Raw genomic sequence first — 144,179 nt, 5'->3', positions numbered from 1 at the left:
GAGCCCCTTCCCAGTCAATATCATCCAAGAGCAACAAGTAATCCCACTTCTTTAACAATATATTAATTCATTTCTGTAATTGGTTCTAGCTCTTTCCTAGAGGTGATACTTGCACTGGACTGACTCTAGCTCCATAGCTAGTTTTAGTCTTGATGATGGAGCTGGCTCTAGGTTGAAACTGGTGCTAGCTCCAAGTTGAGCTGCTGCATACCTTGCAATATTGTATCTGGATCCAGCTAGGCAGCTGGTGGTAGAACTAAAACTGGATCTCCAGAATTGACTCTAGTTCTGGTAATGATGCTGGAGTTAACACTGGAGATGTCTCTATCTCTAAGTCCCATTGTGGATCTTCAAATGGTCATTGCACTGCATTTTGAAGAACCAAGAGTCAAGAATTTTACCTCCAGGAAGTCTTCCCAGAGAACAGTCTACCCAGGTGAGTGCTCTGAAGCTTTTGGTTATTTTTGGCCTAACATTGCAATCTGGAACCTCCTCTAAGTGTGGCTTGGCCTGTCATCTCTTAACAGATTCAGATGTTTTGTAGCTACCCCAATCCTCTTTACCCTGCTGGTCTACTTCAGTGAGCTTCAGGTTTTCCATCTAGGGCAGGAGATGGTGGATATGAGTCTCCAAATCCAAGACAGGTAAATGAACTATAATGCCTGTTTTTTAAAGTTCAGGAACTCACAGAAATTCTCTGTGTCTGGTGCATTGAGGGACTTAGAATGGATAATACTGGAGACAGCAGCCATTCAATTTCTGTTAGTCAGAGACCTAGAATCTCTTTCCATGATGCTTTCCTATTGTACTCCTGGGTGATGGTCTGTTGTGCCTGCCTCTGTCCATGCAGAGCCTTGTCTCATCCATCTACCACACCTACTCTGGTTGCCTTGGCACTTGTTCATTTGTTCATTGAGCTGGGGCTGTCAAAGTGGCTCATTTGAAGGTGCCCTAGGATATGCTTTAATCAATTTGCCCCACATTCAGTGAGGTTGACATAATCTTCTACGTCTTCTTTGAAACATAAATATACCAAGAAGGTGAGGGGGTTGTATCTTCCCTCTTTATTACACTGTATTGTATGCAGAAGGACACTCTATAAATATTGGAAGACTCAAGCAATGAAGGTAATCTATGCTGAGTCTACACAAGTATCAGTTTGTCCAGAGTTATGGACAATGTTCTACCTTATTCTCTGGGTGCTAAGAATGGGTCTAGTCTTTCATTGACACAATTCCACAAAACAAGAAAGGGCATTGGCTACTCCACTCCCATATGCAACTGAGTAAACAGGACTTAATTTCCATACAGAATCTGGAGGATGTTGCATATTATATCTTCTTTGGTCTGAGTGGAACAGAATACAGCATTGGTAGATTTAACAAAATGTGGCATTTGGAAAAGTTGCTTCACTTGAGTTTATTTCTGCATCTTCTATTATGCACCCTTAGTCAGAGTGTCCGTGTTCATGCCAATATCATACTGTTGTGGTTACTGGAACTGTGTAGCATGTTTTGAAATCAGATATCATGATGCCGCCACTTGGTTATTTTTCTTTAGGATTCCTTTGGCTATTTTATATACTTTGTGATTCCATAAAAGTATTAGGAATGTTCTTTATAATTTTGTGAAAGAATATAATGGATATTTTGATAATAATTACATTGAATTTGAGATTGTTTTGGGCATTATGAACATTAATAAATTAAAACTTACAATCCATGAACATGGGATGTATTTCCAGTTTTTGTGTGTCCTCTTCAATATATTTCATCAGTGTTTTGCAATTTTCATTACAGAGAACATTTGTTTCCATGCTTAAATTGGTTTCTATTTATTTACTTTAATTTCATAATTATCATGAATGAAATTTTGTTATTGGTGTATAAAATCTATTAATTTTGTTATCCTGCAACATCAATAAATTTTAATAAATTTTTAAAACTTTTTTTTAAAAAAGTTTAGTCTATCATATATGTATATATTGTCCACTGCAAACACATAATGTAACCTTTTCTTATTTGGATAAAATTTATTTCTTTCTCATTCCTTATGTTCATGCTAATACTTCAAATAACATTTGGAATAATTGCAGTAGAAATGTCTTATTCCTCATCTTAGATAAAATTATTTCAACCTTTCCCATTCAAAATAGTATAGGCTGTAGGTTTGTTATATACTCTCCTTATTACATTGAGATACATCCTTCTATATCTGATTTTTGAAGGTTTTCTTTTTATTTAATTATTTACTCATTCATTCATTTATATATTTATTTATTGGTACTGGAGATAGAACTCAGGGGCATTTGACCACTGAACCACATCCCCAGCCCTATTTTGTATTTTATTTAGAGAAAGGGTCTCACTGAGTTGCTTAGCACCTTGCTTTTGTTGAGTCTAGCTTTGAACTCGAAATCTTCCTGCCTTAGCCTCCCAAGCTGCTGGGATTACAGGCATATGTCACAGAGCACAGCTTGAGGGTTTTCTTTTTAAGTCATTAAGACTTACTGAATTTTCCTTACTATTTCTTCTGCATATACTTAGATGCTTATATGGTGTTTAGCCTCTTTCTATTAATGTATATTTTTATTATTATTTGCATATGTTGGAGCATCCCTGCATATCTGTGATTATTCTATCTTGACTCTGCTGTATATATTCTTTCTGGTAGTGCTGGAGATTGAAGAGCCTTGTGCATGCTAAGCAGACCTTGAATTCCTGAGCTCTATCCCCAAATCCCTCTATAGTTATTGTGAGGCAGCCAGTGCCTCATGGAGGATCCTTTTTCCTGCCCAAAACATTGTAAGCCACTGGAGAAAATAAGTCAGAAATAATTAGCGAAGAAATAAGATGCAGAGTCAAAAATTAATTTTAATGCAGAGTGCCTGACAGGTATAGCCCACACGGAAGGTGGAGCTGAACAATTAGAAAATGGCTTCCATGATTTATTTAAGAGGGTACATCAAAGGCAGGGATGGAGTCTTGCTTCATAGTGTCTTGCAGTCAGCAGGTTGATTGGCATCTTGTCAAGTCACACCCATCTCTGAGGGGCTCTGTGACCACAGCAGGTCACCCCATCTCTGGTGCTGTATGGAATCTTTTTGAGCACAGCTGAGGGGGAGTTCAAGTGTTTTGGGGTGATCTTACCCTGTGGGGTTGCCACAGGAAATTCCCAGTACCAGACTTTCCCACTCACTGGCTACAATGCTAAAAAGATCCTCATATATGGTTCATGAATGGCTCTTGACATATAGTCTTTTTTAGGAGATTGAATCTGATTTTCTAGTATTGTGTTGAATTTTTTTTCAACTTTGTTCATTAGAGGTATTTTTCTTTTAATTCTTTACATTGTTTACATTTTATTATCTTGATAGTTTTTCATATTCTAGGATTTCCTGCAGTTGTACTCATTTAATGTGTAGACTTCTTGTACAGGCTTCTTACTATTACTATTTTGGAGAAGAGTTTAGCAGTGATGATTTAATTGAATAGATTCATAACCTACAGTCTTGTTACTCTCCTGGGTGTACAAGTTACAGTATATTTTGCATATACATACACATTGGATTTATGCTCAGAAATGTTTGTGGCAGCATTATTCATAGTAGTATAATGCTGATAGCAAAAATAGAGGAGATAAGTCTGTTATAGGCTCACAGTGGAAATGAAAATATATAGATAAATCTCATAGAGGCTACAAAAGTAATACCTAGCAGAATAAATTTAGTATTATTTTATTTATACACACTTCTAGAGGAGACAAAATTTAAGAATACACAAGTGAAAAATTCTAAATAGAACAAGAGACTTCGCAAATAATCAAGATACTGAGTTTCCGAAAAAAATACAATTGAGGAGGGACCAAAGAAGCATATGCAATATTGTTCTTTTTCTATTATTTAAGCCTAGGGATTATTAAATGAATATTTATTTTAATAATATTACTTAAAATGTGATAATATATCAATGCAACCTGAATATATGCACATTTATTTAAAGAGCATGCAAACTATTTAAAATAGAACTTAATTCCCCTAATTGATAACCACGGAGAGAAGGAGGAATGAAGAAAAGTTGACTAATGGGTTGTAAAGTAAGAGAATTAAGCTCTGGTGTTCTAATGCGCTATAGATCAACTGTACATAATGATAATAAACTGCATCTGTGGATAAGTTAAAAGAGTTTGGATGTTTCCACCACTAATTAATGATAAATATTTGAGGAAGGATGCTCACTTACATTAAAAAATTAAACATTACATTAAAAAACTTAAAAAATATATCCATGTAAGAAAACATAACCTAATACTCTAGAAATAATTATAATTTATATATATATCAATTAAAATAATATAGAATAAATAAAAATTACAAAGAAGTAAGTTTAATTAAGGATACTCACAAAATAAATCCCAAGAGTATTAAAAATTAAATAAAAAATAAAATCATGAACCTGACAGAAGAAATATTTGTAAGACTGAGAAAGTTAAAAAGCTTTATTACAAAAAGCTGTAAACTATACAATTTACAAAGCTATAACTATATAAAATCTAAAATTGTAGGACAAGTATAGTATATGAAAAGTAAGAATTTTCATGCATATTTGTAAACACCATTTCTGAGGTTCTCAAGATCAATAAGACAGAGACAAAAGCTAAATTAAAAATTAAACATGGACACTGCTGGTGGGACTGCAAATTGGTGCTGCCAATATATAAAGCAGTATGGAGATTTCTTGGAAAGTTGGAAATGGAACCACAATTGGACCCAGCTATCTCTCTCCTCAGTCTATATCCAAAGGACTTAAAAACAGCATACTATAGGGACACAGCCACATCAATGTTTATAGCAGCACAATTCACAATAGCTAAACTGTAGAACCAACCTAGATGCCCTTCAATAGATGAATGGATTAAAAAAATGTGGCATGTATACACAATGGAATATTACTCAGCAATAAAAGAGAATAAAATCATGGCATTAGCAGGTAAATGGATAGAGTTAGACAAGATAATGCTAAGTGAAGTTAGCCAATCCCAAAAAATCAAATGCTGAATGTTTTCTCTGATATAAGGAGGCTGATTCATAATGGGGTAGGGAGGGGGAGCATGGGAGGAATAGATGAAGTCTAGATAGGGCAGAGGGGTGGGTGGGGAAAGGAGGGAGTATTGGGTTAGAAATGATGGTGAAATGTGATGGACATTATTATCCAAAGTACAGATATGAAAAGACATGAATTGGTGTGAATATAATTTGTATACAACCAGAGATATGAAAAATTGTGCTGTATATGTGTAAGAAGAATTGTAATGCATTCTGCTGTCATTATATAAATAAAAATTATTTTAAAAAAATGAAACATGGCTGAATAAAGAGTGCCACACCAAAATTCACAAAGAAACAGCAATTCAGAGAGAAAAGCATGCATGTTCAGGATTGAGAAGGTCTACTACCTATAATAGTAAACATGCCCATTATGCTGAAAATGGTCCTTTACTGAGGACATTTCTGAGAACTCCTTTCATATCCCAATTCCTCAGACTGTAGATGAGGGGATTCAGCATGGGGGTGACCAGAGTGTACAACACAGACCCAATGACATCCTGTCTTTAGTGTTATTAGATGAGGGGGAAAAGTAGAGTGCAATAACTGCTCCATAGTACAGAGAAACCACAGAGAGGTGGGAGCCACATGTGGACAAGACTTTGCAGATGCCCTTGATGGAGGGTCTTCTCAGGATGGTGGCCCCAATGTGGCCATAGGAGACCAGAATGCATATGAATGGCAGGGTAATGTCTACTGATCCTGCAGTGAAACTAGCTAACTCATTTATAGTGATGTCTGAGCTGGACAGCTTGAGTAAGGCAGAGAGGTCACAGAAGAAATGGTGGAGAGTGTTGTCTCCAAGGAAAGAGAGAGGCTAGAAGGAGGGAGTGCAAAAGGGCACTGGCAGAGGATAAGACCCAGGATACAAGGACTAGCAGGAAACAGGCTCTGTTTCGTCATTCTGGTGTATTGCAGGGGGTGGCAGATGGCCACATACCTGTCATAGGCCACTGAGGTGAGTAGGAAGCTGCCAAGACTCCCAAATAATAAAAAGAAATATGCCTGGGAGAGGCATCCAGCATAGAAGATGGATTGAGTGTGCGTCAGCATGTTCATGAGCATCTTTGGAGCCGTGACTGAGGAGAAAGAGATATCAGAGAGGGCCAGATGGCTGAGGAAGAAGTACATGGGGGTGTGCAGGCGAGAGTCCAGCCTGATGAGCAGGATGATGAGCAGGTTCCCCAGCACCGTGGTCAGGTACAAGCCCAGGAACAGGGCGTAATACATCCCTCACTCCTCTGGCTGGATGGGAAGACCATTTGGTGATATTAATTCTACCAATCTAAGAATATGGGATGTCTTTCCATCATTGGGGTGTAGTACAGCTATTGATTTATGAATATTGATCTTATACTCTGATATTTTACTTACCAGCTCTAGAAGTCATCTAGTAGAGTTTTTGATTCTAGCTATGATTCTGTCAGCAAACAGAGTTAGTTTGATTTTTTTTCCAATTTATATCCCTTTGATTCCTTTCTCTTGTCTGATTGCTCTAGCAAGAGTTTCAAGAACTATAATGAATAGGAATGGTGAGAGTAGACATATTTAAAAACTCAGTTTTCATGGTTTTATACCCAGGAGTAGAAAGGTTGAGTTATAGGGAATACATTGTTTAATTTTTAATCATCCTGCATATTATGACTTATCATAAATCCACAATTTTAAAAGCAAATAGGGTAGCAATGCATACTTAAAAATGGAGGTAAGTTTTCTGGATCATATAGATGCATACCTGTACAAGAAACAACTTATACTTCTACAAAAAATAAAAAGTGATACATTTAGTATTGCACAGAAGTAGACAAATGATAATCTAAATAATTTTAAATATTTCATTACTTTTGGAGAAAACATTGAAATGAAATTTCAACCTCAAATAGCATTAAAATGACCAACGTTATATATATTTCAATGACTAAAGGCAAAATTTTGAAATTTTACTTAAAACAGAGCATTGTGCCATTAGGTACATAAGACAAGGCGATTCTTTAATTTTGAAATTCATGTATATTTGATTAAATCATAGTATAAGGCATATGTTTTATTAGCCAATGCCAGTACAAAATTCTATCAAGGATGGAAATATACATTTCCTTTAATAACAGGGTCTTGTTGAATTATTACAAATCATGTGCTACTGACATTCTATTATTCTAACTCCTGATGACATAGCTCAGTTTCTCATCACTTGGTATAATTTAATCAGGTGCATGCCTTTCTCTCTACTTGTTAAAGTGACAAATTTAGTTGACTTCTACTTGTTAAAGTGACAAATTTCCCCTGACTACCAATAATCATATTGCATATATAAACTGTTAGTCACAAGGTGTGCATGTATGTGTGTGTTTGTGTGTTTTGAATTAGTATTGATATGAAATTGTGCTGGAGAGGATTACCCTGGAGTGATCCTACTGTTTATAAAAATGCAAGGAGTTTTGTATAATTATTTTGTATAAGAGTTTAGTAGTGATAATTAAATTGGAAACATACTTGCCCTGCAACCCAGTAATCCCTTGGAGTATACCATTTACAGAATACTTTGCATATACACGTTAGATTCGAGTGCCATAATGTTTGTAGCACTATTGCTTGTGAGAAAAATGTCAAAAATTAAAAATAAAAGATAGCCACTGAAAATTGAGAGGATAAGTGGGTTATAGTCTTATATTGAAATAAAAATAAATATATTATTTTCACAAGGACAATAGTAATCACAAAAGCACAAAACTGAATAAATGCAGTATTGCTTCATTTACATGCAGTTCTGGAACAAGCAAAATTGAAGAATCAACGCAGAATTCTAACAATTCTAATGAAAAGTGGTAGAATATTGAAAATGGTAAAGATACTGGGTTCCTTCAGGAGAAGAGACATTTGAGGAGGGACCAAAGGTGACTCAACAGTTTTGTAAGTTTTCCATCCTTTAAGCCTACAGATTGTTTAATGAAGGTTTCTTTTTATAGTATTCTCTAAGCTGGGGGTGGTGGTACATGCCTGTAATCCCAGCAACTCAGGATGCTGAGACAGAAGGATCTCAAGTTCAAAGCCAGTCTCAGGAATTTCACAAGACTCTGTCAAAAAAAAGCAGGGGATATGGTTCAGTGGTAAGCACCCCTGGGTTCAAACCCCAGTACCAAAAAAAATTTATTATTTAAAATTAGTTAAATTTAAAATAAATTTATTATTTATTATTATTATTTAAATAATATCACATTTATGAACACACACATATATAGGCACAATATGACACCATATATATGCATATATATATGCATTTAATCTGTAGGTATGTTAAATAATACAGATTTTGTTTGTATGTTATTTCAATTTATTTGTAAATAGTTAAACAAATTTCTAGTAAAATGGATACAAATATTGTTTAGGTTAGAAAAACATACAAGTAGCTTATAGGCCCTAGGATCTGACCTTGCACACAGTAATTTGAGTTTCACTGGTGTCAGATAATGCTAGCCTAGTGGCACATGGTTAGCTACTAGATCTCTCTTAAATATGAATTTCTTCCTTTATCCAATACTAGAATTAAAATAAATAATAAACACAGAAATATATTTTACCATAGTCAACTTATAAAATAAAATTAATTACCTTTGCCTTGAGCAGAGGCAGTTTCTCAATGACTCAAGATAAAATTTCACTATTTCAGATGAAAACACAGGTTACTACATTCATGTAGTTGGGTAGTTTTATAACAAAATATAGTTGGATTAAACTGTGCTGAAGTCCCAGTTGAACTCATTTCAGCTGGCCTATTTCAATGTCCTGCTTGGCCACATCTGGAGAGGCTGAATTCCCCGATATCACAAGGGACTGATCACCCACTTGGCACACCACCACCTAGAATCCCCTTTAAAACATCTCTACCCTCACTGCTGGGCCTCACACCCACTTACCTTGCTGGGGTAGAGAAGATGCCAATCAAGTTCCTGCTCACTGGAGTCCTGTGCCCGTTCTATCTGGACCATTGTGTTGGCCTTTTGCAGAACGTTGTCTCATTTCAGTTCCTCAGCAGACTTGCTCACTTTAGGAAAAAAGTGTCATGTGCCTAATTGTCCTTACTCTGACACAACTAAAAAGTCTAGAAAAATGGATAAGGAGTTACAAATACTGATGTTCTGTTGCACAGTAGGTGGCTATAGAGAATGGTAAAATACTACATATTTCAAAAATGGTAGAGAAGGAATTCATTGTACATTGTATACATGTGTGAAAACATCACATAGTAACCAGTAAATCACATAGGTACCAAACTCATGTGCCAATTAAAAAATAAATTTAAAAGGATTAAAGTAAAGACACTAAAACAAAAATATCACTATTTCTAATCAAGTTTTCTCACAAAAATAAATTCATGAGTATTTGAAAATTGAATGCAAAAATGAAATCATGAGTGAATCATAAGAAGTACCCTTGAAATCTTGAGAAATGAAAAAAATCTTCCTTATGAAATTCTGTAAATAATCCAATTTTTTAAAAGTTGAAAATTTCTGACTACAATAAAATTTAAACTGTTTTAGCACAAGAATACTATATGAAAAGAAAAAAAATGTGCAGGTAGGTTTATAAAAACCTTTCCCAAGCGTCTCAAGATTCAGATGACAATTAGAAAAATTACATGTATATTGAAACACAGACTGTGACAAAGAGTGTCACATTAAGACAGTGACAGATAGCAATTCACAGAGGAAAGGATGCATCTGTGGGGTTGAGAAGTTTTCAGACCCAGTTAAGAAGGAAGACAAAGCCCATCATGCTGAAAATGTTCCTCTCCTGAGGATGTTCCCCAGAGCTCCTTTCATATCCCGATTCCTCAGACTGTAGATGAAGGGGTTCAGCATGGGGGTGACCAGAGTGTACAACACAGACACAATGACATCTTTGTCTTTATTGCTATTGGATGAAGGGACAAAGTAAAGTCCAATAATGGCTCCATAGTACAGAGAAACCACAGAGAGGTGGGAGCCACATGTGGACAAGGCTTTGCAGATGCCCTTGATGGAGGGTCTTCTCAGGATGGTGGCCCCAATGTGGCCATAAGAGACCAGAACACATATGAATGGCAGAGTGATGACCATTGACCCTACAATGAAGATAACTAGCTCATTAATGGTGGTGTCTGAGCTGGACAGCTTCACTAAGGCAGAGAGGTCACAGAAGAAGTGGTGAATGGTGTTGTCTCCACAGAAGGACAGACGGGCTAGGAGGAGGGTGTGAACAAGGGCACCAGCAAAGGACAAGACCCAGGACCCAATTACTAGGAGGAAACAGAGGTTCTGACTCATGATGGTGGTGTAGTGGAGAGGGTGGCAGATGGCCACATATCTGTCATAGGCCATTGAGGTCAGAAGGAAGCTGTCGAGATCTGCAAAAAATAAGAAAAAATATACCTGGGAAATGCACCCAGCATAGGAGATGGATTGGGTGTGCGTCAGCATGTTCATGAGCATCTTTGGAGCCGTGACTGAAGAGAAAGAGATGTCGGTGAGGGCCAAGTGGCTGAGGAAGAAGTACATGGGGGTGTGCAGGCGAGAGTCCAGCCTGATGAGCAGGATGATGAGCAGGTTCCCCAGCACCGTGGTCAGGTACATGCCCAGGAACAGGGCGTAGTACATGCCTTGCTGCTCTGGCTGGATGGGGAGCCCCAGGAGGAGGAACTCGGACACACTGCTCTGATTATCCCTCCTCATGCTCTTCCTCTCTTTTGCTGTACATTAAAGACATAGAAATGTGAAAGAATAAGAAGTCATTGTGACTATTATGAAACAAAAACATGGTTTTGAACTACTCAGTGTGTGCATCTTAACCTATCTTGAGCTTTTTTTCCACTCTAGGGGTTAGGAACAAAAGTCACTATTTGTCCCCTTATTACCAACTCGACATTTTTGGAGAAAACATGAAACATTGGAATGATCATCAGAACAGACCAGGATCAAACCTGAAGAGTCAGAGAACCCACTATGAAAAATTTGAGTTTAATAAATTACTAAAAGAGCATGTCAGGAACTAGTTAATCAACATTTGGTAGATGACTTCTAATACTCTGTTGGCCTCTCTTAAACTTGTTGGCTCTGCAAAACGCTTTTCCTAATGCCTTATTTCCACAGATTGTATCAAGATGACAGAACCAAGTCAATAGCTTCAAGATATCAGGATCTGGAGACTTGAGAGCAGGTTGAAGCGAGGGCCTTAGTCCATAACTCTACTGAATAATAAAAAATCAGGTCATATACCTTATATAAGTTCATCAGTTCTTCCTTTAGTAATATTCTTCCCCACTTCACATTTTCAATTTTCCACTACTCTTCCTAAAGGAGTTTTCATGGAATGTGGGGGAAAGGTTTTTTTCTTTCAGATTTTATTCTTGAGTATTTCCTTCAATCAAACTAAATCCTTCTTTTTTCAAGACCTTAAAACATCAGGAAATACTTGACTTTTCTATTCACTTCCTGGATCTGCCAAAGAAGAAGTTCTTTGTTCCTGTCTGAACTTATCAAATAATACCTTCAGCTGCAAGCCTTGGGCTGTTCTTCCATTTCTCTGTGGGAGACATGAAACACAGTGAAACAGGTGGAGTTTCTAAGGGGTTCAAATTTCTACTGTGACAAGCAGAGTACTTATCAGTTCGGAATGAAACAAGATTGATATACTGATAAACATTTGCTGGGAAATTGGTATGAGTTCAATTCTACAAACCAAGGAGAGGACCCAGGGGACATCCTGCCATCCCTTGCTCAAAATTAAAGAAAAAATAGATATAATTGCTTCATTGCCTTTTGTCCCTAGGGGGACGAACTACCAGTTCAGGCAGCCATAAGAGAGTTCATCCTTAGAGGAATGGTGATAACAACCAACAGGCAGCTGTTAGGAACTTGGTAGCTAACAAAACTTTTCACCTGCTCAGCTGACCTTGGGGAAAATGTGATGCAGAGTCTATAATATACCAAACTGGAGGTTGAATGTGATACCCAAAGTTTCTTGCTTCTAACCCCATTCTATGTCAAGAATACCAGAAACTCTCACCTTCTGAAAATAAAGAATTAGGGTAGTTATATGTCATCATCTTCATGGGATATGGGAACAGAATAGTGTCTATAAATCTCATTCAGCTGCCCAAAAGCAATAGAGTTAGTATTCTATTGATATAAGTTTCTCACAATACCATTAAAAAAATGTTCAATGTATGACGTCCACCCAACACCTTACAAAACTGACCTAAATCCATTCCATACATTTCCAGCTCCATTTCCTCAATTCATCTCCCTCTGGTTAGACTGTCAATCATCAAGAATACAAGTAATAATAAATGCTGGCAAGAATGTGGAGAAAAGGGTACAATCATGCATTGTTGGTGGGACTGCAAATTTGGGCAAGCACTTTGAAAAGCAGTATGGAGATTCCTCAGAAGACTAATGGAGTAATCTATTCCACTCCTCAGTGTTTCCCTGTTGACCTTGCTCCAATTGTCCTGCTGGATTTCCTAGAATTCAAAGGTTGATGATACTTGCTTTTCAAATCAGGAGACCTCTTTAGCAACTTCCTCTTTCCTGCCTGCAGGGAGTTAAAAAAAAAAAAAAAGGTTATGGGCTGGAGATGTGGCTCAGTGTTAGAACACTTGCCCAGTCTGTGCAGTATGCTTGCTACAATCAGACACACACATACACACACACACACACACACACACACACAGAGAGAGAGAGAGAGAGAGAGAGAGAGAGAGAGAGAGAGAGAGAGAGAGAGAGAGATTTCTTAACTGGTTAAACAGTATGACAAAAAGGTCTCTTTGATTTGACAAATGATATTACTATTTCCTGAGGTACCAGAGAGGACCTTCATCTATATCCTCTTCCACATCAAGTTTCTCTCATCTTTCTCAATCCTATTCAAATCTTGACCCTTAGAACAGCTAACATAGTAATAGTAACATATACCCAAATGTGAAGATATGAAAAATTGAAAAAAGATAACATTAACAGACTTCATAGGAAAGATCCAAATGAGCTAAAAACCACATTAACAAGTGATCACTAGGCATGGTGGAACATGCCTATAATCCCAGTGACTCAGTGACTTGGGAGGTTGAGACAGGAGGATTGCAAGTTCAAGGTCAGCCTCAGCAATATAGTGAGACCCTCAGCAACTTAGTGAACCCTGTCTCAAAATAAAAAAATAAAAAAGGCTGACTCAGTGGTTGAATGTCCCTGGATTAGATCCCCGGTATCTCCACCCAAAAGTGGTCAACTTCAATAATAATCAAAGGAAGTCAAATTAAAACTTTAATAAGGTTCAATATAAAATCAAGGTATTGGAAAAATTAAGTTTGAGGGTGTTCTTTGCTGACAATGGTTTGTATAGCTAGGAATCTTAATCACTTCAAAAAATATGCCATTATTATTGTTAATAATGCGCATAATTGTATACCACAAGTTCGATGTTAGACTTAATACCCCAAAGGTGTCTTGCACATGTCCAACTGGAGATGGAAATTACTATATTCAGCATACAGAGATCCTACAGTTTAGATGAAAATCTTCACCACTAGTGCCTTAGATAAGGCATTTATTTTCAAGATATACAAATAACTCAAAAAACTTATCACCAAAAAAATAATAACCCAATCAATAAATGGGCAAAGAAACTAAACAAGCACTTCACAGAAGAAATACAAATGGTCAAAATATATGAAAAAAATGTTCAACATCTCTAGCAATCAGAGAAATGTAAATTAAAACTACATTGAGATTCCATCTCACTCCAGTCAGAATGGCAGTTAATAAGTGTTGGTGTGGGTGTGGGGGAAAAGGCACACTCATGGTGGGGCTGCAAATTGGTTCAACCATTCCACTCTGGAAATCAGTATGGAGACTCTTTAGAAAACTGGGAATGGAACCACCATTTGATCCAGCTTTTCCAATCCTCGGTCTATACCCAAGGACTTAAAATCATCATACTACAGTAACGCAGCCATACCAATGTTCACAGCAGCTCAAAAAACAAGACTGCAACAATATAACAAAGCACAGAACAAAAAAATATATATATGCATATTTATGAATTGAAGTTCTGTGCTTGAATTTATATGTTGAAGATTTGACACAAAAAGACAGTGGTTATACTGGGAGACAAGTTCACCAATGAGTTAATATGAAATGAAATCCATTCTTCTACTGACAGACACCTTGGTCACCTCAATAACTTGGCTATTCTGAATTGTTATATTTTAAACACACACACACACACACACACACACACACACATACACACACACACACAATGCAACAATATACCCAGATGCTAATGAGCCAGTCCTTCAATTTTGGCAAATACATATCACTAGCTAAAGCACTGCCATCACTTTAGTGAGTTCCTCTGAGCCCTTTCCAACACTATATGGCCCAGGAGAGACCCCTGATCTTTCTGGTTAACAGTCTGTTAATGAATTTCTGGAGGTGTCTATTTCTGGCACTGAAGCCAGAATTTTCACTGAGGCTGCCTCTAGCTCCATAGCTAGTGCCAGTCCTGATGCTGGGTGTGGTTCTGTCTTGAAACATGTTGGCTTCAATGTGAGGTGGCAGCCTAGCTGTCAATCATGAATCTGGATCTGGATCAGGATCTCTCTAGGGAGCTGGTGGAAAGGACAGTGACTCCAGCTCTGTCACTGTAGCTGTGGTGCTGACTGGAACTGCTGAAGAGAGCTGGTTCTACCCCGGAGAGCGGGTTACAGAGCTGGCACTGGAGGTTTGCCTGCGTTTTGGAGAGCCTGCTATAAACAACTCCACCACCAGGTAGCCTTACCAGACACAGTCATCCCAAATGATTGGGCTGAGGCTGGTCTAACACTAGACCCTGGGGCCTCCTCCAAGTGTGGCCTGTCCTGTCCTCTCCTTACATGCTCACCTGTATCACTCCCAGTCTTTCTCACCCTCTGGCTTTAATGTGCTCCAGCTGGGCCAGGAGGTGGTGGAAGTGGCGACCTGAGTCCAATCCAGACAGACTGATCTACACGTAGGCCAGCACCTACTCTAGACCAATAAAGTTCAGGGACTCATAGACATTTGTGTACTGGTACAGAGGGCCCAAAGGGGAAAGACAGCAAGAGAGATAATGAGGAGAGCACAGAGTCACAGGCCTGGTGTTTTCTTCCATACTGCTCACCTGGGACACCTTCCCTGGGTGGGGTGCTCTCGATCCTTTTCCTGGGCTTCCAGAAGCTCTTCACCCCACCTCACCCCCCCCCCTGCCACCATTCTGATCCCCAGACACTGGGCTTGGGCTGGCAAAGTGTCTCCATTGGAGGGAACCTTTGATAAATAGCTGAACAAGTTTTCCCTTTATCTGTAGGCTTGACAGAGAATTCCTGTCTCTTCTTATTCCTTCTTCTCTGGAATATATACACCCTAAAAACACAGCAGGGTTGTATCTGCTTTCTGGTGCACTGGTTTGCGCGAGGGCCCCATGAACACTGTAGGGATGAAGCAACACACGGAATCTGCTCTTGTGCCAAGTATTCGCAAGGTCTGAGTGGAACATTGAACTGCACTTTTGATAAACGTACTACATTATTCCTTGGGTGCCTTGAATGGGCCTCATTTTCCCATTGCCACTATTCTATCAAAGGGCAAAGACAGGGCCTACTTGAGCCACACATGCCGCTGGGCCCATAGGGCTGACGTTCCAAGTAGATTCACAAGAAACTTGTTCACTACAACTGCTGGGGTCTGGGTGAGATTGGAGACTGCTACACCACTGAGTTCAGCAGATCTGGGCTTTATAAAAATTGCTTCCCTTGGGTTATTTGTTGGTCCTCTATTCTGTCCTGTTGGTCAATGTGTCTGATTTTTTTTTTTGTCATTGTTTTTGTTTGTTTGTTTTTACCAGTTCACACTGTGGTGGTTACTATTTCTTTGTAGTGTGTTTCCAAGTCAGGTATTATGATTCCTCTACTTGGCCCTCTTTTCTGCCAGATTTCTTTGGCTATTGGGCGCTTATGAGAGTCCATAAAATTTTAGGAAAGTATTTTTCTATTTCTGAGAAGATTACAATCCATATTTTTGATAGGAATTTCACTGACCTTGCTAATTGCTTTGGGTAGAATGGTCATTTTCATAATATTAACTCTTCCAATCCATGAACATGTCGAACTTCTATTCCTGTGTCTTCATCAGAGTTTTTACATTATAGAGATCACTTGCTCCCATTTAGTTTTGTTTCTGGCTATTTTGTTTTTTTACTCCTGGGAATGGAATCTTTTGTGATTTTTTTTTCCTCACAAATTTTGTTGTTGGTATACAACAAGCACTTTTTGTTTTAATTTTGTTTCCTGCAACCTCATGGAATGTGTTCATTAGCTCTAAAAGTTTTAAATAGAGCTCTAAGGTTTTTTATGTGTAAGATCTTGTTGTCTGTAAACAGGGATAATTGGGCCTCCTCCTTTCTGCTTTGGATGCCCTTTTTGTTCTAAGACTTCTAATACTTTATGGAATAGAAACAAATATAGGCAGCTTTGTCTGCCTCCTGATTGTAGAGACAGTGATTTCAGCATTTCCCATTCCAAATGACTTCAGTTGTGTGTTTGTCATATATAGCCGTAGATTATATAAATCTTTTTTTTCTTTTTTCTTTCTTTTTGTTGTTTTTTTATGGGATTTTTTTGTTTGTTTGTCTTATTGGTTGGTTAGTGTTTTTTGACTAATGCACAGAAACAGGTATCCAAAATTAGGGTGCTGTAAGGAATAATCTTTCTGCCTATACCTCCTCTTTTATTCTACCTATTCCTTCCTCCCCTTCCTTTACACCAAACCCTTAGTAAACACTGATTGTTCTATTATCTCTATGGTTTTACATTTTCTAGGACATCATGCGGTTGAGATCACACACTGTGTAGACTTTTCAGACTGGTTTATTAGTATAATAATTTGTAGTAAAAGTTAACACTGATTGCAATTCTGACCAGAGTGAGATGGAATCTCACTGTAACTTTTATTTGTATTTCCCTGATTGCTAAAAACATTGAATATTTATTTTCATATATTTGTTAGACATTTGTAAATCCACTTTTGAGAAATGTCTGTTTAGTTTTTTTGCCCACTTATTAATTGGGGGGATTGGACATTAAGAATTTTTAGTGTATATATATATATTCTGGATATAAATTTCCTGTTGGAGGAACAGCTCGCAAAGATCTTGAATTCCATTGGCTTTCTCTCCATGCTGTTAATTGCTTTCTTTACTGTATGGAAACTTTTTATTTTGATGCCACACCACTTTCTGGTATTATTTCTTGAGCTTTAGGGTCTTGTAAGGAATTGGTGTCTGTGCCAATATGTAGTGGTGTTAAGCCTATGTTTCCTTCTAGCAATTGCAAAGTTTTTGCTCTAATTCTTAGGTCTTTGATTCACTTTGAGATGACTTACACAGGATGAAAGACAGGGATCTAGTTTCATGCATATACATTCAGATTCCCAGTTTTCCCAGCACCATTTGTTAAAAATCCCATTTTTTATCCAACCTGTTTTTGGTTTCTTTATCAGATATCAGATGATTGTATCTATGTGAAGAACAATGGAATAGAATAGATGACTATATCTATGGAACCAACTCAGGTGCCTGTAGACAGATGGATAAAGAAAATACAGTATATATAAGTAATGCAATTTTACTCAGCCATAAAGAAGAATAAAATTATGACATTTTCTGATAAAATTATGGATGAAAATGGAGAAAACTATGCTAAATGGAATAAGCTAGGCTCAAAAAGTTCAGGTTTCAATGTATTCTCTGATATGTGGAAATTAGATCAAACTAAGGGAGGGGGAGATGAGTGGGGAATCCCATGAAAATAGAAGGGAAGTCAGTGGAGCAAAGGCAGTGGGTATAGAGGGAGGAATGAGGAATGGGAAAAGAGAGGGTTGATGGAATGAAACTGATCAAGTTATGCTATATACATACACTAACACACCACAGTGAATTTCACCTTTATATGTCATATGTCATATATAATATATATGTATATATACATATAGCACTAATTTAAAACTATAAATTTAAAAAAGGAAGACTAGTAGAGGAAGGGGAACAGGGAGAAGGACAATGGGAGAGAAAAGGGAAGTACTGGGGAGTGCAGTGGAGCCAATTATATCCCATGCTTATATGAGCATGTCAAATGAACCCCAATATTGAGTATAACTATAACTCATGAATAAAAACATAATTAAATAAATTAACAGTGATAGTATTTCTCACATATAAAATTTACAAACTCTCTCTGATACATGCATGCGCTAGAATGTTCGTAGCAGCATTGCTTATAATTTCAGTATTTTTGAAAATACTGAAAGCCAAAACAAAATATGGTCATGAAAACAGAGCAGATAAGTTTATCATAGTTTCACAGTGGAAGATGAAAATATGGAGAAGAATTTCACAAAGGCAAGAGGAGACAACAAAAGCCAAATGTAGCAGAACACACATAGTCATTCCTTTATATGCACATCCAGAGCAGACAAAAATTTATGGATCATTGAAGAAGTCTTAAAATTCTAATGAGAAATAAGTGAATATTGGAAACAGTGGAACTACTGGGTACCTCCAAGAGGAAATAAGATACAATTGAGGAAGACAGAAGGGGCTTCAATGATATTGTTAGTTTTTCATAGTTTAAGCCTATAGATTGTTAAGTGGATATTTCTGTTAAAATTATTTAAAATGTAATCATACCTCACATATGAAGAACACATAAATGCATTCATGCACATTATGATATTGTGGATACACATACATGTAGTTAAACTGGCTATTTTATGTGTATTATTATTATGTTATTTCATATTTTCTTAAAGTAAAATTTCCAGTAAAAATGTGTAAATTATTGCTCATGTGTGAAAAAAATTCCAGTGACTAATGGGTCTCCAACAAGGTTTGGCTTCTCACACATGAATATGAAACAGCATGAATATGCTTCAGCTAAATACAGGCAGGTTCATAGTGCAAGGCTAGTTACTAAACTTCTCTTAAAACAGAATTTCCTCCTTTATACCAAATACTAGAGTTAAAGGAATAGAGAAACATCTGTCAGAGTAATATAATGTCAATATAATATATATCAGAGTAGTATATATATATATCAATATTATATCAATGGAGCTAAGTACCTTTGCCCGGAGCTGAGGCAGTTTCTCAAGGAATAAAGATAAAACTTGGCCATATCTAATGGAAACACAGAACACTGCATTTATGTAGTTGGATTAGGAAGTAACTGTTTCATTTTAAAATAAAACATAGTTAAATTAACCTAAAATGAAGACCTGCTTGAACTCACTGCATGTTGCCCAGACTTCCTGACCTCCTGCCCAGCCATTCTCCAGTCCACAGCCAGAGAGGCTGACCCCTTACTGAAAAGGACCCGACTCCCGAATAACATCACCACCTGAAAGGCCTTTCAAACCCGTCACTCTCACTGCCACACCCCACACCCACATGGCCCCGTAGGGCCTGGAGGACTCCAGTTGATGTTTTGTTCACCACTTGAGTCCTGGGCCCATTCTATGTAGACCATTGGCCTGGCCCTTTATGAAAAGTCTTCTCCTTCAATTTGTCTGAGGGCCATTCTCTTTGTAAAAAAAAAAAAATGTTATGTCCCTAGTTATCATAACTGTAAGAATACAAGAAATATTTGGAAAAAGTTTGAAAATTACCAACAGTTCAGGAGAATAGATAGAAGAAGAGGTGGGGAAAGTTGGCCAAAGGGCACGAAGTTAGGAAGATAAGTTCTTCTGTTCTGTTGTGCAGTATATTGAATAGGAACAGTGACAATATACTATGTACTGCAAGACAGGTAGGAAAAGGTGTTTTGAGTGTCTCAGAACAAAAAAAAAATGAAAAATGAGGAAATAAACATGTTGACCATCAATTAAGCGTGACACAAAGTACACATGTACCAAAATATCACATTGTACAGCATGAATGTGTACAATTTCAATGTATAAATTAAAATATATGAATAAGAAAAAATGAAATTACAAAGATAAAATTACATTTCTTATTAAGTGAAGAAAAACAAATTCAAAATGTCTTACAAACTTCCACACAAAAGGGAAAAATGAACTTTCCGAAAGAAAACTTTTAGTTATCTTCAGGGGGAAAAAAAAAGTGTTTCTAAAGGGATGGGGAAAGACAAAATCAGTGACTGTATGAAAATTTCAAATATCCAGAACAAGGATATATTATAAGAAGGAAAAATTTAGAAACTGAAGCTGTGCTAGTGTGTTTGTAAAAACATTTTCAAGATTAACAAGACAATTAAACAGAGAGGACTGAAAACTGTGTCTAGTGAACCACAGCTAAAAAAAAAAAAAAAGTGTCATATAATATGATTCTCTAAGAAACATGCTTGGAGAAGTACCCAGTGGCAGAGAGCTCATCTAGCATGTGAAAGGCCCTGGGTCCAACCCATGAACCACCAATAAATAAATACATAATCACTAAGAAATGGCAATTCAGAGGAAATGAAACACATGTGGGACTGAGAAAACCTCATAAGCAATAACAGGGGGACAATTCCTATCACACTGAAAACGTTGCTCGAGTGAGGGTGTTTCTCAGAGCTCCTTTGATATCCCGATTCCTCAGACTGTAGATGAAGGGATTCAGCATGGGGGTGACCAGAGTGTACAACACAGACACAATGACATCCTTGTCATTAGTATTTCCAGATGAGGGGACAAAGTAGAGTCCAATAATGGCTCCATAGTACAGAGAAACCACAGAGAGGTGGGAGCCACATGTGGAGAAGGTTTTGTAGATGCCCTTGATGGAGGGTCGTCTCAGGATGGTGGCCCCAATGTGGCCATAAGAGACCAAAATGCATATGAAGGGAAGGGTAATGACCACTGATCCTACAATGAGAATAGCCAGCTGATTGACGGTGGTGTCTGAACTGGACAGTTTAAGTAGGGCAGAGAGGTCACAGAAGAAGTGGGGCAGAGTGTTGCTTCTAAGGAAAGAGAGACGGGCTAGGAGGAGGGTGTGCAAAAGAGCGATGGCAAAGGACAAGACCCAGGACACAAGAACTAGCAGGAAACAGAGGTTCTGACTCATGATTCTGGGATAATGCAATGGGTGACAGATGGCCACATACCTGTCATAGGCCATTGAGGTCAGAAGGAAGCTGTCGAGATCTGCAAACCAAACAAAACAAAATTCCTGGGAAATGCACCCAGCATAGGAGATGGATTGAGTGTGCGTCAGCATGTTCATGAGCATCTTTGGAGCCGTGACTGAGGAGAAAGAGATGTCGGTGAGAGCCAAGTGGCTGAGGAAGAAGTACATGGGGGTGTGCAGGCGAGAGTCCAGCCTGATGAGCAGGATGATGAGCAGGTTCCCCAGCACCGTGGTCAGGTACATGCCCAGGAACAGGGCGTAGTACATGCCTTGCTGCTCTGGCTGGATGGGGAGCCCCAGGAGGAGGAACTCGGACACACTGCTCTGATTATCCCTCCTCATGCTCTTCCTCTCTTTTGCTGGAGACGAAAAAGAGATGGAAATGGGAAAGAATGAAGTAATTGTGACTCTTATACAATGAAAACATGGCTTTGGAATAATCATTTTAATTTGAATATATCAAGCTTTTTGCTAGATAAATGGGCTATAAGTGATGGAATTGGTGGGGGTGTGGGGGGAGACATTTTTTTGTCTCCCAGGAAACAACACAACATCTGTGGACAAACACTGAAATATATCTGAAGAATCTTCAGATCAAACCAGGTTTAAACATGAAGCATCTATGAGAAGATGGAAAATGAAGGTATCCAGCAAGACTTAATGAGAGTGAAAAATACACTAAGAGAGAAATGTTTCTTATCTAAATTCTTTTCAAAAGTTAGAGAACCAGTTTGATGAAATAATTATACATAGAGTTTTGTTTTTTCCCTAACATTCCAAAATTTGGATACAGACTCAGCTGAAGATAAATTACTCTACACAGAGCTGTCTGTCGTACTCTAACGTGGGGAATAAGAATCATGGGATCGGAAAACATAAAAACAAATACAAGGGCTGGGGTTGTGGCTCAGTTGTGGAGCCCTTGCCTAGCATGTGTGAAGCACTGGCTTCAATTCTCAGCACCACATACAAATATATGAATAAAACAAAGGTTCATTGACACCTATAAAAACCAAATATAATAATACTACTGAAGGTTAATTTTACTCGTGCTCTGACTTAGCCCCTTAGATCACAAACACACATACCTTCAGCTACCATCCATGGGAAGTTTATTAATTTCTTTCAGGGAAGCGTGAAATAGAGTGAAACAGGTGGAATTGGTAAGTGTCTCTAAGTCCTATTGTGACAGGTGAAGTACTTATCATTTCAGAATGAAACAAGATTGATACATTGGTAAACATTTGCTTATAGCTCTTGGGAATGCCATCCCGACTCCAAATTACAGATAAACCAGGTATAGTTGCCTCAGTGCCTTTGGCTCCCTTCGGGGAGAACTACTAGTTGAGGAGGCCATAAGAGAGTTCATCCTTAGAGGAATAATGATGACAACCAGTATTAGGAAGTTGGTGATTCACAAAACTTTTTGCCCTCTCAGTTAACCAAGGCATTATAAAAACAATTCAATGTATGATTTACACTCAACCCCTTACAAAACTGATCTCAAATCCATTCCATACATCTCCAGTTCCATTTCTTCAGTGCTTAGTAGAAAATGAATAGCACATGCTTATTATTCAAGGTGATAATGTATGAATATTTGTAAGTATTATTACTTATTTCTTTTTATATTAAATTCAACTTGTACTTGTATTTGAGGGAAGAAATCCTGAAAATAGTTGGACTTCAGTAATGATTCTGGGTCCTCTAGATCATCATTGATCATGTGTTTCCTTGATGACCATGCCTGTCCCATTGACCTGTTTCCTAGATAGAAGTCAAGGATTGACAAATCTTCCTTCTCAGATCAGAAGAACCTTATTGGCACCTCCTTTAACTGCATGTACGAAGTGAAAAAAGGAATAGTTCACGGACAGGGGATGTAGCTCTACGAAAGTGTGCTTGTCCAACACGTTGAAGACCTTGAGTTCAGTCCAGCACTACACGCACACATTTAGAAGATCATGACTCTGTGATATTTCTCAATTGGTTAAACTTCTCCACAAAAAAAGGATCTCTTTGGCCTAAGCAATGGCAATACTACTTCCCCAGACACCAAAGTCAATTTCTTAGAGGACCTGGCTAATCTCAGCATGAAGTTTTCCAGTTCTATTTTCCTGTGAATGCCATAATTTCATTCTTCTTTGTGGCCCAGTAAAACTCTACAGTGTATATATATACTGTTAAGATCTGTAAACAAGTCAAAATAACACCTGGTATTTTTCCAGGGGAATGTTAGAGTTCGTAAACAAGTCTGGATGGTGCCTGGCAAAATGCCAGAGGGAGTGGTTTGAGAAATAACAAAAGCAAAGCGAGCCATTAAGTGTAGAGATTCCTTATTGGTTGACTGATGTATCTAGTTTATGCTAATTAAGATAAGCTGTACAAAATGTATAAATAGCTCTGTTGTCCTACAAATAAATGGCTTCCACTCCTGCTATATCAATCTACAGAAGTCATTCGTCACCCCCCCCCATTATTCTGCTGCAGCCAGACCCCGGCAATATACCACATTTTCTTTTCCATGCATCCATTATAGACACCTAGGTTGGTTCCACAACATGGCTATTCTAAATTGTAGTTTTAAGTTGCATTACACAACCACCTGCAACAATATACTCAGATACTAATGAACCAGTCCATCAATTTTGGCAAATATACATCAATACTTAGAGCACTAAGTCATGTTCCATTTGTGTATAATGAGTAGAAATGCATTCTGTTGGCATGTATAAATAATTAGAACAAATTTTAAAAATCCATAAAAAAAGAAACATGGTAGCTTCAATTCGAGGTAGCAGCTTAAGTGTCAGTACTGAATTGAGATCTGGATCTGGACCTCTCTAGGGAGCTGGTGGTTGAACTGATATTGGCCCTAGTGCTATGCTTGATCATAGATGTGGTGTGCTAATTCTGAGGCTGTATCTCAAGAGCTGGTTACAGAGCTGGCAGTGAAGGCTTGTGCTTGCTATCAAAAACTCCACCTCCAGGTAGCCTAACCAGACAAAGTCATCCCAAATGATTGATCCGAGGCTATGCTTTACTCCTAGTCTCACACTAGACCCTGGAGCCTCCTCCAAGTGTGGCCCAGCCTCCTTCTGGACTCACCTGCACCACTCCCACCTGTATCCTCACCCTCTGGCACTGCTTCAGTGTACTCCAGGTGCTCCGGCTGGGCCAGGAGATGGTGGAAGTGGTGATCTGAGTCCAAGCCAGATACTCTGATCTGCATGTAGGCCACCACATTCTCTGAGTACTGGTTCAGCCAGAGGCCTGAGGTGGAGGAGAAAGGGCAGGGGATAGAAAGGACAGCAGCAGAATAAGCCATTTATTTTCTTCCATACTGCTCCCTGTGACACCCAGCTGGGTGCTGTGCTCCTAGGAATCCAGAAGTGTCCCTTGGCCCTCCACTGCAGCCATCAGTTGCCCCAGCACTGGTCGGTCTCAACACTGAACTTGCGCTGCCAAAGTACCTCTATTGGAGGGAGCCTTTGATAAACAATCTCTTTGTCTGTAGGTGGACATATTTCCCTGTCTATTCTTGTTCCTTCTTCATTGGGATATAAATACTCTGAGAACACAAGAGGGTTGATGATACTCTGGCTTGCAGTGGGGCTCTCCTTGACGTTGGAGGGATTAAACTACAAATGGAACCCATCCTTATGCTTTGTGGCCTGCCACCCTATAGTTATGGGACCACATACTACCTGACTGTCTGGGTGCCATGAGCATGTGTGTGTACCATATACAGCCCTGTGCTGACACACGTTCCTTATTAAGCCTTTATATCATGAAGGGATTTTGAATTTTATTGAATGTTTTTATGCATCTCTTGAGAGAATCATGTGGGTTTTATCCTCATTTTCTTGATGTATGACTATGTTTATGATTTGTGTATATGGAATAATCCTTGCATTCCTGGTGTTAAGTCCCACTTGATGATACCATATTATACTTTTTGGTTGTGCTTGGGATTAAAACTAATGATCCTTTGTATATCTATGGTACCAGAAGTAATGAATGTCACCTTTTTACCTTTTATTTTATTTATTAGAGTCTCTTTTTAATCCTGTTTATTCTAGCTAATATTTTGTCACTTTTGTTTAAATTTTCAAAAACAAAGCTCTTCATTTGTCAAGTTCTTGTTTTTATTGTTGTTTGTTTTGTTTTTTGGTCTCTATTTCATTCATCACAGCTCTGATCTTTGTTTTATTTTTCCTTCTTTTGTTGGGGGGGGGAATGAGACCAGAGATTGAATTTAGGAGCACTTGATCATTGAGCCACACCCCCAGCCCTATTTTGCATCTTATTTAGAGACAGGGTCTCACTGAGTTGCTTAGCACCTTGCTTTTGCTGAGGCTGGCTTTGACTCGTGATCCTCCTGCCTCAGCCTCCTGAGCTGCTAGGATTACAGGTGTGTGCCACTGTGCCCAGCAACCTTTCTTCTTCTCATGGTGAATTTTCTTTGTTCTTCTGTAGCTCTTTCCATTGCATTATTAGGTTGTTGATTTGAAGTTTTTCTTTTTTATGCAACATTTGTTGGTGTAAACTTGCCTTTAACATTTGCTATATCTCATATATTTTGGTATGTTTTATTTAAATTTTCATCCAATTCAAGAAATGATTTAATGTCTCTTTTTATGCCTTCATTAATCCATTGCACAGTAAAGTAAATTCTGTTTAATATTCATGTATTTGTACCATTTCTAAATCCCTCTTGTGGCTGATTTTTATTCCATGGTGGTTGAAGAAGATACACGCTATTATTTCTTATTCTTTTCACTTCACTGGGTTTGTTTTGCATACTAATACATGGTCTACCCTGGAGAATATTCCATGAGTTTATGAGACAAATTGTTTTCTGTCATTGTATGACATGTTCAGCAATGTCTGTTAAATCTGTTAGGTGGATGGTATAATCTGTCTTATATCATCTTAATTCTCAGGCTGGCTGAAGGTCTCTAACATGTTACAGTCAAGATTTTACCTCCTCTGCAATACTATATCATTCCTTTTCCAAACAATTTTGAATTTAATTGTGATTGATTTTCAGCAAATGTATTACATAGAAGCTTGTTATTGCACTGCCTTATAAATTTCGGCCTTAAAATTGCTCTATTCATTCATACTGCCCTTTTCCCTACAAAAAAAACCTGATTGTTTTACTATCTCTACTGCTTTGCCTTTTCTAGTAAGCCATATAGTTGAAATCACACACCATGTAGCTTTTTCAGAATGGCTTATAAGTATAGGAATTTTATAGAAAAGTTGCACAGTGATAATTAAATAGAATACACATATGCTATACACTCCAGTAATACTTCTGTATTTGTAATTTGCAGAATCTCTTGCATTTATACATTGGATGCATGACCTACAATGTTCAGATTAGTATTGTTCATAGTGGCAAAATGCTGAACCAAAAACAAATGGTCATGATAGTAGAGGAGATAAGTTTATTATAGTTTCACAGTGGAAGATGAAAATATAGAGATTAATTTCACAAAGGCAAGAGAAAGATCAAAAGCCACATGTAGCACAACACACAGTCATTCCTTTTTATGCACATCTAGAGCAGACAAACTTTGTGGATCACTGCAGAAGTATTAAAACTCTGATGAGTGAATATTGAAAACAGTGAAAATACCAGTTAATTTCAAGAAGAATGAAGAAGCAATTGAGGAGGGACTCAAGGACCTTCAACAATATTGTTAGTTTTTTTATTAAGCCTACAGATTAATGAACATTTCTGTTAACATTATTTAAAATGTTATCATGCATCACAATAAAGAACAAAAACTCATATATGCACATTACAACATTATGAATACATACAGAGTTAAACTATGTATCTTATGTATGTTATTTCAATATCCTCTTAAAGATTAAAGTAAAATTTCCAATAAAATGTATGTTATTGCTCAGGCGTGAAAAACATTCAAGTGGCTAATAACTCTCAAATATGGTTTGACTTCTCACACATAGTAGTAATATACTTCAACCAATTATAGGCGGCTTCGTGGCACAAGGCTAGTTACTTAACGTTTCTTGAATCTGAATTTCCTCCTTTATACCAAATACAAGAGTTAAAGGAATACAGAAACATCTGTCACAATAATCAGCTTGTACCAATGGAGTTAAGTATCTTTGCCTGGAGCTGAGGCAGTTTTTCAAGGAATAAAGTCAAAATTTGGCCATATCTCATAGAAACATAGAACACTGCATTTATGTAGTTGGGTTGAGAAGTGACTGTTTTCATTTTAAGATAAAATATAGTTGAATTAAACTAAAATGGAGACCTGCTTGGATTCACTACTTGTTGCCTAGACTTCCTGACCTCCTGCCCAGCCATTCTCCAGTCCACAGCCAGAGAGGCTGACCCCTCACTGGAATGGTCCCTGGGGGAATCTAATCATCTCTGTGTTCACCACTGAGTCCTACACCCATTCTATGTAGACCATTGGGTTGGCCTTTTACAGAAAGCCATCTACTGCAATTAGTGACGAGGGTCACTCTATGTAAATAAAAAATGTTACTTACCTAGTTATTATCAGTTTAAAAGCACAAGTTAAAAAAAAACTTAAGGCAACAATTTGGAAATTACCAACTGTTGGGGAGAATAGAAAGAAGGAGAGGGGTCATTGGGTACTGAATTAGTCAGGAAGAAAAAGGTTCTGTCCTACTCCATCCCTCACCCTTTGTGTAGGAGTTTCATGGAATGTGCAGAAAAGGTATGTTTTTCTTCCAGTTTCCCCATTTGTATTCCTCTCAGGTAGAAGTAGATAATTCATTCAAGTCCTCAGAACACCAGAACATACTTGCCTTTTCCAGTCACATGCAGGAGAATAGGCTCTGTGAAAATGTCTGTCTGGCATAAGGAAACGTTACCTTCTCCTTTTTTTTTTTTTTATTCCTATTCTTATGCCAAAGATACTTAACTAGTATTTTTCTTGTCATAATTCTAAAATTTCTTATACTTTGCTAATCATTCCTTTCTCTCCTTCAAGTCAGTTGGTCTTATACCTATTCATGTGGACAATTACAAAATAATAAGAAAAGAGAACAATGATGATCTGTCTGCTAAATAATAGAATCCACATTCTATGCAAAGATTTGCTCAACTGATCATCTTTGTCTTTGAGAGCTGGAGAGGTGTCTCAACTTAGGACTCGTCACTCAGACTTGGGGTTAACTAAAGTTTAAAGTATCAATTCTCTCAACTTGAATGAAATTATCTTTAACATTTCGGCATTCTTCAGCTATCTTAAAAATCCCACGAAGGTGACATTACCTGACTTGGACACATTCAGTTATGTTTTTTATACTATATGAAAAACTATCAGTTCATCACAATAAAAAGAGTAATTAGTTGTCCTTTGGTCATTTAGATTGTTCCAGTATTTTATATTTCCAGGGGTATTGTACTACATTGTAATAATATTATTCATATGTAATTTGGGACATTAGCCTATATAGGTATAATAAAGTCCTCAAAATAAAATGGGAGGGAATGTATAGTCACAATTTTAAAAGATTTTCAAATTACAAAAGCTTGAGGTGACAGAAAGGTGATCCTTCTGTGTTCTTTAAAAGGAGTCCTTACTGGAAGAACTTGTCATATGAAGAATAAAACAATGAACACTCTAGTTAGGTATTTGATGGTGACTGGGCTAGAGTGTTCGATGAGCAGAGAAACCTCAAGACCATGGTCATCTCAGGAAAATGTGGATGGAGAATTATGGAGAGGCCAGAGTTATGAGGTCTTGTCTGCTATAATATAAAGCTATTCCAAAGCAATGGCACACTCAAGAAAAAGTTTAAGAATTGATGAAATATTTTAAATAACTTGCTTTGTACTGGGTGGAGATGGAATTATAGCAAGGATAGGGCCAGCAGAAATCTGGATAGGAGGCCATTACAGCAATTTAGACACAAAATAATATCTGTTTACACCTGCATTGTGGCAGGAGAGATGAATAAAATTACAGGTTCAGAACAAAATTACAGTTTTAATATAATATTTGTAAGAACTCCTAACAAGATCTATTGGGGGTTGAAGATACACAAAGGAAAAAAAATTTTTTTCTAATATCCTCTCAAAAATGAGACTTAAGATCAGTTTGAAAAAAATATATTATTCTAACTGGAGATTTGGTTTTGGTCTTCTCAAAATTTGGATAGGAATTCAGTTGGAGATAAATTACCCTACATGGAACCAACTGTCAGGCTGTGGTGTGAGGAGGTGTAGAGTGTAGGGTTGAGAGGCACACACCAAACACACACACGTGTAACACAGAAACACATACAACGATACTACCACATGTAAATTCTACTCCTGCTCCGACTTGGCCCTTATATTTTGAGCACAGATACCTTCAGTTACAAGACATGGGAAGGTTCTTCCATTTCTCTCTAGAAGGCGTGGACTGCAGTGAAGCAGGTGGAGTCTCTAAAAAGCTCAACGTTCCATAGCTACAGGGAGAAGAGCTCTCTGTTCCGAACCAAACTGTGTGTGTATGTGTGTGTGTGTCCACACACATGTTCATAGCTTCTGAGAAATCAGTCTGATTAATAATTTTGCAAACCATGGGGAGGTTATCCCTCCATCCCCAGGTCCTGATTAGAGAAAGTCAGGACACTATTGCTTCATTGCTTTTGTTTCCATTGTGGGAAGAACCCCACGTGGAAGTAGGCCTAAGAGACTTCACTCTTGGAGAAATAATGACATTAGCAACGAGGCAGTTACTAGGAACCTGGTGATGCACAATGCTTTTTACCTTCTCAGTTTAGCTTGAGGAAAGTGTGATTCAGAGGCCTCATAAACCAGGGTCAAGGTTGAGTGTGATAACCCAAGGAATATAGGAATAGAGGAATGGAATAGAGTTTCTATAAATCTATCTCTTGGCAGAAAACTATGGTCTCAGCATTCCATTGGTTCAAGATTCTTACAATAACACAAAATAACAATTCAGTATATGCATTCTACTAATCCATTTACAAAACTAATCTCACATCCATTCAGTATATCTCTAGCTCCATTTCTTCCTGGTAGAAAATCAATATCATGTGCTCATTATTCAGGGTGAAGATCTGTGAATATTTATAAATTTCACTTTTGGGTTCAGTGTATGTTAAATTGAGCCTGTACTTAAATTGGTAGGGGAAATCCTGTATGATATTTAGACTTCAGGAATGGCTTCTGGGTCCTATAGATCATGGTAAATCAGTTGTTTCCCCAGCAATAATCCTTTCAACTGACCTGCCTGTTTTCCTTAAAAGGAAGGATTGAAAAAATTTCCTTTCCAACCCAAAGAACATCATTGCACATCCCTCTTTCCTTACATGTGTCAGGGTAAAAATAAAATTCATGCCTGCAAGATTTTCCATTTGATTAAACAATATGAGATAAATATTTCTTGAATTCACATATAACATTGCCACTTTCCCAGATGCCAGATCTCATTTCCTGGAAGAATTTCACCTTTCTCCTCTTCAATACCAAGTCTCTCCTATCCTTCTGAGTCCTGTCCAAAAGTCTCCTCTTATAATAAACTAAAATTTAATAATAAAATATACTTGCATATGCAGACACACAAAAAATGGAAAAATAAGCAAATAGAATTCACATAAGCATGACCAGCTTTCATAATGATCAGGAACAAACAAATTGGAACACAAGGTGCCATTTTGTATCAAGATATTGATCAAGTTTGGGGATGCTCCTTGCTGATAATGTTATAGATTATTTGGTTGTCTTAATTACTTTTAATAAAGAAATAACATCTAATTATGATTTAGCATTTAAAATTTGCATTGCCTTAGGTCAATCAAATGTGAGATGTATATCCCACAACACCCCAAACATAACTTATTCAACTGAAGACAATACTAAGTAGCATAACAGCAGTCCTCATAATAGCAGAAACAATGGGGGAAAGTACACTTAAAAGTTTTGATAATCTTTCAGAAGGAATATTGTAGAGTAATTATTTGCCATATAACAGATGTATTAAATAAATGTAATAATTGAAGAGAAAAGGCTAGATTTCAACAATATAACAAACATAGAACAAAAGACAGATGTACATGTGTATGAATTTTATGGATTCAATGTTTGTGCCCAGTCTATAAACTTATGTATTGAAGCCTAACTCCCTATATTTGAAGACAGTTTCTCCACTGAAGTAATTAATGTGAAATAAAATCATTGGTGGGGAGATTCAGAAGATGGAAGACTAGAGGCATCCAGGAGATGCAATCCACTCCCCGAGATTAAATCAAATCAATGGTTGTGAGGCTGCATGATGAGGCAAGTGGGTTGTGGAAAGCACTGGATTGCAACACAGTGACCAGGGAAACCCCAGAAACATTGGTTTTAGGATTAAAAAAAAGAATTTTAAAAAGAAGTCAGTGGACTACACCAGCATCAGGCCCAGGGCAGCTCAGTGGGGGAAAGGAAGGCCCAGCAAGCCAAAAGAATCTCAGGGATTTCAAGAAATGCAAGTTATTCTATTGGAAAAATATGCAATCCGAGCATCAAGGAGATCTGTACCCTGCATATTGAACAGGCACAGCAGAAAAAAAATCTCCTGTATTTTCCTGTGGATTCAGCAAGATCTGGCAAGGGGAACTATACCTTAAAGAGGGCTTAACTGTCTACTCTGTCTTAAGATCAGAAACCCCTGCTGCTGCTGCTAAAAGTCTCCTTCTCCTCTTCTTTCTGTTTCCCTTCCCCTCCTCCTTCTACTTCTCCTGTCTTTCTCTTAATCCTCCTCCTTTTCATTATTCTTCTTGTGTATGTGTGCATGTGTGTGTGTGTGTGTGTGTGTGTGTGAGAGAGAGAGAGAGAGAGAGAGAGAGAGAGAGAGAGAGAGAGAGAGAGAGAGATTGTGTCTGTGTGTGTAAACCCAATGGCCACTCTACCTTTTCTTTCACTAGGTTAGTGGGTGCCTGCCCTGAGTCTATAACACCACTGTTGGGAGTTCTAGATGGCAGGACCTGGGGTTTCCAGTATGTAGAGGAAGGCAGAGTATGTATCCTTTGGAAACTGGCAGTCTGAGCCTTGTGACCTGGAGCCAGACAGGCTGGATGCAGGAAGGCACTGGGTATGGCAGTGCAGCAACCTGGTCTAGTGGAAAGTGTGCTGTCCACGGCACCCCACTCCAGGCCAGACTCCACCTGCCAGACACCTCTTCCATACTCAGAGGCATTTGGAAGATTTGCTGCCCCAATTTGGACAGTAGCCATTTCCCCAAAAGCATATGCAATAAGGGTCTGGGAGGCGAGATGCAGTACAATTAGGTCAGTCTACAGATTTTGTGGGTAAGATGGTTTGGCTGGTGGCTCCTTCCATAGCAACGTCCCTGTAACCAGGTACAAAAACCAGTGCTTTTGAAGGTGAATTTAGCTCTGTAGCAGACATTGATAGGCATGGATGGGAGGAGCTTATCATGTAATCCACCTAACTGGTTTGACTGAGTTGGAACTGGGAAGGAGCAAATTAAACTTTAATTGTGTCCCACAAACCTCCCCATAGCTAGATGATTGGAAAATTGAATTCTTGGAAATAAAAGTGTCTCCTTTTAATTACATCAGCCAGGAGAAAACCTAATTGTTTTCTGGCTTTCATTTACTTTTTCCCCCTAAGTCATTTCACTGTGTTTTCCCTCATTATTTGTTTCTTTATATTTCTTTCTAATTTGCATATTTTTCAATCAATTGGATTTTTCCCAATACCTTTTCTCTTCTCATTTTTTTTCTCTTTGTTCATTCTCTCTCCTCTTTTCTTCTTTGGTCACTTTCCCCTGTCCCTTTGCCCCTTACTTCCTATATGTTTCAGAATTGATTATACTACAGTTGAATAATTTTTCAAGTGTTACAGGGCTGGTTCCTATAGGCAGAGCCAGGGCAGCCACTACAGTTTTGGGAGCTTGTTCTTGTGAATACACCAGAAAGAATCCAAGCAAAACTTGGAGTAGTAAGCAACAAGTTTAATAGAGTGAGAAACAGGCTAACAAGGAGCATAAGAACTCTACAGTCTGCCTTGAAGAGTGGATGGTATGGTGCTCACAGAATTGGAGTTTTAAAGAAAGTTAAGTCTTCTTTTCTTGCCTCAGTTTTTCTGGCCCCTTAATTGGTTATTACCCTTTGTATATCCCTCAGATAGCTTTCTTTGTGAGGGTCTTGATGTTCTGGCCGACCAGGTGATTGGGCAGTTGCGACATAGTTTCAGCATAAAGGAAGGGACTAGTGACTTGGTTACAAGAGATAATGAGGCTGTGATCTGGAAACAGTAGATTCCTTTGAGCATTATAATTAACCAAACTGGGGAAGGTCTTGACATACCCAAACCCCACTTTTTTGAAATTTGTCTGTTTCAATTAAGGGTCCCATGATTTTAAGTAATAGCTCCTTAAGGGATTGTAATTATCTGCAGCTTGGGAAAGATTGGGCATTCCAACTCTTATTTGTAAATGCTTGCTTGTTTAGATAATTTTCCCTGTGGTTTCAGTTTTATGACTCCTGAATTTTTCTTGGTGTGTAACTCTGAGTCTGTCCCTCATTTTTTATTCTCTCTACCTACCTATCCTTGGCTAACTGACCTACCTAACAGTAATAGTCCATATTATTACTCTTTCTTTACTGGAATTGTCAGGATTATATTTAGTTTCACATTGTATGTTGACATATGGTTTGTTCCTAAGTTACTACTATTATTGGTGGTTATTCTTTCTTATTAATATGGTGTAGGTAGCTGAAACAAGCAATTTGATCAGGGTGTTTGGTTGTTAAGATATACTCCTAGCCCAGGGCACCTGTTTAAAGATTGTTTTTCACTTAAGAGACTCTCACATACATAGTAGAAGAAAAATCCATCCCAACAGATATGAAAACCTCAACATAGAGTCATAAGAAACATGAGAAAACAAGATTCTCTCCAAATCCATAATTCCTTAATGACTGAATCCTTAGACATAGAAGTGAATAAAATGCCAAAGAATTTAACAAGTGATTATTAAAATGATTAATGAATTCAAAGAAGATACAAATAAACATCCAAACAAATTAAGGAAGATAATACAGAATATAAATGAGAAATTTGACTAAGAAATGAGGATTCTTAAAAAAAAAAAGAACCAAACAGAACTCTTACAAATGAAAAGCTCAATAACTCAAAATGAAAGCCCAGTTGAACGTCTTACCAACAGACTAGATCAAGTAAAATACATAATTTCAGTTCCTGAGGATTAGGGGAATGAACTGGAATGTTCAAACAATAATGAACACAAAAATAAAAGATTATAAGTAGAATATACAAAAAGCCTTGGACAATTTTAAGAGATATGGCTTAAGATTCAATGAGAAGGAACATGGGCTAACATATCAACAACCTGTTCAGTGAAAAATTTCCAATCCTCCAGAATGAGATGGACATTCAGATAGTGGTTGCATTTAGAACTTCAAATGGATAAGACCAGAACAGGACCTCTCCATGACATATTATAGTTAAAATTTCAACATTTCAGAGCAATAAAATTTTTTAAAGTAGCAAGAGAGAAATGCCAAATAACTTATAAAGATAAACTCATCAGAATAATAGAAGATTTCTGAATAGAAACTCTGAAGACCTGGATGGCATGGAAAAAAATGTATTTCGAGCCTTGAAAGAAAATAACTGCCAACCTACATTACTATATCCAGCAAAGCAATCCTTCAGAATTATAGGAGAAAAATAAAACATTCAAAGATAAATATAAATTAAAGAAAATAACGATAGTAAGCTAGCATTACAGAAAATGCTTAAAGGAATCCTACAGAAGAAAAAATAAACAACTAAGAGAACATGGGAAAGAATAGATCTCATTGGAATAGTAAATGAGCAAAATGAGAATTAGAATTAAATCAAACATTATAAATAAAACAAAATGACAGGAAGTAATATGTACCTTTATAGAAATAAACAAATTTGTTACTTGTTGTTAATTCTCCAATTAACAGACAAAGGCTAGCAGGTTGAACTAAAAAGACAGGCAGCTCAACTGTTTGTGGTCTTCAAGAAATACTCCACACTTTTGAAGACATTCACAGACTACATGAAAAGATGAGAATTATGTTCCATACAAATGGAATCAAAAGCAAGCAGGAGGAGAGGGGGGAACATGGCGGCCGGCGAGGAAGCAGCGATTCTATCGTCTCCACTTTAACTGGATAAGAAAGACCCATCGGAACAGCGGCAGCCTACCTACGGAGGAACTTCTAGCATAATTCCCTGAAGAAGAGAGCTGCCGTGAACTGGTAGGTTTATTGGAAGTGACAGTTTGTCCCAGAGAAGTGGATTTTGGACGGCCACGCGGGCACAGAAATCTAGTCCCACAGACATCAGCTGCTCCCGCAAGCGGCTCCCCCGGGAGGTTCAGCTCTCGCTCTGGGAGGAGCCGCATCACCCACCCGGTCCCTAACCACGCGGCCACAGCTACCCGAATAGACAGGTGGCCCCGCGGCGGGTGCAGAAATCATCTTCCGTAAACAGCAGCCGCTTTTTGCAAGCGGCGGACACCCGGAGCGGCTTGGCCCGCCCCGCCCGAACCGGAATTCGGCCTCCGCCATCCGGGCTCCCCTGGGAGGCCTAGTGCTCGCTCTAGGAGCATCCGCATCACTCATCCGGTCCCTAACCACGCGGTCGCAGCTTCCCGGCTCTACAGGTGGCCCCTCCGGCGGGCCCAGAGGTCCAATCCCACAACCACCAGCAGCTTCTGAAAGCGGCGGCGGCCCGGAGTGGAGTGACAGCCCAAACCGGCAGACGCCTCCGCCATATCGGCTCTCCTGGGAGGCCCTGCTCTCGCTCGGCGAACAGCCAAACCACCTGCTCGGATCTTAACCACGCAGACACAGCTACCCCGCTCTTCACGTGGCTCCCGGTGGCCCGACTCAGCTAGAAGGATCCCCGCATGGCCCCGTACATGGCCATGCCCTCCGGGCTCTGCTAATAGCCCCACACACCTGGCGAACAACCGGGAAACTTCAAAATCTTTCTGTGGGCGTGACCACAAGGACCAAAGGACTCTCGACACCCAACTCCCCTTACTGCCAGAGTCGGGCAGACCTGAGACCCACCAACAGAACAGGCCTAGAGGCCTGCCAGCATGGTAGATACGCCACTCCATTTGGAGTAGGGGGGCAGAGCAGAGCAGCCGCCCGCATCCGGATCAGGCCCAACAACGCGAGGGGGTGATAGTCATATCGCCACAATTGGAGGGGGGACAGAGCAGAGCCGCCACCCGCTCCCGCAGGGTGGGCAGACCTGCGAACAAACGGCAGAGCAGGCCTAGCGACCTGCCAGCGCAGTATTGAGATCACCCCAACTAGAGAAGGAGCACAGCTACTACCCGCCCTGCAAGGGAGATTTTTCAACTATACAAGAGCAATATAAATAATCAGGGGGAAAAACTCATAATCACAACAGTTTCACCAAGCAGAAAGAAACGTGAGCAGCATGAAAAGACAAGGAAAGAAAGGACCACAAGCAATGCAGGTCAACTCAACTTTCGAAGAGGTAATAGCTGCAACAGATGGAATGTCTGATAAAGAGTTCAGGATATATATGCTTCAGATGATCTGGAGTCTCAAGGAAGACATGAGACAGCAAAATCAGACAATGAAAGATCACATTGACAAACAAATCCAGGAAGTAAAAGATCAATTTCACAGGGAGATAGAGGTAATAAAAAACAAACAAATTGAAATCCTAGAAATGCAGGAATCATTAAACCAACTTAAAAACTCAATTGAGAATACTACCAGCAGATTACATCACTTAGAAGAGAGAACATCAGACAATGAAGACAAAGTATTTCAACTGGAAAAGAACATAGACAGCTCAGCAAGTCTGCTAAGAAACCATGAGCAGAACATCCAAGAATTATGGGACAATATCAAAAGACCAAATTTAAGAGTCATTGGGATACAGGAAGGCACAGAGCTCCAAACTAAAGGAATAAACAGACTATTCAGTGAGATTATACAAGAAAACTTCCCAGACTTGAAGAATGAGACAGAATCACAAATCCTAGAAGCCTACAGGACGCCGAATGTGCAAAATCATAAGAGATCCACACCTAGACACATTATAATGAAGATGTCCAACATACAGAATAAGGAGAGAATTTTAAAAGCTGCAAGAGAAAGAAAGCAGATTACATTTAGGGGCAAACCAATCAGGATAACAGCTGATCTCTCAACACAGACCCTGAAAGCTAGAAGATCCTGGAATAACATATTTCAAACACTGAAAGAAAATGGGTTCCAACCAAGAATCGTGTATCCGGCGAAATTAAGCTTCAGGATAGAAGATGAAATTAAAACCTTCCATGATAAACAAAAGTTAAAAGAATTCGCAGCTAGAAAACCATCTCTTCAAAAAATCCTTGGCAAAACATTACAGGAAGAGGAAATGGAAAATAACATTGAAAACCAACAATGGGAGATAGGACAGTAAAGGGGGGAAAATAGTCAAAGAGGATAACAAATCAGGTTTAGAAACATCAATAAACAAATATGGCTAGAAGAACAAATCATATCTCAATAATAACCCTAAATGTTAATGGCTTAAATTCACCAATTAAGAGACACAGGCTAGTAGAATGGATCACAAAAGAAGACCCAACAATATGCTGTCTACAGGAGACGCATCTGATAGAAAAAGATATTCATAGACTGAAGGTGAAAGGTTGGGAAAAATCATACCACTCATATGGAATGCGGAAACAAGCAGGAGTGTCCATACTCATATCTAATAAAATAGATTTCAAGCCAAAGTTAATCAAAAGGGATAAAGAAGGACACTTCATACTGCTCAAGGGAACCATACACCAACAAGACATAACAATCATAAATATATATGCCCCAAATAATGGTGCAGCTGTGTTCATCAAGCAAACTCTCCTCAAGTTCAAGAGTCTAATAGACCACCATACAATAATCATGGGAGACTTCAACACACCTCTCTCACCACTAGACAGATCTTACAAACAAAAGTTAAATAAAGAAACTATAGAACTCAATAACACAATTAACAACCTAGACTTAATTGACATATATAGACTATACCACCCAAAATCAAGTAGTTACACTTTTTTCTCAGCAGCACATGGAACCTTCTCAAAAATAGACCATATATTATGTCACAGGGCAACTCTTAGACAATATAAAGGGGTAGAGATAATACCATGCATCTTATCTGATCATAATGGAATAAAACTGAAAATCAATGATAAAAGAAGGAAGGAAAAATCAAGCATCACTTGGAGAATGAACAATAGGTTGCTGAATGATCAATGGGTTTTAGAAGACATCAAGGAGGAAATTAAAAAATTCCTAGAGTTAAATGAAAACACAGACACAACATATCGGAATCTATGGGACACATTGAAAGCAGTTCTAAGAGGAAAATTCATTGCTTGGAGTTCATTCCTCAAAAAAAGAAAAAACCAACAAATAAATGATCTCATACTTCATCTCAAAATCCTAGAAAAAGAAGAGCAAAACAACAGCAAAAGAAGTAGAAGGCAAGAAATAATTAAAATCAGAGCTGAAATAAATGAAATTGAAACAAAAGAAACAATTGAAAAAATTGACAAGACTAAAAGTTGGTTCTTTGAAAAAATAAATAAAATTGACAGACCCTTAGCCATGCTAACGAAGAGAAGAAGAGAGAGAACTCAAATTACTAACATACGGGATGAAAAAGGTAATATCACAACAGACACTTCAGAAATACAGAAGATAATCAGAAATTATTTTGAATCCTTATACTCCAATAAAATAGAAGATAGTGAAGGCATAGATAAATTCCTTAAGTCTTATGACCTGCCCAGATTGAGTCAGGAGGACATAGACAACCTAAACAGACCAATAACAATAGAGGAAATAGAAGAAACCATCAAAAGATTACCAACTAAGAAAAGCCCAGGACCGGATGGGTATACAGCAGAGTTTTACAAAACCTTTAAAGAGGAACTAACACCAATACTTTTCAAGCTATTTCAGGAAATAGAAAAAGAGGGAGAACTTCCAAATTCATTCTACGAGGCCAACATCACCCTGATTCCGAAACCAGACAAAGACACTTCAAAGAAAGAAAACTACAGACCAATATCTCTAATGAACCTTGACGCAAAAATCCTCAATAAAATTCTGGCAAATCGGATTCAAATACATATCAAAAAAATTATACATCATGATCAAGTAGGATTCATCCCTGGGATGCAAGGCTGGTTCAATATACGGAAATCAATAAATGTTATTCACCACATCAATAGACTTAAAAATAAGAACCATATGATCATCTCGATAGATGCAGAAAAAGCATTCGACAAAGTACAGCATCCCTTTATGTTCAAAACTCTAGAAAAATTAGGGATAACTGGAACATACCTCAACATTGTAAAAGCAATCTACGATAAGCCACAGGCCAGCATCATTCTGAATGGAGAAAAATTGAAGGCATTCCCTCTAAGATCTGGTACAAGACAGGGATGCCCTCTCTCACCACTTCTGTTCAACATAGTCCTCGAAACACTGGCCAGAGCAATTAGACAGACGAAAGAAATTAAAGGCATAAAAATAGGAAAAGAAGAACTTAAATTATCACTATTTGCAGATGATATGATCCTATACCTAGCAGACTCAAAAGGGTCTACAAAGAAGCTATTAGAGCTAATAAATGAATTCAGCAAAGTGGCAGGATATAAGATCAACACGCATAAATCAAAGGCATTCCTGTATATCAGTGACAAATCCTCTGAAACGGAAATGAGGACAACTACTCCATTGACAATATCCCCCCAAAAAATAAAATACTTGGGAATCAACCTAACAAAAGAGGTGAAAGATTTATATAATGAAAATTATAGAACCCTAAAGAAAGATATAGAAGAAGACCTTAGAAGATGGAAAAATATACCCTGCTCATGGATAGGTAGAACTAACATCATCAAAATGGCGATATTACCAAAAGTTCTCTATAAGTTCAATGCAATGCCAATCAAAATCCCAATGGAATTTCTTGTAGAAATAGATAAAAGAATCATGAAATTCATATGGAATAATAAAAGACCCAGAATAGCAAAAACAATGCTAAGCAGGAAGTGTGAATCAGGCGGTATAGCGATACCAGACTTCAAACTATACTACAGAGCAATAGTTACAAAAACAGCATGGTACTGGTACCAAAACAGGCGGGTGGACCAATGGTACAGAATAGAGGACACAGAAACCAATCCACAAAACTACAACTATCTTATATTTGATAAAGGGGCTAAAAGCATGCAATGGAGGAAGGATAGCATCTTCAACAAATGGTGCTGGGAAAACTGGAAATCCATTTGCATCAAAATGAATCTGAACCCCTATCTCTCGCCATGCACAAAAGTTAACTCAAAATGGATTAAGGAGCTTGATATTAAATCAGAGACACGGCATCTGATAGAAGAAAAAGTTGGTTATGATCTACATACTGTGGGATTGGGCCCCAAATTCCTCAATAGGACACCCATAGCGCAAGAGTTAACAACTAGAATCAACAAATGGGACTTACTCAAACTAAAAAGTTTTTTCTCAGCAAAAGAAACAATAAGAGAGATAAACAGGGAGCCTACATCCTGGGAACAAATCTTTAATCCACACACTTCAGATAGAGCCCTAATAACCAGAATATACAAAGAACTCAAAAAATTAGACAATAAGATAACAAATAACCCAATCAATAAATGGGCCAAGGACCTGAACAGACAGTTCTCAGAGGAGGACATACAATCAATCAATAAGTACATGAAAAAATGCTCACCATCGCTAGCAGTTAGAGAAATGCAAATCAAAACTACCCTAAGATACCACCTCACTCCAGTAAGATTGGCAGCCATTAGGAAGTCAAACAACAATAAGTGCTGGAGAGGATGCGGGGAAAAGGGCACTCTTGTTCATTGCTGGTGGGACTGCAAATTGGTGCAGCCAATTTGGAAAGCAGTATGGAGATTTCTTGGAAAGCTGGGAATGGAACCACCATTCGACCCAGCTATTCCCCTTCTCGGTCTATTCCCTAAAGACCTAATAAGAGCATGTTACAGAGACACTGCTACAACGACGTTCATAGCAGCACAATTCACTATAGCAAGATTATGGAATCAGCCTAGATGCCCTTCAATAGATGAATGGATAAAAAAAATGTGGCATTTATACACAATGGAGTATTACTCTGCATTAAGGAATGACAAAATCATAGAATTTGGAGGGAAATGGATGGCATTAGAGCAGATTATGCTAAGTGAAGCTAGTCAATCGTTAAAAAACAAATACCAAATGACCCCTTTGATATAAGGGGAGTAAACAAGGACAGGGTAAGGACGAAGAGCTTGAGAAGAAGATTTACATTAAACAGGGATGAGAAAAGGGGAGGGGAGGGGAGGGGAGGGGAGGGGGGATAGTAGAGAATAGGACAGACAGCAGAATACATCAGACACTAGAAAGGCAATATGTCAATCAATGGAAGGGTAACTGATGTGATACAGCAATTTGTATACGGGGTAAAGTTGGGAGTTCATAACCCACTTGAATCAAACTGTGAAAGATGATGTATTAAGAACTGTGTAATGTTTTGAACGACCAACAATAAAGTAAAAAAAAAAAAAAGCAAGCAGGAGTAGCTACGCAGATATCTGACAAAGAAGACTTTAAGACAAAATTAGAAGATGCAAAGAGGATAATTACATATTGGTAAGAAAACAATTCAATAAGAAGATAGAAATACTGTTAATATCAATTACCCAAACATTGATGTACAAAAGTGTAAAACACAAACACTATTAAAAGTAAAGGGACAGAGCCCCACCACAATAATAGTGACCACTCCAAAACAACATTCTCACTAGTAGATCATCTAGACCAAAAAAAATTAACAAACACACTACACTTTAGATCAAATGGACTTAATAAACATCTAAAGAATATTTCCTTTTAGCTCCTCATGGAACTTTATCAAAAATAGATCAAATATTAGGCCACAAAGCACATCTTCACAGATTTTAAAAAATGATTTTATGTACCTTAATGGGTCACAATGGAATGAGTTTAGAATGAGTTTAGAAATCAACAGGAGGAAAAAACCCACAGAAACTATAGAATCTTACAGAAAATGAGGAAAATGAACATGACTTTTGAATAATGAGGTGGGTTGATGAAGAGGTGGAGGAAGAAATTTTAAAATTCTTAGAATCTAATGATAATAGAAATACAAAATATGAGAGTATGTGAAATACAGTGGAACATAGTTAAGGCAGTTCTATGAGGGAAATTTATAGTGATAAGAGCCTATATTTAAAAATAAAAAAGATCTCAAATAAATAACTTAATGATTCATCTCAAGATCTTAGAAAAACAAAAACAAGGGCTAGGGTCGTGGCTCAGTGGTAGAGCACTTCTTAGCATGTGCGAGGCCCTGGGTTTGATTCTCAGCATCACATGAAAATAAATAAATAAAATAAAAGGTATTGTGTCCAACTACAACTAAAAAGTAAATATTTAAAAAAAGAAAAACAAAAACAAACCAATCCCAATATCAGTAGACTGAAAGAAATAAGAAATATCACCGCTGAAATTAATTAAATAAAGAATTTATAAAAACACAAATGGTCAATGAAAAAAGGATTGGTTCTATGAAAAAAAATCAACAAGATAAAAATAACCTTAGCTAAGCCAACAAAAGATAGAGAAACCACAATTAACAAAATTGGAGATAAAAAATAGGATATTGGATCAGATATGACTGAAATTTACAGGACCACTAGGAAGAATTTTGAAGTTATGTTACAATAAATTGAAAAATCTAGGAAAAATGGATCAATTTCTACATGAATATGACCTACCAAAATTAAACTAAGAGGATATAGAAAACCTAGAAAGACCAATACCAAGAAGCAATGAGGTGCAAGTAAAATTAAAAATTCTCCCTCACCCTCAAAAAAGTCCAGGACAAGATGGATGAAATTTAGATGACTTTTTAAAGTAAAAATAATGCCAAGCCTCCTTAAAATATTCCATAAAATAGAAAGGGAAGAAATGATTCCAAACTCATTTGACCAACACAATATAACCCAGATTTTATAACAGGATAAATATACAAAAAAGAAAGAAAATTACAGACCAAGAGAAACAGATTGAAAAGGCTTTAAAAAATACCAACAAACAGAATTCTACAATACAATAAAAATATCATGCACCATAATTGAGTTGGTTTCATTCCAGGATGTAGGATGGTTCAATGTACACAAATCAATAACCATAATACACCACATAAATAGAATTAAGATTAAAAAATCACATGATCAAGAAAAGACATTTGGGCTGGGATTGTTGTTCAGTGGTAGAGTGCTTGCCTAGCATATGTGAAGCACTAGGTTCAGTCCTCAGCACCATATAAAAAATAATAATAAGTAAACAAATAAAATAAAGTAAAAAAGAAAAGAAAGGACTTTGACAAAATTTAACACCCCTTCATTATAAAAAACCTAAAGAAATGTTTTTGGAAAATGGATATGAAATTATAATCTTGTTCAATTTCTTAAAGAGAATGGATGAGAACTATTGGTCAATGAATACTGAGTTACATTTAGATAAGAGAAATATTTGTGTCCTATGTGCTAACTATGGATACTGATACAATGCTACATATTTCTAAGAGCTAGAAGAAACAATTATGAATATTTCATACAAGGAAGTTATAAGTATTTGAGGACAAAGATATGTTTTCCTTGATTTGAACATTATACAATATGTACATCATATATGGAAACATCAAATACTCTATAAGTATATACCATTTTTATTTGTCAATTGAAAAACTAAAAATATATAAAAAGTTAATACCAAAAATAAATCTAGATTTCTAATTAAGTTTGCACAAAAAAATAAATTTGCAGGGAATTACAAAATTAAATACACAAAAAATCATGAAACTAGGAAAAGAAATTATTTATTTGAGAAGAAAAAGCTGTCACAAAATGCTAAATAATATCAAATAAAAAGAGAACCATACACTTGATAGGGAAGACAATGTCTATCACATTGAATTTTTTGTTCTACTGAGGATGTTTCTTAGAGCTCCTTTCATATCCCGATTCCTTAGACTATAGATGAAGGGATTCAGCATGGGGGTGACCAGACAGTATAACACAGACACAATGACATCCTTGTCATTAGTGCTATTAGATGAGGGGACAAAATAGAGTGCAATAATTGCTCCATAGTACAGAGAAACCACAGAGAGGTGAGAGCCACATGTGGAAAAGGCTTTGCAGATGCCCTTGATGGAGGGTCTTCTCAGGATGGTGGCCCCAATGTGGCCATAAGAGACCAGGATGCATATGAAGGGAAGGGTAATGACCACTGATCCTACAATGAGAATAGCCAGCTGATTGACGGTGGTGTCTGAACTGGACAGTTTAAGTAGGGCAGAGAGGTCACAGAAGAAGTGGGGCAGAGTGTTGCTTCTAAGGAAAGAGAGACGGGCTAGGAGGAGGGTGTGCAAAAGGGCATTGGCAAAGGATAAGACCCAGGACACAACCACTAGCAGGAAACAGAGGTTCTGACTCATGATTCTGGTATAATGCAGGGGATGACAGATGGCCACATACCTGTCATAGGCCATTGAGGTCAGAAGGAAGCTGTCAACATCTGCAAGCATTAGAAAAAAATATGCCTGGCAAATGCACCCAGCATAGGAGATGGATTGAGTCTGCATCAGCATGTTCATGAGCATCTTTGGGGCCGTGACTGAGGAGAAAGAGATGTCAGTGAGGGCCAAGTGGCTGAGGAAGAAGTACATGGGGGTGTGCAGGCGAGAGTCCAGCCTGATGAGCAGAATGATGAGCAGGTTCCCCAGCACCGTGGTCAGGTACATGCCCAGGAACAGGGCGTAGTACGTGCCTTGCTGCTCTGGCTGGATGGGGAGCCCCAGGAGGAGGAACTCGGACACACTGCTCTGATTATCCCTCCTCATGCTCTTCTTGGTGCTTTTTGCTAGAGATGAAAAAGAAATGGAAATCTGGAAGAATGAGAAGTCATTGTGAATATTATGTAATAATATCATGGTTTTTTAACTAGTAAATATGTACATTTTAACTTAAATATCTCAGGCTTTTTGCCACACTAATGAGCTCGTTAGGGTTTGGGGAAAAAAAGATATTTTTTCACCTATAAAACAACTGAACATCTTTCAGAGATACCCTGAAACATCAGAATGATTATCAAATCAGACCAATTTTCAACTTGAGTTCAGGATGGAAATTTGAGATTAGCGAATTAGTGTGCATGACCAGGTCAGTAATCAGCTAATGGTAAGACTATTAGATGGTGTGATATCTAATAGATTTTTGACCTCTCTTAACCTTCACCATGCCTCTGAAATACACTTTGCCTAATGCTTTATTTCCATGGTTTGAATCAGATGAACACAGTGGACACAGTCTTTGTATCTACAGGATATTAAGATTTGGAGACTTGGTGGAAATCATATGTAGTAGGTTTGAGCAGAGGTATTAGGGATGAATCAATGTCTATGACATAAAATATCTAATGACACACCTTGGAATGCGTTTATCAGTTCTTCCTTTAAGAAAGGAAGAACTTTTTCCCATTCAATGATCTTAACATTCCATCTTTATTTCTAAAGAAATTTTCAAGGAGTATTAATAAAACTTCTGTTCATGTTATTTGTCCACCTAGAAGACCCAAGATTAACACATTGGGTATTCCCTCAATTCAAACCAAATTGTCCTATTGAAGTCATTATAACACTAGGAAATACTTGACTTTTCTAGGAGCCACTTTTTGAATCTGCTGAAGAATTTCTTTGTGTCTGTGTAGCAAAAACAAATGATGCATTCTTCTTCATGATTCTTAGCCTAGGTTGATACCAAAGATTCTTTTTAATTAGCACATTTTAAATTACATAATAATGGGTTTTATTGTGGCATATTCACACATGTTTATAACATATTAATCTATTCATTCATCCTTTGATATTATACTAAATATTTATTAACCAGTATTTTTGTCATAGTTCTAATATTTTTCTACATTGAATATATTATCATTTCTCTCTTCTCCTTCAGGTCAGTTAGTCTTAGTCTTAGGCCTATCACAAAATAATAGGAAAACAGATTATAACCTAAAATGTTCATAATAAAAAATTGAATCTATATTCTTTGTAAGATTTGTTAAAAGTGAAGAAAATTGCTGGGGAGTGATGTTCTTAAATTGTGTGCACATACAAATATGTAACAAAAAAATTTCATTAGTATGTACAATAATTAAATAAATTTATATTCACCAATAAAATGTGGGAAAAGTAAAGGAAATTATAATTTGAGAACTAATAAAGTATCTCATTCTCTAATTTATAATAAACTCACTTGGAGATTTAACCAAAATTTATCTACCAACTCTCACAACTTGACTGAAATGACCATTAAAAATCTTATATTCTTCAGTAAATTATGGTATATATTATATTAATGGGACCTTGTGAGCTGACATGAATTATGCTTTTGTTTGTTATTTATCACCATGTTGGTTACAATCAGTTTATCACAATGAACATAGAAATTAGCTATCAGGGCATGTAAGTTGTTTCTAATGTTTTGCAATTTCCAGCAATATTGTAAACAACCTCATTCTGATATCATTTTTTCCCAATAGCATATATATCTGTAACATAAATTCAAAGAAATTAAATTGGAGGGAAAGCATTCATGGTTTTGATAGAGTGTCAAATTACCAGAGGATAAGGTGATAAGGATGCCAACTCTTATTATTGTTTTTTTTTTAAAGTCCTCAATAGAAGAACCTGTCACCAGAAGACAATGAAAATGGAGACAACAGGGCCAGGACATTTGGGAGACAGAAAACGCCAGACCATGATCAGGCTGGGAAGTAAAGGAGTCAGAGAAGTATTGAGAAGCCGTAGTATATAAAACCATGTACATCATCACAGAAATTTTTAACCTATTCTAGAACAGTAGCACACTCAAGTAAAGAATTAAGAGGTGTTTTATCTTGCTGGCATCTACATAGAGATCAGATTATACCAAAGAGAGAGTATCAGCAGCAATCTGAATAGGAGGTGACTGCAGCACTTTAGGTACAAGATAATGCCCTCTTGCTCTTGGATTATGGCAGCAGAGATGAAGAAAATAATAGAGAATTAAGATACAATTTGTAAGAAAACCCAATGTGACCTAATAGGGTTAAAGTTAAGAAAAAGTGGGATGTTTTCCCACCTCTCTCTGAAAGGTTAGATATAGGATCACATAAACTATGTGACATTTTTCCCTATTATCATTGGACCCATACTCAATATAAGATAAATTACCTGACATGGAGCTGTCTGTCACAGTGTGCTATGGGGAGAGGAGTGTTTAGGGATCAGTTGTACACACTGGACAAACACACATAGAAACAGAACACATAAGATGGTACTACTGAATGTAAAATCTACACCTGCCATAACATAGCCCCTTAAATGATGAACACAGATATAAACACAGATACCTTCAGCTACAAGTTGTAAAAAGTTTCTTCTAATTCTCTCTAGAAGGCACAAAATACATTAAGAGGTGATTTCTAAAGGGCTCAAATTTCCGTTGCAAAAGGAAGAAGAATCGGTTCGGAACCATTCAGAATAAGCATATGGATACACATTTGTTCACAGCTCCCAAGAAATCAGTGTGAACTCTGACTTTACAAACCATGGAGAAGACCTGTGGGGCACGGAGGCAATTCCCCATCCCAGATCCAAATCAGAAACAAACCAGATCTAATTGCTTCATTGCCTTTGGCTCCCTTGGGGGAAGAGATTCTTGTTGAAACAGACATAAGAGAGTTCAACCTTGGAGGAATAATGAAATAACCACGAGCCAGTCATTAGGAACCAGCGATTCACAATGCTCTTTGTCTTCTAAATTGATCTTGGGGAAAGTGTGATTAAGATTCCATAATAAGCCAAGCTGGAGGTTGAGTGATAATCAAAGTTTCTTGCTTTTGTCCCCATACTATTTCAAGAACACCAGAAATGCTCAAATACCATCACTCTGAATAAAGAATTTGGAATGTCAAATATCACTACTAATGAACATGGGGAACAAATTATCATTTCTATAAATGTCAGTTGCTTGCTTAAAAGCATTCTTTTGGTGCACATTTCCCACAATACTGTAAAATAATCTTTGAATGCTTGCTTTGCACTCAACTTACAAAATTGATCCCAATCCATTTCGTACATCCCAGCTCAATTTCTTCAATACTGGTAGAAAATGAATTTCATGTGCTCATTGTTCAAATGAAGATGTTTGAATATTTATTTGCAAATGATTTTTTTTCTATTTATGCTAAATTCAAGCTGTACTGAGAACTTCTCTTCAAGTGAAGAAGTCCAGTAAGATATTTAAACCTCCAGAATGGTCTCTGAGTCCTGTCAATCATGGTTGACCATTTGTTTCTCTAATGATAATACTCCAATTGATCTGCCTGTTTTATAGAAGTCAAGGGTTGACAAAACTTCCATCTTAAACACAACAACATCATTGTCACCTCCCTCTTTTCCTACATGAGCAAAGATAAAAAACAAAGTTCATGACACAGTAGATTAGGTAGATTAGAGGAAGGTTGCACTCTCTCTTAGTCTCTTATCGATTTTAAAAGTGAGAAGACTGCCCCTCAGCAAAGTGGATGACTAAGGGAATTCACTGAAATTCAACATTGGACAGCGAAATAATTATAGAGACCCAGAAAGTTATAAACTTTGATCATAATATAAGAAATAGTATATTAGAGATGTACCAGCTAGACTGGCAGCCCTTCCAGCCCATCACTGAAGGCATTGGGGAGCATGGGGGCAGAGAGAGAGAGAGAGAGAGAAAGAGAGAGAGAGAGAGAGAGAGAGAGACTTTAAAAAATCTACAAAGAAACATTAGATTAAACTGTACTACAGATCAAATAATCTTAAGATGTATTTAAATATCGTATCCAATGGCTTCAGAATATAGTCTTTTCATCAGCGCATGAAACTCTTTCTAGGATAGACCATATGATAGGTCACAAAATAAGTCTTAACAATTTTTTTAAAAAATTAAATGATGTCCTGTGTCTTTTCTCATCACCATATAAAACCAGAAATCCCAACAGGACTAACTTTAGAAACTATACCAACATATTGTCATGAAGAACAAGCAGTGAGACATTGGGGAATTGGAAAAATTTCTTGGCAGAAATGAATGTGAAAAAGGAATATGCCCAAACTTGTGGAATCTCACATGATACTACAGGGCTAGTAATAAAACAGCATGGTATTGTCATCAAAACAGATATGACAATCAATGGCATAGAAGATGCAGACAAACTCACATATATAAAGTCTCCTGACATGTGACAAAACTGTCAAAAATATGCATTGGAGGAATAATAGCCTTTTTTAAACAAATGGTGCTGGGGAAACTGGATATCCATATGTAGAAAAATGAAACTGTATTCTTATCTCTCACTCTGCACAAAGTCAACTCAAAGTGTATCTTAGACCATAAACTGCAACTATTGGGGAAAAAAACCATAAAGTCAACACCCCAACATACTGGAACAGACACCAAATTCCTTAACAAGACTCTAAAAGTGCAAGAAATAAAAACCAAGGATTAATAAGGGGAATGGAATCAAATTTAAAAGCTTCTGCATAGCAAAGGAAACACAAACACACAGAGAGAGCCTGCAGAAGGAGAAGATCTTTGCCAGCTACTCTTCCAACAGGGGATTAATATGCAGAACATATCAACAACTCAAAACACTCGACACCAAAACACAAATTAGCTAATCAAAAAATGAACAAAAGAACTAAAGACACTTCTCAAAAAAATACAAATGGTCAACAAAAAAATGTGTTAATATTTTGAAAAATTATTGGAGACTTGAAAACAGAACACATTTTGTTGCTAATATTGGTTTCAACATTTGAAAAATATGTTGTTATGAAAAAGTATACATTGATTCATGCTGTGGTAATAAACACAACTACCAGCTTCTAAGATTAATAAGAGGTTTATTAGATGTGTGTGCATAAAAGTTTATGCAACTTAATTTCAAAGACTTTTGATGTTTTATATACAGAGTGGAAATGCTGAGTCATGGTATACATTGTTTAGCATTAGTCATCTTCTCACATTTTAAGACTTATCACAAATTCCCAGTTTTTAAGCAAATTGGGGAGTGATACATATCCAAAAATAAAAGCATGATACACAGACTATGTAGAAGTATACATATATAAGAAACAATCTATCTACAAAAATTTTTAAATGATGGTGCTGACATTTTAGAGGAGTGGAGAAATGATGAAATAGTAAAATTAATTTGAGACATTTATTTATTCACAAAAAAATATTTAAAAGAATTTTTACCTCACACTATAGTAAAAATAATCAACTCCTTTATTTCAAGGACTTCCAGGACTGAAGGTAAGGTTTAATACTTTTACATAAAAACATGGTGTACTATTCATTAGGCACATAAGACAAGGAAGTACTTTTGTTTAAAAAAAAAAAAAAACACTCCAATATGCCGCAGTCTGGCTGGGCACAAAATCATGAGCCACTCAACCAGGAACAAACTTTATTTTTGAAACTGCCGCCAATGCCCCATACGCTCCCGGGAAAATTGCCGAGGGACACACGCGACGTTCTCCCAGACCGGACAGGAAGTCCCTCCTCCAGAAATCCCTCCTACCGCACTTCCCAACCAATGGGAACTCTCCAGGAGTCCCATAGCAGGCCAAGGTGGATAGCAGGAGTCTAATATCCATATGAATGCAGATCTTAACATAATCATATCATCTCAATGGCTTGCTGGCTTCACCTTTCAACCCAAAATACCATGCATCATATTACTTAGCTATGGCTCTTAGCACCAATATATTTGGTTAAACAATAGCACCAATCACATTATTTTACTAGCTAATGCCCCCACAAAATTCTGTTGAGATGGAAATCTCCAAGTGATATAATAACAGAGTCTTGTTGAATGGTTACCAAAGCAAATACCATTTATATTAAATTTTACTAACTCCTGATGAAATCTAGCTTATTTCTTATCACATGGTATTTAGATCAGGTGCATGTGTTTTAATCTAGGGACACAATTGGCTTCTATTTTCAAAAGTCACAAACTTCACCTTGATTCTCAAGAATCTGTTGCACATATAAGCTATCAGTCATTGTGTGTGTGTGTGTGTGTGTGTGTGTGTGTGTGTGTGTGTGTGGTGAATTGGTATTAATATGAAGTGTTCTAGAGGGGATTCCACTGGGGTATTCCTACTACTGAAGCAAACAATGCACCCCTGTATTTGCATACATACCCGGAATATAAATCTACTTTTGCTCAGCTTCTGCACTTCTCCTGATGCCATATCCCTGACTTGATGTCTTGATGTCGATTGCCATTGTCGGGGTGACTTCCTCAAAAAATCACTTAAAATACACTAATACATCATAAATGGATGAATCAATAACTTCAAACACATTAAAATGGACTATTTTTACTAGTGGTACATTAAAAAGTCAAAATCTTTATATGAACACACTTGCAATATAAAAAGACTTTATGACTTTTGCCAGTAAATGGATGGGTCTAGAGACTGTCAAGCTAAGTGAATAAGCCAAACCCCCCAAAACAAAGGTCAAATATTCTCTTTGATATGTGGATGCTAACACCCAACCAGCGGGGAAGAGAAGTTCCCCCACCAGCATAGCCATTAATTGAGAAACCAGAGGGTGATGAAGGGATGAAGAAAGGACAAACACACATAGAGAAAAAGCAGGGACCAGGTGGGTAGCCACTCCCTGATGAGGCTTGACTGACATGTTTATTATATAGGTTTTGTCATCAGGTTATTTGTGAGAAAGTTTTGGCAAAGCAGTCAGTTTGAAGGACACAGGAAACTTGTAAGACATCGAGGTCATCTTGTTATGCCCAGAATTCCCTACCCCTGGGAGTTGGTGTCTGAATCCAAGGTTCCAACTGTTAGAGCTGCTCACCTTTGCACATGGCTACCCCTGGCTGGCATTATCACAGCAACTGGGGCATCTTATGCTGCACTATTACATAGGCAGCTCCCACTGCAAATGCAGTCATGAAGAAATCAGAGACCATGGTTCCAATCACCACTCTCCACAAGGAAGAACAGAAGTTCAGTGGATCAGACAAAGGGGAATGAAGGGAAGGGATGGGATAGGAATAGGAAAGAGAGTAGAATGAATTGGACACAAATTTCCTGTGTTCATGTATGACTACACCACCAGTGAAACTCCACATCCTGTACAACCACAAGAATGGGATCCTAATTAGAATAACTGATCATATGTAGAATATGTCAAAATCTACTCTACCATCAGGTATATCTAAAAAGAACAAATAAAAAAAATTAAAATTTTAAAAATGGACAAAGGACTAATTTCCAAATTATATGAAGTCTATATGCAATAAATAAAAGACAAACCACCCAATAGAAAAATCAAGAAAAAAAATGATCATGTATTTTTTCTAGAGCAATAAGGATAATGGTGCTTGTTCTCATGATTCAGTGTGGGTCTCCCAGTGGGTAGAAGGCTTTTCACCAGCTGGTAATTCAAGAGCCAGGCTCAATTTTTCTGAGAACAGCAGGTAACCTATTTCTTTTAATAGAGAAGATCCTTCTGCTTCTTTAAAACCCTGTCCAGAAATAGCACACATTCTCTTCCACTGTTGAGAATGTGTTGCCCAGACTCCCTAAATCAGTTTTTTTAAAGAATGTAGAAGCTCCTTCCCAGTGACAGATTTAGATCATGAGTATGGTGAGCCGTCAGTCATCTCTGTCACAAACAGATAGTATACACTAGGTTAGATGTTTTATTGCATTAATGATCATGAGAATACAAAGTAAAAGCATAGTGAGATGTAATTTGCCATTTGCTACATCTTCAAGAAAAAAGTGAAATCTTTGTCTTTAAAGTGTTAAGAAAAAAGTAATAGGAACACTCAAGCTCTGTGGATACATGTTTAAATTAGTGTAATTTAACAAATAGGAATGGTCCTAGTCTTTTGAGGAACCTCCATCCTGTTTCCCAAAGTGGTTGCATTAATTTACAGTCCTACCAACAATGTATGAGTCTAACTTTCCCCCACATCCTTGCCAGCATTTATTATTATCTGAATTCTTGATGATTGCCATTCTAATTGGAGTAAGATGACCCAACTATGCCACCTTTTAGTATTTATCCAAAAGAAATAAAATCAGCATATGATAATGACTCAGTTATACCAATATCTATAGAAGCACAAGTCACAGTAATCAAGTTATGAAACCAGCCCAAGTCCCCATCAACAGATGAATGGATAAAGAAAGTGTGGCAAATACACACTTTTACTCAGTCATAAAGAAGAATGAAATTATGTCATTTGCTGGTAAATGGATGGAACCAGAGAGCATTGTGCTAAGTGAAATAAGGCAGACTTAGAAAATCAAAGGTTGAAAGTTTTCTTTCATCTGTGGAAATGAGAGTGAAATAAGGGGAAAAAAGAGGAGTGGAGGACACATGAAGATAGGAGGCTGATAAATAGAGCAGAGGAAGGAAACTGGAGGAGAGAGAAGAAGGATGGAAATAGAGAGGAACTGTGCAATGAGTTGACCAAATTATGCTGTTTCCACATATGCACACACCACAGTGAATTCCACCTTTATGTATATCTACAAAGCACCAAATTAAAAAAACAATAATTAGAAAGAAGACCAGTGGAATAGAGGAAGGTGAACATGGGAAGAAAGGAAGGGAGGGGAATGGAAAGGAAATGAAATGTGGAAGTATTGGGGATTGAAATGTAACAAATTATATTCTATGCATGTATGAATATGACAAAATGAAGCCCACTACTATGTATAACTATAATGCAGTATTAAAGCTCTGAAAATTTAGTGGAACACTTTTAAAGCAATCGGGTTTATTGAAAAATTGAGCAGAAAATTTTCCCCAATGTCTTTTGATTTCCATGATATTTTACATTGGTATAGTGACTTTGTTACGATTTAATCAATATTGGTAAGCTAAAATTGACTAAAACCCATAGTTTACATTATGGTTCACTCTCTTTATTCTACAGGTTTTTGCTTTGATTGTTTTTCTCTAGTTCGGTTTTGAAAAATGCATAGTTACATGTATCTAAAGTTACAGGGACATACAGAATAATTTTTGTCCCTAAAAATTCCCTGTTCTACTTATTCATTCCTCACTTTCCCATACCAAACCTTGGCAATCATGGATTGTTTTATCATCCCCCATATCATTTTTTCAGTAAGGCTTCTTGGTGTAACTATTTTCTAGAAGAATTTAGCAGTGATAAATTTTATATTCACTTGCCATATAATCAAGTAATTCTTCTGTATATATAGTTTACATGACCATATACATACTATATGTATGTGCATAGCATTGATAGCATCATTGTTCATAATAGCAATACAGTAAATCCAAAAAATTGACCCCCGAAAAGAGAGAAAATGAAAGTGTCATGGTCTCACAGCAGAAGTTGAAAATATTTAAATAAATTTAATAAGGATAATAGTAAAAACAAAAGAAAAATAAAATAAATAAAGTCTTATTTACATGAATTATGGATTAGGAAAGATTTTTTAAATGTTAAAATTCTTACAAAAAGTAAAGGAACATAGAAAATAGTAAAAATACTGAGTAACTTTAAGAAGAGTGAAAATACAATTTAGAAATGGCTGAAAGAACTCCAATATATTGTTAGTTTTCTAGGTATTTCTAGCATAGATATTTTAATGAATATTTATTTTAATATTTTTCTCTAAAATATGATCATATATCATCTATATATGAATACATACACATATATAAGCATGCTACAGCTGTCAAGATCCCCAAACAATAAGAAAAAAATATACCTGGCACATATAATTCTACATATGTTATGTATGTTATTTTGTTTAAATGTTATTTCAATATTTATTAAAGATTAAAGCAAAATTTTCTATAAAATTGGTAAAAATATTGCTCAGGTTTGAAAATTATTCAAGTGGCTTGTATGTCTCAGGATGTGACTTCACATACAGAAGTTTGATTTCTAGTTTTACTATATTGCTAACTTAGTGCAAGATGCCTAGTTTAAAAAAAATTTTTTTTGAATTGCCTCTTTCATACCAAATGCTAGAGTTAAGTAATAAATGCAAGCATATTTGTCACAGTAATCAGTTTATAGCAATGAAGTTAAGTAACTTTGCCTTGGGCAGAGTCAGTTTCTCAAGGACTAAAACAACACACTACCATTTCAGATGGAAACAGAACATTTAGATAGTTCAGGGATAGAAATGCCCTTTTTCTTTTCATAATAAAATATAGTGAATTAAATTACACTGAAGCCTAACTTGAACTCGGTTCAGGTTGCCTAGAATTCCTAACATCCTTTCTAGCCATTCTCTAGTCCCGACCCAGATTTGCTGAAGCCCCTGATGTGAATGGGCTTCATTCCCCATGATTACATCACGACCGGGAAGGACTTTAAAACTCTCGCCTCTCACTACTTTGCCTCGCACCCACATAACATCTGAGACCGCTCCGTTCAAGTTTATGTTTGACATTTGGGGCATGCACCTGTTGTATGGGTACCACTGTCCTGGCATTCCACAGACAGAAAGCCATCCTCTGTAGTTTGTGAAAATGTTTTGAAAAACGAATATGAAATTAGAATCACTTGCAAAGATTAAAAGGGAGAGACATGGGGAAATATTGTTCAATGAATTTTAAGTTACAGTAGGAGAAATAATTTATGACTCATGGCACAGTATAGTAACTGTGATAATAATACAATACTATGTACTTCAAAATACTAGAAGAAACAGTCCTGAATAATTTCACATAAGGAAGTGATAAATATTTGAGTAGATACACTTTCTTTGATTTGAAAAGTATAAATGATATATGTTATTTATAAAAACATCATGTTGCCCCATAAGCATGTACCATTTTTTATTTGTCCATTAAAAAATAAATATATAAAAAGTTATTGAAACCAAAAGTAAATCTAGAATCCTAATTAAGATTACACACGAGGATAAATTCAAAGGGAATTACAAAATTAAACACAAAAATAAAATTATAAAGCTAGGATAAAAATTAATTATTATTTGAGAAGTGAACAAACTGTCACAAAAGGCTACAAATTAACAAATTTTTTAAAAGACTGGTACACCTGATAAGGAAGATGAAGCTCATCATGTTGAAATGGTTCCTCCACTGAGGAGGTTTCTGAGAGCTCCCTTTATATCCCGATTCCTCAGACTGTAGATAAAGGGGTTCACCATGGGGATGACCAGAGTGTACAACACAGACACAGCAATATCCTTGTCATTAGTGCTATTAGATGAGGGGACAATATAGAGTGCAATAACTGCTCCATAGTACACAGAGACCACAGAGAGGTGGGAGCCACATGTGGACAAGGCTTTGCAGATGCCCTTGATGGAGGGTCTTCTCAGGATGGTGGCCCCAATGTAGCCATAAGAGACCAGAATACATATAAATGGCAGGGTAACAACTGCTGATCCTGCCGTGAGAATAGCCAGCTGATTGATGGTGGTGTCAGAGCTGGACAGCTTGAGTAAGGCAGAAAGGTCACAGAAGAAGTGGGGCAGAGTGTTGCCTCTAAGGAAAGAGAGACGGGCTAGGAGGAGGGTGTGCAAAAGGGCATTGGCAGAGGATAAGACCCAGGACACAACCACTAGCAGGAAACAGAGGTTCTGACTCATGATTCTGGAATAGTGCAGGGGTTGGCAGATGGCCACATACCTGTCATAGGCCATGGAGGTCAGAAGGAAGCTGTCAAGATTTGCAAAAAATACAAAAAAAAATTCCTGAGAAATGCACCCAGCATAGGAGATGGACTGAGTCTGCGTCAGCATGTTCATGAGCATCTTTGGAGCCGTGACTGAGGAGAAAAAGATGTCGGTGAGGGCCAAGTGGCTGAGGAAGAAGTACATGGGGGTGTGCAGGCGAGAGTCCAGCCTGATGAGCAGGATGATGAGCAGGTTCCCCAGCACCGTGGTCAGGTACATGCCCAGGAACAGGGCGTAGTACATGCCTTGCTGCTCTGGCTGGATGGGGAGCCCCAGGAGGAGGAACTCGGACACACCGCTCTGATTATCCCTCCTCATGCTCTTCTTGTTACCTTTTTCTGGAGACAAAAAAAAAGAGATGGAAATGTGAAAGAATGAGAAGTCCTTGGTAATACTATACAACAAAATCATGACTTTGAACTAGTCAGTAAGTGCATTTTACCCTGAATCTCTCAGGCTTTTTGCCATACTGATGGGCTAGTGAGGGTCAGGGAAAGGATAATATTTGTCCACCTATAAAACAACTGAACATCTTTTGGAGGTACCATGAAACATCAGAATGAATATCGAATCACACCAAGTTCCACTTGAGGAGCTCAGTATAGAAATTTGAGATTAGGGAATTAGTGTGCATGACCAGGTCAGTAATCAGCTAATGGAAAGACTATTAGATGATGTGATGTCTATTGGTTTTTGACCTCTCTTAGCCTTCCCCATGCCTCTGAAATACACTTTGGCTAATGATTTGTTTCCACGGACTGAATCAAGAGCACACAGTGGACTGCTTTGGTTCTATAGGATATTAAGATCTGAAGACTTGGTGGAAGTATCATATGGACAGGTTGAGGCATGGGTGCTAAGTTATGAATTAATGTCTATAACATAAAATATCTAATGACACACCTTGCAATAGGTTTATCTGTTCTTCTTTTAAGAAAGTTCTTTATACTCAAGGTTCTTAATTTTCCATCTCTTTTTCTAATGGAATTTCAAGGGTTGGGGATAAAACTTCTGTTCATGTTATTAGTCCACCTAAAAAACCCAAAATTAACACCTTGGGAATTCCCTCAATCAAACCAAATCACCCTATTGAAGTCATTATGGTACTGGAAAATACTTGACTTTTCCAATCACTTCTTGAATCTGCCAAAGAGTTTCTTGGTGCCTGCCTAGCAAAAACAAATGATACCATTCTTCTTCATGATTCTTAGCCTAGGTTTGATGCCAAAGATTCTTTTAAATTAGCACATTTTAATTATACATAATAATAGGTTTCATTGTGGCATATTCACACATGTTAAAACATACTATATATCCTTTATCCATTCATCCTTTAATGGTATACCAAAGAATCTTAACCTTTGTTATATTTCAATATTTTTCTACATTGCATATATTATCATTCCTTTCTTTTTCTCCTTCAAGTCAGTTAGTCTCAGACCTACCCATGTAAGCTAACACAAAATAATAGGAAAACAGATTATAATCTGTATACTAAATATTAGAATATATATTCTTTGTAATGTTTGTTTAAACTGAAGGAAATTGTTGGGGGGTGTAATTGGCTAAATTCTATTCTTATATTGTATGCATGTACAAATATGTACTGACAAATCCTATTAATATATACAACCATAATGTACCAAAGAAAATGTGGGGGAAAAGTGAAGAAAATTATCATCTGATAGCTAAGGAAGTGTCTCACTATCTAACTTATCATAAACTCATCTGGGGAATTTACCTAAAGTTTATGTAACAACTCTCACAACTTAATTGAAATTATCTTTAAAATTCTTATATCCTTCAGCACACTATGTTAAAAATTATATTAATGTGATCCTGTGAGCTGACATGGATTACACTTTTGGTTGTTACTTATCACCATGTTAGTAACAATCAGTTTGTCACAATTAAAATAGTAATTAGCTCTCAGTTAGGCATATTGGTTGTTTCTAATATTTTTCTATTTCCAGTATGTTGTAAACATTGTTCTTATAATTTTTCACAAACAGCATATATATCTGGAATAAAAATCTGGAATTCTTAGGAATGGAATTTGAGGGAAAATATTTATGGTTTTGATAGAGTGCCAAATTACCAGAGGATAACGTGAAAAGGAAGCTGATTGTTTAAAAAGGAGTCCTTAATAGAAGAACATGTCACCAGAAGATTATGAAAATGGGCATTTCAGTAGTGTATGTGGAGACAACAGAGCCAGGACATTTAAGAAACAAAAAAATTCCAGACCATAGTCAGTCTGGGAAATACACAAGTTGGAGAATTATTGAGAAGCCACAGTATATAAAACCCTTTACACTTATCATAGAAATTTTTAATATATCTACAACAGTAGCACACTCAAGGAAAGAATTAAATAAAGAAGGGATTAATCTTGCCGCCGTCTAGATAGAGCTCAGATTATACCAAGGAAAGAGTGTCAGCAGGAATCTGAATAGGAGGTGATTACAGCAGCTCAGGTACAAAATAATACCTACCTGCACTTGTATTATGGCAGCAGAGATGAAGAAAATAATAGAGATTTATGATACAATTTGGAAGAAACCCCAACAAACCTAATGGGGTTAAAGTTAAGAAAAAGAGATACATTTTTCCACCTCTCAAAGCTTAGATATTGTATCAATATGAGATTAAACTATGCTATGCTTTTAGTAATTTTTTTCCTATTACCTCAATTTTTGGATCTATACTCAATTCAAGATAAATTACTCTACATGGAGCTGTCTGTCAGAGTGTGATATGAGAGGGATAGTGTTTAGGGATCAGTTGTACACACTGGACAAACACACATAGACATAAAACCCAGAAGATTGTCCTACTGAATGTAAATTCTTCACCTGCTGTGACATCGCCCCTTACATGATGAACACAGATACCTTCAGCAGCAAGTCATAAGAAGATTCTTCCATTTCTTCTGGAAGGCACAAAATATAGTAAGCAAGTAGCATTTCTAAAGGGCTTAAAGTTCCATTGAAACAAAGAGAAAAGTTGGTTCAAAACCATTTAGGATAGGCATATGGGATATACATTTGTTCACTGTTCCTGAGAAATCAGTGTGAACTCTGACTTTATAAACCACGGAGAAAACCTGGGGAGGGTGAAAATCCCCTATTCCAGATCCAAATTAGAGACCAACAAGATCTAATTGCTTCATTGCTTTTGGCTCCCTTGGGGTAAGAGGTACTTACTTTTGGAAGCAGACATAAGAGAGTTCATCCCTAGAAGAATAATGACAGTAACCCCAAGCCAGCCATTAGGAACCTGGTAATTCACAATGCTTTTTGTCATCTCAACTGACCTTGGGAAAAGTGTGATGAAGAGTCTATAGCAAGCCAGGCTGGAGGTTGAGAGTGATAATCAAAATTTCTTGCCTTTGACCCCATACTATTTCAACAACACAAAAGAAGTCAAATGCTATCACTCTGAATAAAAGACCTTGGAATGTTAAATCTCATCATTATTAATAGACCTGGGGAATGAAATATCATTTCAATAACTTTCAGTCTCTTGCTTAAAAGCATTCTATTGGTGCACATTTCCCATGATATTATAAAATAATCTTTGAATGCTTGCTTTTCACTCACCCTTACAAAACTGATCCCAAATCCATTTCATACTTCCCAGCGTTTATTCAATGCTGGTAGAAAATGAATTTCATATGCTCATTGTTCAGGTGAAGATGTTTGAATATTTGTGAATATTGTTATTTTTTTTCTATTTATGTTAAATTTAAGTTGTACTGGGAACTGCTGTTCAAGTGAAGAAGTCCAGTAAGACATTTGAACTTCCAGAATGGTTTCTGGGTCTGTCAGTCATGGTTTCCCTAATGATGAGACTCCAATTGATTTGTCTGTTTTGTAGAAGTCAGGGGTTGACAAAACTTCCGTCTCAAACACAACAGTGTCATTGTCACCTCCCTCTTTTCTGACATGAAAGAATAATAAAAAAATTAATGAGATGGCAGATTAGAGGAAGGGTGTACTCCCCAGCAGGTCCACAGCGGTTCTGTAGCTCAAGAATTTTAAAATGGGAAAACTGCTCCTCAGCAAGGTGAACAACTAAGAGGATGAACTGAAGTCTAATATTGGACAGCAAAATAATCACAGAGACACAGAAAGTTAGAAACTTTGATCATAACCTAGGAACGGTACGTTACAGATATACTTCCCACCACTGAGGGGATGGGAAGCACAGAGAGAGAGAAAAGCTTGGTGAGTAAAATTGTCTTGGGAGAAGCTGTGGAGTAGAGGGAGGGTTTGATCTGAACTGATACAGAGATGGTGGGAGAAGTTGGGTGAGGAGTATTTCAGTTCACTCCCTGAAGGGCAGATTGTCCACAGGAGTCAGAGATCCTGTGCAAGAACCAGTTCTGAATAACCATGTGACAGTGAGCACAGTGAGTTGTGAGATTAGGAAACCATAGGAGGACACCAGCCTGACTCAGCAGTTGCTGATTGTAGGGTCCAGAGTGTGCCTGGGCCAACGTGATTGAAGCAGCACAGAGAGGACAGTGCTGGGTGGCACTGGGTGGGCATAGTGAGGAGAGAGCTTTTCTTGTAGAGCTTACTCATACAGAGCTCTACAAAGATTCTGGTAACCAGTCTGACAACTAGGTCTGATGTCCAACTCACCACTCCTCTTCAATGTAGTTTTTTCAACTCTCATCAGAATAATCAGGCAAGTAAAGGAAATTAAAATGATACAACTATGAAAAGAGGTCAAATTATCTGTTTGCTGATGGCACTTTCCTATATCTAGAAGATTCAAAGTAACTTCACCAGAAGACTTCTAGAGCTGATATAATAAAGTCAGCAAAGTAGAAGAATGAAAGATCAACATTTATAAATCAATAGTTTTTCTCTACTCCAACAGCAATTCAGGATCAGGAAAACTATCCCATTCACATTGACATCAAAAATAAAATACTTGGGTATCAACTTAACCAAGAAGGTCAAAGACAATAAAAACTACAGAAATCTGGAGAAATAAATTGAGGAAGACCTTAGAAGATGGGAAAAGCTTCCAAGTTCTTGGGTTAGCAGAATCAATATTGACAAAATGCTATTCAGAATTAATGTAATCTCCATCAAAATATCAACGACTTTCTTCATAGAAATAGAAAAAAAAGTCCTAAAATTAATTTGGAGGATTAAAAGACCCAGAGTAGCAAAATAAATCTTGAGTAAGAAGAAGGATCCTGGAAGCATCACAATATCTGATTTCAAATTATACTACAGAGCTATAGTTATAAAAACAGCATTGTATTGGCATTAAAATGCACATGAAGACCAAAGGAACAGAAGACAGAGACAACTCACATAGTGATAGTCATCTGATACTTGACAATAATGCCAAAAATATATGTTGCAGGAAAGACAGCCTTTCAACAAATGTTGCTGGACAATGGGATTTTCACATGTGGAAGAATGAAGCTAGATCCCTATCTCTAATCCTGCACAAAAGTCAAATCAAAGTTGATCAATGACTTAGAAAACTCAAAATTTACACCAGAAACTCTGCAACTACTAGAAGACAGTTTATGGTCAACACTCCTACATTTTGATGCTGGTACCAACTTCCTTCACAAGACCCCGAAAGCTCATGAAAACAAAAACAAGAATCAATAAATGGGGTTAGCATAAAATTTAAAGCCTCCTGTGTAAAAAGGAAATGATGAAGAGCATGAAGATAGAGCTTAAAGTGTTGAAAAAAATCCTCTGACAGAGGATGAATATCCAGAATACCTAAAAAAATTCAAAAAAATTGACACCAAAATATAAAATAACCCATCAAGAAATGGAAAAATGGACTAAACAGAAATTTCTCAAAAGATGGAACACAAGTAGCCACCAAATATAGGAACAATATTCAACATTTCTAGCAATCAGGGAAATACAAATAAAAACTACACTGAGATTTCATTTCAATACAGTCAGAATGACAATAGAAGAATACAAATAACAAGAAATACTGGTGAGGATGTGGGGGGAAAGTACACTCATATATTGTTGATGGTACTGCAAATTAGTACAACCACCCTAGAAGGCATTTTGAAGAATCCTCAAAAACTGAGCAATGGAACCACTATATGACCCAGCTGTCCTTGGAATTTATCCAAAAGAATTAAAATCAGCATTCTCTAGAGATACAGCCACATCAATGTTTATAGCAGTGCAACTCACAAGAGCCAAGATATAGATCTAGCCTAGATGTCCATTGATAGATGAATAAATTAATAAGATATGCTACATATATACACAACACGGTTTACTTAGCCATCAAGAAGAACAAGACTATGGCATTTGCCGCAAATGGGTAGAACTAGAGAATACCATGCTAACTAAAATAAATCAGACTTGGAAAATTGGGAATTGAATATTTTCTTTCATATGTGGAAGCAAGAGTGACATAAAGTGGGGGTGGGTGTCTGACATCATAAAGATATAGGATAGGTGAGTGGAGTAGAAGGAGATTGAGGGGGAGGGAGAAGGTCTTGGAAATAGAAGAAAATATGGAATTAAGTTGACAAAATTATACTGCATGTACCTATAAATTTGCCAGTGAATTTCACCTTTATATATGTGCAAAAAGTACCAATTAAAAATAAATGAATGAAGCCAGGCGCAGTGTCGCACGCCTGTAATCCCAGTGGTTCAGGAGGCTAAGACCAGAGAACTGAAAGTTCAAAGCCAGTCTCAGCAACTCAGTGGGGCCCTAAGCAACTCAGGGAAACCCTGTCTCAAATAAAATACAAAAAAAGGCTGAGAATGTGGTTCAGTGGGTGAGCATCCCTGGGTTCAATCCCCAGTTCCAAAAGTAAATAAATAAATGAGTGGAAGGTAGAAAAGTAGAGAAGAGCAAGGGAGCAGGGTGGAGGGAAAAGGAAACCTGCGGGAAATGGGAAGAGAGGTGGAGTAAGCTAAATTTCATGCATATCATGATTATTTCAAATTTCACAATTATGTCAAAATGAACCCAAATGATATGTACAACTATAACAACCTTAGAAAAGAAAACAAAAAGCAGTAAGTTCAGACTCTACATGGTTTCTCATTTAACAGCATGAGGAAAAGTGTCTCTTTGTATTGACAAATGACTTATTACTTCCCCAGGTACCTGAAACCATTACCTAGATGACCTTCATCTATGTCTCCTTCCACAGCAACCTTCTCTCATCTTTCTGAGTTTTATTCAAATAAGACCCAGGCTTCAGCTTATCAATGAGTAATGGAACACACTCAAAGACGCAGCCACAGCAAAAGCTGGCAAATAAGATGAAAAGGGATTTCAGAACCCCCACTTACAAAAATGATCAATCTCAAAATTAACCCAAAAGCCATAGTGAAACCTCATTTTATATCAAGGGTTTGGAAAAATTGTTTTTGAAGATTGTCTTTGAAGACAATGGTGGTATTATTGACGTCTTAATCATTTTAATATAGAAACAATGGAGCATTATGATTGACAATTGAAAACTTGCATTGCCATGGATCATGTATTCTAACATCAGTTTAAACCCCAAAGATGTCCTGCACACATACAAGTGCAGACAAATAAGCAGTTTCATAGCAACATTGAGAATCCTATTACAAAAATAGGGGTGGGGAGAAGTTCAATAATCAATAATTTATGATAACTTTACAGAGTAAATATCGTAGAGCAATTCTATGTCATATACTAGTTAAATTAAGAAAAATAATCATGTAGGAAAAATGCAAGTCTTCAATAATATGACAAAACATAAACAAAAATTTTCATGTAAATATATTATTAAATACTGAATGTTTGTGTCCCTCTCCCATAGATTTATAAATTGAAGCCCTACCCATCAGTGTTGCTATTAACTAAATAGTGTTAAGGGGATAAACTCTGATAGAAAGACATTATGAGAAGGCAACTATGGTATGGTATGGCAGGCAGAGGGTCTTCAACAAGAAACCAAACCAATTGAAATATTGATCATGTGTTCTTAGCCTTATGAACAGTGGAAAAATAATTCTCTATTGTCTTTGTCTAAGCTAACTAGACCTTTGTCTAATATTATGATAGCCCAAGCAAGTAAAGTCATGGTCACAGATATGTGAAATATAAATATATGTTTCCGAGATAAACAAATACCTATGGAAATAAATTACAAAACCAAAAATCATAAACACAGAATTTGAAATTTGGTCTAGCTGTTTCCTCCTGAGAGGAGATGGGAGGGTATCCCTAGAAGTGCAAATAACACGTCCAAAACCTCTCTATTGAGTCCTACAAGTTCTTCCTTTGGGGTCAGAAGACAGTATGCTGGAGTGTTTAAAGTCCTGGGTTGAACACTAGTTCATATCATAGAGGATGCCTCTGAGGCTGGCTGACTTAGTAAGATGAAAGTTGGCTGCCTGTGGCCTAAGCCAAGAAAGGTGAAGCCTGAGACATGTCATGCACCTCTGCACCTCCATCAAGCACATCTGCCAAAGAGGTTGTGCCAAGAGAGTGGCATCCAGGTGATAGTTGCCAAATTACACTGTTATATGGTGTGCATGTATGAATATATAACAACAAATTCCATCATTATGTTCAACTATAATGCACCAATAAAAAGGTGGAAAGAAAAAATAAATAAAAGTTATTTAGCTTCATATTTTAAAAAAAAAAGAAAAAGAAAGGCTTGTGGCATGTATCACCAACACAGGAAGCCACAGTGAGAGCCTCGGGTAGGGAGGGTCAAGCTATGGAAGCTTCACACATCTACTGAGGGCCTCCTCCAAACCCAGAACCTCTTCTAGGGAGGCTGAGATCACAGAGAAGTGCACACCTTGGATGCTGACAGTCACTGCAACTACCTCTGACAGGGAGAGCCTCGCCTGGGAATCAGCATGCACCACCACTGCCTCCCTCCCTCTGTAAGTCTCCACTAAGGGGGGGGCAAAGACCAGAAAGCAACACCCAACTCTGCACCTTTGAAGGTGCTTTGATAGAGCACAGCTGCCAGAGAGGGCAGGGCCAAGAGATGGCTCAAACATCTGATCCCTGAAGCCACTGCCACAACCTTGTTCAGAGAGAGCCACGCCTGGGGATCTGCATGTGTCTGCTGAGGGCTTCTGCCGCACTCAGCACCTGGCACAAGGAGGGACGAGTGGGGGAACAGAGAACATAGCTACCACCATGTCCCAGCTTGCCCTCTACAGCAGACCTCAGCCCTGAACACATCCCTGAGCTCTGCCCTCTTGTGCCCGGCAGCTCCTCTTCACCCCAGGTGCCAGGGCACCCCATGCCTGTACCTGGGGTGAAAACCTAAACAAACCAGTGACCAGCAACAACACTAAAGCAGTAACAAAAAGTCTTCTAACAAAGAAAAGCCCTGGACCAGACGGATTCTCATGATGTTCTAACAGATCATTTAAGAAGAACTAATGCCAATCCTCCTCAAATTATTCCATGAAATATAAATCAAATAAAAATTTTATTTCTTGAATAGTGTGTTTATCAATACTTATGCAATGCTTCTAAAAACAATTTCATGTATCCAACGTATTCAGCACAAGCACTCAGTTTTCTTGCCTTTATAGCCAGCAGTAGAAAGGATGAGTCATAGAGTCTACCTTATTTTTCAGTCATCTTGCCTCATAAGAGTAGTTATCATAAATTAAAAGTTTTTAAGAGGTAATAATGTATATTAACAAATTAAGATATGGTATAAGAACCATGTAGACATAACAGCTACATTAGAAACAACTGATACATCTACAAAAATCAGATATCTTGCAGTTGGCATGTCAGAGGAGTGAGGAAAGGATAAACTATAAGTTAATTTTAAATACTTCATTATTAACTTGTAAATGATTAAATGACTTTATACTTCACATTACACTAAAAAATGATCAACTTCTTGTGTTTTAAGGATTTTAAGGCCTAGAAGAAAGGATTTAAAATTTCACATGAAAATATAACTTACTCTCATTAGGTACATAAGATAAAATGGCCTATGCTTTTATTTTTCATACTTGAGAGATATTTGGTTGAAACAATGACATGATTCACTGGGCAAAGCTACTCCAAAGCTCTATCCAGGGATGGGACTGTTCATGTGCTGTTATAATTGGGTAACATTGAATAATTACCAAAACATATCTGTAGTGATATGCTAACTGATGAAATCTAGCTCAGTTTCTTATCACACAGTATTAATTATGTTGGGTGCTTGTGTTTCATTCAAGGGACTCAATTGATTCCTCTTTTCCAGATACAAATATCCCCTAGACTCTGACAATATTTTGCACAACTACCTTGTTCATAAAGAATTTTATGTGTTGAATTGGGGTTAATATGGAGTTGTTCTAGAAGGGATTTCACTGGAATATCTCTACTATATGCAAACAAAAGGCATTTTCTCGAAAAGAAATATAAGTCGATCTTTATCAGACTGTGCTCTTCCTGATGCCATGTCTCTTCTTTAGTGTCTAGAAAACACAATGGTGGCCATTGCAAGGTGATTTCCTCAAAGAATCCCATTAAAATCAAGAACACCAACTAAATAGATGAATTAATTACTTTAAACACAGTAAAATTGAGACATTGGTACTTATTTTTTTAAGAGAGAGAGAAAAAAATTTTTTTAATATTTATTTTTTAGTTTTCGGTGGACACAACATCTTTATTTTATTTTTATGTGGTGCTGAGGATCAAACCCAGCACCCCACACGTGCCAGGCAAGCGCACTATCGCTTGAGCCACATCCCCAGCCCCATTGGTACATATTTTCAACTTAACAATATAAAAATCATGGAAGACATTTGCACTGCATACAAAGGACAAAGAATTAATATCCACATTATATAAAGACTCTGTACAATCCAATATGTAAAAAACAAACCACCTAATAGACAGGCAAAAGAAAGACATAATCATTTATGTCACATGAAGAAATTTTTTAGTAGTAAGAGTAATGATGGTTGTTGTAATGTAACAGGGTAAGTCACCTTGTGAGTAGATGGCTTTTCATTATCTGGTAATTCAGGAACCAGGCTCCATTATCTCCATGGACTGAGGATAAATCTGTTTCCATTCAAAAGATGAGTAGAACCATGTGTTTGTTTGTTTTTAAATCTTGACCAGGAAATAACAAACATTTTCTTTCACTAGGAACAATGTCACTGAGACCCACATAGATTACCTGAATATGTAGCAGCTTTCTCCTAGTGAAACTTCTCAAAGGTGAAATTTGGGTAGATACCAGCCGTCTCTGTTCAAAGTAGCAGGTGAACATGGAGTCATATGCTTTACTGAATGATGATCAGTGAAGCAGAAAGTCAAAGCACAATGACATTTAATTCGTCGACACTTGCAGAGCATTTTTTAAAAATCTCCTTGTCAATACACAAGTTGTTTAAGAGGTAAAGTAACTGGAACTCTTGTACTTTGGCAGTAAAGATATAAGATAATATAATTTTCAAAAATAGATATTTAAGATCTTCCTTAGGTTTGCAGAAAAAATGAACAGAAAGTGCTCACACAGTTCTTTTCCCTACCACTGGCCATAGTTGATCTATTGACATCATTTTTTCTCCTGCTCTGCTGACATCTTGCGTTGGTATAATACACTTGTTACAACTGAATGAAATTGTTATATTATTAACTGAAATCTATAGTTTAATAGATTTCAGTTAATAATATAACTGAAATCTATTAAACTATAGATTTATAGGGTTCATGCTTTATATTGTACAGTTGTGATTACTTTGCCCTTTTGTTTGTTTCAGACTAGTGCAGAGTGACATGTACCCACTGTTACAACATCATACAGAATAATTTTTCCACCCTGAAATCCTCTTTGTTTTTATCTATTCAAAGCTTTTTCAAAGCAGTAGAAATGATGAGTCATAGATATGCCTACCTTCATTTGAGGCAATATACATAAGAAAATAATATGGGTACAAGTAAAGAAACAGGAGAGTACCTATAAATGTGTACAACTTTATGTGTCAATTGTAAATATAAAATAAATACATACAATTTACACAAAAAAATAATTTTAAGTTAAATGTGTTATCATGTGCGAGGAAAAACGCTTTGCTACAAAAAGAAAACCATCCAGTTTTTAAAAGAAGAGTAATGGCTATGACCACATAAAAATTCCAATGTTGGAAGACAAAGATACTAAGTGAAATGCAAAAATGTACAGACATGTCTGTGAAAAACCTTTCCTGAGACTATAAGATCCATCTGAAAATTAAACAGAGCCAAAAACCAAATTCAAATTGAAGCAAGACTGAATAAAGACTCCCCTATCACGATTCACCAAGAAACAGCAATTCAGAGAGAAAGTGATACATGTGAGGGATTGAGAAGGTCTAATATCCATAATAGAAAAAAAACTCTATCATACTGAAAATGTTCCTCTACTGAGGATGTTTCTCAAAGCTCCTTTCATATCCTGATTCCTCAGACTATAGATAAAGGGATTCAGCATGGGGGTGACCAGAACATATAACACAGACACAATGACATCCAGGTCCTCAGCATTATTGGATGAGGGCAGGTAATATAGCCCAATAATTGTTCCATAGTATAGAGAAACCACAGAGAGGTGGGAGCCACACGTGGACAAGGCTTTGTAGATCCCCTTGATTGAGGGTCTTCTCAGGATGGTGGCCCCAATGTGGCCATAAGAGACCAGAATGCATATGAATGGCACAGCTATGACCATCGATCCTATAATGAAAATAACCAGCTCATTGATAGAGGTGTCAGAGCTGGACAGCTTAAGTAAAGTGGAAAGGTCACAGAAGAAGTGGTGCAGGATGTTTTCTTTCAGGAAAGAGAGACGGGCTAGAAGGAGGGTGTGTACAAGGGAATTGGTAGAGGATAAAATCCAAGACACAATAACTAGCTGCAAACAGAGATTCTGACTCATCATGGTGGTGTAGTGGAGTGGGTGGCAGATGGCCACGTATCTGTCATAGGCCATGGAGGTCAGAAGGAAGCTGTCGAGACCCCCAAATGACAAGAAAAAATATACCTGGGAAATGCACCCAGCATAGGAGATGGACTGAGTGTGCGTCAGCATGTTCATGAGCATCTTTGGAGCCGTGACTGAGGAGAAAGAGATGTCAGTGAGGGCCAAGTGGCTGAGGAAGAAGTACATGGGGGTGTGCAGGCGAGAGTCCAGCCTGATGAGCAGGATGATGAGCAGGTTCCCCAGCACCGTGGTCAGGTACATGCCCAGGAACAGGGCGTAGTACATGCCTTGCTGCTCTGGCTGGATGGGGAGCCCCAGGAGGAGGAACTCGGACACGCTGCTCTGATTATCCCTCCTCATGCTCTTCCTCTCTTTTGCTGGAGAAGAAGAAGAGATGGAAATGGGAAAGAATGAGAAGTGATTTTAACTATTACAAAATTAAGGCAGGGTTTTCAACTACTTAGTATGTGTGTTTTAATTGTATATGGTGAGCTTTTGCCACACTAGTAAACTAGTAATGGCTCAGAAAAAAAGGATATTATTTGTATACCTAGAAAGCAACACAATATATTTGAAGAAAGCATGAAGTATCTGAATATCATCAGATCATACCCACTTGAGGAGTCCATGATGGAAATGTGAGATTAGGGTTAGTTGCAAGGCCAGGTCAGTAACTAGTTAATAGAAAATTTGTAGATAAACACTAATGGTTTGTTGGCCTTTCTTAACGTTCTCCATTCCTCTTAAACACAGTTAGCTAATGCTTTAATTCCAGGGATCCGATCAATTGAAGAGAATCCAGTGGCTGCTTTGGATCTACAAGATATCAGGAACTGTGGAGTTGGTGGACATATCATCTGTAGCAAGTCCATGAAGGTCATCCAGGGCAAGAATCTATGCCAATAACATTAAATGTCTGTTGACATTCCTTGTAACCAATCCATCAGGTCTGCCTTTAAGAAAATTCTTTCGCACTCAACAATTTTGATCCAAATTTCCACTTCCCAGTCACATTCGTTCCCTGAGCTCAAAGCAAATCATTGCTATTTAAGTACTCAGAAAATATTTAACTTTTCCAGTCACATCTAGGATCTGTCAATGAAGAAGTTCTTTTTAAATGTCTATCTAGAATAAGAAAATAAAACCTCTTCCTTTATTTCATTTCTAACTTCTTGTATCAAAGATTCTTAATTTTACTTTTCTTGTCATAACTTTAACATTTCTTCTACTTTGCTAATCATTCATTTCTCTTTCTCCTTCAAGTCAGTTTGTTTTACACCTTCCATTGGAACAATCATAACATGATAGGAAAAGAGAGCAGGATGAGCTATTGAAATTAGAATCTGTATCATATAAAGACTCACTCGCTCTGAGCATCTTTTGTCTTTGAGAGCTGGAGAGATGTTTCAAGATTGGACTCATCACCCATTTGGGGGTTAACTAAAATTTGCATTAATGTACCAATTCTCTCACTTTATTGAAACTCTTTAATGTTTCTACATTCTTGAGCAAAGTAAGTTAAAAGTTTTGTTAATATGCTATTGTTACCTGAGATTAATAATACATTAAGTTATGTGACTAATTAACAGGTGAGTACCTATTAGTTTATCGCAATGAAAATCACAATTAGCTGTTGGTTGGGCATGTAGGTTATTTCTAATATTTTTGCTATTTCTAAAAATACTGATATGAATTACGTATGTACATATGAGATTTTGACAATTAGTCTATATATCTATAGGACAATTTCCTAGAAATAAAAGTGGAGGAAATGTAGAGTCATGACATTGAAAGACATTGAATTACAAGAGGCCAAGCAGATGAGGAAGTTGATTCCTATGTGGTCTTTAAAAGGAGTCCTTAATAGAAGAAAAGTCACATGACAGATATAAAAACAGGCACTTCCAATTAGGTATTTGTAAATGGCAGGGCAAGAGACCTTGATGAACCAAGAAAGGATTGTGGTCAAGATTATGGTCATCCTGAAAAAGTTATGGCGTGAGGAACTATTCAGAACAGTTATAAGAACTTTTCTGCTAAAATAGATTGTTTCAATTCTATTCTCAGATAAATAGCTCACTTAAACTCAGATTGAAGAAAAGCAAAGAAAAATTTTAAGTAGCTGTCTGTCTGCTGGTTAGAGATCAGATTACAACACGGCCATAGAGTCAGCAGGAATCTGAATAGGAGGTTATGGTAGCAGTTGAATACAATATAAAACCTGGATTGTGGCAGAGGATATGAGTAAAATTACAGGGATTTGGTATAAAATTTCAAGGAACTTCCAAAAGACCTAGTGAGGTTGAAGGTACACCAAAGGAGAAATGTTTTTACAAATATACTCTCAAAAATGAAATATAAGATCATTTAGAGATTCACTCTTCTACATGGAAACTTGATTCTGCCTTATCTTCTCAAAATTTGGATATACACTTAGTTGAAGGTAAATTACTCCACAAGGAGGTGTGTGAGGAGAGGTGGAGTCTAGGAACCAGCTGCACTCCATGAACGTGGATGCATACACACACCTACAAACACATCCATGTCATCAAAATAGAAGAAAGATTAGTACAGTAGATGAAGAGGATTAAGGGGGAGGGAAAGGGGACAGGAAAAGGGAAGACAGTGTAATCCATCTAACTGAATTTTCGTGGGTGCATGCATGAACGTGGCACCATGGGCTCCTCCTCTGTTCAATCTCCTGAACAGAGATTGGTGGAGTGGAAGGAGAGGAGCAGGGAGTTAGGGGGAGTTCCAGGGATTGAATTGGAGTGGGTTGAGTTCCATAACTTAGTGACAATGTCAGAGTATATTCTGGGGTTATATACAACTAAAAAGAAAAAAAAAAGAAACAGAGGTCAAAAAAGTTCTCTGGCCATTAACATAACCAAACTTTTCTCATAAAGACTATAGGCCCTGACTGCTTTATCACACACACACACACACACACACACACACACACACACACACACACACACACACTTAATCATACCACTAACTGCCAATTCTACCCCTACTCTGACTGGTCATTAGATCATGAGCACAGTTACCTTCAGGTACTAGCTATGGGAACATTCTTCCATTTCCCATTAAAAGACATGAAATGCAGTGAAATAAGAAGAGTCTCCAAAGGCTCAAAGTTCCACAGCAATGGTCAGAAGAGTCATCCCTTCAGAGTGAAAGAAACAACGTAGATATATAGATAAACACTTGTTCACAATTAGTGTAATAATTTTACAAACCATGGAGAGATCCTAGAGGCAATGCCTCCATCCCCAGCTCCAAATTAGAGACATTTCCTTTGCTTCCCTTGGGAGAAGAACTCCCTATTGAAGTTGGCCTAAGAGAATTCACCCTCTTCCCTTAAAAACAATGACAATAACCACAGAGCAACTGTTAGGAACCTGATGAATCAAAAAGCCTTCTCAGTTTGCTTTGGGGTAAGTGTGAATCAGAGGTCATCAAAAAACAGGGTGGAGGTTGAGTGTGACAATCCAAGTGTGTTGGTTCTGAATTCCATGTTATTTTACAACTATCCCCTTAATTCTCCGATGAAAAGAGGGGAAAATATAGTCACCACTAGATCCTGGGAAATGGAATACAGTCTCTACAAATCTCTCGTGTCAAAAAGCTATAGTGTCAGTATTCCATTGGTACAAGATTCTCATGATACCACAAAATAACCATTCACTATCAGCTTTCCACTAAGCTCCTTACAGAATTGATTCCAAATTCACTCCATACATCAACAACTGCATTTCTTCAATGTCTGGTGAAAAATTAATATCATATGGTCATTATTCAAGGTGGGAAGATATGTGAGTTTTATAAATATTATGGTTTTATAAATTTTATAAATATTATATGGTTCTGCTTATAGTATATAAAACCTCTAATTGAAACTGGCATTTGAGTGAAGGATTCCCATAAGATATTTAGACCTCAGGAATGGCTTCTCAAGCCTTTAGATCATTCCCACCCACATCCCGCATGGGTGATGGAAACGGAGTTCCTCTGCGAGGAGTAGGCTGCTGGAGAAATAAAGCTAAGAAAAAAGAAGGTGAGGAAAAGACCACAGGACACACATGGATGTAATTTTGGAAAGTGGGGGTGGATGTCCCTACCACTTTAGGGGTCAAGCTTCCCCACTGGAAAAAAAGAGGGAGTGAGAGCCCACGTTTGCTTTATTACATATGGGAAAACTTGAAACAAAGGTTATCCATAGAATGTTCTTCACCAAATAAGACAGGAGGTGGGCTGTCCAACCCAACTCCTGAGCTACAGGAGAGCAAACTTCCTAGCTGAGCAAAGACAGAGATCATGGCCATTGTGCAGCTGCAATGCAAGTCCAAAATCTTCTTGGCTCAAGGCCAGTACAGATGCTAAAGTAGCTCTGGGGTGGCTCCCAAAGAACACGGTTGACCATCTGTCTCCATGGTGATAAAGATCCAACCAACCCACCTGTTTTCCTAGAAGCAAAGGACCGACAGCATTTCCTTCTCAAACCAAAGACATCATTGCACCTCCCACTTTCCTTACATGTGAAAGGGTAAAAAGTAAATCTATGACTGCTATATTTCTTATTTGATTAACAGTATAGAAAAAAAGGATCTCATTGTATTAACAAATGTCATTACTACTTTCTCAAGTACCAGATATCATTTTCTGGAAGAACTTCATCTGTATCCTCTTCTACATCAAGCTTCTCTCATTCTTCTGAATCCTGAAAATTTTTTATTACATAGTACCCCACAATCATGTGGGTTTCATCTAAGGAATGCAAGGTTGGTTCATATGTAAATCACCAAATGTAATTCATCACATAAATAGAATTAAAGATGGACAAGAATCATATGATTGCCAAGAAATGTGCAATTAATTAATAATCCTCCATGTAATACATTTGCCAAAAAAAGTCACATCATAAAATAAAATTTGTCATCATATTTAGTGAGATGATATTTTAATAAAGGTGAAATTTAACCTCTAACATATTCAAGATCTTTGGATAGCCTGAGAATCTGGACAAGAATCATATGATTGTCTTAATAAATGTAGAAAAAGGCTTTGATAAAAACCAGCATCCATTCATGTTAAAAATGCTAGAGAAACTAAGAATAGAAGGAACTGACATCAACATTATAAAGGCTGTATTTAACAACCTCAAGGCCAACATCATACTGAATGGAGAAAACAAAATGAAAGCATCTCCTCTAAAGTAAGGAACAAGACTTTCATTTCTTGACAATATTCATTGAGGTATTACATACTTTTTTAACACATAAATTTTAACTTTCCAATTCTTTTTTTTAAAAAAGAGAGAGAGAGAGAATTTTTTAATATTTATTTTTTAGTTCTCGGCGGACACAACATCTTTGTATGTGCTGCTGAGGATCGAACCTGGGCCGCACGCATGCCAGGTGAGCGCACTACCACTTGAGCCACATCCCCAGCCCTCTAAAATTGTTTTTGTCATATCTTTTGATCACTGTGGAAAAAAAAAATTGAGTAAAACACCCAGAATTAAGACTTCTGGGAGTGTCTATGAAGGTGTTTCTAGAGATGATTGGCATGTAGAACAGCAAACTGAGGAGGGGCCTTCCCTGAACATGGGTGGCACTGTCCAATAGGCGTGGGGCCCAGATGGAACAAAAGGTGGAGGAAGGAGGAAGCTGAGGTGTATGCAAGCTTGATTCTTCTTGAGTGGGTGCCTTGATTGCTGCTGTCAGCCTCACCTGACATCATGATCTGGCTCCTTCACTCTTCAGACATGGGCCCCGAGCAGCAATTCTCTAGGGAGTTCCCAGGCTTTCAGACTCAAACTGGGGCTTCAACATTAGTTCCAGCTTCGTGAACTAAGCAACTACTGGTTCCTCCAGTTCTGCAGCATGCAAACGGCCATGGTGGCACTGTCTGGCTTTTGATGATGTAAATCATTCTAATATATCCCCTTTCATTACCATAGGTATACATATCCTATTGGTTCTTTCTCCTAGGAAGAACCTGACTAATATATTACACTAATGAAATGATCACTCAGGACAAGGATAGATGATTTCCAACATCACAGAAAGCTTTCTTTTTCTCACAGTCTGTGCCTTCCAAAGGGTAAATGGTCTCCTGATATCTATCATCACTGATTAACTTTGCACATTTGTCAACTTCATTTAATACACTCTTTCATTTGTTAATCTGTATACATAATGGTTTTCACTCAACATTGTGAAAGTAAGTCTATATCTTAAATTTCAGAGGTTCATTTTTTTCCTGTATTATTCTATATTATTCCACAGAAGGAACATACGATAATCCATTACCCTTCCCCAGTCGATACATATTTAGATTGTTTCTAGTTTTTTCTACTTTTTGTTTATCAAAAATAAAGTTAGGATCAGTATGGTGATGCTCACTTATAATCTCAGCAAATTAGAGGCTGATAGAAAGATTGTTGCAATTTTGAGGCCAACATCCGTAACTTAGTGAGAGTCTGCTCAAAATAAAGATAAAATAAAATGAAAAGGGCTGGGCAAGTAATTCAGTTGTAAAGTGTCCCTAGGCTAAATCTCCAGTACCAAAAAATAATAAACTTGGGAAGATGACTGAATAGAGGTACCCAGCACTCACCTGCTCTTCCACAAATAAGAGCCAAAGCAACAAATGTACAGCTGCTTATTGAGGTACATTGTCTTGCTAGAATACCCACAATCAACTGGAAAAAAGTGGAAACCTTGAAAATCCAGATACTTATGACAGCAGCATAGTAAGGAAAACAAAAAATACTTTTGCAGCTGAAAAAAAAAAAAAAAACCTGAGTTACCCAGAAAACTACCAGGGTGCTATAGCCAGGAACCATCTCGGAAAGAAACTTACTGCCTAAATTTGGACGGCTCAGGGGTCAGAAACCCCTGCATGTTCCCATTCCTGAGACCCACAGACGTCCACTGCCCTGGCTCACTGGGTAGCTATGAGATGAATAAAATTTAACTCAGTAATAATGACACAAACCCACTGAGAGTACTGCATTCTAGGGAGCAGGTGTGGGGTCACAGGTTTGGACAGAGGGTGAAACCCATAAGAACCAGAGCATCAGGAGCCTACCCTCGGAGACAAGGAGCATGGTCCATGACATGGGGTTTCATGTGGGTGCCAGCAGTGAAGGCAATGGCACACATTGTTCTCGACACCCTGCTCTCAGGAATTCACATGGTACCACTGACAAGGCAGAGAAAGAACTGTGTGGTTTCACTGATCTCCAGTCCCCAGGGGCCTCCTGGGTCAGTCTTGAGCACATCCCACCTGTGGCTGTCCACAGGGCTCTAAGCCACAAACGTCTAGAGAGAAACTGCCCGGTACTAATGTGTTCTTCTCTTTCCTGCTCCTGCGGCTACCTCAGCTGGGAGAAATTCTGCCTGGCTACAGTCACCACCTGTCTCTGCTTGATCCCTGACAGGCACGACCACTGAAACAATCAAGAATAAAAGCCCCAACCATGTCCCACTAGAAATCAACCACAACAGAAAATTTAGATTTGGGAAAATACATGGATTCTGAATAAACAGTGGGTCACTGAGGAAGTCAGATGAAAATTTAAAATTCCTAAGCAAATGAAAATGGAAACAGAATATACCAAAACATGTAAGACACAAGCGAAGCAGTACTAAGAAAAAAGTTTAAAGCAATGAGTGCCTACATCAAGAAAAAAGAAAGATTTCAAATAAGTGATGCATCTCAGGAAACTTAGAAAAAGAAATCAAATCCAGAATTATTGATAGGAAATAAATAATAAAGATCAGAGCAAAAAAATATATATATAAACATACAATGGGTCAATGAAACAAAGACTTGGGTCTTTGAAAAGATAAAATTGCAAAACTTGCCAGGTGCTGTGACCACACCTGTAATCCCAGTGCTCAGGAGGCTGAGACAGGAGGATCACAAGTTCAAAGCCTGCCTTAGCAATTTAGCAAGGCCCTACACAACTTAGCGAGATCCTGTTTCAAAATAAAAAATTAAAAGGGCTAAGAATTTGGCTCAGTGGTTAAGCATCCTTGGGTTCAATCCCTGTACCAAAAAAAAAAAAAAATTGACAAACCTTAACTAGTCCCACAAAAAAAGTGAAAGTAGACCCAAATAAACAAAAATAGAGGTGAAAAGGGAGACATTGAAACTAATAACAAAGAAACTCAAAGGATGACTAGGGATTTTAAAAACATGTATGCTAGAAGAACTTGACAGATTTCTGGATATATGTGACCTACCAAAATTGAATCAAGAGGATATAACAACCTAAATAGATCAATAATACTTAATGAGATCAAGTCAATAAGTTTAAATTTTTCTTTGGTACATCACAATTATACATAATAGTGGGATTTATTTTGCCATATTTTCACATGCACATCACACATCACACAATTTGATCAATGTCATTTCCTAGTACCTTCCAAAGTGAAAATCCAAGGACAAGAGGCTTCACCGCAGAATTTTACCAAACTTTTGAAGAACTAATACCAGTGTTTCTCAAAACAGTCCATAGAATTAAAATAACCCTTCTAAGTTTATACTGAGGCAAGCATTACTCTGTTACCAAATCCTGAAAAAAGGTACAACAAAATTTTAAAAAACTATAAATGAATATACCTGATGAACTTACATGCAAAAATCCTCAATAAATTACAAGGGAATTGAATATTGTTATGTTCACATCAAAAATATCATACAACATGATCAAACTGGTTTTATTGCAGGACTGAAGAATGATTCAACAAATACAAAACAAAAACAGTAACACATAAATAGAAAGAAAGATAAAAATCATATAATCATAAGTAACCATGTGAAAAAATTCAATACCAATTCATGATGAGTAACCATGTGATAAAATTCAAGACCAATTCATGATGAGACCTTGTTATGACGGGTATAGAAGGGTGATATCTCAACATAATGAAGCCTACGTATGACACAGCTTAGCTAGCAACATACTGAATGAAGAAATGCTGAAAACATTTCCTCTAAGATCAGGAACAGGACAAAAGTGTCCACACTCACTTTTTTGCCACACTCACTACTAATTGTCAAAGCAATTAGGAAAGAGAAATGACTAAAAGGCATGCAAATTCTATTTGAAGATGATGTGATTCTATACATAGAAAGTCAGAAGACTCTTCCAAAAGACTATTAAAACTGATAAATTCAGTAAAATAACAGGATAAAAATTAACATAAGAAAATCACCAGCGATTCTATTTACCAATAATAGATGTAGTGATAAAAATATTACAAAAGTGATCCCATTCACAATAGTCACAAAACAATACTATAAAACGCCAAGGAATAAACTTAACTAAGGAAGTAAAAGAGTGCCATGATAATGATTTTAAAACACTGAGGAAAGAAAGTTAAGAAGACACTAAAAGGTAGAAACATCTCCCATGTTTATGGAGAGGAAGGGTGGATACAATCAATGTCCATACTTTACATAGCAATCTAACGATTCAGTGCAGTCTCCAGCAAAATACCACTGGCATTCCTCACAGAACTAGAAAAAAAGAATCCTAAAGTTTATGTGGAAGTACAAAAGAGCCTGAATAGCCCAAGCATCCTTAAGGGAAAAAGCAAAATCAAAAAACCAAACCTGTGCTGGGAGAGAACATGGCGGTGGGAAGGCAGTGAGCAGCCTCTGCCCTGCACCACCCTCCTGCAGACCTCACCTAGTGGGCATCCTCCATCTCTGAGAGTGTTAGGGGACCCCTGTCCAGCTGTTCTCCGCAGAAATCACCAGTGCTGTGACCCAGAGCAGGGTTCTGGGCCTCAGCGTTCCAGTAGGATGCCTGGTGTTGGAGCAGGCCCAAAGCCGAAAGTTCCAGTCCACTCAGGACTCGGCCAGAGCCTCAGCAGAATCACCTATCAACACATCTGCAGATCGCCAAGACCTCGCTCTGCTTCCACGCAGGTCACCCAGCTGCTACCTACCTACAGCACAAGGCCATCGCTCCCCCCACCTCACCAGACACCCTGGCCCTGAAAGCAGGCCTCCGCCATCTTGGCTCAACATTCTTGCCACATTAGGTGGGGTCAGTTCCCAGATCAGATCTCCAGCGGCCAGGTACCCTCAGTGGTAATCCAACAGAGTAGCTGCCCAACACAGGTGTGCAGTGCGACCAAGGAGCTGGCTACCGGAGCCCCTGGGGGAGAGTTTCCTCAATTGGGAACTGCTGGGGGAGGGGGAGAGACCAGGACCTGGGAAACCTCCAGGCAAGACAGGAGATAGTACCCGGCACTCGAGCCATATGAGCGGTCCCAAAAAGAGACCCGTGAGGTGCAGTCTCCTTGCAGGGACTGGCAGGTGCCACTCCCCACGTTCAGGCACCCTGCACCAGGACCAGTCTTCCCACCCTGGTTACCTCCGCCATCCTGAGGGCAGAGACAGCAGCTTACAACAGACGACCCCAACTATTGGATGAGAAGAGAAGCAGGAAAGATGCGGATCTCTAAAGCTAGCTTCAACTCTGGTTTCTTCCTTCAAGTTTTTTGTTTGTTGGTTTGTTGGTTTTCTCTTCTATCCCTCCATCTTCTGGCCCTCACACCCCCAACATAAGTGAAACCGGGAACTTTGCATGAAATAGGACTTTGAGGACTGAGTCATCTGAATAATATAATATAGAGGTGTTGTATATGCCCTTTTATTTCTTTTCCTTTTTATTTTTTTCATTTTTCTTTCTCCTCCAAATTTTACTGTTTAAACATCTGTATTTTTCTAAATACATATGTGTGTTTGTTTCCTGTACTCTACTGTCTTCCCACATACTTGCCTACCCTAAATTACTTCCTGTCTATTCTCTTGCTACTAACCCTCTTCACTAGATTTCTCCTTTGTACTTCCTAAGATATATTAACTCTGTATCTTCACATCCTACCTCCTCAGCATATCATCCTAAGCCCCACCCCCCAGCTCATTGTCCACCGTCAGAAACTATAAACCTTTTTACAAAACTACTGATTATATTTTAGATAATAATTGAATCCAACATTTCTGTACATTGAGACTAAACTGTAAACATCTTAATACCAACAAATTGTTCATAAGTGGTATATTGTTGACATTGGGATCTGTTAACATTGCCCTTCCCCACAAAGTAGAGGTCTTGGAACCCTACAAGAGCACTACAAAACTATAGGGTAAAAACAATAACACCCCAGACCCACAGAGCTGGAAAGGAAGACACAGGAGCAACATGAAAAGACAAGGGAAGAAAGTGCCCCCAAACAATCAAGACACCACATCCTTAGAATCATTGACAGCCATAGCAGGAGGAATGACAGAGAAGGAGTTCAGGATGTACCTGGTTAAAACGTTCTGTGAACTCAAGGAAGATATAAGAGAGCAATTATAGGCAATGAAAGATCACTTCAACAAGGAGCTACATAACAGAAAGCAAAAGATCACCTCAACAGGGAAATAGAGGTGCTAAAAAAAATAGAAATCCTTGAAATGAAAGAAACAATAAACCAAATTAAAAGCTCAAACGAAAGCATCACCAACAGAGTAGACCACTTGGAAGATAAGGCCTCAGACAATGAAGACAAAATATATAATCTTGAAAAAAACAAATCTGAAGGCATCACAATAGTTCATTTCAAGACATACTACATAGAGAGCAATAGTAATGTAAACCAATGTAGTGTTGGCATAAAAACAGACACATACACCAATGAAACAGAACTCAGGTATAAACCAATGTGCCTAGAGTCAACTGAGTTTCAACAAAGGTGCCAAAACATAACATTGGAGAAAGGAGAGCCTTTGCAATAAGAAGGGCTAGGAAACCTGGATACACATGCGAACACACTCACATATACAGGGGTAAGACAACATTGTACATGTACACATTTACTTAAACTATGTACCATATACATTATTTTTTTACTTATGATTTCCATATTTTTAAAAAATATTTCTAGTAACATGGGTTAAAAATTGCTTATGTTTGAAAAACATTCAAGTGACTTATAGGTTTCAGGATTTGACCTTGCACACACAAAGTAGTTTAAATTCCACTCCCACTGAATATTTGTTAGCATAGCAGCACTTGGCTAGTGACAACATCCCTCTTAAATTTGAATTTCCTCCTTCATTTAAACATTAGAATTAGCATCTATCACCATAATCAATTTATAGAAAGAAGTTAATCTCCTTTACCTTGAGCAGAGACAGTTTCTCAAGAACTAATGACAAAACCTTACCGTTTCATATGGAAACATAGGATACTACATTTATGTATTTGGCCAGGGAGGTATCTTTTTACATTTTAAAGTAAAATATAGTTGGATTAAACTGAAATAAAGATCTGCTTGAACTCATTTCAGGTTTCCTAGAGTTCCTGCATCCTGCCTAGCCATTCTCTAGTCCACAACCAGAGAGACTGAACCATAAGAATGGACACAAATCGCATCACCACCATGTGGACCTTTAAAAACCTCTGATTGCTCTATCGTATATCCAGTTCACCTTCAATGGACCTGGACAGCTCCAATCAAGTTTTTGTTCATTGCTGGGGACATGGGTCTATTCCGTCCAGATCATTGATTGTCCTGGCCTTTTATAAGAAGCCAACTCATTTCAATTTGTGTCCAGGCCCTCTCAGTTAGAAAGAAAAAGTTGTATGGCTAGTTATCATCATCTAGCACAACGAAACCCAGAATAAGACAATGAATAGGATAGTAGAAAACACTTGGGAGAATAAGGCAGATAGGGGTGAAAATGTTGGTTAATGGATTCCAAGTTATAGTTATATAGAAGAAATAAATTCTTGAGCTCTATTTCACATCAGAGTAACTACAGGTTACTAAATATAGCTACAGGTTATAAAATGACATATATTTCAAAAAAAACTAGAAGAAACTATTTAGAACAATTGGACAGAAAGAAGGCATGTGTACTTGAAGAAATCTATATACTTTATTTCAACATTATGCACTTCTACACATAAAAGGAAATATCACATGGTGTCCACACATATGTGTATATGTAACATTTTATGTTTGCCCTAAAAATAAATATAAATAAATAAAAATGAATAAAAAAACAAAATTAAAACCAGGTTTCTAACTAAGTTTACTCAGAAAAATAAATTTGACATTTATTACAAAATTACACACAAAAATAAAATCATGAACCCACCAAAAGATATTTTTGTTATCTTGAGAAAGTAAAAAAATTGCTTTGAATATCTATGGTTACAGACTATCCAATTTTTTAAAAAAAATAATGAATGCATAAAAATTTAAATGTCTATAGGAAAAGGTAAAATGTGCAAGTTGTTTGTTGTAAACTTTCCGATGATTTTCATGATCAATAAGACAATTAAACAGGGAGAGAAACTGTATCCAAGATGAAATAAATGCTGAAAAGAGAGAGTGCCATATCAAGACTCACAAACAGCAATTCAGAGAGAAAATAAAGCTTGCATGGTATTGAAGTCTCATGTCCTATTAATAAAAAAGACAATTCCCACTATGCTGAAAATGGTCCTCTCCTGAGGATGTTTCTCAGAGCTCCTTTCATATCCCGATTCCTCAGACTGTAGATGAAGGGATTCAACATGGGTATGACCAGAGTGTACAACACAGACACAATGACATCTTTGTCTTTAGTGCTATTGGATGAAGGGAAAAGGTAGAGTCCAATAATGGCTCCATAGTACAGAGAAACCACAGAGAGGTGGGAGCCACATGTGGACAAGGCTTTGCAGATGCCCTTGATGGACGGTCTTCTCAGGATGGTGGCCCCAATGTGTCCATAAGAGACCAGAATGCAGATAAATGGCACAGCAATAACCAATGATCCTACAGAGAGGATGACCAGCTGGTTGATGGTGGTGTCTGAGCTGGACAGCTTCACTAAGGCAGAGAGGTCACAGAAGAAGTGGTGGAGAGTGCTGTCTTTAAGGAAAGAAAGACGGGCTAGAAGTAGAGTTTGCAAAAGAGCATTGGCAAAGGATAAGACCCAAGACACAATTAATAACAGAAAGCAGAGGTTCTGACTCATGATTCTGGGATAATGCAGGGGGTGACAGATGGCAACATACCTGTCATAGGCCATTGAGGTCAGAAGGAAGTTGTCAAGATCTGCAAACAAAACAAAACAAAATTCCTGGGAAATGCACCCAGCATAGGAGATGGACTGAGTGTGCGTCAGCATGTTCATGAGCATCTTTGGAGCCGTGACTGAGGAGAAAGAGATGTCAGTGAGGGCCAAGTGGCTGAGGAAGAAGTACATGGGGGTGTGCAGGCGAGAGTCCAGCCTGATGAGCAGGATGATGAGCAGGTTCCCCAGCACCGTGGTCAGGTACATGCCCAGGAACAGGGCGTAGTACATGCCTTGCTGCTCTGGCTGGATGGGGAGCCCCAGGAGGAGGAACTCGGACACACTGCTCTGATTATCCCTCCTCATGCTCTTCAAGTTCTCTTTTGCTGGAGACGAAACAAGAGTTGGAAATGTGAAAGGAATACTATACAAAAAAATTGGGAATACTATACAACAAATTCATGACTTTGAATTAGTCAGTAAGTGCATTTTAACCTGAATCTCTCAGGCTTTTTGCCACACTGATGGGCTAGTGAGAGTCAGGAAAAAGGATGATATTTGTCCACCTATAAAACAACTGAACATTTGTTGAAAAACCATGAGACATCTGAATGGTTATCAGATCCCACCAGGTTCAAGCTTAAGAAGTCCAGGAACTCATGATGAAAATTTGAAAACTATGTGTAAGACCATGTTTATAACAAGCTAATAGAAAATAAATTATCTCTATGGCTTGTTGGCCTCTCTTAGCCTTCCCCACACCTCTGGAACACACTTTGGCTTTTGTTTTTATGGATTTAATCAAGATAAGAGAGCAGGGTGGGCTGCTTTGGATTTTCAAGATAGCAGGATCTGGAGAACTGGTGGAAATATCATCTTCAGTGATCCAAACAAGGAGTTTAAGAGCATGAATCTCAGCCAATAACAAAATATCTAGTGACAAGCTTTGCAATACATTCATTGGTCATTCCTTTAAGAAAAGTCTTTCCCACTAAACATTTTCAATACCATATCATCCTTTCTGTAGGAATTTTTGTTGACTGTGCAGCAATAGTAGGTTCTCTTCCAAATCCTACTTCCTATATCCCCATAATGCAAAGCAGGTCATTTTTATGGAAGTCATCAGAATACTGGGAAATACTAAACTTTCCTAGTCATATCTTCTCCTGCCAAACAATGACTTGCATCTGTCTAACAAAAGCAAATAATATTTTCTCCTTTTTCACATTTTCTAACCTAGGTTTTATGCCAAAGATTCTTAGTCTGTATTTTTTGGTCATGTTTCTGACATTTCTTCTATGTTGCTTATACTATCATTCCTCTTCTTCTCCTTCACATCAGTTCATCTTAGAAATATCCATGAAAGCAACCACACAGAATAGGAAAGCAGAATATAACTCATCTATTATATTCTATGTAAATATTGTTAAAACTAAAGGAAATTGTTCTTTGAAAGCTGAAAAATGTCTATCTCTCTCATCCCTCATTTGGGGAATTAACTAAAATTTATTTCAATGTACTAATTCTCCCAACTTGATTGAAATCATCTTTAAAACTCCTATGTTTAAAATTATGTTAATGTTATATTGTAACCTAGGATGGATTATACATTCAGCTATGTTACTGATTATCATGTTGGTATCAGTTTATGACAGTAAAAATGATAATTAGCTACCTATTGGACATAAAGGTTGTTTCTAATATTTTGCTATTCCAGCAATATTGCAATAAACCAAATTGTTCTTTTGCCTTTTTGCTTACTATCATATATATCTGTAGGATAAAGTCTCAAAAATGGAATTGGAGGGAATGTATATATATATGGTTTTGATAGTCTGTCAAATTACAAGAGACTTAGGTGATGAGAAAACCAATACTTTATGTGTTCTTCAAAAGCAGTCCTTAATAGAAGAACCTATTATAGAAAGATTATGATAATGAGCATTCTTATTAAGTGTCTGGAGAGGACAGGGATAGGGTATTTGAGGAACAAAGAAAACTCCACACCATGGTAAGCCTGGTAAATATATGATTTGGAGAATTATCAAGAAGCCAGAGTATGTAAGACCTTTTCTGCTATTATAAAACAATAGTAAACTTTAAAAAATTAAGTAAGGAAGTGACCAAGAATTTCAGAAAGCTTGCTTGCTACTAGATAGAGATCAGATTATAGCAAGATGAGAGCATCAACAGGAATTTGAATAATTTATTACAGTAATTTAGTTACAAAATACTACTTGTTGCACCTGGATAGGGCACCAGAGATGAACAAAATTATAGAATTTGTAAGAAAACCCAACAACACAAAATGGAGCTAAGAATAAGAAAAGAAGATATGATTTTTCTACCTTTTTCTCAAAAATTAGATGTAGGATCAGTATGAGACAAATTATGCTATCTGGAGATTTTTTTTCCCTGCCTTCACAATTTGGATAAATACTTATTCAAGATAAATTACTCTACACGGAGCTGTCTATCATAATATGATGTGATGAGGGATAGAATCTAGGGATTGGTAGCACATGCTGGACACACACACACACACACACACACACACACACACGCACATGCAGAGAAAAACACGCTATCATACTGTTTAATGTAAATTCTACCCCTGCTCTGACATGGCCATTAGATAATAAGCATAGATACCTTCAGCTACAAATCATGAGAAGGTTCTTCTCTGTCCCTCTAGAATGTACAAAATACAGTGAAGCAGGTAAAGTCTCTAAGGCACTCAAAGTTCCATAGCAACGGAGAGAAGAGCTGTCCACACAGAATCAAAGAAGGTAGATATATAGAGAGTTGGTTCACAGTTCCTGAGAAATTGGTGAGAGTACCAATGTTGCAAACCATGGAGTAGACCTGGGGACAATCCCCCATCTCAGCTCTAAATTAAAGACAAACCAGATATAATTACTTCATCACCTTTGGCTCCCTTGGGTGAAGAGCCACTTGTTGAAGCAGGCATAAGAGAGTTTGCCCTTGGAGGAATCATGACAAAAATCAAAAGACTGCAATTAGAAACTCGATGGTTCACCAGAGTTTTTGTCTTCTCAGTTGACCTTGGGAAAAGTACAATTCAGATTCCATAATAAGCCAAGCAGGAGGTTGGATGTGATAACCAAAGGCTCTTGCTTTTGGCGCCATGTTATATCAAGAATATTAGATAGGCAGAGGATGTAGCTCAGTGATGAAGCATTTGCCTGGCATGCATGAGGCTCTGGGTTCAATCCCCAGCACTCCCCTCCACAGAAAAGAGTGCCAGAAACACTCTAACACCCTCAATCTCTAAACAAAAGGGTACATATGGAAATTGTTTTTTAATTATGCAATATAGTTACAGACAACTAAAAGTTCAGATGCTAATGAACTAGTGAATTAATTTGGTACATTTGTATCAATGCATAAAGCATCATTCCAGAGAGTTCCCTAGCACACCTAGTGAAGATCATCCAGAAGTGATCATTAATCTTTTATCTTAACAATGTGGTAATGCCGTTCTGTAGTAGACTGTATTGCTGGCACTGAAGCTGGAATTTGCACTGGAGCTCTCTCTGCCACCATAGATAGTGCTAGACCTGGACTGGAATGGTTCTAGTTTGAAACTGGCGCTACCTAGATCTAGCTGGAGGGCTGGTGGTAGAGCTGATACTGCAGCTGGCACCAATTCTGGTACTGATGCTGGAGCTAGAACTGGATCTGACTCTTCCAGTTGAACTGGTGGTATAGCAAGCACTTCAGCATTGCACTGCATTATAGAGAACCACCAGTCAAGAATTCCACCTCCAGAAGTCTTCAAAGAAAACTGTGCACCCAAATGAATCGTCTTAGGCAATTTCCCCATAGTGTAGCCTGGCCTCTCTTCTCCTTACATATTCACATGCATGTACCCCTAGTCCTCCTAGCCCTCTGGCTCTGCCTCAGTGGGCTCAAGGTGCTACAGCTGATTCAAGAGATGATGGACATGGTTCCTGTCTGAAGCTTTCATGGATAGATGTTTCACATTCCTGATATCTCTTACTTCCTGGGGTATCCATTGCAGCTTCAGTTTCACTATCACAACTTCATGCACCACCTCCTCAACATTGCCCATGGGAATTTCAAACCTACCACTCATTTCCTGGCATCCCAGGCCTTCCTTTGAAACCTCAGTGGAAGCCTCCAGACCCTGTAATTTTTGCATTCCTCAAGCCTGCAAACCCAGAGCTACATTGATCATGCCAAGCCCTGCCAGCAGATTGAGCAGAAGCCACTTGAAACATGGCTACAGGGACTTCTTAGTATGGTGAAATGAAACCTGGGCTTCCTATGTGACCCTGTGGGAGAAGGACACGCTGACTCTCATCAAAGCAAAGTCTTTCCAATGAGTTTTTACTTTCAAACCACTGAGTCTGGAATGGGTGGTGTCTTGACAATTGCTAAGATGCTTTCAAGTCATCTTTTCTCTTGTCCAGGTGCAAAGTATTTGGCTTCTTGATAATGATGCTAGTCTTTTCAGCATCATGGCCCCAAATTTACACAGGTTTTTTTCTGACCCAACTGCACATTGTTTAAATCTTTCTCCACTGCTTCTTGTTGTAAACCTGTCTAAATGCTGCCAGCAATACCTATGCTGCTGCTGATGGCTCTACTGCCTTGAAGTTTCCTCTGCCAGATTACTTAGCCCATTGCCTTTAAGTTCTGTCTCACGCTAATTCTCATGTAAAGGACAGGATGTAAATAAATTTTTTACCATAGGTAACGTGGACGACTTCTAGTCCAGTTTCCAATAGAGTCTTCATGTCCATCTAAAACCTAATGAGTACAGTCTCTACCTGTCCACATTCTCATCAGCATTTTGTTCTTATAAGCTCACACCAGAAATGTCCATTTTGTTCTGCTTCAATTCTAGGCTTATTCTTATATTCTAGGACCACCCAGGGAGCGGCTTCCTCCACGCTACCCCTCCCCGCCTTCCCCCCACCACGGTGAGCAGAGATGGGGCCGCTGCCTCCAGGTGTTCTTCGCCCTAGATGTGGTCGCCCAGCCCAGTCCTCCTGGCTTTCCTTTCCCTCCACACTCCTTCCTGCCTGTGGGCGTGGGGACTCAGGGACCCAGTGCGTGGAGACTGGGTTGGCAGAAGATAGAGAAAAGAGAAGCGCTTCTTATATACAAAACTAGTATCTGCTGGAAATAGAAGCATACTTTATCATCCCTCCTGTATTGCTATTCAGGAGTCAGCAAAAGTAGGTGATCAAGCCCAAAGGGGGGTCCTGAAAGGTGTTGATGACCTAGACTTCTTCATTGGTGATGAAGCAATAGAAAAACTTACATATGCAACAAAGTGGCCAATCCACCTTGGCACAGTTGAAGATTGGGACTTGTTGGAAAGGTTTATGAAGCAAGTGATCTTTAAATACTTAAGGGCAGAACCTGAAGACCATTATTTTCTTTTGACTGAACCTCCACTGAATAGTCCAGGAAACAGGGAAGATACTGTAAAGTAATAGACAGTGGAGATGGTGTCACTCATGTTAGTCCCTCCAGAGCAATCTGTGGAAACCACAAAGGTAGTAAAGGAACGCTATAGTTATGTCTGCCCAGATTTGGTAAAAAAGTTTATCAAATATGACACAGATGGATCAAAGTGGATTAAGCAGTATACTGGAATCAATGCTATTTCAAAGAAAGAATTTTCTATTGATGGTTATAAGAGATCCTTGGGACCTGAAATCTTTTTTCATCCAGAATTTGCTAATCCAGACTTCACACAATCTATCTCAGAAGTTGTAGATGAGGTAATTCAAAATTGTCCTATGGATGTCAGATGTCCTCTCTGCAAGAATATTGTCCTTTGGAGGTTCAACCATGTTCAGGGACTTTGGACATTGCACGCAAAGAGATTTGAAAAGAACTGTAAATGTAGATGCCAGGCTGAAATAAAGTGAGGAATTGAGTGGTGGTAGATTGAAGCCAAAACCTAGTGATGTACAAGTTATTACACACAACATGCAGCTATACACAATTTGGTTTGGAGGCTCACTGCTGGCTTCCATGCCTGAGTTCTATCAAGTATGCCACACCAAAAAGGATTATGATTAAATTGGACCTAGCAATTGTTGTCACAATCCAGTGTTTGGAGTCATGTTGCAATTGGCTTCAGAGTTACTGGGGTTATGGAAGTGGAGAAGAGAGAATCTTTTTCATTACCTGTTTTATCTGGATGGCTGGTTTTGTGGTTTCAAACCTGACTTGAAATAGTAAGACCAAACATGATTATATAGGAATATTTTAATAAGTGTATCAACATGCATATGTAGAAGAGAGCCAAATGATCATTTTTCTTTAGATTGAATATTTGAATCTTCTGTATTCAAAAACAAGCGGGTTTTAGTTCATTCTGTGCCCTGATACTTTGTATATTATTAAATTATCCAAGATTTGATGGAATTTATCTGTATATAGATAGCTCTATAATGCTTGAATTGAACACTTCCAAGTGTGTAATGCAAGCATTTGTTTACATTTCATGCTTTTTGTACTTTGATGAGAAAAAAACAAAGAAAAACTGTAGTATTTGAGGAAGAAAAAGTGACCAAGTAAAGGACAAATTCAAAAATCCTCATAAGACTTGGTGTATGCATGGATTCCAGAAAACCAATGGTTTTCTTTGCAAGTGCTTTTGGAACTAAGAACCTAGTATCTTGGACTAACTGATGCCTGCTAGTGCTTTCTGATGACTCACATTCTGTTTCTTGCTATAACAGAAAAGACAAGGCTGTTGGGCCAGTGTTGTACTTCTCTAGTGTCATTTGTTATTAAAGAAAAAAAACAATAATTTGATTACCAAAATTGGTATATTTAAAGCCTAATACCATTCTAATAAAGTCAGACATTTCATTAAAATAAATAAATAAATATACTCATTTCATTTATATGAAATATTCAGCAGTCAAGATAGAAATATCAAAATAGAAGTGATACATGCACTTATCAACATGTCAAATGACCCCACTATTATGTATAACTCTAATGCATTCAAGGATTATTTAAAATAGTAAAGATGCTGGGTATCTCCAGGGGAAAGAAAAACAATTGAGAAGGACAATAGAAACTCCAAAAATATTGCTAATTTTGTATTTTTTTAAGCCTAGATATTTTTAAATTAATATTTCTTTTAATATTGCTATTTAAAATGCATTCATGTCACATATATATGTACAAATAGGTATATACATATATAATGTAATGTTATATATGCATGTATATATTTATATGATATTTTGTTGTCATGCTATTTCAATATTTTTGTAAAGATGAAAATAGAATTTCCAGCAAAATGGGAGCAATTTAGCCAAGGGTTGAAAAGTATCCTCATAAATTACAGGATTCAAAGTAAGTATCTGTGTACCATTTGAGACCTATAATAATTCTGCATGGATCATTGCCTGCTCTTTTATGAAAGCCATTTATTTTGTTATTAGGTCAACTCATTAAAAGGGGGAACATGTGTGATGGACAGGGACACCTTAAGAAAATGAAAAATATAAGAGAGAGAGTAATGCAAGTATGCTTGTAAAAACCATTCCTAAATCTTAAGATCAAAGTAATCAGACAGAAAAACTATCTGGGATGAATTGCAGATAGAAAACTAGAGTGCCACATCAAGATTCATGAAAAACACAGCATTTAAGAGAGGAAATGGAAGACATGTGGGATCAAGAACATCTCATATACACACAGTAAAAAGACAGTCCCACTATGCTGAAAATGTTGCTCTCCTGAGGATGTTTCTCAGAGCTCCTTTCATATCCCGATTCCTCAGACTGTAGATGAAGGGATTCAGCATGGGGGTGACCAGAGTGTACAGCACAGACACAATGACATCCTTGTCGTTAGAGTTATTGGATGAGGGGACAAAGTAGAGTGCAATAATGGCTCCATAGTACAGAGAAACCACAGAGAGGTGGGAGCCACATGTGGACAAGGCTTTGCAGATGCCCTTGATGGAGGGTCTTCTCAGGACACTGGCCCCAATGTGGCCATAAGAGACCAGAATGCACAGGAGTGGCAGGGTAATAACCACCACTCCTACAGTGAGGATGACCAGCTGGTTGATGGTGGTGTCAGAGCTGGACAGTTTGAGTAGGGCAGAGAGGTCACAGAAGAAGTGGTGAACAGTGTTGCCTCTAAGGAAAGAGAGACGGGCTAGGAGGAGGGTGTGCAAAAGAGCGATGGCAAAGGACAAGATCCAGGACACAACCACTAGCAGGAAACAGAGGCTCTGTCTCATCATTCTGGTGTAGTGAAGAGGGTGGCAGATGGCCACATACCTGTCATAGGCCATTGAGGTCAGAAGGAAGCTGTCAAGATCCACAAAAGATAGGAAAAAATATGCCTGAGAAATGCACCCAGCATAGGAGATGGATTGAGTGTGCGTCAGCATGTTCATGAGCATCTTTGGAGCCGTGACTGAGGAGAAAGAGATGTCGGTGAGGGCCAGGTGGCTGAGGAAGAAGTACATGGGGGTGTGCAGGCGAGAGTCCAGCCTGATGAGCAGGATGATGAGCAGGTTCCCCAGCACCGTGGTCAGGTACATGCCCAGGAACAGGGCGTAGTACATGCCTTGCTGCTCTGGCTGGATGGGGAGCCCCAGGAGGAGGAACTCAGATATGCTGCTCTGATTATCCCTCCTCATGCTCTTCTTGTCTGTAGAGAAAACAGGAGATGGATACATGAACAAATGAGAAGTCACTGGGAGTATTATACAACAACATAGATTTTCAGCTAATTAATATGTACGTACATGTTAACTGGAGTATCTCCAACTGTCGCCACACTAATGCTCTAGTGACTGTCTGGACAAGCTGTGTTATTTGACCCCCTAGGAACTATAACACAGTATCTTTTGGAGAAACCATGAAATAGGGGCTGGGGTTGTGGCTCAGAGGTAAAGCGCTCGCCTAGCATGCATGAGGCACTGGGTTCGATCCTCAGCACCACATGAAAATAAAGACATTGTGTCCACCTAAAAAAAAGAAAGAAAGAAAGAAAAGAAACCATGAAATCAATGAATGATCATCAGATGAGTCCAGGTGCCAACTTAAGAAACTTGTGAGTTCTAATGCAAATCTGACATTAGGGAAGGAAGTTTGTATGTTCACAGTTTTGATGGACTGTCCTATTTCATGGGACTATAGTGTTGAGGATGCTGTTTCTCTCATGTACTTCATGGAGTCATGGATATAAAAGTTTGTCATATGAATATCAAAGTATGGGCACTGTAGTTAGGTGTTTGGGGAGGACAGGACCTGGGCACAGGACAGAGAAATTGAAGGGCATGATCACCCTGGGAAGGACACGGAGACCTTTCTGACATGACAGAAAGTTTCAGTGCTATTCTCAAAGCAAAAGTATACCCAAGAAAAGATTTGAATAAACACATAAGTGAAAGTTTTAAGTAACTTGCTCTTTACTGGGTAGAGAAGCAGATTTCAACAAGGCAAGAGATTCACAAGGAACTGAATAGGAGGTTACAGCAGCAGCTTAGACACAAAATAACACCTGTTACACCTGGATTGTGGCAGAAGGGATGAATAAAATTTCAGAGATTTGGTATAAAATTTGGTACAAATCCCCAAAAGACTTAATGGAATAAAGATAAACAAACGGAGGCATGTTTTTCTCATATCTTCTCAAAATTAGACTTAGAACCCATTTGAGAAAATAATTCAACATGGAGATATGGTTTTTTTCCTATCCTCTCAAAATTCAGATAGCTACTCCATTTAATATGAGTGTCTTTACAGGGTGCTATTTGTCATAGTGTAGGGTGAGTGTAGTAGGAGCTAGGGATCAGTAGCATACACTAGACACAAACATACACAAACACCTACAATCAAATTATTTAATATAAATTCTACTTCATCTCTGACAAGTTTCCCTAGATGATGAGTAGAGTTACCTTCAGCTAGGAGCCAGGAGAAGTTTCTTGCATTTCTCTCTAGCAGGCTCAAAATACAGTAAAACCGGTGGTTAAACTACACGGGTCTCAGAGTTCCACTGGGACAGGCAGAAGACCTACCAGTTCAGAAGTATTCAAGATGCATATATGGAATACGAAATCAGAGTGAGTTCTAAGTCGACAAACCACGGAGATGCTCTAGGGGTCAATTACACTATCCCCAGGTCAACTAAACATGAATAGGATATAATTACTTCATTGCCTTTGGCTCCCTTGGGGGAAGAACTACTTGTTGAAGCAACATGAAAGAGTTCACCCTTGGAGGAATAATAATAATAACCATTAAGAACCTGGTGATCCACAAAGCTTCTTGCCCTCTCTTTACCTTAGAAAAATGTGACTGAGAATCCATAATAAACCAGGCTGGAGCTGAGTCTGATATCAAAGTTTCTACTTCTGACCCCATGCTAAATCAAGGACACTAGAAACACTCGAATCCTATCACTCTCTGAATAAAAGAATCAGAAACTTATAACGATCATCATTCCTGGACCCAGGAAATGCATTGCAGTTTCTATAAATCCCAGCCCAAAGGCTGAGCTGTCAGCATTTTGCTATGTAAGTTACTCACAAAACCATAAGATAGCTCCTTAATGTATGATTTCACTCAACCCTTTACAAAAATGATTTCAAATCCATTGAATATACCTTTTAATCAGCTTTTTCACTGTCAGGTCTTTTAGTCCTGACAAAGACAGTTGTGGAGGAAGAAAGTTTATTTGTGGGCTCAGAGTTCTAGAAGTCTCAGACCATGAACAGCTGGTTCCACTCCAGGTGGGGCATCAGGTGGGGCTGACAACCATGGCAGAAGAGTGTGGTGGAGGGAGCAGCTCACATGGGGATCAGAAAGCAGAGAGAGAGAGAGAGAGAGATTTCACTTGCTGCACACAAAATATATACCCTCAAAGGTAAACCCCCAAAACCAACCTCCTCAAGCGATACCCTGCCTGCCTTTACTTACCACTCTGTTAATCCCATCAGGGGATTAATTCACTGGCTGGGTTAAGGCTCTCATAACCCAATCATTTTTCTCCTCAAAACCATCTTTCATTATCTCACATATGAGCTTTGGAGGGACACCTCATATCCAAACCATAAAATAGGTCTACTCTACCATTTCTTCCACGATTGGTAGATAACGAACACCTTGTGCTCATTATTAAAGGTGAAGATACATGAAGACTTATGCTCTTGGTTGGTTCAGTTCAAGTTAGAAATCAACCTGCACATGGAACTGCTATTTGAGTGAAGTAATCGTGTAAGATATTTAAGCCTCTGGAGTGGTTCTGGGTCCTATGGGTCATGGTTGACTACCTGTTGCCTTGATGATAATGCTCCAGTGGACCTGCGTGTTTCCTAGAAGTCAAAGGTCAGCAATCCTTCCTTCTCAAATCAGAACTTTGTGGTCACCTCCTCCTTTCCCTGCTTTCATGGAGAAATTACTCCTCATGACTTCTCAACTAACATAGCAATATGAGACCTCTGAGAAGATGGCAGAATAGAGAGGTCAGTAAAAGAAAATGAGTGCCAATCGAGAATACTGTACCCAGGCCATGACCCTGTGCAGGGCTCCGGGCTTCAGCAGTTCCAGTAGGATTCCTGGCTCTCAATACCAAAAGTCTGAAGGTCTAGCCACCCAAGGTTCATGAGCACTATAGCAGAATCACCTATCAACACATCTGCAGATCTCCAAGACTTCACTCCACCCCATGCAGGTCACTCAGCTGCTACCTACCCACAGCACAATGCCATCACCCAGGTCCCCCCACCCCATCAGACACCCCACGCTGAAAGCAGATTGCCACCATCTTGGCTCAATATTCTCACCATATTAGGCAGGGCAGGTCCCAGACCATATCCCCAGCAGCCAGGTACCAGGTTTGCAACCTCTGCCTCTCCCCAGCGGCAGTAACCCAACAAAGTAGCTGCCCAGCACAGGTGCCCAGTGCGACCAGGGCACCGCCCAAGAGAGCTCCAGTGTGAGAGGTTCCTCAATTAGGAATTGCTAAGGGAGAGGGAGGTGGGCTAAAGTTTGGAGCCTAAAAGAGAAACCAGAAACTGGGAAATCTCCAGGCAAGAGAGGGAGATAGTGTCAGGCGCTCAAGTCATACGAGCTGTCCCAAAAAGAGACCTGTGACCTGCAGTCTTCCTACAGGGATTGGCAGGTGCCATTCCCTGATTCCAGATGCCCTACACCAGGACCAGTTACCTGGTTACCTCCACCATCCTGAGGGCAGAGACACCAGCCCACAACAGATGACACCACTTATTGGATGAGAAGAGAAGCAGGAAAGATACGGGTATCTAAAGCTAGCTACAACCCTGGCTTCTTCCACTCAGGTTTTTTTTTTTTCTCTTTTACCCCTTCATCCTCCGGCCCTCATATCCCCAACATATGTGAACCCAAGAACACTGCATGAAATTGGATTTTGAGGACTGAGTCATCTGAATAATATAATATAGAGTTGTTGTATATTCCCTTTTTTCTTTTCTTTTCTTTTCCTTTTTCTTCTTTCATTTTTCTTTCCCCTTCCAAGTTTTACTGTTTTAACATCTGTATTTTTCTAAATACATATGTGTGTTTGTTTTCTGTACTCTACTGTCATCCCATGTACTTGCCTACCCTAAATTACTTCCTGTCTATTTTCTTGCTACTAACCCTCTTCACTAGATTTCTCCTTCACACTTCGTAAGATTTATTAACTCTATACCCTCACCTCCTACCTCCTCAGCATATCATCCTACACCTCACCACCAGTTCATTGTCCACTGTCAGAAAATACAAACCTTTTTACAAACCTACTGATTATATTTTAGATAATAATTGAATCCAACATTTCTGTACATTGAGACTAAACTGTAAACATCTTAATACCAACAAATTGTTCATAAGTGGTATATTGTTGACATTGGGATCTGTTAACATTGTCTTTCCCCATGAAGGAAAGGTCTTGGAACCCTACAAGAGCACTACGAACCTATAGGGTAAAAACAATAACACCCCAGACCCACAGAGCTGGAAAGGAAGACACAGGAGCAACATGAAAAGACAAGGGAAGAAAATGCCCCCAAACAAATCAAGACACCACATCATTAGAGTCATTAACAGCCACAACAGACGAAATGACAGAGAAGGAGTTCAGGATGTACATGGTTAAAACGTTCTGTGAACTCAAGGAAGATATAAGAGAGCAAATACAGGCAGTGAAAGATCACTTTAACAAGGAACTACATAAACAAATACAGGAAGCAAAAGATCACCCAACAGGGAGATAGAGATACTGAAAAAAAAACCAGAAATCTTTGAAATGAAAGAAACAATAAACCAAATTAAAAGCTCAATTGAAAGCATCACCAACAGAGTAGACTACTTGGAAGATAGGACCTCAGACAATGAAGACAAAATATATCATCTTGAAAAGAACATAGACCACACAGTGATAATGGTAAGAAACCATGAGCAGAACATTCAAGAAATACGGATAGCATAAAAAGACCAAATTTAAGAGTTATTGAGATAGAGGAAAGCATAGAGATCCAAACCAAAGGAATGAACAATGTATTCAATGAAATAATATCAGTAAACTTTCCGAACATGAAAAATAAATTGGAAATCCAAATTCAAGAAGCCTACAGGATGCTGAATGTACAAAATCACAACAGATTCACACCAAGGCACATTATAATAAAAATTCCCAGCATACAGATTAAGAAAAGAGTTTTAAAAGCATAAGAGAAAGGAATCAGATTACATATAGGGGAAAACCAATTAGGATAATGGAAGATTTTTCAACACAGACCCTGAAAGCTAGAAGATCCTGGAACAACGTATATCAAGCTCTGAAAGAAAATAAGTACCAACCAAGAATCTTGTATCCAGAAAAATTAAGCTTTAGATTTGAAGATGAAATTAAAACTTTCCATGATAAACAAAAGTTAAAAGAATTTATAGCTAGAAAATCAGCACTACAAAACATCCTTGGAAAAATATTCCATGAAGAGGAAACAAAAAACAATGATGAAAATCAGCAGAGGGAGGTGGTACCTGGAAGGAAAACCTAATCAAAGAAGAAAATCAAGTCGAGTTAAATAACAAAAATAACCAAATAAGGCTGGGAATACAAACCATATCTCAATAATAACCCTGAATGTTAATGGATTAAACTCACCAATCAAAAGACATATGCTAGCAGATTGAGTTTAAAAAACAAGACCCAACAATATGCTGCCTCCATGAGACTCATCTGATAGGAAAAGATATACACAGACTGAAGGTGAAAGGTTGGGAAAAATCTTGCCCTTCAGTAGATGAATGGATAAAAAATGTGGCATATATATACAATGAAATATTACTCAGCAATAAAAGAGAATAAAATTATGGCATCTGCAGATTGTTTCTGCAAATGGATGGCATTGGAGAAGATAATTCTTAATGAAGTTAGCCAATCCCAAGAAACCAAATTCTGAATGTTTTCTTTGATATAAGGAGGTTGATTCATAGTGGGATAGGGAGGGGGAGCATGGGAGGAATAGACGAACTCTAGATAGGGCAGAGAGTTGGAGGGGAAGGAAAGGGGAATGGGGTTATTAATGATGGTGGAATGTGAGGATCATTATTATCCAAAGTACAAGTATAAAGACACGAATTGGTGTGAATATACTGTGTATAGAACTAGAGATATGAAAAATTGTGCTCTGTATGTGTAATAAGAATTGTACTGCATTCTGCTATCATATATAAATAAAAATAATAAAAATAAATTTAAAAAAGAAATAATCTGTGAGGTGAATAGAGAGCCTACATCCTAGGAGCAAACTTTTACCCCTCACACATAAGATAGAGCACTAATCTCTAGGGTATATAAAGAACTCAAAAAGCTAAGCACAAAAAAAAACAAATAATCCAATCAATAAATGGGCCACGGACCTGGACAGACACTTCTCAGAAGAGGAGAGACAACCAATCAACAATATATGAAAAAAAGTTCATCATCTCTAGCAATTAGAGAAATGCAAATCAAAACCACTCTAAGATATCAACTCACTCCATGGCAGCTATTATGAAGACAAACAACAACAAGTGTTGGTGAGGATGTGGGGAAAAGGTTCATTCATACACTGCTGGTGGAACTGCAAATTGGTGCAGCCAATATGGAAAGCAGTATGGAGATTCCTTGAAAAACTGGGAATGGAACCACCATTTAACCCAGCTATTCCTCTCCTTGGTCTATACTCAAAGGACTTAAAAACAAAAAATTAAAATATTAACACAAAATTTAAATATTAACACAAAATTCAGGATACACATTTCCTTCTGAGAGGAAACATAAGAGTAGCTTGTGGGTAACGCAAAAGTAGATTAAAATGTTTTATTAAGAATAAATATTTATGAATGGAAATACAGCATGCATAGAACTAAACATAGAGTAAAGGCACAATCTGATGAACAATCGCAGAGGAAACACACCTACGTAGCCATCATTCAGATAAAGAAATAATCCTTCATATTGCCCCTTTCCATTCTTTCACTTAAGCGCTAATCTTATGGAAATTTTATTCCAATTAAACCAAGTATCACTTTGGAGAATTTTTAGCTTTTCATCTTGGTATCAGTACCCTGAGAAAGAACATAAAACTTAGATAAAATGCAATATTACTGAATGTTCTCTAATCTTAGAACTAAAATTATTTCTCTTTCTATAGAATAAACTTACATTTCTGATGTAATATCTTTTTTGGAAGTAGGAGGTTCACATATGTTTACATTATAACAAATCATCTTTTTTTTAGAGAGAGAGAGAATTTTTTAATATTTTTTTGTTTTCGGTGGACACAACATCTTTATTTTATTTTTATGTGGTGCTGAGGATCAAACCCAGTGCCCCATGCATGCCAGGAGAGCGCATTACCACTTGAGCCACATCCCCAGCCCAAGTCATCTTAACTCTTCAGATTGATGAGACAGCATGTTTACAACTATAACTCTTACACTTGACAAAAGTGAAGGTTAATTTGAATTTCTCTCTCACTCGAGTTTTATACCAACCTTATAATATGTGCATTGTTATCAGTGTTCTTGGAAAATGTGAATAATCCCATGTCTGCAAACACTGAACAACAAGACTTCCAGGAAGGACATTTGTTTGTTTGTGTGCTATAAGATCCATTCCCTTACCAAATATCCCTGCACAATTTACTTTCAGCGCCCTTTCTACTTAGGGGAAATCTGCAAACATACAAGTGAATAATGGAGTGACTGCCAACAATACTCCCCTCAGCATGGCATGGAATGTTCTCACCCTCCATCCTCTAAATCAGCAATTCTCAAAGCAGGTGATTTATCAGAGTCTCTGCAAAGTGGCGGGCTTAAGTAGCAATGTGGAAACAGCAGGGCTTTTCTCCATTGCTTTCTTTGTGTTTAGTCTTGATATTGAACATGATTTCTAGTTTAAAACCAATATAATACAAGAGAATAATGTTTCCTGTAATGTAGGATGAGGTAATAAAATTGAAGATCATGGTTAAAAGTTAAATTTCTTTACCATCTCCTGGTTTTCTCGTAGTCTCCCAGCTATACATTCAGACATTCATAATATCATAAACTGTGACATCTAAAGATGGAAACAGGAGTTCCATGAACTCAGGTCACTCAAAGTCTCACTTTTTCCTCTTGCAGGGGCTGTTTGACTTTGAGCATCTGTCTGGGAGAGGCTGAGCTAATGCCCATTCTTTATTTGTAAATAATTTTTTTATTAATAGTTATGTCACATGAAAAAAACTGAGGGTTACAGGAGAATGACATGGATAAGAGATTTCCTAAAGCTAAGATTTTGAGGAGCATCATGGTGTGTCTGTGAACCTGCATGTTTGACAGACAGGAAGTCTTAGAAGATGGGAAAGAAACATGGAATTATCAAATCCAAGCAGGGGACCAAGAGAGGAAATGGACCATTGAAATAAAGAGAAGTTTGGATCAAACCAGTGGTAAGACCAGTAGTTGTATCAGTTAGCTTTTGCTGCTTAATAATCCCCAGACTTGGTGCTTTAACCAGTAGTTGGTGAGATGATCCTATAAGCTGGAGATGTGGCCTGGGCTGGGCTCAGCTGGAAGATGCATCTGGTCTTGGCTAGGTTCAGCTGATCTCAACAGGGACTCATGCCCCCACAGTCACTGACCAGGTCACCTGGAACCTGGCTGTTAGCAGGGGCACCTTTGTTCTCCAAGTGGCCTCTCATCTCTGTGCAGCCTAGCATAGGCTGGCTTACCTGGTGGTCTCTGGTTCCAAAAGCAGCAGGAACACACTCTGCCTCAGCTTGGAAATATAATAACATCGTTACTCTATTATATCATTACTACAAAGCTATAGTCAAATTAAGTCACGAGATCTGCTCAGATTCAAGGGGTGAGGAAATAAATTCCACAATGGAAAGGAAGGGATGCAAGGTACTGTGACCACTTTCGCAGTCTACTACAGCCACCTGCACAAATTTTGGGGGAATTATCTCAAGAAGCATCTCTAGGAGAATTAAGAACATGAGTGGGTAAACATCACTTGGTAACTGTAACCACTTTTCTGTAAATCATCCTCAGAGCCAATTTCATGTCTTTATTCCTCAGGCTGTAGACAAAGGGATTCAACATTGGTGTCACCACTGTATACATAACTGAAGCAATGACATCCTTCACTTGGGAATTGTTTGAGGAAGGAAAGAAATAAATAATTGCAAGGGTCCCATAGTACAAAAACACCAAGAAGAGGTGAGAGCCACAGGTGGACAGAACTTTGCAGATCTTCTTAGTGGAGGGGACCCTTAGGACAGTGGCCCCAATGCAGACATAAGAGCCCAAAATAGCACTCAAAGGCAGGAGAGTTAACACTCCCCCCTCAGCGAGGATAACTAGCTCATTGAGGGAGTCATCTGAGCAGGTCAGCTTCAGGAGTTCAGTGAGTTCACAGAAGTAGTGGGGGATGGTGTTGTCAGCACAGAAGGACAGGTGGCTCAGGAGGAGGGTATGCAAGAGGGCACGTACACAAGAGAAGAACCAGGACCCAGCCGCCAGTAAGACACACGGCTCCTTCCTCATGATGATGGCGTAGTGGAGGGGGTGGCAAATGGCCACATACCTGTCATAGGCCATCACTGCAAGGAGAAAATTGTCAACACACACAAAAAGTAAGAAAAAATACATCTGAGAAATGCATCCCTCATAGGGGATGGATAAGTGCTGAGTCTGCATGTTCCTGAGCATCTTAGGGACAGTGACAGATGATAAAGAGACATCAGAAAAGGCCAAGTGGCTGAGGAAGAAGTACATGGGGGTGTGCAGGCGAGAGTCCAGCCTGATGAGCAGGATGATGAGCAGGTTCCCCAGCACCGTGGTCAGATACATGCCCAGGAACAGGGCGTAGTACATGCCTTGCTGCTCTGGCTGGATGGGAAGCCCCAGGAGGAGGAACTCGGACACACTGCTTTGGTTCATGGCGCTCTTCTCCTTCTTGGGGACAAATGAGTAGGAAGTGTGAGAGATGAGATGTGGTGGTTTTCCTCACCAGATGTGCATCATAGCCACATGCTGTTTTCTCTGGGGACTGTATTAAAAATTCAGGAAAACTTCACACTTTGCTGTCTGACTCTCCAGTCGGCCTCATTCTGGAAACAGGTCATCAGATTTTCAATGCAAACAAGGTTTCCTTCAAGGGAGACAGTGTAAATTTATTCACTTACTCAACCACATCCCACACACTATTTTTGGTACCGGGAACCTCACAGAAAATTAGATTCCCTAAGTCTCTTCCCTCTTGTAGCCCACACATTATAAGCATTTTATAGACAATTGAGCAAGACGGATGGCTTCATGGCCTGGAGCCTTGAGATGGATCTCTAACTCAGCAGTTCCTCACCTGAGTGGCCTTGGCAGCTGTCTCAGTGTGGATCTACACCCCTCTTCTATAACATGATAATACTATTATTACCTGGTCATGGGGTTCTGGGGAAATAAACAAGTTGATACATGTAGTAAGCTTGGATCAGAGCCCCCCACACCGAAACATGCACCAGGGCCAGCCAGCTGCTCTGGCAGTATGAGTCCAACAGATAATTCTGATATCAAACTGCAGGACTCAACAGAAAAGTGATGAGGTCATCTGACCAGACAGTTACGGGCCTAGAGGAACAAAGGTTTAAATCTAGGAAATTTCACATCCTGAGAATCTGCAGAGGCCCAGATCCTGAACCCTGGGGATCAACTGCTTCATTGCAATGACATTAAAAATATGTTTTCTTCATTTCACCTAACGTCAATTCATCTCTCTTCCCCTCTCTCTCATTCTCTTTCTCCCTCCCTTCTTCCCTCCTTCTCTCTCTTCAATGTAAGAATCCTTACACAGAGAATATGCTCCCAGGAAACTTCCCATTCCAGAAACCTAAGAATTTCCTGATGTTGTCCATATGGGGATGTCTATTACATAAAATTTGTAATTATTTAATTCTGACCATTTCTAAAATGTACCTTACCATTGATAATAGTTGCTGAACTCCTCGTAGGAAAAACCATTATTAATGTTAAAAAAATTAAATTTAGGCATCAGGAAACTAAAGCTCAGGGTGGTTTAATAATTAGTCTAAAACCACTAGGGTAATAGTGGAGACAGTCACAATTCCAAATTTTGCCAGTGTTATCATATTCTCTTCTCAACGATTCTACTGGGTCTTCACCTCATTTGTTTTGTTATAAAATCCTGGACCCTGTTATGAATGGCTTCAAGGTTTCAAATTTATCCCAAGTTACCTGCTTGATTTTCTGCCAACACTCACATATATGATGTCACTATGTTGTGTTAGGAACTTGGAAGTGTGGCCACATTTAGGAGTGAAAAAAGAAGCTGTGCAATAATTGTATCAATACAACAGGTCTACTCCAGAGCTTTCCTGGGCTAACCAGACAGTACAGCCACTTGCTTATGTCAGACATTGAAATTTGCAAAGGGCTCTTATGTGCATTTACCTCCATTAATCAGCAAACCTGAGTGCTTATGAAGCAGACATTCCATTTTTTTCGTGTTCCTATGTGGAAACAGAGAAGTAAGACATACTTCAAAGGCATACTCAAGAGCCATTTGTGGATCCAGTCTTGAGCATAGAACTTCTGACAGTATTTGCAGAAGACTTAGGGACTCCTCCACTGAGAGTTAAATCCGAGTTAGAAGTTACATACAGAAGTCCTGGAAAGGGAATCCAGTGGGACACTATCACACCAAGGCACCGGCACCCGACAGAAGAGCTTCTTCAAAGAGCAGAGAGGAGCTCAGGCTCCTCAATCAGTGGGAAGGACCAGAAGGAAGAAGTGACAGATCTCTGACGGGGACCTGACTACCCACTGGTGTTCGCTGGACCAGACTTCTCCTTGGAACTCAAACATCTCTGGAAGAAAATTCAGAAGTTAAATGTCAACAAAATCACCTTGATATTTAAAAAGATAACCTTGATTCAAGTCACACTGTGTGAAAGGCAGCTGGACACAGCCTCATGGTTGAAGAAGGGAGCAGGGACGTGGAGTGTGAGAGTTCTGTTTTTGTAGTAGTGGGGCTTGAACCAGCCCTGGGCAAGCGCTCTTCCACTCTGTCACATCCCCAGCCCTGACAAAAAGCCTTTGAATAAGCATGTTTCCTCTATCCTTGTGTAAAATACTCCTCCTTGGATAGCCAGGAAATAACGAATGGGTTGAGAATCTCCAGCATTTGAGCAATGATTGTGTTCCCATTTATTTCATGTTTATAATATGCCACACGCTGAGTTAAATCTTTAGTCCCATCACTTTGTGCAGTTCAGGCTGCTGAGCTTCACAGAGGTTCAAGTACAACTATAAAGAGCCAAAAAGCTTCATAAAGCTACAAAGAGTCCAAAGTGGAGGTATGAACCAAGATGTGTGTGATACCATGGCATAAGTACTTAATCACTATCTCATTTCCCAGAGTGGAAATATGGCATTGTTGAAGGCCAAAGTGCCCAGACAGGGCTCATTATGACATAGTCATACAAGCCTGGAACATAATTTGCTCCATTTTAGTTCACAGTCCTTCCTATTCCCCTCCCCTGCCCCATTCCCCTTCCCCTACTCTGCTGATCCTCCTTCTATTTAGCTATAGTTTTTTTCCATTAGTGTCTTATAGATATACATAAAGGTGGAATTCATTGTGGTATTCATACATGTACCAAACATAAATTGGCCAATGTTGCCTGTAATGTGAGAGAATAATGTGCTGTTTTCCCAATATAAAATACATGCATTCACACACACACACACACACACACACACACATTTCATAATTTTAGTTCCATCTTCCTCTATTCTACATTAAAATAGAATGTAAGTATCTTATATGTAAAGTGTGTTATATGTAGACACATGTAAGTAGTGACATACACACATACAATCACAGATCTCTCTGACCTATTTTCATTCTAGGAAAAACAGTCAAGAGTTGTACAATTTTCACACAAATTTACACACAATAGATAAATAAAACATTGTTACATACAACACAGCCCGTTAACATCATACCTAATCATCCACATAGAAAGCACATATTACCTACACACATGCAGCCAGGTAATCAAATATGTCATCAATGACATGTGTGCACATGTGTGAGTGGAAGAGATGATTTACAGCTCTCCATAGTCTATATATACTTTTTCTATATAAAAAAGAGTAGGTGTGTAAGTCACTTACTTACTAAATACATTGTATTATATAAAACAAAATAAAAAATACATGTGCATGCATATGCTCACATAAACACACATACCCAGTGCCAGGAGATGATTCTCCTTCTTCCTCTGACTTGCAACAGTCTTTGGTGAGCTCAGAAACCTTCTGTTCAAGGTGATTTCCTGAGCCCTCACTTTCTGTTCAGAAGGACCAATATTCAATGAAGAAATTCTCCTGACCTAAGAATCTTTCAAATGTTGCACAGCTGTTTTGAACTGGCAGGAAAATGGCAAGAAGATCCTCATTTACCAACAAGATTGATACCCCAGGGAAAATAGCCACATGCTCTGCTTAGGGAGGGAGCCAGCATAGGCTAATTGCCCAATTTCCTGCCTTGCCCATGGGAGGGAACCTGTGAAGGGACCAGAAGGGGAGCCACAGAAGTCCCTGGAAAAGGGGTACTTGGGAAGCCTCAGTGGCCCTAGTTATCTTGGCTTCTGAGGCAGCACAGCATGGAGCTGGCCTCTCCCAATCACATGCTGGTGGAGAGAAAGGCCACAGATTCTGACCCTTTAGAGAATACACTCTCTGCCATCTGGGATTGTCAGGTCTCCCCTCTCCTCTGGGGTACTCCATGGGGCAGGCACTGGGCTTTTTTAGTAGAAGGTGGACTGGACCCAAGGTCATCAAGCACAGACTGACCTGACTTTGCTACCAGCTCTCCCCTGGCACACGGTGCTCTAGCAAGGGCTGAAGTTCCCTGAGGACCTGTTTCCTTGGACCCATGATGGAGAGGGATAGCACCTTGCTCAGGAGGTTATCATGGGAGTTAAATGGAACACTATACATTAAAGCCCTGAACCCAGCCTAAGGGACTGACACCCTAATCAGTGTGCCAAATGTGACAGTCCCCGTAATGACGGTTCTAGTTACTATAGCTGTGTAACACACTGACCCAAGACTTCATATCACTGAACAATCATTTTATAAAGCTCACACGTTCTGTGGGTCAGGAATTCAGAAAAGACACAGTCTCTGGTCCTCGGCTGGGAAGAACTGAAGAGGGGGTGTTACTTGAAGGCTCAGGCTGGAGTCATCTGGAGGCATAATCAAGCAAGTGTCTGACAGTTGATTTGGGTTATTGGCTGGGACAGAGCTGGGCAGTCAGTAAAAACACCTGGGTGTGGCCTTTCCACACTGTCTGGGCACCCACGTCATGTTGGCTTCTACAGTGGGAGCCCTTAAATGCTGGTTCATACATTCAAAGCTGAATGACCCAAGAGAACTAGGCAGAAACAGAGTGGCCTTTTCTTTTGTATATAAGTAGCACTCTTGGAAATACATTTTTAATTGATTTTATTTTTAAATACATGACAGAGGAATGCGTTACAATTCATATAAAGAGCACAATTTTTCACATCTCTGCTTGTATATAAAGTATGTTCACACCAATTCATGTCTTCATACATGTACTTTGCATGATAATGATGTCCATCATATTCCACCATCCTTGCTTATCCCCTGCCTCCTCCCTTTCCCTCCCCCCCACCTCTTCCCTATCTAGAATTCATCTATTCCTCCCATGCTCCCCCTCCCTACCCCTCTATGAGTCAGACTCCTTATATCAGAGAAAACATTCGGCATTTGTTTTTTTGGGATTGGCTAGCTTCACTTAGCATTATCTTCTTTGTTAGAGTCTGTAAATAAGTCAGGATGGCACCTGGTATTTTGCCAGGGGAATGTTAGAGTTCATAAACAAGTCTGGATGGTGCCTGGCAAAATGCCAGAGGGAGTGGTTTGAAAAGTAACAAAAGCGAGCCATTAAGTGTGGAGATTCCTTATTGGTTGACTGATGTATCTAGTTTATGCTAATTAAGATAAGCTGTGCAAAATGTATAAATAGCTCTGTTGTCATACAATAAACGGCTTCCATTCCTGCTGTATCAACATACACAAGTTGATCGTCACCCCCCCGGCTATTCTGCTGCAGCCGGACTGTGGCACTTCTTCGGTGTCATCCATTTACCTGCAAATGCCATGATTTTATTCTCTGTTATTGCTGAGTAATATTCCATTGTGTATATATGCCACATTTTTAATCCATTCATCTACTGAGGGACATCTAGGTTGGTTCCAAAGTTTTGCTATTTTGAATTGTGCTGCTATAAACCTTGATGTGGCTGTGTCCCTGTAGTATGCTGTTTTCAAGTCCTTTGGATATAGTCTGAGGAGAGGGATAGCTGGGTCAAATGGTGGTTCCATTCCCAGATTTCCAAGGAATCTCCATACTGCTTTCCACATTGGCTGCATCAATTTGCAGTCCCACCAGCAATGTATGAGTGTGCCTTTTTCCCCACATCCTTGACAACACTTATTGTTGTTTGTCTTCATAATAGCTTCCATTCTGGCTGGAGTGAGGTGATATCTTAGAGTAGTTTTGATTTGCACTTCTCTAATTGCTAGAAATGTTGAACATTTTTTCATATATTTGTTCATCATTTATTGTTCATCCTCTTCTGAGAAGTGTCTGTTCAGTCGTTGGCCCATTTATTGATTGGTTTTTTTTTATGTTTAGCTTTTTGAGTTCTTTATATACCCTAGAGATTAGTGCTTTATCTGATGTGTGAGGGGTAAAAATTTGCTCCCAAGATGTAGGCTCTCTGTTCACCTCACAGATTGTTTCTTTTGTTGAGAAGATGAGTCCATCCCATTTATTGATTCTTGGTTTTAATTCTTGCTCTATAGGAGTCTTATTAAGAAAGTTGGGGCCTAATCCCACATGATGAAGATTAGGGCCTACTTTTTCTTCTAATAGATACAGAGTCTATAGTTTAATTCCTAGGTCCTTGATCCACTTTGAGTTGAGTTTTGTGCATGGTGAGAGACAGGGGTTTAATTTCATTTTGTTGCATATGGATTTCCAGTTTCCCCAGCATCATTTGTTGAAGAGGCTATCTTTTCTCCAGTGCATGTTTTTGCCAACTTTGTCTAATATAAGATTATTGTAATTTTGTGGGTTAGTCTCTGTGTCCTCTATTCTGAACCATTGGTATACGTGTGTCTCTAAATTCTTCTAAATGCAGTACAAGGTGTCACCACACCCACTGTCTGAAATGACACATCCCTCAAAGGGATGTGAGAAGAGCGGTCTTAGAAACACCTCATGTTTTATTGTGTATAAATTTAAGGTGCACAACAGGACATCTTGGTATGCATGTACATAATGAAATGAGTGCCTTAGTAAAGCCAATCAACACATTCATCATCTCCCATACTTATCTCTTTTGTTTATTTTTAATGAAGATAAAAAAATAGTATATATATATGAATATATATACATATGTGTGTGTGCATATATATATATATATGGTATACACTATGATAAATATATAAATAAAGAATAAAAAGCTATAGAATTAAAAAATATAACTACTAGTTTATCATTAACAGACATGTAGAATATTTCATCCATCAATGACTAGATACACTTTCATCACAGCAGCACATGGATCCTTCTCTAAAATAGACCACATCTTAGGCCACAAAGCAACTCTTAGAAAGTACAAAAAAAATAGAGATAACACCTTGTATTCTATCAGATAATAATGGAATGAAATTAGAAATCAGTGATAAAATAGAAAATAGAAGTTTCTGTAACATTTGGATACTGAAAAATACCTTATTGAATGACAAGTGGATAGTCAAAGGAATCAGGGATGTGCTGAGAGCCATAGCTAAGTAAGAATGACTCATGGCATGACCCAGGTCATTTGTAGTGACATTGCATGAAAGGTGACCTTGCTCAAGGACCAGGGTGGGTCCAGGTTTAGGGTGTATCCTGCTGGGAATAGGGAGTATCCCGCTCCTTGGGTTTAGGGCGGTTCCAGGTTTAAGGTGGACCCTGCAGGGAATAGGGTGTATCCTGCTGCCTCCAGGTGCTCCTTGAGTTCCCATTGAGTTCTTTCGGGATTCAGAGAGTATTTTGGGATGCAGAGCCCAGTAGAGGTGTGGATTTTTCCCCAGAACGTGTTTGTAGAGGGCCGGTGTGAGATCGGGAATAAAGAATTGCTGTTTGAATCTACAAGGCTGTGAGTGGCTCGTGATTTTGTGCCCAGCCAGACTGTGGCAGGGATGAAATTGAAAACTCAGCCCAGGTTCCTATCAACAGATGAAGGGACAAAGGAAATGTGGTAGATACACACAATGGAGTCTCTTCAGCCACAAAGGAGGATGCAATTATGGTATTTGCTGGTAAATGGTAAAACTAGAGGACACCTTGCTGAGTGAAAGAAGCTAGCCTTCTAACATCGGGGGCCATAGGTTTTCTCTCATATGTAGGAGCTAAAGCAAAATAATGAGAAAGGGGGTTTGCATGAAAATAGAAGGGAGTCAAGTGAAGAAGTTGAGGGGGACAAAGGAGGGATGGGGAAAAGTAGTAATTGGGAAATGAACTTGACCACAGTATGTTATGTTCATGTATGAACACACCACAGTGAATTCAGCTTGATATCTATAAAACACCAATTACAAAACCAAGAAGGAGAACAGGGGAGAAGGAGAGGAGAGAAAGAGGACATACTGGGTTCTGAAATGGAGCAAATATATTCCATGCATTTGTGATTGTCAAAAATGAACCCCACAATTATGTGTGACTATAATGCACTAATGAAAACATTTTAAAACTATCTTCATCTCAAAAATTTGTCTTATGAATCCAATTAACTTGCATTCAGATAACACTTGTGTGTCCTCACAGAAGGAGAAATTGCTGCTCAAAATTCCATTTAAATTCCTCTAAATTTGCAGTGTGGGTTCTTAACAGAATGGTAGGCTGGAGAGTCGCTTTCCCTCAGGAGGTTAAATTTTAACCATCATAGGTGACACTTTGGTCCCATACAGAAAGCAATCTCATTACCTTTGCCGTTCTCAACCTATGCCTTCTTTCTGGAAAACAGGAAAGGAAACTCTAGAAAGCCTAATCCTGCTTCATGCCTGTCGACGGAGGTGGAGGTGAACCAATGATACCTACGCAGAGAAGCCTAGTCGGATTAAAAGGTAATGAATGGAAAAGAGATGGGCGGGGGGGAAAGTGTGGCAGATGAAAAGAGATATGATAATGAGAAATGATGCCCAGGAAAGGAGGTGTCACTCTTTTCTTAAGAAAATATTATCCTTATTTTCTTTAAGAATACTATTCTTAGCTGTTCTGTCATATGTGGGGTGCAAAGGAATGGAAGAAGGTGCCCAAGATTCATCTTGCCCTGATAAGGAGAACTGGACTGAAGCCACACTGCAGCAGTTACCTGAGACTGGCAGTATGAGGTTTGGAGGGAAGACAGCAGAGCTCCTTGATGGGCTGCCCATGTCACAGGAGGCTAGGGTTACTGCTCTCGTCACATTGCGCTGCACAGTGTCACATTGTGTATCCACACATATATTTCAACTGTATATATTTATGTTATTTTGCTTACATGTTTCAATGCTTTTATGAAGATGAAAATACAGTTTTCTGTAGATTGGGGGAAAACATTACAAATATTTGAAAAATAATCCTAGGACTTAAAGGGCTCCTGCTATTTTTCTGTTGGCCTTTTGAGGCCTGATCCATTCTGTCTGGGTCTTTGTCCTGATCCTGTATGGAAAACCTTCTCATTCAGGAGAAAATAGTTGTATCCCTAGCTGCCACCATGACAAACAATGAATTTTAAAAAATGAGGACAATGAATAAGAAATTATTAAAAAACTGGGGAGACTATGAGGGAAATTGGGGAGACAGAAAAAGGTTGGCCGGTGGGCATTAAAGAAAAAAAAAGTCTGGTGTTATTTGGTTGTAGGTGATTAAAGGTAAAGATAATATACTGTACATTGGAAAACAGTCACCAGAGGAGTTTTTAAATGTTTTACCACAAAAAAAGAAGACAATCGAGAAAAATAAATATACTTATCTTAATTTGTACATTACACAATGTACACATTTATCAGAACATCACATGGAACTCTGTAAATACATCAATATTCTGGGCCAATAAAAACAAACATATATGACATAATTTTCCCAAGCTCATATATGAAAAAACAGTGAATCCCACCACCATGTCTCTTCATAAGAATGGAACTCTAACTAGAATAAGATATATTCAATATAATCCATGCTTGTACAATTATTTCAAAATGAATTTTGCCATCACGTATAACCAAGAACCAATAAATTTAAAAAGAAAAAGAAAAAAAAAGAACTGACAAGTGAAGGAAAACAAGTTTTCTGATTAAGCTTACCAACAAGCAAATTCAAATTTAAATACAAAATTTATTTTTTTTTAATTTTTTTTATTGGTTGTTCACAACATTACAAAGCTCTTGACATATCATATTTCATACATTAGATTGAAGTGGGTTATGAACTCCCAATTTTACCCCAAATGCAGATTGCAGAATCACGTCGGTCATACATCCACAATTTTACATAATGCCCAATTAGTAATTGTTGTATTCTGCTACCTTTCCTATCCCCTACTATCCCCCCTCCCCTCCCCTCCCTTCTTCTCTCTCTACCCCACCTACTGTAATTCATTACTCTCCTTGTTTATTTTCCCATTCCCCTCACAACCTCTTATATGTAATTTTGTATAGCAATGATGGTCTCCCTTCATTTCCATGCAATTTCCCTTTTCTCTCCCTTTCCCTCCCATCTCATGACTCTGTTAAATGTTAGTCTTTTCTTCCTGCTCTTCCTCCTTGCTCTGTTCATAGTTGCTCTCATTATATCAAAGAAGACATTCGGTATTTGTTTTTTAGGGATTGACTAGCTTCACTAAGCATAATCTGCTCTAGTGCCATCCATTTCCCTGCAAATTCTATGATTTTGTCATTTTTATTGCTGCATAGTACTCCATTGTGTAAATACAAAATTTAAACCATCATGAATCTATCAAAAGAAAAAGTCTTGTCATCTTGAGGGAAAAAGCTTTGCTTTGAAAACTTTGCACTATCAAAAAAAAGGGGGGGACTAAAATCTGCAATTACATTAAACTTGAAACTGTTTGATCCAGACACAGTGGTGCACACCTATAACACCAACTCCTCAGGAGGCTGAGGCAAGAGATTCCAGCCTGGGTAAAATGGGAAGGCATAGTTTCAAAGTAAAAATAATAAAATGATCTACAGGTATAGCTCACTGGTAGAAGACTTGTCTCACACATGCAAACTCCTGGGTTCAATCAAAGTACAGCAAAAGAAAATGTTGACTGGTTGATCAAATCATGTTGATCCCTTATTTTTATAAGGGATACCTTATGAAATAAATAAATAATTTAAATAAGAAAGAATAAGGAGAAGACAGGAGTACAAGCATGTTGCAAAAGCCTTTTCAAAAACTCTCAGGATCAAGATAAACAAAGAAAACCTATATCCAAGGTGAAACACAATCTGAAAAACAGTGCCATATTGAGATTGACCAAAAACATCAAGTCAGAGAGGAAAAGATGTATGTGCAGGACTGAGGTCTCATTTTCAGTTATAGGAAATGCAAAGCACATCATGCTGAAAATGTTGCTCTCCTGAGGATGAGCTCCTTTCATATCCCTATTCCTCAGACTGTAGATGAAGGGATTCAGCATGGGGGTGACTGATGTGTACAAAACAGACACGATGACATTCTTGTCATTAGTGCTATTTGATGAGGGGACAAAGTGGAGTCCAATAATGGCTCCATAGTACAGAGAAACCACAGAGAGGTGGGAGCCACATGGGGACAAGGCTTTGCAGATGCCCTTGATGGAGGGTCTTCTCAGGACACTGGCCCCAATGTGGCCATAAGAGACCAGAATGCACAGGAGTGGCAGGGTAATGACCACCACTCCTACAGTGAGGATGACCAGCTGATTGATGGTGGTATCAGAGCTGGACAGCTTGAGTAAGGCAGAGAGGTCACAGAAGAAGTGGTGAACAGTGTTGCCTCTAAGGAAAGAGAGACGGGCTAGGAGGAGGGTGTGCAAAAGAGCGATGGCAGAGGATAAGACCCAAGACACAATCACTAGCAGGAAACAGAGGTTCTGACTCATGATTCTGGTATAATGCACGGGATGACAGATGGCCACATACCTGTCATAGGCCATTGAGGTCAGAAGGAAATTGTCAAGATCCCTCCAAATTAAGAAAAAATATTCCTGGGAAATGCACCCAGCATAGGAGATGGACTGAGTGTGCGTCAGCATGTTCATGAGCATCTTTGGAGCCGTGACTGAGGAGAAAGAGATGTCGGTGAGGGCCAAGTGGCTGAGGAAGAAGTACATGGGGGTGTGCAGGCGAGAGTCCAGCCTGATGAGCAGGTTCCCCAGCACCGTGGTCAGGTACATGCCCAGGAACAGGGCGTAGTACATGCCTTGCTGCTCTGGCTGGATGGGGAGCCCCAGGAGGAGGAACTCGGACACGCTGCTCTGATTACCCCTCCTCATGCTCTTCAAGTTCTCTTTTGCTGGAGACGAAAAAAAGACACAGAAATGATAAAGAAGGAGACGTCCTTAAGACTATTACAAAATAAAATCATGGTTTTGTACTAATCAGCATGTGTTTTTTAACTGGAACATCTCAAGCTTTTTGCCACAAGCTTTTTTTTATGCTAGGGATGGTCTGGACAAAGCTAGTTATTTGTCTACCTAGGAACCAACACAGTATATTTTGGAGAAACCATGAAACATATGAATGATCATCAGATGAGACCAGGAGCCAACTTGAGAAACTCGGAAGTTATAATGCAAATCTGAGATTAGGGAATTAAGGATTGTATATTCACAATTTTGGTAGAATGTCATATTATAATTCTACCAATTTTCTTCCAATTTTTCTCTAGCAGGCACAAAAATGCAGTGCAACAGGTGGTTAAACCCTACAAATCTCAAAGTTCCACTGTGACAGGAAGGAGACTTACAAGTTTAGAAATATTTAAGATGCATAACTGGAAACATTTTTTTCACAGATCCAGAGAAATCAGAGTGAATTCTAAGTTGTCAAACCAAACCATAAAGATGCCCTGGGGGTCAATCACATTATCCCCAGGTCAACTAAACCCAAAGAGGATATAATTGCTTCTTTGCTTTTGCCCCCCTTGGGAGAAGAACTACTTGTTGAAGCAGCTTGAGAACTCACTCTTGGAGGAATAATGATAATGTGACTCACAAAGATTCTTACCTTATGTTGAATTGGGAAAATGTGGTTCAGAATCCATAAGAAACCAAGCTTGAACTTGAATTTGATAACAAAGTTTTTGGCTTCTGACCCCATGCTAAATCAAGAACACTAGAAGCACTCTAATCCCTCACTCTCTGAACAAGAGTCAGGAGCTTATAACTTATCATCATTCCTGGACCCAGGGAATGCAATACAGTTCCTACAAATCTTGGTCTCTTACCCAAAAGCTGAGTTGTCAACATTCTGCTGATGCAAGTTACTTGCAAAACCATAAAATAGCCACTCAATGTATGATTTCACTCAACCCCACACAAAAATGACTCCAAATCCATCGAATGCATCTGCAACTCCATTTCTTAATTGCTTCACAAACAATGAACATCCAGCGCTCATTATTCAAGGTGAAGATGTATATTTCACCTTGAATATTTGTTATTAATTAGTTTAGCTTTAAAAGAACAAATAAGGGCTAGGGTTGTGGCTCAGAGGTAGAGCACTCACCTACCATGCATGAGGCTCTGGTTCAATCCTCAGCACCACATAAAAATAAAATAAAGATACTAAAATAACTAAAAAATAAATATTAAAACAAAGAACAAATAAAAAGGTAAGTTAGTTCAGCTTATGTTAGAAATAAACCCTTATATGGAACTGCTTTTGAATAAAGAAATCCTATAAGAGATTTAGACCTCTGGAACGGTTCTGGGTCTTATGGGTCATAGTTGACCATCTATTGCCTGGATGATAATGATCCTTTGGACCTACCTGTTTCCTAAAAGTCAAGAGTTGACAATACTTCCTTCCTTCTCACTCCAGAACTCCATTGTCCCCTCCCCTTCCCTGCATTCATAAAGATATACAACAGAAAAGCAATGACTCTGCATAATTTTTCATCTGATTAAACAATGTGAGGAAAAAGAGCTCTTTCAACTAACAACTGACATTACTGCTTCCCCTGATTCTGGACACCTAGAGGACCTTCATCTGTATCATCTTTCACACCAACTTTATCCCATCTTTCTCATTCCCATTTCTATCTTGCCCCCTTTAACAGCTTATTATTTAATTGTAAACTACACTACCATATGTGTTCAGGAAAAAACTGAAAAGCAGCCACATAAGATTGAAAAGGATTTCTGGCAAAAGACCAAATGGGATGATAAGCAGTTAAGTAGATGATCAGCCTTGCTGGGTGCAGTGGCTCACAACTGTAATCCCAGAAACTTTGGAGACTATGGAAGGATATTTAAATGTGCAAGGCCAGACTGGGCAACTCAGCCAGATACTGTCTCAAAATAGAAATTTAAAAAGTCCAGGGACTTAGCTCAGTGGTAAAGCACCCCTGTGTTCAATTCCCAGTATGATCAAAAAAAAATTGTCGACCTCAATAATAATCAGAAAGTTAAATTAAATCCTTAATAAATCCAATTTATATCAAGAGTTTGAAAAAGTTAAGTTGGAGGATACTCTGATGACAATGGTGTATAACTGGAAATATTAGTCACATGTAACAGAGAATTTTTGTAATATGATGATTTACAGTTTAAAATGTGCATTGCCATAGACCATCCAATTTTACTGGCAGTTTTATAATCAAAATATGATCTGCATATGTCCTACTGGAGATGTAAATAAGCAGGTTCATAGCAATATTGTTCATGATAGCAGGAAAAAATAATTACAAAAAGAGTTGAGGTATTTTTACATAAGGAATATTGCGGAAATTTTACCCCACATATTATATGAATCAAAGAAAGTAATAGGAGGAAAAATGATACCAACACTATAATAGAACAGAGAAATAAAGAAGTATATGTATGTGCATATTTAATTTGGGTGGGTAAGAAAATGCCAAACCACTGGGGTCCGTTAGTGTGGACGTTGGGAAAGATATTTCCATTTGGTTTATTTTCATTTGGTTTATTTTGGGGCCCTGAAATCTGCATCATTGGTCTATGTGTCCTCAGGTTCAATTTTTGGTAGGTTGTACATAGCCAGAATTTTCTCCATTTCTTCTAAATTTCACAATTGTTCCATAATAGCCCCTAGTGATCCTTTGTGTTTCTGTGGTATCTGTTGTAGTATTTCCTTTATCATCTCTGGTTTTATTTATTTGGGGTCCTCTATTTGTTTCTTGATTAGTCTAGCTGAGGTTTTGTCAATTTTGTCTATCTTTTCAAAATATGAACTCTTCATTTATGGTAATATTTTGTATTTTTTTATTCTCTATTTTCTTTATTTCAGCACTGATCTTTATTGGATATTTCCTTCTTCCAATTTGGAATTTGGTTCGTTCTTGCTTTTCTTGTTCTTTGAGTTCTACTACCAGGTTGTTTCTTTAAGTTTTTCTTTTTTAGTTTTTAGTCAGCTGTTTGACCACTGTGTCCAAAAGCCCTGACAAGAACAATTTGGAGGAGGAAAGGTTAATTTGGCACTCATGATTTCAGGGGCCTCAGTCATAGACAGCCATGCCCATTGCTCTGGGCCCAAGGTAAGGTAGAACATCATGTCAGAAGAATGTGGTGGATGAGAGCAGCTCAGGACAAGGCACCCAGGAAGCAGAGAGAGACTAAGCTCAGCTCACCAGGGACAAAATATACCCCAAAGGCATGCTCCAGCCTGCCTAAGGTTATTACCAGTTAATTCATTCAAATATACTAATGCACTGATTATATATAAGACTCTCATAACCCAATACTTTCACCTCTAAACTTTCTTTCATTGTCTCTCACATGAGCCTTTGGTGGAAATCTCATATTTAAACCACAACTCAGCCACTGGTTCCCAAAAATTCATGCACATCTCACAGTGCAAAATACATTTAGTCTATTTCCAAGAGTCCCAGTAGTCTTAACAGTTTTATCATTTCCCAAAACTAACTCCAAAGTCTCTTCTGAGACTCAAGGCAAACTCTCAATGTGAGCCCCTGTAATAATCAAAAACAATCCAATATATAAAGGAAAGGTGTAAATATTTCCATTCCAAAAGGATTATTTAGGGGCATAGAAAGAAGGAATGGGACCAAAGAAAGATCAAAAAACAACTGAAAAAATAAGTTCTGTAGCTCCATGTTCAACATCTGACATTGTTCTCTCCAAAGAGCCTGGGCAGCTCTGCCCCTATGACTTTACTGATGCAGCTCACACGCCTCTCTCTTGGCTTTCTGTGCTCAGTTTCCTTCAGCTTTTCTCAGCAGATGTCCCACATTACTGGCATTTCTTAATCTCAGAGGTCTCCAGTGCTGCTTTGGCTCCCTTCTCACATTGCCAGGTATCACCCTATCAGGGAAAACCCACAGGAAATCAGCACCATGTGGTTGTCTCCAAGGTCTGCCACAATCTCCATCAGTAGCCAAGCCTCCAGGGACCACAGCTAAAGCAGCCCTCTGAATGCCCAGGTGACTGAGCACGGTGAAACAACATCCTGGGCTCCATCGTACAACACGGTACCCCAAAGGTCTCTCCTCAAAAGAATTTTTACTTTTACACTCTTGAGCCTAAGATGAGGTTGTGAAGAGCAGTGACAAAGAATGGGAGAGCAGTGACTGAGTTTGGGAATCTCTGATGACTTCATGGCTGTGGTGCACCTGCTGCCTGGTAATGTTTCTGTGAAAGGGCACAGGACACCTAGATGCTATGTTAACGCCCCAGCTGAGGAGGCTCAATGCAAGAGTCTTATCAGCTTCGAACTTGACCCCAGGCACATAGCTCTCAAGAACAGAGGAATAACTGTGACTGAGGCAGCATCCAGCCAGTGCCCAAACACTCACCAGCTGTGGCCACAGGTCAGGCTGGATGCTGTTGCTCTCTATGCTGCCTTTGACCCAGGCAACTTTCCATCTTGACCAACCTCTCAATGGTCACAATGGGGGACCTTCCCTTTAAGCTTCCTGGGAATCAGGCAACTTCATATCCTGGCCTTCCGCCAACTACTGCCACAATTGGGGAACCATCCCCATGTGCTGCTGGAGTCCCAGGCAGCTTCCTCCTGGGACATACCCAACAAAAATTGATCCCCATCAAGACCTCACTGGCAGCAGAGGTCTTGATGGGGGTCAAAGCTACCCTCCCACTTGGATCTGAGCTCTCATTTCCTGCCACAGTGAATTGCAGGCATCTGCTCCTTCTCTGCCTGGCTCCCATGGAGGCTGTGTGGAGCTGGGTTAGGCTCACACTTCCTGGGGCAGGTCTGCTTCTCCCACTCCCCTTTTTAGGCTAGTAGTGATTCCTCTACAAGATCTTTCTAGAGGGATGCTTAAGAGTCTCACTGCAGGAGTGCTCCGTCTGGTTTAGTCTGTTGCTATCTGGAGGTGGGAAGATGCAGTGTGGATTCAAAGGGTGACTGGTCACCCCAAAATGGTTGTGGACCTCAGCCCGGCTTTCCAGTCACGCTTTGGTTTTAAACTGTTTGACTTACTTTGAGGACATCACTGGTCCTGTCATATTTTAATTTGGTCTTGTTTTTCCCGAATGTTGCTACGGGAGTGAGCTTATGTGGTTTTCTGATCCCTCCCACCTTTCCTTTCCCTGGTCCAGGTTCAGGGTTAGCCAACTCTGTGCTTGTTTTCTGCTGCAGTAACTGACCTTCCAGTCTCTCCAGATCTTAGACTTTATAATACTGGGTCTTAGAGCATTTATTCTGTCACCCACCTCTCAGATCAGCTGTTCCTTCACTGTTCCACCATCTTCTAATCCTGACTAGTGACTTTTACAAACTATTCTTATAAAGACTGTATTCTCATGTGTGTCTGGTCACTAAACGTTCTGTGAGCTTAGTCATCAACCTAGTGATTTAATAAAAATTTCCTAGCTTCCTGGATCCAAAAAGAAGAGAAGAGCTCTCCTGTTCCTTGCAGATTCTCTGTCTTGGGGTACTCTTTCCAGCTTATCTAGGTAGCTTTGACTCTACCTTATTCTTGCTGCTTGCATGCATACTAGAGATTGGCCAGAGCTGAAACACAGGGTCTCCTCCGATCATTCTAAGCATGTGTTTATTCCTGAGCATACACATGAACTTCCAGACCCCTGAAATGTGCAGAGATTTTCACAGCCCTTACCCCCCATATACTTCCATCCTCAGACTCTTCCTCTGTGGCAAAACAATCTTGAAAAATAAGAACAAATTTGAAGGCCTCATACTTCCTGATTTCTAAACATGCTACAAAACTGTGGTCATAAAAATGGTGTGCCACTGGCACAAGGACAGATATGTAGATTGAGCTGCTGGACTTGAGAGTCCAGAAATAAACCCATACGTGTGTGCACAACTGATTTTCAATAGGGTGCCAAGACCATTCAATGGAGAAAGAATAGTCTCTTCAACACATGGTGCTGGTATAACTGCATATCCACAAAGGAAAAAATAAGATTGAATCTTATTTCACACCACATACCAATTTAACTCAAAATGATCCAAAGACTTAAATATAAGAAATGAAGCTATAAGACTTTTAGGAGAAAACATACGAATGAATCTTCTTTCCTTGGATTTGTTCATGGTTTAGAACATGACATGACACACAAAGTATAAAACACAAAAATTAAAAATGGGACTTTATAAAAATTTTAAACTTTAAAAAAAATTTGTAGTTGTAGATGAACAGAATGCCTTTATTTTATTTATTTATTTTTATGTGGTGCTGAGGATCAAACTCAGTGCCTTACACATGCTAGGCAAGAGCTCTGCCACTGAGCTACAGCTGCAGCCCCATAAACATTTTAATTTAAAGGACATTTTAATATGAAAGTGGAAAAAATTCATAGATGGGAGAAAATATTTGCAAATCATGTGTCTTATGAGGATCTAGTATCCAGAATATATAAAGAACACTTATAGTCCAACAACAAAAGACAAAGAAAAATTCTTTTAATGGGTAAAGGAAATAAATGGGCATTATTCCAAAGAAAATATTAAAATGTCCAACAAGGACATAGAAGATTCTCAGCATCATTAATCATTAGGAAAAAGCAAATCAAAATGACTGTGAAATACCACTTCATATCTCCTAAAATGGAAATAAAAACAAACAAAAAACAATTTTAAAAAACAAGATTGGCAAAGATACAGAAACACTGGAGCACTTAAATACTGTGGGTTGAAATACAAATTGCTCCATTCGCTGTTGAATAGCTTGTTCCTCAATAATTAAATAAAAGCAATTCTGCACCTAGATTTATACTCAACATAATTGAAAAAGTTTTTAAACGAAAACTTGCACCCTGATGTTTATAGAAGCTTTATTAACAATAGCCAACAGGTAGAAATAATGAAACGTCCATGAATGGATGTATGGATAAATAAACCGTGGTATATCCATACAATGGAATAGTATTCACCCCAAAATAGGAATGAAGTACTGACTCATGCTGCAGCATGGATGGACCTTGCAAACATTATGTGAAAAGAAGTCAGACACAAAGGTCACATATTTTAAAATCAATTTATGTGAAATATCCTGAATAAGCAAATCCATGAAGCCATTGGAGTTTAGTATTTCCTAGGGTCTGAGATGATTGCCTAATAGACATGCAGTTTTCTTTGGGATGTGAGAACGAGAGAGTGGTGATGACTGAACATTATGAACATATTAAATGCCACCAAATTATACATTTCAAATGATGAAAATGGTAAATTTTATATCATGTATAGTATTCCTCATGAAAACATTTTAAATAGAAAGCAAGTAGCAATTTTTAGAAATGCCCCAAATTAGTAAAATAATAATAATGTGTGATTAACAGTTCATAAGAGGGAAATAGAGAAAATGTGAGACAAATGTCCCAAATAGAACAGCATACTATAGAAAAGCAAATACAACTGTATCATGGTTACATTAAATATAAACACTATAAATTGAATTCCCCAAAAAGTAATTGTCAATGTACATAAAAAGAGCAAAGCTCAGCTTTACACTGTTTACGATGGACACATCACAAAGAAAAAGATGTAGAAAAGTTTCAAGTAAAAAGATGGAAAAGAAACCCCAGGCAATCATTAACCTTGAAAGAGCTGGTACATATAAACTAAAATGAGAAGCAGATGAGATGTTAGGTAGGGGTCATCTATAAAGACGAAGTGAAACATCTTCTTTTTTTTTTTTCTTTTTTTTATTTTATTTTTTTTTTAATTTTTTATTTTTTTATTGGTTGTTCACAACATTACAAAGCTCATCTTCTAATTACAAATGCTATGGTGTGCCGCTGAATGAATAATGAATGTCTACAACATCTGCCAACTTCCATGGGGTAATTATTCCCATGATGGCCGCTTTTAAGCTACCAAAATAATGTAAGTGTCGAACTGGGAAGAAACATGCACAATCAGCTTTAACCAGGTCCAAACCTGCTTGAACACAACACTGCTGGAAACAGCCAGTGCACCAGGAGTAGATCATAATGCTAAAACTATGTGTCCTCGGTAACATAGTTTTAAATCTAAAGAAGCCAAATGAGACAAATCCAAAAGTCAAAACGGACAAATTCACAATCAAAATGGTGCAAGATGTTTTGTGTAAGATTTTGCATACATCTTATGAGATGATGAATAAGCAAAGAGTAATTAAGGGTAGAGGGGACCTAGCAACCCAAGTACCAAACTGGATCTGGCTGATATATTAAGAACACTGCGGGCTGGGGCTAGAGCTTCACAGTAGAGGGCTTTCCTAGCATCATCAGTCAAGCCCTAGGTTTGATCACCAGCACTGAAAAAAAAAAGCATTGTATATAATAAAATAACATGAACTATCTTAAATCTACATGGAGTTGAAAGCTGGGCACTGCGGCACCTGCATGTAATCCCTGCTACTTGGGAGACTGAGGCAGGAAGATAGCAAGAGAAAGGCCTGGCTGAGTAACTTAGTGAGACCTTGTCTCAAAATAAAAAAATAAAAAGAACTACGAATGTATCCCCAGTACACCACCCTCCCCCTAAAAATATATGGAATTGTCAATGATAGCAGAATTCTGACACATATCTCTCTGTGCTTATGACTGAAGTGAGTGGATTTAGTGACTGTCACTTAAAGAAATTAGCCCTACTGACAAATATTTCCAGGGCCTGTTTTATGTCTCTGTTCCTCAGGCTGTAGATGAAGGGGTTCAACATGGGTGTCACTACTGTATAAATGATAGAAGAGATAATGTCCTTGTCACTGGAGTTCTGTGACGAAGAGAAAAAATAAACACCTGCAAGTGTCCCGTAGTATAAAGACACCACAAAGAGATGGGAGCCACAGGTGGAAAAAGTCTTCAAGAATCTCTTGGTGGAGGGGACCCTCAGGACAGTCATCCCAATTAGGACGTAAGAGCCCAGGATGCTACTCAAAGGCAGGATGAAAAGCATTCCTCCCTCCGTGAAGATGACCAGCTCATTGAGGGAGATGTCTGAGCAGCTCAGCTTCAGGAGGGCGGTAAGGTCACAGAAGAAGTGGGGGATGGTCTGGTTAGCACAGAAGGACAGCCGGACCAAGAGGAGGGTGTGCAACAGGGCATGGACGCAAGAGAAGAACCAGGATCCGGCCACCAACGAGACGCACAGCTCCTCCCTCATGACAGCAGCGTAGTGCAGTGGGTGACAGATGGCCACATACCTGTCATAGGCCATCACTGCAAGAAGGAGATTGTCCAGACAGCCAAAAAGAACAAAAAAGTACATCTGAGAAATGCACCCCTCGTAGGGGATAGATTGTTGCTGGGTCTGCACATTCCCCAGCATTGGGGGAACCGTGATAGAGGAAAGGGAAATGTCAGAGAGGGCCAGGTGGCTGAGGAAGAAGTACATGGGGGTGTGCAGGCGAGAGTCCAGCCTGATGAGCAGGATGATGAGCAGGTTCCCCAGCACCGTGGTCAGGTACATGCCCAGGAACAGGGTGAAGACCATGCCCCACTGCTCTGGCTGGATGGGGAGGCCCAGGAGGAGGAACTCGGCCATGCTGCTCTGGTTCTCAGTCCTCATGCTCTTCTTGTCTCTGTTGGGAAGTGGACAATGTGGGGCATGCCTGTGAACGTGACCATCACATTACAGTAATGCCTAGTTAGTAGGAGAATTCTTAAATTTAACTATACTTCTGTTTGTTTCTCGTACTTACTGATTCATGGATCAAAAGTCTGTCCATTCTAGCTCCAAAGGTACATCAAACCCTCATTGTTTTAGTCAAGTTTTTCATCACTGTGACCAAAAAAACCAACAAGAACTTAGAGAAGGAACAGTGTATTTGGGCTCATGGTTTCAGAAGTTTGGTCCATGGTTGGTGGACCCCATAGCTAGCTCAGGGCCCAGGTGAGGCAGAACATTGTGGAAGAAGGATGAAGAAAGTAGCTCAGATGTGACAGGCAAGAAGCGGAGAGAGCTCCACTCACAACAGACAAAAGTGTAAAGCCCCAAGTCACTCCTCAGGGACCCACTCCCTCCATTCACACCCCACCTGCCTACAATTACCACCCAGTTTATCCGTATCAGTAGATGAGTCCACTGATGAGGTCACAGCTCTTGTAAGTAATGAGCCACCTCTGAACATTCTTGCATTGCCTCACATAGGAGCTTTGGAGTGGGGGATACTTCATATCTAAACATTAACACTCATACTAGTGAGGAATCTGAATTACAGACACCTGAAGTTACTTCCCAAGATCACAAAAATGCACAGGAACCAGGCTGAGCAGAGGGCCAAGTATGGCTTCCTGTAATTACTGCTCTTACCCGTTATGTATGCCCAGTGGGGGAAACTCACAGGAGACTCCTGCCCAATGCAGAGACATGACTGTCGAAAGACAATTAAGGAAATATTTGAGTCCATAGGAATCAAACAGAAGTCCCTAAAATACAAATGTGAAACACACACACACACACACACACACACACACACACCCCTACACATCACGCAAACATGCACACACTTTAATTGCTGACTTGTGATTTCTTACTATCTGTAACCTACAGTGATCCTAAAGAAAGGGCAGTAGCTGTGTGTAACTGAAACATAAAAACAAATTCACAAATAACACGTAAGTTTTGATTCACATCACACAAATAAACTATCAAAACTGCACACAAACATTTGCATAGTCTTAATACAAACATAATACAATGAGTAAGACAAAAAAAATCACAAATTGGGGGTATAAACCTACACTCTGAGTACAGGCTCACACAGTTGGACACATACTAGACAAAAAAAAAAAAACACTAGATCAAACACATCACATAAAAATCAAACAAGAGCATACAATGACATATATCTGCCTTTTCCCTGTTAGGCATAAACATACACAGTCACACACCTACACACCCCTTGCAGAATGAAGTTCCCAACCCCACCACTATGACCAAATAGAAGGAGGTGGTCAGTCAGTGAGGCACTTGAGCCTTTTCACTCACAGGCACCAGCATGTAAACACTACCTACAAATAAAACAAACAGCAAACACACACACACACACACACACACACACACACACACACACGCAAATACTTGTAATCTCAAACACATATAATAATACACATATAACTCATAGACAAAATGCAAGATCACACACACCTGCATCACTGAGTAGAGATTGCTGGTTATGAGCAAATTGAGAAGACTTCTGCACTCAATGGCAGAATACATCTAACTTCTTCAGACTCTGCAATCTCATCTGCTTCTCTATGATTCTTGTCCATATATGAAAATGTGGGACTTACAGGAAGAGAGTGTGGCAAATATTTGAGAACAAAGAGCCTGCTTGAGAGATCCTAAAACACATACACAGATGACATTTACCTTGCTTAATGTGAGCCTGCTTAAAATTGTTGTGTCCTAGGTCTTAGAAGAAAAGGCTGGAAATCAATTCTATATCACGCCAACACACACACAAACACAACAGACACATACACACAAAGTTTGCCAAGACAAGGTCGATATGCCTGTACTGGATAAGCAAAGAGATACCATACAAAAATACATCTAGACCCAGAGGCACACTTTGCCCAATTAGAATTCCCAGCTCCCTCTGACCTCTGCCAGCTCTTGGTGAACTCTGGCACCTGCTAATCCAGTTTTCCAGGTCCTCAGCTTCTGTTGAGGACATCAAGAAAAAAAAAAAGTTAGGAGAAGACCTTCTGTGAGCCCAGGGCTTCAGGCCTTTCTATGGCTGTCCTTGGCTTCAGGACAATAGGCAGGATACACCATTTTATCAACTACATAGGAGACTCATAAAAATCCCTAAGCTCCTGGTTAAGGAGAGAATCAAAGTAGATTGCCTCCAATTGCTACAAGGCCTTGGGGAGGTGCCTGTGCAGGAGAGATTGAGCTGCTCACCTGAGAGTCACCTAAGAGTGTGTCTAGATATCAGAGACACCGTGTTAGTCAGCTTTCCATTCCTTTATCAAAAGAGTTTATTTTCTCTCCCAGTTTGGTCCATGATCCCTTGTCCGCACTGTTTTGGACCTGTGTCAAGGCAGAACATCATGTACCTCATTGCAGGCATGCATGGCAGAGCAAAATCTGCTCAGCCCTTTGCCAGGAAGAGAGAGGACTTGGAGTCTCACTATCCCCTCTAAGAGCACATCCCCAGTGACCTAGCAATCTCCCCAAAAGCCCTACATCTTAAGGGTTCCATTGCCTCCCAATGCCACCACCCTGAGACCAAGCCTTTAACACATGGGCCTTTGGGGGACACCTGAGCTCCTCTTTGTCTGTTCATAGTTCTAGCCAGAAAGAAAGAGTGTCTAGGGACTGGGGTTGTGACTCAGCAGTAGAGCGCTTGCCTCAAACATGCAAGGCCCTGGGCTCCATCCTCAGCACCACATAAATAAATAAAATAAAATAAAGTTATTGTGTCTATCTACAACTACAAAAGATAAATATTTTAAAAAGAAAGAAAGAAAGAGTGTCTAAGTTATCCCCCAACACTGATATAACCAATGCCTGGAGTCAGCTTCTCTAAGCAGCACATTATGTTCCAGCTATAGAAATTCTGATTTCTGCAAACTCCTTGCTACTATGAGAGCACAAATCCAGCTTTAACGTACACCCTACAGGTCTCTTCTTTTTTTTAGGAGAGACTATGGGATATGGAGATGTGTCTTTTCCAAGAGATTATAGAGGGAAAACACTGAGCCTTTGGACTCAATCCTCAAAGAGAACTGGATCTGAGCTGTGTTAGTCACTGATTTTCTTTTTTTAACCCTGACTATGCAAGGTAACTTTTCCTTCTTACTTCATAAATTGTAAAATGTAGATAATAATCACATTGTCATTAAAAAGTTATTAAGATTAAATGAAATAGTTCATGCTAAAGCACATGAGAAATTTACAATAAATACCATCTATCCCTCCCATTATTTCTTTTTTAATTTTTTAATTTGTTTTAATTAGTTATAATGACAGTAGAATGCATTTATACACTTTGTTATATCATACACAGATGAGATATAATTTCTCATTTTCTGAGTGTACATGTTTTGAGAGCCACAGCCAAAGGGGCCCCAGCAAACTTTCAGACTGCCAGCTGATGATTGGCTCACAGCGGCCCCAGCAACATCTACCTGATTGGCTCCTCTGCAGTGATGCTCATTGGGCTGTTTCCCTGCCCTTTTAGACCATGGAGCTGCTCATTGGGGGACTTTTTGGCTCCGCCCACGTGACCCAGCCAATTAGCCTCAAGAGCAGGAGGATTGTGGGAGGTGGAGAGGCTTGTGGTTGTGGGAGAGGCTTGTGGGAAGCCGGTGGTGGCAGTTGGGCTCTGAAGGTTTTTCTGAGGAGTTGTTTTGTTTGGCATGCGTGGTTCTAAAAATAAAGTTCGTTTCTTTTGACAAGTGGCTCCTGAATTGTGCCCAGCCAGACTGCGGCATACATGTTGTAGAATCATATTGGTCATGCAGTCAGATATACACATACAGTAATAATGTCTGTTTCATTCTACTATCTTTCCTATCCCACATCCCCTCTCCTCCCCTCCCTTCACTTCCCTCTACCTAATCTAAGGTAATGCTATTCTTCTCTAGTGCCCCCCCACCTTATTGAGAATTAGCATCTGTATATTAGAGAAAACATCTGGCCTTTGGCATTTGGGGATTGGCTTATTTCACTTAGCATGATATTTTCCAAGTCTATCCATTTCCTGGCAAATGCCATAATATCACTCTTCCTTAAAGCTGAATAATATTCCATTGAGTAGTCCATATTCTACATTTTCTTTATCCATTCATCTATTGAAGGACACCTAGGTGGGTTCCATAGTTTAGCTATTGTGAATTGAGCTGCTATGAACATTGACGTGGATGCATTACTGTAGTATGCTGATTTTAAGTCCTTTGGGTATAAACAAAGGAGTGGGAACATATTTCTAAAATCATTTATGTTAATACAGGTTTGATATGAATGAGTTACTGAATTGATCATAAATTCTTCAGAGCTAATAAGGATCTCTCTTTTTTAAGAAAGACCTAACCTCTCCCTACAGAACAAAATTTTGTCATCCAAATTTCAGCAGACCAGTCAACCCCCCTTTATTCCTCCTTTCTTTCATAAACGCTAATCAACACCTCCATCGGCTGAGTGACTGCCTGGACTTCCCTCAGAATTTTCAGGAAATGGCCATTTTCATAGAATCTTTTTCAACGTTCTCCTCCACATTTTGCCCAGTTCCCAGCCCTCAGTTCCAGATTTTGCCACATACAACATTGCCTATAATCCAAGGCATATTTACTTCCCCCAAAACCTATAAGCACCTCTCAGACAGAGGTTCTGTAGCTTGCTTGTCCTTCTGCCCTCCCCTGGCAGCCTGACATGGGTCCAGACACAGGCAGGGCATCAGGAACCCACCCCCTCGCAGCCAGGCAGAAAGCCCCCAGCAGACTCTCCCAAGGCCAGTGCTTAGCTCTCAGGGGTTTTATTTTACTATCTTTAACTTCTGATTCAGAAAAAAAATGAACTAATATGAGTTAAAGATTCTCCTAGATGAGATTCTGTACTGCTTTATTTACATAGAACCAGACTAATTCATTAAGGATAAATTAATCAAATAACCAGTCCTACAACTGGTCATCTAAAAATGCCATGAGGTAAATAAAGTGAGAAATTAACTAAGAATTAATAATAATATGATTTTCTATTCATTGCTAAATTTAAATATTGAGTGAATATCTTACTTGAGAAGTTGACAAAAGCATCTTAATATATCATTAAAATATTTTTTAAAAGACTTGAGTAAGAATGCAGATGAAATCCATTGTAAAGCTGAAAAGCTGCCATTACAACCACCAAAACACTTCTAATTGATTATGAAATATAATTTTCATAAAAATAAATGCAAATATAAGAAATCTAAAGCATTCCATGACTCCTGGCTTTCAAACATTCAAGCATTCTTTAAAAGACTGTCACATAGACTCAACAGATGTATTTTTAAAAGTGTTTTTAAGATCTTCAAAAAGACTAAAACTGGAATATTCAACACTTCTATGAGCTAATTTACTTTTTAAAGGAAGTGATCTTGTAAATCAGAACTTTCTTAACAGTTCAAGAGAATGACATCAGCAAGGCAGTAGAATACAAGGTTCTAGTCCTCAAAGCCCCACAGAAACACTGATTTGGGGCTGAGGATATAGCTCAGTTGGTAGAGTGCTTGCCTCACATGCATAAGGCCCTGGGTTCACTCCCCAGCACCAAAAAGAAGAAAGAAAAAAGAAAGAAACCCTGATTTTATCAACCACTCACGGACAAGAATACTTTTATGGAAACCCAGGAGTCCAGCTGAAGGATTCCAGCTCTCCACTAGAGAAAAAAAAAATCAAAATCAAAATATAGAGGCACTGAAGAGGATAAGAAGACGTTTCCACTTACCCAGGGCATCCCTCCCCCACAGTGGCACAATTCAGAGCCTAGAGAAATCTTTTGGCTTAGGGTTTCTCTCAAGTGAGAGCAGAGTGCATGCCTGGCTTTGCTAGCCGTGTGGGGTGCTGTCCAGAGGCTGCTCCTGTCTTGCTCCACCCAGAACACCAAGGGGATCAGCAGGATGAGTAGATTGGGATGGCTAGGATCAGGGAAAAGCGGAAAGGCCCACGGCAACCAGAACAACTGAAGAACAACTGCCCACAGATCCCGATTACTGGCTCTTGAACTCCACCAAGAGCCCCACCCACAAGCCCTGCAGGACACCCCCACCTGCAGACCCCCAAGCAACCCCAGCACCAAGCACTGCTCCCCCAACCTAAGTGGTGCCTCAGGGTCCTCCACAGATGGCAAACACTCAACTGCACAGACAGCAGACAGGTTGACTCTGATAAATAGAGAAAAGACACAACTTGCACACTTCAGGGCACTGCCCTAGGGAAAGTAAGGGGGACTCGCCACACCTGATCTGTTTTCCTGGGATTCACAGAAAGCATCCAATCCTAAGACAGTCCACAAGGGAACGGAGCAGTGGAGCGGACATAGGAATAGACAAGTTTTTATAGATATCCAGATCTCTTGCCAGGTTGTAGTACAATTTTATCTATCAATGTAAAATATAAAATTTTTTTTTTTAAAAATGTCATTCCGCTGCCTTCATACCTGTAATGATTCTGACTGGGAGTTAGCAAGCAAGATCAGCATTCTTTTCTGTGTATATAATGAATTTTTTGTTTCTGGGCACTTGAGATTTTATCTTTGGATCTCAGCATCTTTGGTATTATGTGTACTTGAGCTTCTTGAACCTGTGAGTTCATCTTTACTGGTAAATATGTAAATTTCCAGCCTTATTTCTTCAGATATTTTGTTCTGATCCCAAATTCTCTATTCTAATCCTTGAACTCCAGTTAGACATAAGTTAGATGATTGGTATTTACCACAGGTCATTAAGGGCCATGTTCATTCTTGTACGATTATTTCCGGTACATTTTCCTCTGAGTCACGTTTCATGTGTTCTATTATTGACTTCTAGAATTTCTTTCTCTTTTGCAGTTTCCATTCTCTTTTTAGTTCCTCCATTTGGGCACTTATAATACTCATTTTTTCCTTTAAATCATTAAATATATTGGTGATGGCTGTTTTCCAATTTTCAGGTACTAATTGTAACACCTGTGTAATCTCTGCATCTTCTGAATAATTTGATTCTTCATTAAAGTCACATTTTCCCATGGCTTTTTGTGTCTGTTTCTTTTCATTGATATCATAGATGATACAATGACAAAAGACTGGACTTTATTGTTTTCCTTAAGAATGTTGAATTTTATTATGGAATGTAGTTAACTTACTAGAGGTTCAGCTTGATCTTCAAGCTTAGTTTTCGGTTTTGCTAGATAAGATCCAGAGTAGTCCAATTCTACAGAACTATTTTTAATTAGTGTATTATAGTTATATATAATTTGTGGTTTGTTTTGATATAATTACACATGCATGAAACTTAATTTGCTCCACTTCACTGCCAAATTCTTCCTCTTTCTCTCCCTTCCTCTGTCCACTATTCCCCTTCCTCTACTCACCTGGTCTTTCTTCTATTTAATCATAGTTTTATTTTTAATTAGAAAATTATAGATATACATAAAGGTGAAAATCGCTGTGGTACATATCCATATTATACACACACACACACACACACACACACACATATTGTAATATTTGGTCAGAATCATTTTACTATTCCATCCTTTTCCAATCCATCTACCCTCCCCCTAAATTATTTCATATATTCCACTGATCTCACTAATGTTTTCTTGGGATTTCTCCCTCCCTTTTTCCCCTTATTTTGGTCTACTCTTCACATATGAAAAAAAAATCAAAACATTTGAAATTCTGGATCTGGCTTATTTCACCTAGTGTGATAGTCTTCAGTTCCATCATTGACTAACAAATGCAATAATTTCATTCTTCTTTATGGCTGAGTAAAACACCCTTGTGTATATGTACTACATTTTTTAAATCATTTATCTGTTGATAGGCACCTGTTCTGGTTCCATAACTTGGCTATTGTGAATTGTGCTCCTGTAAACATTGATTCGAATGTATTATTATAGTTTGCCAATTCTAGATATTTGGGATATATACCAAGGCTTGGAATAGCTGGGTCATATGGTGGTTCCATCCCTAGGTTTTTGAGGAATCTCATACTGCTTTCCAGAGTGGCTGTACTAGTTTGCAGTACTACCAGCAACGTCTGAGTGTACTTTTTTCCCCTCATCCTTACCAATATTTATTATTGTTTGTGTTCTTGATTATTGCCATTCATTGTAATGAGCTGAAATCTTAGTGTAGTTTTGGTTTACATTTCCTGGGTTTCTAGAGATGTTGAACATCTTTTCATCTATTTTTGGCCATTTGTAATCCTTCTTTCTATCCAGTTCCTTTGTCCATTTTTTAATTTTAATGTGGTATTTTGGATGCTTTTTGTGTTCTTTATATATTCTGCATATTAATTAATCTCCTGAGGAACAGGTGGCAAAGATCTTCCTCCCTTTCTGTAGGCTCTCTCTTCATGTTCTTAATTGTTTCCCTTGTTATGCAGAATCTTTGTGTGTGTGTGTGTGTGTGTGTGTGTGTGTGTGTGTGTGGTAATTTTTTTTTTTGAGATGGTGTCTTGCTATGTTGCCCAAGCTGTTCTTGAACTTGTGAGTTCAAGCAGTCTTATCTCCACTTCCCAAATATCTGGAACTACATGTGTGTGCCACTGTTCCTGGTTAATAGTGTAATTTTTTGCATTTTTAATTTTAATTTGTTATATATGACAGAAGAATGCATTACAATTCATATTACACATATAGATCACAATTTTTCATATCTCTGGTTGTAGACACAGTAGAGTCACACTATTCATGTCTTCATACATGTACTTAGGGTAATGATGTCCATCTCATTCCACCATCTTTCCTACCCCTATCCCCGCTCCCTTCCCCTCCCTCCCCTTTGTCCTAACTAGAGTTCATCTAATCCTCCCATGCCCCCCAACCATATTATGAATCAGCATCCTTAAATCAGAGAAAACATTCAGCATCTTTTATTTGAAGATGTCCCACTTATTGTTTGTCTTATATTTTAGAAGTCTTGTTAAGGAAGCTAATGCCTATGCCAATATGTTAGAGTGTTGAACACATAATTTCTTCCAGCAGTTTCAGTTTGGGGTCTAATTCCTAAGTCTTTGATTCACTTTGGGTTGACTTTTGTGCAAGGTGAGACATGGGGGTGAAGTTTTATTCTTCTACATATGCATATATAGTTCTCTTTGTTTAAAAGGCTACCTTTTAACAATGTATGATTTGTATGTATGTATGATTTGGCACCTTTATTTAATATCTGATGGCTGTATCTATTTGGATTTGCCTCTGTGCCTTCTATTCTATTCCATTGGTCTTCATGTCTGTTTTGATGCCACTACCATGCTGGTTTTGTTACTATAGCTCTGTAGTACTATTTGAGGTCTGGTGTTATGATGCCTCCCACATTGCTCTTCTTGCTCAGGATTAATTTGGCTATTCTGGGCCTATTATTTTTCCAACTGAATTTTAAAACTGTTTTTTCTGGTTCTGTGAATGATGTCATTGATTTTGATGGTGATTTCATTGAATCTTTTGGTAACACTTTTAATAGTTTGCCAACTTTGATAACATTGATTCCGCCTATCCAAGAACATGGAAATTCTTTCCATTTTCTAAGGTCTTATTCAATTTCTTTGTTCAGTGTTCTAAAGTTTTCATGGTAGAGGTCTCTTACCTCCTTGGCTAGATTTTTTCCTAAGTATTTTTTGGAGATTACTGTAAGTGTTCTTAGTTTCTTTTTTAGCTGATTCACTATGGAAATATAGCAAAGTGATTGACTTATGTATGTTGATCTTGTATCCTGCTATTTCACCAAATTAATTTATCAGCTCTGGAAGTCTTCTGGTTAAACAATTATAAGATCACATTAGCAAAGAGAAAATTTGGCTTCTTCTTTTCCTATTTATGTCCCTTTAATTTCCTTTTCTTCCCTCATTGCTTTGACTAGAGTTACAAGGACCATACTAAGTTGGAGTAGTGAGAATGGGCATTCTTGCTTTGTGCCTGATTTTTAGATGAAATGCTTCCCATTTTTCTCTGCTCAGTATGATGTTTCTTGAGTTTGTAATATATAGCTTTTACAATTTTGAGATAAGTTTCTTCTATTCCTACTTTCTCTAATGTTTAAAACATTAATGTACTTTGTCAAACGTTTTTTTCTGCTTCTATTGAGATGATCATGTGATTCTTGCTCTTAACTCTGTTTATGTGGTGAATTACGTTGATTTATGCATGTTGAACCAAACTTGCATGCCTGGGATGAGACCAATTTTATCATATATACTATCTTCTTTATGTGCTTTTGAATGTTGTTTGCCAATATTTTAACTAAAGATTTTTTGTATCTATGTTCATCAGGGATATCAGTCTGAAGTTTATTTTCCCTGATGTATCTTTGTCTGATTTTGGTATTGGGAGAACATTGGCTTCATAGAATGTTCTTGGCAATTTTTTTTCCTTTTTTCTATTTCATGAAATAATTTGAGGAGGATAACTAAAGAATAATTAGTTATTCTTTAAAGATCTGGTATAATTCAACTGAGAATCCATCTGGTCCTGGGTTTTTCCTCTGTTGGAAGATTTTTAATGGCTGCTTCAATTTCATTATTTGATATTGATATGTTTATATTTTCTAAATCCTCATGATTCAATTTGGGTAGGTCATAAGTCTCTAGGAACAGGTCAATATCTTCAAGATTTTCTATCTTGCTGAAGTATAAATTTTCCAAATGGTAATGATTCTCTGTATTTCAGAAGAACCTGTAGCAATAGCTCCATTTTCATTGTATTTTTATATGCTAAGGTTTGCCCTGCACCCTAAAATATGATCTATTTTAAAGAAGGTTTCATGTGCCACTAAGAAGAAAGTGAATTCCATTGTCAAAGGATGAAATACTTTATAGATATCTGTCAGGTCCACTGGCTTAATAGTATTTTTCAGTTCTTAGGAGTCTTGCATTGTTATAGTATAGTTTTCTCAAGTTAACTAATATTGATATATTATAATTAATGAAAGTCCATAGTTTACATTAGGGTTAATGTTTCTTGTATAGTTGTGGTTTCTTTGGTTTTTATTTTTGGTTTTAACAAAACATGGAGACATATTTTAAAAATTACAGCATTATACAAATAAATTTTCTGTCCCAAAAATCCCCTTTGCTATACCTACTCATCCCTTTAGCTTACCACAAACCCTTAGCAACCACTGATTATTTTCCTATCTCTGTACTTTTGCATTTTTGAGGATGTCGTATAGTTGGAATCAAATAGTATATAGTAGCCTTTTCAGATTGGCTTCTTAGTGTAACTATTTTTTAGAAGAGTTTGGCAATGATATTATATTGGATATACATGTGCCCAATAATCCAGTGATTCTTATGTTTTAGTCAGCTTTTGACCAAAAGACCTGTTAGGAAGAACTATGTGGAGGAAAAGTTTAATTTTTCTCATGGTTTCAGAGGTTCAGTCAATGGTCAATGATGCATAGCTTTGGGCCCAAAGTAAAGCAGAACAGCATGGTGGAAAGACATGGTGGATCCACTCCAGACATGGCAAACGAACATCAGAGAGAGAGCTCTGCTCACCAGGAAAAAATATATACCCCAAGAAATGTTCTTCCAGCCACATCCTACCTGCCTCCAGTTACCACCCAACTATCCACTCAAGTGTGTTAATCCACCAGTTAGGTTATAGTTCTCATAATCTAATCATTTCACCTCTGAACATCTTTATTGTCTCACATGAACTTTTGAGGGATTCCACATATCTAAACCATACTATGTCAACATACAGCTTATAAAATGTATTTCATATGCACATTCACAAGAATGCTGTATAGCTCTGTTGTTCATAGTAGTAAAATGCTGGGGGTGGAGGAGTGGTCACTGAATATCAAGCAGATAAGTGTGTTATATTGTCAGAGTGGAAGTTGAAAATACATAGATGATATTATATGGACAATAGAAGACAATAAAAGCAAAATGTAGTAGAATAAATTACAGTCCAATTTCTTTTATGTGTAGTTCTACAATGGACACAATTGAGGGATTACTACCGAAGTGTTAAAATTCAAATAAGTGTAAAGGAATAATTTAAAATAGTCAAGGTACTGGGTACCTTCAAAGGAAATGCAGATACAATTGAGGAGGGTTTATAAGATTTTCAATGCTATTGTTAACTTTTTATCATTTAAGCTTAGAGCTAATTAAAGAAATTTTTAATATTATTATTTTAAATTTAAATGTTCATATGTCACATTTGAATACATATACATATATATGCACAGTACAACATTATGTATCCACTTTTATATTTCAACTGCATGTATTTATACTGTTTAGTGTGTATATTTCAGTATTTTTATAAAGGTGAAAATACAATTTCCAGTAAAATGGGAAAAATATCACTGAGGTTTGAGAAATATGTTCACAAGATTTACAGTTAAGCTTCTGTTTGTTACTTAAGACCCATATCCATTCTGTGTTGGCCCTTGTCCTGGTCCTTTATGGAAAGCCATTTTATTTTTACTTGTGACCAGGCCTAGCGATTTTAAGGGGAAAAAGTTGTATTCCTAGTTGTAATTATTAAAACAAAAATAAAATGTGGACAATTAATAAAAATTATAAACAACTAGGGAGAATACGAGGAAAGGAAGGATGCAGAACAGTTGATCAATAAGCACAAAGTTAGATGGAAGAGTCAGTGGGGTAATTAAAGATAATGGTAATGTCCTATATACACAAAAAAAATTACAAAAAGAGATTTTGAATGTTCTCACCACAAAAAATATATATACAATTGAGAAAGCAATTATGCTTACCTTAATTTTTACATTATTCAATGTACCCATATATCAAAACACCACATGAAACCTCATAAATACACAAAATATTATGAGCCAATCAAATAAATGTATTTTAAAAGTTACAAAGGAAAACAGGTTTCCTAATTAAGCTTACCAGCAAGTAAATTCAAAATTTATCATACAGTTAAAACAAAAATAAAAATCATGAATCTATCAAAATAAAATTTCTTGTTGAGAGAGGAATAAGCTTTACTTTGAAAGCTTGCAGTATCAAAAAAAAAAAAAAGAGACTAAAATCTACAACTACATTAAACTTTAAACTGTTTGAGCCAGACAGAGTGGGGCATACCTGTAATCCCAATCTCTGGGATGCTGAGGCAAGAGATTCCAAGTTGGAAGCCAGTCTGGGTAATTTAATAAGACACAGTCTCAAAATAAAAAATAAAATGAGCTTCAGGGATAGCTCAATGGTACAACACTTGCATGTGTAAGCTTGGATTCAATCCTAAATATTTTTAAAACTTTTTAACTTTCTGATGAATAGGAATACCTTATGAATACAAAAAAAAAGGAAAATACAGTAGCACAGATATGTCTTGAAAAACTTCCCAAGAAAATGGATACACATATGTAGAAAATGAAATTAGATCCCTTACATTCAACTCATAAAATATCAACTCAAAGTGAATCAAGTATTTAAACTTGAGACAAGAAACTTCACAATTACTGGGGGGGTGGGGGGGGGAGGAAGAGGCTCAACATTCCAACATAGTGGTATAGGGACTGACTCCTTTAACATGACCCCTAAGGCGAAGAAATTTTTAAAAAAGAACAAATAAGTGGAAAAGAATTAAAAGGCTTCTGCACAGCAAATAGAGCATTAAGAGAGAGCCTACAAAATGGGAGAAAATCTTGGCCAGCTACTACTCTAACAGAAAATTAATACCTAGACTATATACAGAATGGAAAAAAATGTAAACCCAAAAGAAACAAATAACCTAATTAACAAATGGGGGAAAATAACTAAAAAGTTATTTCTCAAAAGAAGAAATACAAATGGTCACCAAATATATGAAAAAATGTTTAACATCCCGAGTTATCAGGAAAATGTAAAACAAAACTACACTGAGATTTTATCTCACTCCAGTCAAAATGTCAATTTTCAAATACAAATAATAAGTTAGAAAGGATGTGCAGGGAAAATGTACACTCATGCACTGCTGATGGAACTGTAAATTAGTGAAACCACTCTGGAAAGCAGTATGAAGATTTCTCAAAAGACTATAGATGAAACCACTGTATAAACCAGCGATTCCACTCCTTGGTATTTGTCCAAATGAATTAAAATCAGAATATTATAGTGACACAGGCACATCAATGTTTAGAGCAGCACAATTCACAATAGCCAAGTCCAGGTGCCCAAAAACAGACAAATGGTAAAGGAAATGTGGAATATTGAGAGAACAGAGTGTTACTCAGCCAAAAATAATAAATTATGGCATTTGCTGGTAAATAAATGGATGAAATTAGAGAACATCAGTAAGTGAAATAAGCCAGACTCAGAAAGTCAACAGCCAAATGTTTTCTCTCATTTGCAGAAGGTAGAATAAGCAGGGAAAATGGGGGAACATCATGACAATAGAATGGAAATCAATGGGGAATAGACAGGGACAGAGCAGGAGAGATGAGGGACAGGAAAATGGAGGAACAGTGAAATGCAATCAACCAAATTATGTACACTATGTACCTACGTGAATATAGCAAAGTTGATTTCACCTTTATGTATATCTCTAAAGCAACAATTATGGAAACAAAGTTAAAGAGGTCAGTCCCAAGAAACCAAAGGTCAAATGTCCTCTCTGATATGTGGATGCTAACCCCTAACAAGGGACTGTAAGGAGGAGAAAAACAGAAGTTCAGTGGATTAGACAAAGGGGAATGAAGGGAAGGGAGTGGGGATGGAAATAGGAAAGACAGTAGAATGAATCCAATGTAACTTTTATATACTCATGATGAATGCACCACCTGTGTAACTCCACATCATGTTCAACCAGGAGAACGGGATCAGAATTGTAATGGGTTGCACCCCATGTACGTATAATATGTCAAAATACACCCTACTGTCATGTATATCCAAAAACAATAAAAAATAATTAATTAATTTAAAAAGAAAGGAAGACCTGAGCATGGTGGCACACGCCTGTAATCCCAGCGGCTAGGGAGGCTGAGACAGGAGGATCGCGAGTTCAAAGCCAGCCTCAGCAAGAACCGAGGCAGTAAACAACTCAGTGTAGATCCTGTCTCTAAATAAAATACAAAAAGTAGGGCTGGGGATGTGGCTCAGTGGTCAAGTGCTCCTAAGTTTAATGCCTGGTACCCAAAAAAAAAAAAAAAGAAAGAAAAAAAAAAGGAAAAGAAACAATGAATAAATGGAAGAAAAAACAGTAGAATAAAAGGAGGGCAAGAGCGGGAGGGGAAGAGGAGAGAAGAGGAAGTGCTGAGACCTAAAATGGAGCAAATTATATTCCATGCTTCCAGAATTATGTCAAATTAAACCCTAATATTATGAATAACTATAATACACTAATAAAAATCCCAAAATTCTCAGGACCAAGACAATCAAACACAGAGGAAAACTATATCCAAGGTGAAACATAGGCAGAAGACAATGAGTGCCATATCAAGATTAACTGAAAGCACCAGTTCAGACAGGAAAGGATTCCTGTGCAGGACTGAGGTCTCATTTCCAGTTAACAGGAAACAATGCCATCACACTGACAACACTCTTCTGCTGAGAATAATTCTCAGAGCCCCTTTGATATCCCGATTCCTCAGAGTGTAGATGAAGGGATTCAGCATGGGGGTGACCAGAGTGTACAGCACAGACACAATGACATCCTCGTCACTAGAGTTATTGGATGAGGGGACAAAGTAGAGTGCAATAATGGCTCCATAGTACAGAGAAACCACAGAGAGGTGGGAGCCACATGTGGACAAGGCTTTGCAGATGCCCTTGATGGAGGGTCTTCTCAGAACACTGGCCCCAATGTGGCCATAAGAGACCAGGATACATATGAAGGGAAGGGTAACAATTGCTAATCCTACAGTGAGGATGACCAGCTGATTGATGGTGGTGTCTGAGCTGGACAGCTTCACTAAGGCAGAGAGGTCACAGAAGAAGTGGTGAAGGGTGTTGCCTCTAAGGAAAGAGAGACGGGCGAGGAGGAGGGTGTGCACAAGGGCACCAGCAGAAGACAAGACCCAGGACACAACCACTAGCAGGAAACAGAGGCTCTGGCTTATGATGGTGGTGTAGTGCAGGGGGTGACAGATGGCCACATACCTGTCATAGGCCATTGAGGTCAGAAGGAAGCTGTCAAGACCCCCAAAAAATAAGAAAAAAAATGCCTGGGAGAGGCACCCAGCATAGGAGATGGATTGAGTGTGCGTCAGCATGTTCATGAGCATCTTTGGAGCCGTGACTGAGGAGAAAGAGATGTCAGTGAGGGCCAAGTGGCTGAGGAAGAAGTACATGGGGGTGTGCAGGCGAGAGTCCAGCCTGATGAGCAGGATGATGAGCAGGTTCCCCAGCACCGTGGTCAGGTACATGCCCAGGAACAGGGCGTAGTACATGCCTTGCTGCTCTGGCTGGATGGGGAGCCCCAGGAGGAGGAACTCGGACACGCTGCTCTGATTATCCCTCCTCATGCTCTTCAAGTTCTCTTTTGCTGGAGACGAAAAAGAGATGGAAATGGAAAAGAATGAGAAATTACTGGGTCTATTACAAAATAAAACCAAGGTTTCAAACCATGTACGTGCATTTTAACCTGAATATCTCAGCCTTTTTGCCATACAAATGCCACTAGGGATGGTCTGGACAAAGTTTATTATTTGCTCACCTAGGAACCAACACAGTGTCTTTTGAAGAAACCATGAAACATGAAGAATCATCAGATGAGACCAGGCACCAACTTGAGAAGTCCAGGAATTATGACACGAACTTGAGATCAGGGAATTAATGAGTACATATTCACAATTCTAATAGACTGTCACAATACAAGAGACTAGAGTACTGAGGTCCAGTTTATTTTTTATGTTTTATTTGTTCTTTTTAGATATATGTGACAGCAGAGTGTATTCAGACATATACATATATGTGGGAGTATAACTTATTCTAATTAGAATCCCATCCTTGTGGTTTACATGATGTGGAGTTTCACTGTGGCGTACTCACATATGAACGTAGGAAAGTGATGCCCAGTTCATTCTACTTTCTTTCCTATTCCCATCCCCTTCCCCTTTCTTCATCCACCTTTGTCTAATCCACTGTGGGGTTCAGTTTCTTATGTGCTCTGAACATAAGAATCTGTCATGAAGATTAAAATACAAACACACCCCTTAAGTTGCTGGAGAGGTCGGGGCTAGGGCATTGGAGGATCAGAGAAATTGAAGAGCATATCATCCTGCAAAGGGCATGGAGTGGAAGAATTTTTGAGGATCCCAAGTACGTCAGGCCTCTGACACATGGAAAGTTTCAATTCTATTCTCAAAGCCAAAGTATAACCAAGAAAATGCTTCAGTAAACATGTGACTGAAAGTTTAAATATCTTGAGTTTTCTGGGTAGAGAATCAGACTAGAAAGGTAAGAGTGTCAGCAAGAATCTGACTAGGAAGTCATGGCAACAATTTAGACACAAAATAATATCATTTTACAACTGGATTAAGGCAGTGGAGATGAATAAAATTAGAAACATTTGGTTTAAAATTTGAAAGAAATACTAACAAGACTTAGTATGGATTAAAGATAAACAAAATGAGGCATATTTTTCTAACATCTCAAAATTAGATCAGTTTGAGAAAATAATTCAACATGGAAATTTGGGTTTATCCAACTCTCTCAAAATTGGATAGATACTCAGTTCAAGATAAATCATTTTACATGGAGCTATTTGTTATATTGTGTGGCATGAAGTACCACACTGCACACACACATACACAAACGTAAACTTATATTTCATGTAATTTCTGCTCCTGCTCTAACAAGGCCCCTTAGATGATAAGCTCAAGTACCTTCAGCTACAAGCCTTGGGAAGGTCCTTCTATTTCTCTCTAGAAGGTGCAAAATACGTGAAACAGGTGGTAACTCTGTAGGTCTCAAAGTTCCACTGTGACAGGCAGAAGACTCAGCAGTTAAGAACCATCCAAGATAGATATACCAATATATGTTTATTCACAGCTCTCAAGAAGTCACAGTGAGTTCTAAGCTGACAAACCAGGGAGATGCCCTGGGGGTCAATCACATTATCCCCAGGTCAACTAAAGACAAACAGGATATAATTGCTTGGTTGCCTTTGGCTCCCTTGGGAGAAGAGCTATTTGTTGAAGCAGGCATAGGAGAATTCACCCTTGCAGGAATAATGATAATAACCATGAGGAACTTGATGATCCACAAAGCTTCTTGCCTTCTGTTTACATTGCAATAATGTGACTCAGAATCCATAATAAACCAAGCTTGAACTTGAGTTTGATAACATATTTTTGCTTCTGACCCCAGGCTAAATCAAGAACACTAGAAACATTTTAATCCCATCACAAGAGAGTCAAGAGTTTATAACTGGTCGTCATTCCTGGACCCAGAAAATGCGACACGGTTTCTATAAATCTTAGTCTTTTGCCTAAAAGCTGAGCTGTCAGCATCTGCTGATGCAAGTTATTCACAAAATCACGAAATAACCATTCAAAGTATGATTTCCACTCAACCCCTTTAAAAAAATGATGCCAAATCCATTGCATACATCTTCATCTCCCTTTCTTCAATACCTGGTAGTCAATGAATATCATGTGCTCAATTATTCAAGGTGAAGATCTGTGAATATTTATCAATGTTATTAATTGGTTCAATTAAAAATCAACCTGTACATGAAGCTGCTATTGAGTGAAGAAATCCTACAATAAGTTTAGACTTCCCGAATGATTCTGGGTCTGATGGGTCATGGTTAACCATCTGTTTCCTTGATGATAGTGCTGCAGAGGACCTCCCTGTTTCCTACAAGTCAAGGATTGACAGATCCTACCTTCTCAAGCCAGAACTTCATTGTCACTTCCCCATCCCTGCATTCATGGAGTTAAAAAATGTCAATGACCCCCTTATGATTCCTCAACTGATGAAACAATATGAGAAAACATATCATAATTGAGAAAACAATTAACAATTGACATTACTACTTCCCAGATTTGGATACCTAGAGGACCTTCATCTCTATCATCTTCCACACAACGTTTATCCCATCTTTCTCATTCCCATTCATATCTTGCCTCTTTATTATTTAATAGTAAATTAGATCCATGTATCCATACAGAAAAGCTGAAAAGCAGGCAAATAAGATTAACAAGGCTTTCAGACCAAAGAACCTCAAATGAGCTAATAACCACATAAGAAGATGGTAAGATGGTCAACCTCAGGAACAAGCAGAGAGAAACTAAAACCTCAAAACATCTATTTATATCAAGAGATTGAAAAAATAATTTGAGAGTGTTCTTTGCTGATGATGCTGTGTCTGAAATCTTAGTCACTTGCAATATGGAAATATTGTGACATTATGTTTAGTTGAAATTGAACCCCAATTCCAGTGTAAGATTTATAGCCCGAAGATGACTTGTATATGTTCTACTGGAGACATAAATAAGAAGTTTCATAACAACATTGTGATAGCAGAAAAATGGAAAATTATTTCAGCAAGTTGTGGTGTTTTGGGTTTGTTTGGGTTGGTTGGGGTTTTTGCTTGGTTTTGTTTGCTTTCATATCAGGGATTGAATCCAAGGGCGCTTTATCACTGAGCATCATCCCCAGTCCTTTTTATATTTTATTTTGAGAAAGGATCTCAGTAAGTTGCTGAAAGTTCTAAGAAGTCGTGATATTTTTACATAAAGAATATTGTAGCAATATTATGCCGTAAAATAGATAAATTAAAAAATATAATAATAAAAGAAAAAACAAGACTCCAATAATATAGCAAAACACAGAAATAAAGAATTACATGCCTATGCATTTCTTAACTGAACGTCTGTGTCTGGCACTTCCTCAAGAAAATATATATATTGAAGTCCCAACTCACTGTTGTCTGTATTCAGAAATGAGATCTCTAGTACAGTAATATTAAATGAATCACAAGGATG

General features: G+C 38.3%; 11 protein-coding genes and 2 pseudogenes across 13 annotated transcripts; 1 reads left to right on the top strand and 12 right to left on the bottom strand.

Annotated features, from left to right (window-relative positions):
• Positions 1-5,475: 5,475 nt before the first annotated feature.
• Positions 5,476-6,334, bottom strand: LOC144376717 (olfactory receptor 1J21-like; annotated as a pseudogene).
• A 3,539-nt stretch (positions 6,335-9,873) lies between these two features.
• On the bottom strand, positions 9,874-10,812 carry LOC144376716 (olfactory receptor 1J21-like). Its single transcript, XM_078044988.1, has one exon. It carries the CDS (start codon positions 10,810-10,812, stop codon positions 9,874-9,876), a length of 939 nt encoding a protein of 312 aa, XP_077901114.1.
• A 9,871-nt stretch (positions 10,813-20,683) lies between these two features.
• LOC144364740 (olfactory receptor 1J21-like) lies at positions 20,684-21,622 on the bottom strand. The gene has a single exon (XM_078045185.1). It carries the CDS (start codon positions 21,620-21,622, stop codon positions 20,684-20,686), a length of 939 nt encoding a protein of 312 aa, XP_077901311.1.
• A 22,768-nt stretch (positions 21,623-44,390) lies between these two features.
• Positions 44,391-45,329, bottom strand: LOC106144744 (olfactory receptor 1J21-like). The gene has a single exon (XM_078045184.1). It carries the CDS (start codon positions 45,327-45,329, stop codon positions 44,391-44,393), a length of 939 nt encoding a protein of 312 aa, XP_077901310.1.
• A 9,855-nt stretch (positions 45,330-55,184) lies between these two features.
• Positions 55,185-57,575, bottom strand: LOC144364711 (olfactory receptor 1J21-like). 3 transcript variants are annotated; one of them, XM_078045180.1, is made up of 2 exons: positions 56,660-57,575; positions 55,185-55,213 (listed from the first exon to the last, which is right to left on the bottom strand). In XM_078045180.1, the coding sequence occupies exons 1-2, from the start codon at positions 57,573-57,575 to the stop codon at positions 55,185-55,187; spliced, it is 945 nt and encodes a 314-aa protein (XP_077901306.1). The 3 variants fall into 3 exon arrangements, with proteins under 3 accessions (XP_077901306.1, XP_077901309.1, XP_077901308.1); XM_078045183.1 differs by lacking the exon at positions 55,185-55,213 and adding an exon at positions 55,633-55,640; XM_078045182.1 differs by lacking the exon at positions 55,185-55,213 and having other exon boundaries at positions 56,637-57,575.
• A 12,061-nt stretch (positions 57,576-69,636) lies between these two features.
• On the bottom strand, positions 69,637-70,575 carry LOC144376915 (olfactory receptor 1J21-like). Its single transcript, XM_078045179.1, has one exon. The coding sequence runs from the start codon at positions 70,573-70,575 to the stop codon at positions 69,637-69,639; it is 939 nt and encodes a 312-aa protein (XP_077901305.1).
• Positions 70,576-83,453: 12,878 nt separating this feature from the next.
• On the bottom strand, positions 83,454-84,669 carry LOC101978080 (olfactory receptor 1J21). Its single transcript, XM_078044986.1, has 2 exons — positions 83,768-84,669; positions 83,454-83,556 (listed from the first exon to the last, which is right to left on the bottom strand). Exons 1-2 carry the CDS (start codon positions 84,667-84,669, stop codon positions 83,454-83,456), a joined length of 1,005 nt encoding a protein of 334 aa, XP_077901112.1.
• Positions 84,670-87,299: 2,630 nt separating this feature from the next.
• On the top strand, positions 87,300-90,546 carry LOC101966397 (actin-related protein 3 pseudogene; annotated as a pseudogene).
• A 1,498-nt stretch (positions 90,547-92,044) lies between these two features.
• LOC101977527 (olfactory receptor 1J21) lies at positions 92,045-92,983 on the bottom strand. Its single transcript, XM_021723706.2, has one exon. It carries the CDS (start codon positions 92,981-92,983, stop codon positions 92,045-92,047), a length of 939 nt encoding a protein of 312 aa, XP_021579381.2.
• Positions 92,984-101,858: 8,875 nt separating this feature from the next.
• LOC144376715 (olfactory receptor 1J1-like) lies at positions 101,859-102,791 on the bottom strand. Its single transcript, XM_078044985.1, has one exon. The coding sequence runs from the start codon at positions 102,789-102,791 to the stop codon at positions 101,859-101,861; it is 933 nt and encodes a 310-aa protein (XP_077901111.1).
• Positions 102,792-113,404: 10,613 nt separating this feature from the next.
• LOC101977254 (olfactory receptor 1J21) lies at positions 113,405-114,475 on the bottom strand. Its single transcript, XM_021723705.2, has one exon. The coding sequence runs from the start codon at positions 114,473-114,475 to the stop codon at positions 113,405-113,407; it is 1,071 nt and encodes a 356-aa protein (XP_021579380.2).
• Positions 114,476-123,221: 8,746 nt separating this feature from the next.
• LOC101976978 (olfactory receptor 1J4) lies at positions 123,222-124,160 on the bottom strand. Its single transcript, XM_005321151.2, has one exon. It carries the CDS (start codon positions 124,158-124,160, stop codon positions 123,222-123,224), a length of 939 nt encoding a protein of 312 aa, XP_005321208.2.
• Positions 124,161-139,772: 15,612 nt separating this feature from the next.
• Positions 139,773-140,711, bottom strand: LOC101976709 (olfactory receptor 1J21). The gene has a single exon (XM_078045178.1). It carries the CDS (start codon positions 140,709-140,711, stop codon positions 139,773-139,775), a length of 939 nt encoding a protein of 312 aa, XP_077901304.1.
• Between the last annotated feature and the right edge of the window lie 3,468 nt (positions 140,712-144,179).

The sequence above is a fragment of the Ictidomys tridecemlineatus genome, chromosome 4 (genome assembly GCF_052094955.1).
Source record: "Ictidomys tridecemlineatus isolate mIctTri1 chromosome 4, mIctTri1.hap1, whole genome shotgun sequence".
In the NCBI taxonomy this organism is placed as follows: domain Eukaryota; kingdom Metazoa; phylum Chordata; class Mammalia; order Rodentia; family Sciuridae; genus Ictidomys; species Ictidomys tridecemlineatus.
This window is presented reverse-complemented; position numbering and strand designations above follow the sequence as displayed.

Coding starts and splice junctions, on each gene's coding strand:
- LOC144376716 (XM_078044988.1), bottom strand. CDS start 10,812: ATGAGGAGGGATAATCAGAGCAGTGTGTCCGAGTTCCTCCTCCTGGGG.
- LOC144364740 (XM_078045185.1), bottom strand. CDS start 21,622: ATGAGGAGGGATAATCAGAGCAGTGTGTCCGAGTTCCTCCTCCTGGGG.
- LOC106144744 (XM_078045184.1), bottom strand. CDS start 45,329: ATGAGGAGGGATAATCAGAGCAGTGTGTCCGAGTTCCTCCTCCTGGGG.
- LOC144364711 (XM_078045180.1), bottom strand. CDS start 57,575: ATGAGGAGGGATAATCAGAGCGGTGTGTCCGAGTTCCTCCTCCTGGGG. Junction 55,214..56,659: donor AGCTCTCAGAAACCTCCTCA/GTGGAGGAACCA, acceptor ATCATATTTTAG/AGAAAAATATTAAAATAAAT.
- LOC144376915 (XM_078045179.1), bottom strand. CDS start 70,575: ATGAGGAGGGATAATCAGAGCAGCGTGTCCGAGTTCCTCCTCCTGGGG.
- LOC101978080 (XM_078044986.1), bottom strand. CDS start 84,669: ATGAGGAGGGATAATCAGAGCAGTGTGTCCGAGTTCCTCCTCCTGGGG. Junction 83,557..83,767: donor CGGGATATGAAAGGAGCTCT/GAGAAACATCCT, acceptor TCATGAAAATCA/TCGGAAAGTTTACAACAAAC.
- LOC101977527 (XM_021723706.2), bottom strand. CDS start 92,983: ATGAGGAGGGATAATCAGAGCAGCATATCTGAGTTCCTCCTCCTGGGG.
- LOC144376715 (XM_078044985.1), bottom strand. CDS start 102,791: ATGAACCAAAGCAGTGTGTCCGAGTTCCTCCTCCTGGGGCTTCCCATC.
- LOC101977254 (XM_021723705.2), bottom strand. CDS start 114,475: ATGAGGAGGGGTAATCAGAGCAGCGTGTCCGAGTTCCTCCTCCTGGGG.
- LOC101976978 (XM_005321151.2), bottom strand. CDS start 124,160: ATGAGGACTGAGAACCAGAGCAGCATGGCCGAGTTCCTCCTCCTGGGC.
- LOC101976709 (XM_078045178.1), bottom strand. CDS start 140,711: ATGAGGAGGGATAATCAGAGCAGCGTGTCCGAGTTCCTCCTCCTGGGG.